The sequence below is a fragment of the Diadema antillarum genome, unplaced genomic scaffold (assembly GCF_040938485.1).
Source record: "Diadema antillarum isolate AM-2024a unplaced genomic scaffold, OU_Dant_1.0 scf00000120, whole genome shotgun sequence".
Lineage (NCBI taxonomy): Eukaryota > Metazoa > Echinodermata > Echinoidea > Diadematoida > Diadematidae > Diadema > Diadema antillarum.
The window spans coordinates 1,371,400-1,515,578 of NW_027271009.1; the positions used below are offsets into that span (position 1 = coordinate 1,371,400).

The following is a 144,179-nucleotide window of genomic DNA, read 5'->3' on the forward strand; positions in this document are numbered from 1 at the left end:
CTGAGTTGCACATGGTTTTTTGGAAGAGATGAGATGTGCAAAACTTTTGTTTTTTATTTTGATTTCAGCAAACTCTCCTCCTGTTCTATTTATCTGTTTTTTTTTCTTTATATGTTTTATTGATTTCAACTATTGGCATACAAACATATATCATTATAATCGTGCTCTATTTGGTTGACATGGTTGATTTCCTTTTATTTCTAGTCCTTTTTTCATACAAGAATATAGCACAAACTCAATTGAACAAAGTTATAAAGTAATGATAATTTGAAAAAAGGAAATACATTTATTACAATCAATAAGGACCTAAAGTAAAAGAAGTCTGCTTTTTCAAGTCGGTAGCCCGATAATATTTTATCACAGACTATCTGCATTAGATGTCCAGTACAGTATTTTCACGTGTTTGTGAAAATGTGAAATGATGAACATGGAGTCGATTTTCGCATCAATTGGCCTCGATTCTGAGTTTAAAAGCTGAAGCCATACTTCTGAAAGGCGGAAATTCGTTTTATTCGGTCGTCTGCACGGGGCAGATCGAACCAAGGAGATACGATATAGGCGAGTTTATAGTTCTCTTTGGCAGAACGATGGACGACGTCTACTGCTTACTTAGGGAAAGCTTTCGGGTTTATCCTTATAACCTCTGTGAAGGAAGCGTGCAATCCAATGAATGCAAGTGTAAACTAACCACTTCACCCTATAGCATAGGAAGCATTATCAACAAAAATATACAATATAAATACAGTGTATTCATTTTGCTCCCTCAATTAAACAGCGAACTAGAGTAAAAGTTCTCGCGGAATTAAAAAGCCCTGTGTATGGTCCTTGACGAGGGATGTCGAGATCGAGCTACGATCGGTGTAAAGGGTCGGTAAGGGGAACATCCCAGAAAGATGTAAGAGTGGATTTGACTTCTCCTGTCAGGATTCAATACAGCATCACTCAACAATCTCGCACAGTCAGCTGTGCCATGTCTGCCAGTGTTACACCAAAGTCGTATGGCGTATTAAAAACAGAACAAAATATGCTACGTCACGTGAGCAAAAGGAATCCATCACCGTGCATTTGCTGACTGAGCTGCGTCTGTACAGGGAGGTGATGGTACCTCCCTGGCGAGGGAGAGTGTTCTCGTTTCTGCAGTGCATCTATACCAGCAAATGGGGGCCTAACTTTTATCACTGCATTCATGCAGGTATAATAACTTTATCGAAAGTACGCTTCTACACGTATCTGTAGGGTCAGCATTTTTTTTTTCTTCGAAATAACGTAATTATCTCAAGATGGTACAGTGGTATGTTGTATCACACTAGTTACGTTGATAGTAAAATCTGCCGATTGTATAATATCTATAATCTCAACGCTTAAAGTTCATATATTGATATGTCCCTTTGCAATCCTGAAATTTGATTCCTTTTATAGGCTGGTATTTGTAGGGGTGGGTAATTCAGACTTTTCCTTATAGAAGATTAACAAAACTGGGAAAATCTTAATGATGGAGGGCGAATCAATGCTAGATTCCTAGTGAATCTTTTCGGACCCCGAAAAAATGTCAACTGTTATTATCGTTAGAAAAGGGGAGTGTGAATAATTCTCGAGTGACATGGGTTTAAGGCAAGATGTGACCAGCGAGAGATAGAGCGGTAAGGAACACGAATATTTATTTTTTGATTTACGGTCTATAACAGTGAACTGTAAAGACGTTATATGGATCGTTGTGCCGTGCTTGCGTTCCGGGTGACAAAAGGTGGTGTGATTTATAACATAATAAATAAAGACCAAACCTATATGTGGTTTAACAGAAACACGAACACACACAAACAAACACAACAACAAACCTAAGTTCAATTCACTTTGTCGCTTCCCGAAGGTTATATTGGGTAGTTTTCCTGTCTTTCACAAACCTATGCCCTCGCGTATAACTATAAACAATTTATCTCTTACATAATTAAATGCACGCAAAATGACAACGAGTGTGATAATAATTATGAACGTATAAAATATTGGGTATTGCGGGGGGGGGGGGGGGGGTGTCGGAGAGCCGTCGAATATTATAAAAAATACCCGAAAGATTAGACCGAATTATACATAATGATGTATCCGAGACACAATCATTCTGAAAATACATATATCTTGATCTTGCCATAAATGGTGGCCATCGATCACAGCAATAGTGAACCCCATTATTAGCTTATACTGCTCGACATAATCAAGAGGCGTAATGTCACAGGACAACAGACCTATCAATGAATCTCATTCCCATAAATATATACAGCAGTCCTATGTAATTTATAGCGTGCCTGCATTGTATACACATCTATATTCATTCAACAAGGGTTTATTTTTCATAGATTATTCTGGGTAGAGAAGTTCTTAAACAAACATGCAAACAAAAAAGCGATTTAAAAGAATACACGACCAGGAAGGCGAAAACAAAAATCCTTAAAGGAGAGAACGAGAATCCATAAACCCTGTTCAAAACGTTAATAAATGAGCAGATAGTGATATTTTGAGCTCTAAAACCATGCATGCAGGACGCTAACTTTCCCTTTTGTGGTTTGCTATATAGGATTAACTACAAAGATCAGTCAAAGTCAGGTGCATTTTTATTTTTTCTTTGTTACAATGAACCATTTTGAAAAGTGCGTTGAATAAGTTGCGATCGAATATACGTTTGTTTAATACACACTAAAAGGCATTGATTTATAAGTGATAATAATGTTTTCTTCACTTACGTTTTTATTTGATACAGTACTCAAGTATGATAACCTATCTAAAGATGCATCGCTGTTAAACACAATATCCATTCAGAGAAAAGACTTACCCGAACTGTAAGTGGTGTATATATCAACCAAAAGTATCACTGGAGGAAAGATCGGTGTGCGAAACAAAGAGGAATCCCTAGACCATAGGAGCTGTGACAAAGGTACGAACTGTTACCGACAATTATTATCGGTGAAAAGTTCACAACATGCACTGAAGTGGTCTTCAGCAGAGCACGAGCAGCGCCAAGAATTCCGCGATTCACAGAAGAGCAACTCTGTTGGGTGCGCGGCGTCAGGTGCAGCTCATGAATCTGTGACGCCAGCTTAGAATCACAATAAGAGGGTTAAGCCATGCAACATTCCCCTTGTCTGACTGAAATAAGAAGCCTGGATAGCCTTATTCAGTATAAGTATAAGATCCCACGATCAAGACTACACTGATTTGCCACAAGTAACGCCTTCTTATCCGATAGAGTGTGCGTCGACGAATGGACGCACTGTTCCGGGCCCTAACCTCATCGGAATCGGCCTGAGCGGAACTTGGTTCTGTTATCAAAGCCTTGCTGATACACCGTGCTGGATTGATGCTCTCCAACTGGTTCCTGAAGTAGTACGGAACTTGACTACTCTCTCTCTCTCTCCCTCTCCCTCTCCCTCTCTGTCTGACTGTCTGTCTATCTCTCTCACTCTCTATCTCTTTATCTCTATCTCTTTCTCTCCCTCAAATCTAAGGTAAAGTACAGGGTCAGGAAGAAATGTGACAGTGAAACCCGATTGTTGTAGGATAAAGGACCATTCAATTGCGGCGTGATATTGACATGCTTTCTGTTGTTAGCCGCACGTGAGACAGTACAATCCTCTATTGCTTTTTCCTCCAAATACAATGACTGGGTAGATAACCCTTTTGACTTTTTTGCCCATCTACATAACTAGAGAGCCTTAAGAAGCGTAAAATTTTAGTCTGCTTTCTGCGTTTTAGAAACAGACATTTCGCGCGCTACTTTTGACCATCCCTCCACCCTTAAGAGGGCGACTAGCACTCAAATTGTCCGGTTCACGACATCATACAAGTCACAGTACTTAAATGAACGATGAACGCCAATGTGACGGCCAAGACATTGCTGACTGTCCCTATCCCATCCACCTGCAATTACACGGTCAAGATTTTTCTCAGTCATCCAATGTCGGCCTCATCAAGGTCTTTGTCTTGTCATTTTCCTTACTACAGAATTTGCTAGAATTTGACCGCTATTTACATTCGTTAAAAAACAAAAAAAACTTTTCAAAAACAGAAATGTCAACCTCAACCAAAGTGAGTACTAGAAGGGCGCAGCTAGTAAGAAAAAGTTGTTCCTCACGTAGTAACCTTGTCAACACTGACTTTCAGCGAAGGTTCGCGCACCTTTCTTCTGCAAACACTGGAACTTCGCCACATCTGTACGAGTATTGTTCTTTTTCTGCTGTGTAGGACCATCAACCCATTTCCTGTCTCAAGGCGTGGAGCACAATGCGTTGTTCATTGTTCATGGTGCTTCCATAGACACTCCGGCTGGTGTTCGTTTGGCTGGCACATATAATAATCCAAATCTGAGATGTCACTTTCAGACACTTTTTTGTGTGTGTTTTTCCTTGATATTTATTGAATTCATTCAAATCGTTCATGAATCAATCCATTCTGGGTGAAACATGAACAAAAAATAGTACAAATGCAATTCAACACACAAACAAATCCATTTTTCAATTTATACTGCAAATACTCTTCAACATAAATAACTCGATTATGAATCAATTCCACTCACACACACACACAAACACACACACACACACACACACACACACACATACACACACACACACACACTACACAAAATAGAACCCGAAATCTCCATTCTTTATAGACCACCCATTAATTCTTCTGTAAAGATCTTGACGGATAGATGCAGTAAGCCTATATTAGCATCTGGTAAAGTTTTGAACAAGCACTTGAAGTAATTATGTTGATTTGGCATCTCATACATATCATACCATCGATTAAGAATAAGATTGAATTTAAGATCTCAACAAATCTTAAGGGTGCACAGGACCAATGGTGTCATGTATAAAGCACTGAAATCACGATTTTTACTAAGGACCCCAAAAGACCCAAACTTTGACGCGATAAACCGGTACTTTGGTCATGAAAAACTGTTTAAATGTTTATCTTCCAAACCCTATTTCGTTTCCCTATTACAACGATAAATTTTAAGTACCATCAACAACTACAGTGAAATACCCGTTTAATTGCTCTCTCTCTCTTTCTCTCTCTCTCTCTCTCTCTCATTACACACACACACACACACACACACACATATATATATATATATATATATATATATATATATATATGTGTGTGTGTGTGTGTGTGTGTGTGTGTGTGTGTGTGTGTGTGTAATTTTGTATGCTTGCTATATAAGAGTCCCGCTCGTTCGTACATGGGCTAATAAGGAACTGAAAGAAGAAAATATATATATACATATTTTACATACATTGAATGCAATATAAACACAATAAATTCAGAAAGAAATATACACATACTACTTACTGCATAATGTTGAAAATAGGAAAATATGCACTATGGAGGGTAAAACATAGGCCTAGCTTGCTTACACATTCACCTCAAAACCATATAATAAAGTAAGAAAATGTAATCATGTACTGGCAGAGAAAGCATAAAGTGACTAAAACACATCAAGAACTAAAACCCTATAAGCCCTTCACACTGAAATCATGTCTGTTATTTACTGAAAAATACAATATAGTTATCTTATTGTATGTTTTAGTACATGTATACATTGCTCAATACAATTGCTTATGTTTATCTATTTGTGTCATGTCATATTATCATTTTAGATACAGTAACTGCACTTTTCATTGGATGTTTTTGTGCTTTTGAAATTTGTATCCAATTTTATTTGATTGAATGCTGAAATAAATCAAACAAACAAACAACAACAAACATACAAACAATCAGGTAGGCTGCTATAACTATTTGCGTATCATATCACATGATGTTATATAACTGGGTAATTCCACGGTAACTGACATTACATGGCAGTAATTTCATGAAATTGTTTACGTTTTTGGAATAAAAATACCTGGGGTCTGTAATTAGCATAGATGAATGAATCCATGAGAGTGAAGAAGTAGATAGATGGAAGGCTTTTCTCTCAAACTGCGCTTTTTATCACGCAGCAAGTGAAAACGTGTCCGGTACCTGACATAACGGGAAAAAAAAGGAAAGGATTTATTAGGTTTTTAAGAGTCAAAATGAAATATCACATGTACCTGACCATTGAAGTTTATTTGTTTCGTTTAACAATTTACGTAAGATCTTAGAAACACTTGTGCAAAATAAGAAGCAATTTTAGTATTTCCTTTCAGAGCCTTGATAACTTTATAGTGGAGCGGCATAGCCGAACAATTGTGCATTTTGTGATAAAAGCACCAAATTTCGTACACAGGTTGACAATCATGTTCAGATTAAATTTAGATATTGGGCCATCGTAAATAGCGCCCTCAACGTCCATGGCAGCCATTTTTCAAAATGGCTGCCATAAATGCCATTTTTTCGCAAAATTTGCTAATTTTAGGCGAGAAAAGTCAATAAGATTTTGGTTACAAATGAGAAATTACATTCAAAATAAATCTAGATATCGGGCCACCGGAAATAGCGCCCTCAACGGCCATGGAAGCCATTTTTCAAAATGGCCGCCATAAATGCTATATTTTCGAAAAGATTTACTGAAATCAGAAGGGAAAGCCAACGAGATTTTGCAAACAGGTGGGAAATTATATTCAAAAGTAAACTTATTGGGCCATTGCAAATTGCCCCCTCAATGGCCATTCCAACCATTTTTCAAAATGGCCACCATGAATGTCTTTTTTTTTGTGTGTGTGTTGCAGACGTCAATCAAAATTTCCACAAAGGTGAAAAATTACATTCAAACTGTATTTGATAATACGCCATCCAAAAGTGCACCCTCAACAGCAATAGCAGCCAAGTTTCAAAACAGCTGCCATGGATGCCCCCTTTTTTTTTGCAAAAATTTGCTGATGTCAGACAGAAAAGTCAATAAGACTTTGCAAACAAGTTGAAAATTATGCTCAAAAATAGAATTAAGTATAAGGTCTTCTTAGAAGGCGCCCTCAAGGGACATGCTAACCGAAAGATGGAAAGATTTGCTAATTTCAGAGAGAAAATCAATGAAATTTGTACATATGTTAAAAATCATATTTAAAAGAAAATAATATATGAGGTCATTGCAAATGGCATCATCAACGACCATTTTCCAAATGGCCACTATAGATGCTATTTTTTTCTTGAAAATATGATAATGCCAGAGGAAAACAATACAATTTCTTGTGCAAATTGACAAAAGACATTCAAATAAATTTAAGTTTGAATTTGAATTTGAATTTGCAATGAAGATATTGAGCCACCATTTAAACATCGTCCCCAACGGCTATGGCAGCTCTTTGTCAAAATGGCTTCCACACACTCCCTTTTTTTATTTGCTTATTCTAGAAGGAGAAAGCAATAGAATACTGCTAAACAGCCATTAATCTGATGCAATCTGGTGTTCAAAGAAATTTAAATTTAAAAAATGATTTCATTGATGGGTTAATTCTAAATTCATGTTTTCAGTTTAGTTCTAATTACAGTATTTCGCTTGTGACGGCTAACAGTATGGATATCAAAGGTATATGTGTTTTTATGGAAGCACAGCAAGTAAATTAACGTTTTCGTAAAATGAAAGGCCATTTTTTCGTGTCTGTCTTAAGAATATTTAGGAAGTTACATTTTAGAATAGATACACGTCATATAGTCCCATATATTCAATGATATGGTGTTACTGTCAAGTTAATACATTGCGCCATTATCCCTGGATATTCATATTACTCTTTTTCGGAAATTTTTCGTGTTTGCCACCTAAAATATGCATTCATTATTGGTGAGATATAATCGCTAAGCATTTTCCTTGTTTATTTTAGTTGTTCCTTAAATGATTTCTTTAACACCATATTTCAGATTACATAATGTTTCTGTGAGTATTCTACTGTCTTCTCCTGATGAAGTTATGCAAATTTTCAAGACAAAAAAAGAAGAGTGTATTGTAACCATTTTGACAAATAGCTGAAATAGCCATTGAGAACACAGCTAATGATGGCTCAATGTCTAAACTTCTTTGTATGTAATGGTCAACTTGCGCAAAAAATGTTTATTGTCTTCTTCCGGCATTAGGACATCGTCATAAAAGAAAAATGGCTGCAATTACCGTTATTACCCAATTGCCGAACATCTGAATATATTTTGAATTCTATTTCCTACTTGTTTGTAAAATCTTGTTGATTTTCCCTTCTAAAATGTTATTTTTTTGTAAAAAATTGCATTTATGGCGACCATTTTGCAAAAAAAAATGGCTGCCATGACCGTTAGGGGGCGCAATTTGCGATATTCCAATATCTAAATTTATTTTAAATGTTATATCCCACTCGTTTGCAAAATCTTATTGGTTTTTCCCTTCTAAAATTTGTAAATTTTAACGAAAAATGGCATTTATGTCGGCCATTTTGAAAAAAATGGCTGCCATGACCGTTAGGGGGCGCAATTTGCGATGGTCCAATATCTAAATATATTTTAAATGTTATATCCCACTCGTTTGCCTAATCTTATTGGTTTTTCCCTTCTAAAATTTGTAAATTTTAACGAAAAATGGCATTTATGTCGGCCATTTTGAAAAAAAATGGTTGCCATGGCCGTTGAGGGCGCAATTTGCTATGGCCCAATATCTACATTTATTTTGAATGTTATTTCCCACTCGTTTGCAAAGTCTTATTGATTTTCCCTTCTGAAATTTGTAAATTTTTACGGGAAAATTGCATTTATGGCGACCATTGTGAAAAAAATGGCTGCTATGGCCGTTGAGGGCGCTATTTACGATGGCCCAATATCTGATTTATTTTGAATGTTATTTCCCACTCGTTTGCAAAATCTTACTGATTTTCCCTTCTGAAATTTTTGATTTTTTGGGAAAAATGGCATTCATGGTGGCCATTTTGAAAAATGGCTGCCATGGCCGTTGAGGGCGCAATTTGCGGTGGCCCAATATCTAAATTTATTTTGAATGTTATTTCCTACTCGTTTGCAAAATCTTAGTGATTTTCCCTTCTGAAATTTGTAAATTTTTACGAAAAATGGCATTTATGGCGGCCATTTTGAAAAATGGCTGCCATGGCCGCTGAGGGCGCTATTTACGATGGCCCAATATCTGAATTTATTTCAAATGTCATTGTCAACAAGTGTGCGAAATTTGGTGCTTTTATCATAAAATGCACAATTCCTCTAATTTTTCAAGCTATGCCGCTCCACTATTACTGAAGACGTGACGGTAACCAATGTTGCGTTAACCCCTAACTGACGTAGTACGCGTACGCTTACGCACAGGATTTACACATGGTATTGCAAAATCATGACTGAGAATAGGTTTGTAATATTTTATAATTCTGACTTCGCAGAATGATTAGTATGATATTGAATTATGTCTTGTTTCATCAATTACAGATACACAACTGAAATAAAACATGAGTCCACTTTCTTTTTATTCTATGAAAACTTGATAGTAAACATATCAATAACTGACTATACGTAACTGACGCTGCACAGTATTTTATACTTTTGCCATGGAGTTTATAGAATTTGCTTTACCGCTTATTAAACTGCTGCAGTATATCATGCACTGACAGCTACACAAGACATCATTGCTTCGATTGATACATCTATCTTTACTATGCAACGTGTGTGTGTGTGTGTGGGGGGGGGGGGGGTTCTTGGGGCAATGATTCCCCCCCCCCCCATTGGACAGAATATGATAGAATAAGAGGATGTTTCTGTTCGTGTTAATGGGTTAAGAGATTAATGACATGACTACACGGAAATTTTATTAATGTAATTATGTTGGTTTTTTATTTTTGTTACATTTTTCTGCTTCTATTACAAGTTAAAACAAAATACATTGTACAGATGACATCGTAAATAATTGAATACAACACATTTGAATCACAAAGGAACATAACAAAAGTTCAATCTCATGTGATATACTACAGCATAAAACATTAATTTATGGTAGTATAAATCACACAAAGGCAATGTAGGCCTACATGTCATGTTTTATTAAAGGGGTGGTATAGTGTTGGTTGAGGTGAGGATTAAAAAGGCAATGTAGGCCTATATGTTATGTTTTATTAAAGGGGTGGTATAGTGTTGGTTGAGGTGAGGATTCAGCCTTTAATTTTTTCGCAAGATAATTAGAAACCACTTGATGATGTGCAGTGGCGAGTCCAGGAATTCCGTAAGGGGGTGGGGCGCAAAAACAAAAAAAAAACAAAACAAAACAAAAAAACAAACAAACAAACAAAAAACATGTCTGGTGCCACTTCCGGGTTTGATCAGCTGACAAGCAAAATAGACAAAAAAAAAAAAGATGCTTCAGCGCAATTTTCTGTTGCAAAAATTAAAGGGGGCGCAGGTGCTCCCCTTTAATTTTTTTAAAATTCTTCCTGATGCGCCCCCACCCCCATCCGATACTGAAATGTTAAAGGTACTATTTGTTATTGGGAGCAGTAATTCGAAAAATGTCCAAGTTATCATATTTGATGCATAATGTGTAGGTCAGTTGCGTAAAAAAACGTCCTAACATATAAAAATTTGGCAAGGAAGCCTAAAATATAGGGATGATTATATCACTATTTTTCTCGATAAACCATAATTGTAGACGGTTTAGTCTACTACTTTATTACATAACTATAATTTACATTTATTGTACTGATTAAAATGTTAAACGATGGTTGTTTCTATCCATAACTCATATTTTATAACTATTTTTAAGCACTAAAGCTGGGTTTTTGTGTTATCTGCAAATGGTAAATAATGTCTTTGAAGAGCGCATGCGATTCTAAGGAGAATTCAAAGTTCATAATGATGAAAATCGGTTTTGAAATGTCTGAGATATCCAAAAAACAAAGTAAAACAACAATCCTAATAAAAGTTGGGTCCGCAACCTTTCACTAGAATTGATTTGTTGGGGATATCTCAGCCATTTCAAGACCAATTTTCATCAAATAAACTTTGAATTCCTCTTAGAATTTCGATATTATTCTATGCTTGTTCATATTATATAAGAGGATTCTTGTTATTAAAAAAAAAATCATCATCAAAAACGTTGGAAACCTATAGCCTCATCTCAATCAAAGCTGTACCATTCCTTATAGGCATCATTATAATCATGTATAACTTTGTTTTTGTTTGAAACATGCAGAAATAAAACAATAAGCGAAACTATAAGGCAACGACATCATCGCTTCAATCGAATTCTTATACAACTTGTACGTGATTATGACCAAGATCTCAATTTCATGAAATTAATGAAGCTTAAAAAGATTAATGTATCATAATTTTTCATATTTCAATGGAGCTTCCACCGTTCTGCGAGGTCAGTTTTGTTTTAATCATTAGAGAGAACTTAAACTCGGAGCGGAATTTCATCCTAGCACGCAATATGCTAATAATCGTATAATAATCACCATCTCAAGGCGATGTTTCTGTGGCAATGGGCGGGGCTTATAAAAACAATGTGATTTTTTTTTTAAACTTCAGCTATTTTATTCTGGGGGGGGGGGGGTGCTCGAGACGATGACTTCCGTTAAGTTATAATGGTTGTTGCCATTATTCTATGATACCAATACACTGAACTTACAATATTTGGTTTTGGGTGCCTGGAAACCACAACAGTTAGGCCTACTACTGGCATGTGCAATTTGGGGATTTGAAACAGCACGTTCTGAACTACTGTGTGTTATACTGTACGTCGAGACCTAATTCGAGCTGGGATTAAGGAGGGAGGTGGGTACACCTCCGTGGACTAAGTATTTCTTGTTGTCATAAATCCACAGGTGTTGCCCGTCATGACGACCAAATAATTATATAGCGCATCGATTTTGGAATGACGGTGCAAAGTGATAATGACGTCGTCGGGTCCCAGGAGGGTCAGTGCACTTTTTTTATTTATTTGCTTTTTTGTTTTTTTGGTAAGGTCGTTCCCATCCACATTGTTTAAAGTAACTGAACTATCAGAGTTAAATCTTACCAATTCGATTGGATAGCCTGGGAGACCTAAATGATTCGATCTGCAGGTGTCTGAACATTAGATGGTTCCGAGAACACCGGAAAGGGAGATTTGGGGGGGGGGGGGGGGGGAGGGGCAGCGTATCGCTGTGTCTTTGTACGAATTCAAAAGATGGCAGTAAATAGAAAAGCAACACAATAAGTAAAACTACAGTAATTAGAGTCTACGACGTTTTCATCAGTGTTAAGTGAGATATTGAACAGAAATTTGATGTGTCAAACGTCGGTCGACCACAAACCATTCTGTCTTGGAAAACTCCAATTGAAATAAAAAAAAAAGATAAATGCTTTTCATGATCGCAAAAATATTTCATGTTATATCATAGCTGAAGGAGCACTAGCTGTTAAAGAGAAAACGAAATAGTCAGCGCATTTTTGAATTGCCAGAATAAAGTCGATCAGGCAGTGTTCTTATGGTGGTCAAAAAACAGTTAATACATTCGACCGGATTAAATAACAGCAAGAGAAGCAATATCTATGTAGCATAACGTGTACTGCGTATACACACGACCACGTATAGAGACGTTTTTCATTCTTCTCACTCCATGCTTGCAGTATACTATACACGCCGCGCACAATCCCTATTTATTTTGTTTGTTTTGATTATTTTACTATCTGTTTGTGTCTGTTAACATGCATGATCACAACATTTAATTCAGGATTGCAATACCCTAGTGATGGCTGAGAAGGGATATGAAATGAGCACCAATCATTTGATAATAACAGGCAAAAAGTACATATCACACCGATATTAGACCTATCGATTGTAGGCTTGGGACCACTTCACCTAACTTTCGTCGAGTCAATCAAGCGAGTTCAATTTGTATATCCTGGCCCGCACACAGTAGTTATACTGGTTCGAACTGGTTTGCTGTCTGGGATCTTGCTCGGCCAAGATTGAACGCACTTTCCAATAACAAACCTTGTTTGACAGTGACTGGAAATGATTGTTTTGCTAAAAGTCGTCACATCCAATGATATTGAAATTCTGTGCGGAACATGCACGGTTGGCCTTTTAAACACAATTGGGATCGATCTTACTTACATTCATTTCTGACATTTCATACGGCGTCAGACCTTCAGTAGCGGAAACAAAACTATATTTTCACACGTTAAAATTACCGCATCTTCACATTTTGTTGGTATTGAAATCTTTACACAGTAGCAGTGAGTCAATTTTCTTTGCTTTTAAATGACAATTTGTGGCGACTCAGCGATATTATATACACGTAATCTACCATCATTTCAATGTTATCCGTCACGCACGTTATTGATATCATTAGTTAAAGATTGTATGTTATATTATTTTTTACAACTTTGACACCAGTTTACATACAGGTATGACTGTAGAAGTCGTAGTTGTTGAATTGTAATAGCTTTTGAAATAATTGCGAAAATATTGTATAGTGTTTTGTAAAAATTTGTTCAATGATGGTTAATGAAATAATTTATTTCCTACAATAAAAAAGAAACAACAAAACAAAATCTGCTACAGATTGAATTAGGTCCAGTGATATTTGAATTTGTGCCTTCCTCGAGCATTTCTTTTCTTCTGAATCTCGATGCGCAAGCCATCATGCAGTAGTATAATCCATGCAGCAAGTCAGTCAAGGTTGGTTGTAGCTTAGGACTACCTAATCAGAAAATAATGTTAAAAAAAGACAACAAAACAAATCAAAGAAACAAACAAACATAAAAACACGATAGTTTATCGATAGCAGAACTACATCGATACGAAGTTCTTCTTTCTACGTATGTTTACAGTCGAAAGCTCCAAAGCAAAAGCCTGAAATCAGAAGACAGGATTGCAGAAAGACAGACACAAAGTGACTGGCGCCATCTTGTGGTGTTGACGAGCAGCACTACTGCGCCCGATTGGTAGTCGGGTCATTGAACCAGTACTAGTATGACATTTGGGCCATCTAATCATGCAGGCTACCAAGCCTAATCGGAATGATTGCGCCATTATATGTATCATAAACTCATAAGAGTGATAAGACAAAGTTGCACACCTAAATGCTTTGCGCTTCACAATTTTCCTCGCGATAATCTCCCTTCCTACAAATTCCTTTTCACCCCTTGATGAATGTTACACTCTAGTCTCAAAAGGATTATATGTAGGCCCTATGCAATGAGAAAGTATGCTGACATGTGTTGATTCAAGATACCATCAACATCACTAATGCGGTTAGATAAAATAATAGCTATACGTGCCATATATCTTATTATTTTCTGTTACTTTTCTTCAAATTACGTCCGCGACTTTTTAAACCAATAGGTCTATCCCGTCAGTGACATGTGTCAGTCATTGCTAAAAATATGATAAACAAACAACATTGGAAAGCAGTAACTTGCACCTTCCCTACCTTGCATGTTTCCATGCTACTACTGATTATTATGATCAACAAAAGATATTACAGGGAAACATCCAAGTTATATTCAGTCTACGGTCTAGGGGAAGGCGCATTCCAGTGTCTTTTGTTAATCGCATGCTTTTTAGTGATTGACAGATGATCTTGACAGAATTTTTGGTTCGGAAGGATTTTGCTTGCGTATCCAGATAATCTGAAGAAAGTCATGTATTGGGAAAAGTTATTACAAATTATAAGTCCCCAATCTAGATATAAATATTCTTTTGGCCACATAGATGGTGATCAGAGTATGATGAATCAATACAAGCTTAGTCGACATGCATTTCCATTGTATACTAGCTAGTCGAACCTTTGAGAGTGCATGATGTCCGGTTTTTGTATGCACTGTAGTCGGAAGAGGACGTCTACAAGTGCGGTGAAACAATACCAAGAGGAAACACCTCAACAAAGGGAACAACTTAAAGGAAACAAACATTGTCATGCAAAGACAATTAGAATGTCCTTTGTACTTAGAATTGCCAATCTCTTTTTTCCTTTTCAACTATGGACTTTTGAGTCATTGCTTTCAAATATGTACGTTCCAGGACATAAACCGGGTTTTTATCATGTTGGAGCATATTGGGAAAAACATGCCAAAATTTTAGGGCTGTATGGATACTTATAATAATTCATGATAACAACCGTCATGTCCATGGCATATACCCTGCACGACGCTGTGTATACAAGTACTCACACTTCGTCTTGTAATTAATTAATGTTACGTAGGTGTCTAAACACATGGAATAGATATCTAATACTAAATCTAACCCATATACTGTACTACCATAGTACTGCCATACTGCTGCTGCTACTACTATGATGAAGACTAGACCACTTTTGCTACCACCAATACTGCATCGATGTCGACTAAACTCATACAGCTACATGTACTATTCCACTGTTAATAAGAGGAACTTATTCATAGCCACTATATGTCTTACATTATTTTGGATAAAAAGTTTATATCATCTGTAGTGATCGGTTGAAAGAGCTTCATGCGATTATAATTATGTATATTCGACTATTGCAGAATGTTAGCATGTTTGACATTCCATACCATTTGTGGAAATATAGGCCTATATGTCACAAAGCAATTGCAACATCACATGCAGCGCTCTGCTCCCTACAGCCACTGTAGGATCCCTCCACAACATTGCATCCAGTAATACATGACTTCTCGCTTCACTGTTCCCTTCTTTTGTTCAAGTCTTTGATCCAATATAGACCGTTTCAATTTCGATGGCCTATTCACCTACCGCCGCTGGCGGCGCTATAACAGCCGCCATAACTGGGGGCCAACGGGGGCTTCCAGCGACCTAGCTACCCAGCGAGTTGCACTTGCAGCTAGCAGCCTAGCATACCCATCGCGCATAGTTAGCCGGGCGCGGCCGCATGCACCGCCGGCGGCCGCTGCATCGGGGACAGCCGCGCTAAAATTGTGATTGTTTACTCACTGTGGAAAAAGTCATTCAGCGTCATTTATTGCCTTTCTTTTGGACAAATTGAGTAATTCAAACATATCGATCTAGAATGAAAGCTTCAAAGGAGGTCCAGAAAAAAAAAAACAAACATACATGTATTGTGCAGTTGTTGGGTGCACAAATAAAGCCGGAAAGGGAAGCTGCACGTCAGTGTGTGAAATTCAGACACTACTGACGCATGATGAATATATACACTTAAGTGAAATAAAGCGGAATAAAAAATGCACAGATTTTCGGAACAAACTTTGGCCTATCCCTACTAGAATCTCTATTTAAATAGGCTATCACTGCATACTCGTAAAATAAAGTTGTTCATTTTAGAAGACAAGTTCTGGGGCCCGTTGCATAAAACTTACCATTGAATTTCAATGGTAACTACCGTCAAAATTAGGCGTCACAGCCAATCAGCATCAAGGATTATAAAATTTACCGCTAATTTGAAGACTTACCACTAGATAGGAGCGGTAAGTCCAGGGGTAAGGGTTTTATGCAACAGGGCACAGATCAAAGATTTTGAGAATGCACTAATTTTTTTTTTTTTTTTTTTTTTTTTTAATGCTTGGTGCAATACTTACCAAACACTTCCTGGCTATACTAGTTTCTATTATGACAAACATTTTAAAGCCTACACTACAGCTAAATGAATGTTTCAAATTGTGTAAAAAATATTCTTATAATTTTTTTACTTCCTTCACTAAGCGTTCAGCGTCAAATTGACCATATTCAATTCTGGCCTGGAACTCTGAATTTGAATTAATGAAGAGATACATATAAATATTAATCTGCCATGAATGGTGGCAAACATCCGTTCCTTATCATAATTCATATCAAGAAAGTTTGATTTGAAAATTACTTTTGCATAAATTGTAGATTATAATTTTAGGCGTTAGCGCGATGTTAAAAAGTAATGATTAGACCTTAAACAGAAGAAGTTTTGGTTGTTGGCATCAGGCGAAGTAAATTAATTTCTTTAGTTTATACGGCTTAGAAACGCCTAGATTTGCCTTCAGTTTGGTTTAAAGTTAGTTAGACTTGCCGGAAGCTAGTGACAACCGAAAATAATATAGGATGTATCTAGGAATGTAGGATTCTAGAAGTCAATAAGTCTAGACGGATTAGATCTAGTCTGGACTGTTGCCTAGAATTCTAGACAAGATCTAAAAAACGTTAGACAGACTCTACCCCTCTGGTCCGAGAAAAGGCAAACCTTAAAACTAGTTAACGATAGCGCCATATCTAGCTCAAGATTCTGATCCATTATTTGTATAATATCAGTTAACCTCTCAACAGTCTAAATCAGGCTTACTATCTAGACGTCTACCTGCGCCTTGCCAGTTCTCCAAAGGCCCTTAATGCTCTTATAATCCTCTCTGTACACGCGAGTACCCAAGTCATCGCAAGGGAAATGGAGTCTACAAACACTCACGGATCGAGCCGATATTTACCTTGAAATTCAAGTTTTGGCTACATCCATATATGACATCTACCCATTCGTTCATAGTCGGTATAGGTTGTTTAATTCTATATTTAAAATATAGACTCTAGTTGTCTCAAAGCCAGATGCGTCGATCGCTACCAGCGCCAGAGATAGCTAGCTGGCCGGCTGGCGCCGGGTGGTAAAAGCACTGGCTGCCGTTGGCACCCTTGCCAAGCACGCACGGCGCTTGCCGACCCGGCCTGGTTGGCCCCCAGTTATGGCGTCGCCTTAAGAGGGCGCACTTCCATGAACAGTCACTTGAATCGGTCTATACAAAACAAACATACTCTGCTAATTTCGAGTCGAGTTTGTTGTTGAAACTATGGGCATTGTTACCTCTTAATAGTACTACATGTATTCACTTAAAGGCTGGCTGCACCCCTTTAATACACAGTATTATTTGGGTGTCATGTCTGCCTACAGTTATAACCAGAAACTCTCAAGGCAAATTATCGTTAGTCTACAATTGATACCGCCTCTTCTACAATGTCTACTTCCACTACAACCATATACAACACCACCACCACCACCAACAAAAACAATAACTACTACTACTTCTACTACTATTACTACTACTACTACTACTACTACTACTACTACTACTACTACTACTACTACTACATTGCATACTACAACTATACTACTGCTATCACTACTTATACAACTTCCATCTTAAATCAGATAAGACGAGATATAGGACTACTACAATACCCATTTTTGGAACAAATCATAAGTTTTAATGGAATATAGACACATCTAATATACATTTTACTGAGACAAAGCCACAGGTCATAGAGGAACTGTGTAAAAACAAACACAAAAACAAAGGAGTAAAGAAATAGCAGCACAACAGACGAGTACAAATTGAAATATTTCACAATATTTATCACAACTTCTCATATATAGCAGTCATACATTTTGGCTATTCTCGCTTTCCAGCAAGAGTAATGGCAGATATACCCATTACGTATTCCAATGGTTTGACCTTCAGTCTTTTTTGATTCACTGTTAAGATATAACACACTATAAATGCATAATGGCTAGTAAGATTCCCCTGCCATATTGCCATATTCTCCCAACAGGTTTACAGTATATCAGCCTTCTTGACAATGTGTGAGTCCACAGGTTCACATGATTGGTAACTTTCTTCAAATAATCACTGTATCTTATGTACACAAATTCAAATAACAAGACTGTGTACTTTGAGCTATTTATGAAATATGGGGAAAAATTGCTGAAATGATATAATTTTTACTTGGCCAAAAAAAGAATCATCGTGCAGTAATGTCGGTATATTCCAAGTCTAAGTGCATGCATTGAGTCATTTTCAAGGTATGGAGAAAATACATGTAGTGTGATTCAAGCATTAGGTGGTGTAATTTTAGCATCTTAACCTGGCCTTTGACTCCAAAGACCAAAGACTTTCCAAGAAAATAATTGCCAGATAATAATGTTCTAAGTTTCATCTAAATATACCTTTGCCATTTCCAAGATGGGGAGAAAAACATGAAGTTTTAGTATCTTCATTTGAACTTCGACCTTTGACCCCATAGCCTAAACCTTTTCTCAGTCTGGCAAAACATGTATAGACCTGCAGGTCCCTACGTTCATGAAATGGAGAAACATACACAGAGATAAAAGATGGAAACACACATACAGGGTAATGTACAGGTACATAGATAGATAGATAGATAAATAGATAGATAGATAGATAGATAGATAGATAGATAGATAGATTGATAGATAGATAGACAGATGGACAGACAGCAACAGATAAATAGATGGATAGATAGATAGATAGATAGATAGATAGATAGATAGATAGATAGAATATAGACAGATAGATAGATGGGATAGATAGGTAGATATATTGATTGATTGATAGATAGACATATGGACAGACAGCAACAGATAGATAGATAGATAGAGAGATGGACAGACAGATAGATTGATAGATAGATAGATAAAATAGATAGATAAACAGGTAAGGCACATCTGGAATAGGAAACATAAAATACCTTTAGTCTCAAGGAGACAAATGCATAGTAGTGACAAGTTTAGAAAAGTATGTCAAACTATGAAATTAACCAACAAATGACAAGTTTGAATGCAAACACCAACAACAACAAAATATAAACACAATTTTCAACATTTGTAAAGTAAGGTCATCATCAGATAGAGAAAAATTTAATCTTTTCAATTACACACATACCATTTGCATAACAAGAAACATTTTTCAAAAGATACTATTAACATTATCTCATACACTTGACTTATTTTCATTGCCTTTCTTTTTTTCAGCAGCTTTAGTCTCAAATATCTCAAGTTGATAAACAATGGATAAATCGTTATTTTCGAAGACAATTCCGGTTGCACAAGCCAAAAACTTCTCAACCACTGTGATAAAATACTACAGACGTCACAAACATGCTATGTATTGGTCCCTGTATGTCGTGAGTGGCTTTCAAAAAAACAAACCAACCAACACACAAAAACACACAAGAAAAACCGAACTATATGTTTTCCCACCAGTAGAGGAGATCATTGTCTGCACTTCTCACAAAACCATCGCTCCATTGTCTAGTCGAGGTCTCAAGCCCTAATGCCCAATTCCCATGTACATGCATTTTACTGTTTTCATTCAACTTATACTCGCTCATCCGTTATTCTTCAGACCTGCAAGGGCAGTATAAAACGTTAGGTATATCAAGGGGGGGGGGGGGGGGGGGGGTGGGTATTGTGCATACTCCATGATAAACCACTCATAGACCTGTGCTATCTAAATATGACCCCATTTGTCTGTTGCACAATCTCTCAACTTTTAGCGTCCTCTTCCAACCACCGAGTTCTGATTATATCAGCAGGTGGGTAAGATTTGCATGTGCCTCTGTCCTTGCTTTCCGCATCATTAAAATGTGATAATACCTCAAATTCAGCATTTCCAGTCATGTGATAAACTCCCTTCAATTAAAGAAAGGATTAGGATTGTCCTTATAAAAATATAGCACCTGATTAAAAATGTGCACCATTCAGAGTTTTCTCCCTCCTGTTTACACCAAAAAATCGCCATGAAAAACTTCAAGAATGAAAAAAAAAAATAGAAAAAGTAGACCACTAATGCCTCTCCATCCCTCTATACCTCTGTTGAAATGATTTGCAAACATACTGCTCTGAGTCAAATTTGCATTATTAGTACAAAGCTGGATTTATACCCTAGCAGTCATGTGGAAACAAAAAACAAAAACAAAAACAACCAACAGACAAACATTCCGAAAGAAACATTCAAAAATCTTTTTTTTTTTCCACAGCTGCCACCAGATACTACTTTAGATTTTACTACAAGACTGACAAACTACTCAAATAAATTCATATAAATGCTATCAACAACCATTTATAACGGGTAGTCCTTTTATCAAATGTGAAGGAATGTGTGGACCTGGTAAAATCTTCATCTCTTATGTCAATGACTTTAATTTGCCAGGACAAGCAGTTATTTTTATTCACTAGAATCTGAAACTTTCTGAAATGTTGCATAAACCAAATTATGTCAAAGTTATGAAATTTTCTGCAAGAATAAATCTTGCACAAACATCAAATACCTCGTTGCAGTAGCATTGAAAATGGGAACAGAGGACAGTACATTCACACAAACAAAAAAAATTAAAAAGGAACTTCCATTCACTTTATCCAATAAGAATATCTTTGAATTTCTAACAAAGCAAATCACAATACAATGTACATGTACTTCTAAATGCTTAAACACATTTCTCATCTATGGTACCTTAGAATCATATTACCACGACAAGCTACGTTTCTGAAAAAGAAAAGAAAAGAAAAGAAAAGGATACTGAGTAGAAGTGTTCAGAGTAGCACACCATACTGATCACTTCTAGTAACTATTGCATTGTCTATTGACGTGACACTTAAGATTTAGAATGTTAACACTTGAATGCACATACAATCAATGTCACTTTGAGATGAATGAGTTGCACAAGTGGAAGTAACATGATGTGCAGGTCATATACACACATGCATACATACACACACAGGCACACACACACACACACACACACACACACACACACACACACACACAGGCACACACACACACATGCACAGGCACAAACACACACATGCACAGGCACACACACACACACACAGGCACACATAAATACACATGTGTGCTCACACACTTTCACTACCACAAACACACAATTTCATGAGATACAAAGGTGACATTAGGTTCAGCTTAGCCCGACAATTGGTGTCAATTATTCTTTGTTAATACAAGGTCTTGCCATGTTAATTCCTGTTTCATGTTTTAGATATGCAAGGTGCTTCCTCCCACAGAATCCCATTTCACAGGTGGAAAGAGGAGGGGGGGGGGGTGGGGTGGTGGCAGTGCACAGGCAAACTAAACACCACACATCCCACCCATTGTATTCCCTAAAACAACACCACCAAACACTCCCATGGTAGTTCGGAAAGGAACAGAATGTACGGGCGGTACCGTTAAGTTCAGCCAGTTGCCAATATAAACATTTTTAAAGCACAGTTGGCCCATGGTTACATACACAAATCCTATGTTTGTGTAGAACTACGGGTCACATGGCTAGCCAGAGTTTGCCAGCCGGCGGACTGTCAGGATCCTGCTATCGTGCGGAGGTCACGCGAGGTCACTCTTTCGACGCAAGCGCCGGCGAATGAATTGCCGTGCCTGGGTGACTGCCAGCCAATCAGCTCCTTTCCCTATCCCAGACGTCCACTCATAATGTCTCTGTGACCAACACACCATGCTTCTCTATATTTTCATGATGTAGGTCCCACCTACTTCAAGCACGTGACAATGCATTCAATAGATTTAATGACAAGCAGCTGAACAGCAAGGAGAGAGTGTTTGAGATAGGATTGGGGTTTGTTTCTTGGTGAAAGGGCTTAAAGGAAGAAAAGAAACTAACAGAAGGTTGTATCAATCATGATTTTCATCACGGGAAAGGAGGGATGTACCATTGATTTCCGGTTGCATATTATATTCTCGTTTTTCCCACTAAAATATTTTTCCTTTTGGCGAGTGGGATGACCTTCCAATTTTGCAGATGCTAGAAAGGAAAGAAGTCTTGCAATTTTTAAGATAATCATATCTGATGCCTTTTTCAACTGAAAACCCTCTGCCATCATGCTGTCCTGATAAAGGAAGTTGTGGGTGCAAAAGCTGAACCAACTGTGATATTAGGTGCTTGGGCTCAATATGAAAATTTGACTTTAATAGAAGAATTTGAATTTGATATCAAAGCTAGCTCTTGACTAGATTTTGAAGTTTTTGTGAAGCACGTTAATACATAATAGTGTTCTAAATTGACCTAGTGTGGTCAATTCTGTAAGGATTACCTGTTTTTTTTTTGTACACAAACAGTTCACTGTTCATACCTATTGTCTGGCATGCTTGAACTCTTAACAGCTGACTGTCTTTGGTTTCTTTGTTTGTTTGTTTTTTCAAATCTTTTTCAAATGTTTGTCTGGTAGTCACATTTATCACTGCAGACATTACTTTGGAAACAAAATGAGAAATATTACATATCACTGAATAGCACATAGGAGTGAAAACTTATAAATACCGCAATCAGAAATTCAGTGCTCAGCAACTTCTAACACATCTACATGGCAACAAGACAAAAATAAAACCAGCAACACACTGCATGACATTACAAGTATGTGAATTCTCATACTGGAGTGATCAAGAGATGTGGAACTGACAATGCTTAGACTTAACAACGGCAACTCAACTGTTTATATGCATTGCATGGTGAGTATCTCCCTTATTCTTGGGCAGTTATAGTGCTGATTCATTACAACATTACATCAAGACAAATTTTGCATAGGATTACATACATGTGCAGCAGTGGGTCTGAAAAATACTAACAAAGCTCACGTGAGGTGAGAGACACCATATAGGGCAGTGACAAGCGAAATCCATCCTTTTTTTGGCGACAACACAAATTTCCTCCAGTGCAGTTCCAATGACTGCTTCTTATGCATACACACGCTTAGCAGCAACAAGAGTGTTAAACAGTACACAGCGTAACCCTTTGACTGTGACCTGTGGCAGTGTCCCATACAGTCGGTATATGGCACATCGGATTCATGCATCCAAAGGGTTATAATTGCCCTCTCTTCAAGTCTCCTCCTTTACATTGGCCAATTGATGTGCCTCTATTACACAAAGCCCTCTTTTGAGAGAATTCCACGCACCGAAGCCTGGCTGCCAGTACCAAACCAGAAGATGCAGCTGCTGGAGGCACTCCAGAATCTTATTTGAAAGTTAGACATCTTCATAGATTCATCCAACATGGAGCCACACCCAAGTACAGAGGGAAAGAGCGCCCTCTAACTGTTGAGGAGCCTCCAACTTGTTTCAGTGTGCTCTCGGCAGGTGCATGTGGCTCCCACACATATAATTGCACGCAGTTCCCAAGTCCAGCTCTACATCTCAAAGAGTCCGGTTCAGTACAAATGCCACAGGCGCTCACTGAGGCAGAGCAGATGGAAAACAATCGGAGACGGAAGAGCTATGCTCCTCCGATGCCCCAAAGCGTCACGCCTTCTCCGGCAGCCCCTTTCTGGACGTGCTCGCGACTTCGCCCGGGCTGGCGGGCAGCTTAAACGTCTGGCTCTGTATCTTTTCGTTGATTTCCGCCAGGACCACTGCGTAGATGAAGGCCTTGTCTGTGGGGATGTTGGCGTACATGTCAATCTCCTTGTCTTTCTCCTTCTGTTCTGTAAATCCAAACATCCAATATCGCTGAGAATGAGTGCTTGACTTAAAATTCAGGAAATGTCAGAACAATGCATACTCAAATATCAAACATACTTGTGAGTGAAGAAGCATTTCTAAGACAGGGCAATTTGAGTTTGCCTTTCCCCTTTTGTTTCTTGCTTTCGCTGTTTTCCATTATTGGTGAAAACGAAGCAAAGCTGATTGAAAACTGCTGGCAATGCCAAACTTGCTGACACATCCAAAGACAAATATTTAAAACAACACTTCAATGCTGTTACCAGAATGTATTCCAAACAGCACTCATCTTGAATGCACCTACAAATACTAATTCTACGATTTCCAAAAATTGCATTTCGCTTTTGGGGCAATAAAACCTTGTATCTCAAAAATGTTACATTTTCAGGGCCCCGTTGCTAGAAACTTTGCATTTAAACGCAAGTTGAGTTTCTAGCAACGGGGCCCAGGAGAGCAAAAAACAAACAAAACAAAAACAAAACAAAGCATGGCAGTCAAAGCACTACAACAAATGGGATAGCCTTTCTTTTAACATGCCGTGGTGGCTTCATTTCTGGGGTATGACAGCTAGGATTTCGACAGGACTTCACTCAACTGATCATCTGACAATTAATCCCTCCAAAAAGTGATTTTCAAGAAAATTGACATACAAGAATTTGCTGCCCCAGCGATGATTTGCCTATTGATTGAAATTGTCAGTAAGAATATGCATCGATAATACATGTTTATCTCAGGGACTTATTGTACGAATCCCCAAACTGTCAGTAATTATAATATGCATCAATAATACATGTTTGCTCAGAACTTATTGCACGAATACCAAATCACAGCAAGTTGCACAAATGCCTTGCCAATTTGAATGAATGTGCAAAAATTGCAGAACATCAAGCATGATTCCATTCCATGTTCAACTTGGCTTCAATAAACAGAGTACCAGTAATATCCGACACGTAGGCATGACATACAGTGAAATGTGATGTAAAGTTTCATATGCTTCCATGAACCACTGATATACTAAAGCCATTATCATATATGCAAATCAGATAGGGTAATGAGATGATCTGAATGCATTTGCATACATCATCACAAGTGAGGAATATCACAAACTGTATTTATAAGTAATTTGTCAAAGTCTTGAACGCCCACCTTGCCCTAAGGGGAAAAGTAGCACAAACCTGAATCAATTGACACATGGTAAAACAACAACAACAACAACAAAGTATGATTTTTTAGACAGAGTAAGATAAGTTTGTGATGTCATGGCCTTGTACCTCTCAAATTGGCCTGAAAATAAGACATGTATACCATGAAAAATGATTTTGGGGTGAAATAATTTTGCACTCTTCCCATCCCTACACCATCCCCCCTCCCCCCCCCCCCCCCCCCCCCCCCGGAAAAAAAAGAAGAGAAAAATACAGATTTTTCATCATAAAGTCATCGATACTTTAGAATACTTGAATGTAGAGGATACAATTTCTTGTCTTTATCAAGTCATTAGAAGATCAAATGAAGATTTGTTTGAAAAACAATGGGAAACTTGTAAGGAAGTGACATAATCACCTCAACATTTTTACATTATGTGTCAGTGATGGAGATTGCTATGTGGTAATGAAAACTTGCGAAATGTTAATTCTATACCATTCTTACTTTATGGCAAAATATAGTGAATATTTCAATGTTTGTGTAAGTTTTCTGCACTTGTTCACAGAGTGAAGTTTCTTTTTTAAAAAGCTGAAAAACAAAAGATAACAGGGTACAGTTTGAAGGTATGCCTACTGCTCTTTCACTGTTCCATAATAGTACAAAACCAATGGACATAAAATAGAAGAATACAGAATACAGACGGCTGACATACCAGCACTCGTACCATCTTTATTTTTATTCTGTGAGCCCTTCGGTCGACCCCTCTTCACTTTCTTCTTCTTTGACTTGTCATCACCTTTGTCCCCTGACTTGGAGGTGGATATCTGCAGAAACAAACCAAAGAAAACAGAAGACAGATTCATTAGAACACCAATAACATTATAGAGCCATAATACATGAGACATACATGCCTCAAGGAAGAAAAAATGTTGCTTAACCTTTTCACCTCTGTGACTTGCAAAATTGATCATGACAGCATAAATGGACAAAACATGCACACACAGAAAAGACGTACATATTCTTGACTTGGAACTCAACTGTAGAATCATGATGGGTGATTATGTCAAGATATCAATCATTTTAACCATCTCCGGTCGAAAGATAATCATATAAAATGTGGCTGACTTTGATGAAAAGTGAATGGAAATAGATCCCATTGATTTCTTCTGGATGCAGATTGACTTTCTGACTTTACAAGATACCGGTAGAAGCCCAATGTCTCTTAAAATCTTTCTATTGTATCAAAACACTAATGCAAGCACTAAATCAGATTATTTACCCCCAAAAAATTAAAAATAAGTGAAGTCAAAACACTTATTTGCACTATGCATGCACCACGACTGTTGATAGAATTAATCATTTCTTGTGTAATTTTGAATCCTAATACATGAAAGATGAAAGAGAGTGCAAGTTATCCTTGTTAGGAAAGTTGCTTAAATACACTAATAATGCTTTTAATTTGCATATGAATTTGCATAAAACGATTTGCTAGACTGGCATTTAAACACTTTTACACACATACACATATTCAATGTTGTTATATAACATTATCATTGAATGCACTTGAAAATTCTCGGATACTAGAACTGTCACTAACCTAGAGCAAAATCATATAACTTATAACATAACATCCTGTCGATCTACTACTGAAAATGGCAAGAGAAGCTGTGACAAGGTGGCACTAGTCATGTATGAAAGCTGAGGTCATGCTCACTGTTCATCCATCCCTATCATACAATAAGCTGCTATGGTTTGTTACACACCTACAATCTCACTAGACGGATGGATGCCAACCAACAACCAGGGAGGTGAGACAAAAAGGAGTGGGCACTCTGCCCTGAGGGTTTTCCCTATCACTCAACACAGGATTACAAGGGATCAGTGCCCCAACGAACAAGTAAACGACCTCTTACGTAACGAGGTCAGTCTGATCGTTATCACTGCTGTTCGATGTTCGATCCTCGGGGCCGCGGTGATTTGGCCCTCTATCGTTAGGAGTATGGACAGGCCAGTTGACTTGTGTGTGTTCACAAGGACGTGTATGAGGGTTTTAGGGTGCGTTCGAGCGCTCTCCTAAAGTGAACTGTACCGTACCGTACCGCGCTACAGGAGCGTTCGAACGCTCCTAAAGTGTACCGTACCGTACTGTACCGAGCCAAAAGTGGATCACTTCCCGATGTGCTCCAAAAGCGTACCAAAGCGTACCAAAAGTTCGTTGTAAACCATGCGCGTATCATGCGCATACGTCACAATGCAAAAACATCATTCTCTTTGTTCGGGACAGTTGTAAGTAGGTCAAGCGCAAGGTGAATGACCTTCTTGCTACAAACAAGCGTGAACTTTTCTAAAAATAACTCGAGAGGTACGCTTTCTCAACAGAGCATTCGAACGCTCCCAAACTGGCACAGTACGGTACGCTTTAGTTCAGTTCGCTTTGGTTCGCTTTGGAGCGCTCGAACGCACCCTTACATTCTTTATGCAGGCTCACACGGCATATACTCTTGGGACCTGCTAGTCTAAGAATTCAGCTCTCGATAGATACAAAAATTTTGAAAATCGGCCAAGAAGAACTTGAGTTTTGACAATGTAACTGTTTAACAATAGCCATTGTTTTGTTCTTGTCTTAATCAAATTACGACGCAATGTCAAGTGTAAATCCTGACTAGTGCTGACGAAATTCACCTGTAGATCAGCAGATGTTAGGGTTTTTCTTTAGTCTGATGTATCACTTCATTGTTCGCTCTTGTTGGTTCTCTTGTCATATTTTTGGGGAAACTTGCGTACATCCGCCAAGACATGTTTTTTCTGGTCCCACTAACATATTTTTGTGAGCAATTTTAGTTCTCCAGGGGATGAAAACACTATTTGAATGTTTTTTGTTGTATGCTGGGGATATATTGAGGCAGGAGGGCTCGAATCTACAACAGAGTGGTCATGATGGAGACTACTATAGGACCTAATCTTCGTGAAATAACTTGCCTCCTTGCCTGGTGTATGGTGAAAACATGTGAGAGTTCAGTGAGAGCTGAACTATCTCTCATGTCCTGTATCAAATGCCTGATCTGTGATAAGATATTCACCATGGCACTTTTTTGTCTGTCTCTCTGTTTTTGTTTTATTCTTATTTGAAAGCTGAATGGGTATTGTTATGATGGTTGTTGCTGTTTTGGTTGGTATTTTCTGTGCCAGCTTGGTATTAAAATTATTATTATCATCAGACATTATTAGGGCATGTGTTCCACTACTCAGCTGTTCATGTTTCCTTCATATTCTTACAATCAGTATATTATTATTGGTGCTGCTAATCATTATTATTAAATGTTTTTAAGTCTGTGTTAATTTGTTTCCATTTCATGTAAAAGTTACTTTTATTTCACCATAATAGCATGCAAAGTACATTTGTTCCCAAGAAATCTTATGGTACATGGACATGTAAATGCACATAAATCATAATACCTTGAATACTAGCTGCAAAATTCAAAATAAGACCATGCAACCAGTTCACTGCACATCACAATGCAACAGTGTTGTTTGCAGGCACAGCAATGGGTAATGCACCAGTAATGCACCAGTATACACCACCCACCAGTACCACGTGGAGTAATCCAGGTTCTGGCCAGGGAGGGGTGAGACCCACCAGCCTGTTGACAAGGATTGCGCATGTGCACTGTGCGGCCAAGCGGCAGTAATCTAGTTAGTGGAGTGGTCTCTTGGGGAGTGCGGCTCCGAGGATGGTTCAAAAGACACTAATCCAGTGCCCACTCCTTTTCCTCTCACCTCCCTGCAACAACCAACCAAGCTAGCGATAAGTGTGTAGCAATTTAAGTTGACTGGCTTTCCGTAACCTTTGCTCAAATAGCTTGGAAAACCGTGGTTAAAAAAATAATAATGATTCTCTACTGGAGCAGTGTCTTTCACACCATATCATTCCTTGTGGTTGCTGGGCAATGACACAGAAAGAGGTATCCCATGTCATGGCTGTACAGCATAACACTTTATAACTACAACTTATTGCATTTACTTATTCATTCAGCTTTATCAAAAAAAAAAAAAAAAAATGTTCACATCCAAGATGAAACAAGGCAAGTGCCATAATGTGTCTCGCCCATTTGCGTCCAAGAAATTGTACGCAAATGGGATATAACAGATGAAACTAGAAATGTCGCTATGGCGACTGATGCCTCCGCCATAATGCATGATTCTCCCAATAGGTGTATAGTACAATGTCTTCACAATGTGTGACTGACAGTTTCACATAACTGGCAAAATATTGAAATGACAGGTTTGTCAGAAATATCTTGAATGTTCACTTTCCTTGAACTGGGTTTGCTATAATTGTCTAAGACTGCAGGTAAACATATTTGGGGAATTGAGGATTTTTACTTGACTTGTGACGGACCCTTTTTTAAGTTTATGCATTGAGTAATTTCCCAGGTATGAAAAATGTGTAATTACAGTACAAAATAGAATTTTTTTTTTTTTATTTAACGGATTAAGATTCTTTTTAAATCCTATATGTGCTGCAAAAGACATTGCATTCATGGGTGCCTCTTACGTGCTGAATGCAAATGACTCTTGCTAGACCCTAATTTTAATCCTACCATGTTGTTAGGTTGCCTTTCCTAGTGCCGTTCTGTAGGGAGTAACAATTCTAGTGTTGAGGCTTTTCCTCGGTTCACTGATACTCCTGATACTAGGCACCGTGTTTCTTATTTATCACTTGTGTATGACCAGGAAATCTGTATTTGTACGTCCTACTAGGGCTGTTGGACTTCAGCCACTATCTTCGAAACGTACTAGCCCAGAATTCTTCTGTCAGGTCATATTCACGGGTTATACTCACTTTCAGGATCAGAAGTTGTAGAACAAGGTGCAGGGACTTCACTCAGCTCAGGATCAGCAGTTCTTGTAACGTTGTAACAACTCAGGATCAAATGATTTTGTGTCACGATCTTCCCACATTTATATTGTCTGGAAGAATCCTAGACACATTTCCAACTTCCAATCATACATCTTCCCGGTAAAATGAACCAATCATCATGAAGAGGCATTGCTATCACTTGCATTTGTCTCTTAATATGCAAAATAGGATTCACTACTCCTCAGAAATTTTAACTGCTCAGTGAGCCAGCCAATCACAGCTTTCCTCCAATCATACATCTTCCCGGTAAAATAGACCAATCAACATGAAGAAGCATTGCTATCACTTGCATTGGACCCTATTGTATGCAAAGTAGAATTCAATGTTCCCCAGAATTTCACCATGACCAGCGAGCCAGCCAATCACACATCTTCCCGGTTAAATAGACCAATAAACACAAAGAAGCATTGCTATCACTTGCATTGGTCTATTTTACCGGGAAGATGTATGATTGGATGAAAGCTGTGATTGGCTGGCTCACTGAACATGGTGAAATTCTGGGGAACATTGAATCCTACTATGCATACAATAGAGTCAAATGCAAGTGATAGCAATGCTTCTTCATGTTGATTGGTCTATTTTACCGGGAAGATGTATGATTGGATGAAAGCTGTGAGTGGCTGGCTCACTGAACATGATAAAATTCTGGGGAGCAGTGAATCCTATTTTGCATGAAATAAAGAGACAAATTACAAGTGATAGCAATGCTGCCCTATTTTGGCAAAAGGAAGCAAGTGACATCGAGTACAAATGCTACATGTACAAATGAAGAAAATATGTTTTTGGGTAGGCCCTTCAGCATGCAAATTTGTGATGAGAAATAATGTTGATATTCATGCAAGTCATATAGTGATGCATTTATGACAGTTCAAAGAATTTGATATTCCCATAGAATCTCATTATTATGTAACTTGCTTCCTTTTGCCAAAGTATTTCAGATTTTTAGCAAACATGACAAATCTGGCAAAAGGAAGCAAGTGACAATCATATCATGAGAATGATACTTGCTTCCTTTTGCCAAAGTGTTGTAGATTTGTAGCAAACATAAAATATTGGCAATAGGAAGCAAGTGACAACCATATCATAATGATGTCACTTGCTTCCTTTTGTCGAAGTATTTCAGATTGTGTGCAAATATAAATGATTTGGCAAAAGGAAGCAAATCACAATCGTATCATGAGTTTGTAACTTGCTTCCTTTTGCCAAAGTATTTCAGATTTTTAGCAAACATGGCAAATCTGGCAAAAGGAAGCAAGTGACAATCATATCATGAGAATGTTACTTGCTTCTTTTTGCCAAAGTATTGTAGATTTGTAGCAAACATAAGAAGATTGGCAAAGGAAGCAAGTGACAATCATAGCAGAAGGATGTTACTTGCTCCCTTTTGCAAAAGTATTTTAGATTGTGTGTAAATATAAATGATTTGGCAAAGAGAGGCAAGCAACAATCATGTCATGAGGTTGTTACTTGCTTCCTTTTACAAATTCTTTTCATGCAATTATCTGCACTTGCTTCCTTTTGCAACCCAAATATCTTTATAACTTTTGGATTTTTCAGATCTAGAACATGCCTTGAATATGCAAAATCAATAAAAAAAGTTAATATTCATAGAAAATGTCACTTGCTGCCTTTTGCCAAATTAGGGCATAATGCTTCCTCATGTTGATTGGTCTGTTTTACCGGGAAGATGCATGATTGGAGGCAATCTGTGAATGGCTGGCTCACTGAACATGGTGAAATTCTGGGGAACATTGAATCCTACTATGCATACAATAGAGTCAAATGCAAGTGATAGCAATGCTTCTTTATGATGATTGGTCTATTTTACCGGGAAGATGTATGATTGGAGGAAAGCTGTGATTGGCTGGCTCACTGAACATGGTGAAATTCTGAGGAGCACTGAATCCTATTTTGCATAAAGTAAAGAGACGAGAGGAAGTGAAATCAATGCTTCTTCATGTTGATTGGTCTATTTTACCGGGAAGATGTATGATTGGAGGAAAGCTGTGATTGGCTGGCTCACTGAACATGGTGAAATTCTGGGGAGCAGTGAATCCTATTTTGCATAAAGTAAAGAGACAAAAGGGAGTGATATCAATGCTTCTTTGTGTTGATTGGTGTATTTTACCGGGAAGATGTTTGATTGGAAATTGGAAATGTGTCTCGGATTCTTCCAGACAATATAAATATGGGAAGTTCATGATACAAAGTTAATTGATCCTGAGCTGTTACCAGTTGTTGCATCATTTCAAGAACTGCTGATCCTGAGCTGAGTGAAGTCCCTGCACCTTGTCCTACAACTTCTGATCCTGAAAGTGAGTATAACCCGTGAATATGACCTGACAGAAGAATTCTGGGCTAGTACGTTTCGAAGATCGTGGCTGAAGTCCAACAGCCCTAGTAGGACGTACGAATACAGATTTCCTGGTCATACACAAGTGATAAATAAGAAACACGGTGCCTAGTATCAGGAGTATCAGTGAACCGAGGAAAAGCCTCAACACTAGAATTGTTACTCCCTACAGAACGGCACTAGGAAAGGCAACCTAACAACATGGTAGGATTAAACTTAGGGTCTAGCAAGAGTCATTTGCATTTAGCACGTAAGAGGCACCCATGAATGCAATGTCTTTTGCAGCACATATAGGATTTAAAGAGAATCTTAATCCATTAAATGAAAAAAAAAAATATATATATATATCTACATCTACAAGAACTGGTATCAGGTTTCATGTAGACTATGAGTTAGGACAAAAAAAAAAAATATATATATATATATCTACATCTACAAGAACTGGTATCAGGTTTCATGTAGACTATGAGTTAGGACAAAGAAAACTCGTGAAAATAATGAGAATTTTCTCCAATTTTCTCAATTTCTTCTAAATTACCTCAATATAAATGGCCATGTATACTTCACAAAATGAAAATGATTGATGTCTTATTTAATGTTCTACCTATACAACTGGTTCCAGGGCTCAGAAACGCTATGCCAATTTGGTTATGACTTCCAAACAAATGAATCAAGCCTGGTAATAGAAATTTTGTCAAAAAAACAAAAAACAAACACTGAGTATAGGACAATAACAAATTATTATTTCCTATTTGTATAATTATTCTTTGATACAAAGGTCACAATGGCAGAGGAGATCCTGTCTTCAACATTATGCCTAACTGGCCTGGTACAAAGGATGAAGACAAGGAAAATTCAGTTGGGAGCAGGGATGCAGCAAATGCAGCAGATCATAGACTCAGTTGATAAGGCAGTGAACACTATAAAACAAGACATGAAAGACATGCGACAGAAGAACAGTACCCTCGCCAAGGCTAACTGGAATTTGAAAAAAGAGAATGAGACTCTGAGGGAAGAGATTGAAGAACTTAGAAGGAAGCTGAGTGACGCTGAAGGAGAACTCCAAAGTTCACAGTTGAGCCTGTCTGCACTTTTTCCAGAGACTGACTCTGAAGACGAAGGTGCTACCCAGCAAAGTGTGCCTTCATCAGGACAGCAAGATAGCCCTGTGTGAAACATGTCTCTTAGATTTCACTTGCTTGTTTAATAAGAGAATGCTTAATGATATGACAAATATGGAAATGATGATGAAGGAAATGTCAATGTAAATAGTAAAACTTTTTTCATTGATGTACAGTTGAAATTTACATATTATGGATTACCATGTTTGGCTTTAAATTGTCACTTTGTGGACAAGACATGTGGAGTTGTGTAATGTTGTAAAAATAGATAATAATGAAGCAAAGATGTGACAAAATGCAAGAAAACATTGCATATTGTGACTGAAGAAGCATCTTTCATATATTGAAGGTAATTTGTTCTGACACATGTGATTTCTACAGACTTATTGATATTATATACTACAATGTAAATGGGGTTTGGCAAAATATATCTGTGTATAAATAGCAAGGTTGTGACAAAATGCAAGAAAACATTGCATATTGTGACTGAAGAAGCATCTTTCATAAATTGAAGGTAATTTGTTCTGACACATGTGATTTCAACAAACTTATTGATATTATAATTATAGTAAATGGGGTTTGGCAAAATATTACTGTATATGCAAGTACACAGGTGGAATAGAATGGTCTATGTAAAGCCTGGAAGGGTTAGTCACTGCCTCACTGGCCTGGTACAAAGGATGAAGACAAGGAAAATTCAGTTGGGAGCAGGGATGCAGCAAATGCAGCAGATCATAGAGTAGACTGATAAGGCAGTGAACACTATAAAACAAGGTATGATAGACATGCTACAGAAGAATGGTACCTTTGCTAAGGCTAAGTGGAATTTGAAAAAATGAAAATGAAACTTTGAGGGAAGAAATCAAAAGAACTGAAAAAGAAATTTAAGTAATGTTGAAGGAGAGTTCCAAAGTTCACAGAGCCTGTCTGCACAATTTCCAGAGACTGACTCTGAAGACGAAGATGCTACCCAGCAAAGTGTGCCTTCATCAGGACAGCAAGATAGCCCTGTGTGAAACATGTCTCTTAAATTTCACTTGCTTGTTAAAAGAATGCTTAATAATATGACAAATATGGAAATGATGATGAAGAAGGAAATGTCAATGTAAATAGTAAAACTTTTTCATCTATGGATTACCATGTTTGGCTTTGAATTGTCAGCTTGTGGACAAGACATTGTGGAGTTGTGTAATGTTGTAAAATAGATAATAATAAAGCAAAGAGTATAAATGTATGCAGGTGGAATGGAATGGTCTATGTAAAGCCTGGAAGGGTTAGTCACTGCCTCACTGGCCTGGTACAAAGGATGAAGACAAGGAAAATTCAGTTGGGAGCAGGGATGCAGCAAATGCAGCAGATCATAGACTCAGTTGATAAGGCAGTGAACACTATGAAACAAGGTATGATAGACATGCGACAGAAGAATGGTACCTTTGCTAAGGCTAACTGGAATTTGGAAAATAAGAATGAGACTTTGAGGAAATAGATCCGATAACTAAAAAAGAAACTTAATTAATGTTGAAGGAGAACTCCAAAGTTCACAGTTGAGCCTGTCTGCACTATTTCCAGAGACTGACTCTGAAGACGAAGATGCTACCCAGCAAAGTGTGCCTTCATCAGGACAGCAAGATAGCCCTGTGTGAAACATGTCTCTTAAATTTCACTTGCTTGTTAAGAGAATGCTTGATAATTTGACAAATATGGAAATGATGATGAAGAAGGAAATGTCAATGTAAATAGTAAAAATATTTTCATTGATGTACAGTTGAAATTTACATATTATGGATTACCATGTTTGGCTTTAAATTGTCACTTTGTGGACAAGACATGTGGAGTTGTGTAATGTTGTAAGAACGAAATAAGCTTGGAAGAGCTACTGGTATATCAATAATAAGCAAATGCTTGCTCAATGTGTTTCCAACAACCTACGTGTTCACACTGTCAGTAGTTAGCATCACTAGCAAATCCTGAAACATTATCGATATGAAACTTCTAGATCTGCCAAGAGAATAGCACCTATACATCAAGAACTCTATAGGTGTAGCACCAGTCACAGTAGAGTGTATGCAAACAGAAATACACATCTTTCTCAAGAAGATATGATACCTTTGAAATTGACCAAAAAAAAGCATTTTTGGAATATTAACATTGTGAAGCATCAAAAGGTTCTACAAAGAAACTATGCAATGAGTATATGCCAAAGAAAACATGTATAATGTACAATGTAGTATGTATGTACAATCTGTGATGAATGGGTGATATCTTAACCATAATTGCAAGAATTACTGTAACAAGTACTAGTTCAGTCCTCTATAATTGATGATTTATCCAGACTGGAATTTAAAGCATCATAGAATCTACTCTGTATTTTGTATTTTCTCATGGAGGTATATCATGGAAAAAGACAAGCACAGGTTTTAGAGAATAGAGGCACTATAACAATAGAATATGTTTGAAAAATATCTGTCTTATCTCAAATTAGTGAAATGTGCAAGTGTCATAGACAAGAAGTTGCTTGTAACAACAATTCACCTTATAAATGTATGTACATGTATGTATGTAAACAAATGTAAAACATGGTATGAATAAACCAACCAAAAAAAAAAAAAAAAAAAAACCCCAAACAAATGGCACCAATTCAAACTTAGTGCATTGTAAATGTTCTATGTTGTCTTTTAACCCGTTGAGGACGAGTCCCGAGTATACTCGGGCAAGTGTCTATGGGAAATGCATGTTGGAGCAAAATGAAACCATCCTCAACGGGTTAATATCTTCCTACCAATACAAGGAACAATAATGAATGAAGATTACGAGACTGACAATGTAGATCATTAATCAATGTGCCAGGTTTGAATGATGATCCATGTCCCCGTCGTGGTGCCTGTAACATATTGCTCTCAGATCAAATTGAAGATATTCGCCACCTTATAGGAATCCCAAATCAAGCGGAATATCTGAAAAATTTGCATGTTGTAATGCACATTATTATGATAAGTGCAACTTGCACGTGCAACTTGCACCAGAGATAGCACTTAATAACAATTTCTAATTACAACGGTTGCGTATTTACTTGAGAGCAATATGGCCAACGGATCATTTTTATGGCCTATGATCATGAACCCATCATATTATACATGTACCACATGTTGCAATATAATAAATATAGTTTAATACAAATATACTAATGATGTTTATATTGTATAAAGCACATTCGATCAGTCCATATGGGTTCAGGTAGGTCTAATATGTCATTAACAACATGAAGTAATGTACAATTCTCTTTATTTCTTCTTCATCCAATAGGATGCATTTTGGAAACTGGAATGATGCTACATGCTGAAGGACAGTACTCAGTTCCATGTGAATGCTTCAAATCTGGTAAAAAGAAGTGAAAATAAAGTCATGTATTGCCTGCAACAGCTTAATTATTAAGTAATAATTATCTATAACTAATTTCAAATTTACAATATCTTAACTGCCCTGAATATAAAGCTCCATGTGTAATGACAGTTGCTAAACTGATTAGAAATTTGCTTTATTGTGTATATTACCTGGATAAACCACAAGATTTTAAGCAAAGCTGGAAATAATGACATTATATTAGTTTATCTATTATTCTCAACAGAATGAAATTCACACAAAGATGAGAGCTTGAGAGCATGCCACAAGGATAACAGATTTCATCATGAAAGCGAAAAAGAAGAGCATTACCACGAGGTCTCATCACATGAAGACATACATGCAAAGAATCCGGACTGCCTCTCAACAGACAGTAATATGTGGGGACTACCATCAGGGACATGCACGCTTTGGACTAGCTGCAGGCAAACAATGTACCTGCAATGTTCTGCAATTCCTCGTGAAGGCTGAACAAGAGAGGGTAGTAGACTGGAAAACCACAGATGTCAATAGCATCTTAGACAAGGGAGCTGAAGTATACAACAGGCTCCAACATTGCAGCAGCACTACGCAAACTTACTTCATGATTGATGATTTACCAGAGTTTCTTGAAACAGATGGACAGACAAGCAAACTTACTCGCTTGAATCCTTATGCTGGAACTTTGAACACCAGAGAGACAAACACTAATGCAGGACGATACTCTCTGAGAGATGCCCTTCGTCAATCATCTGTGCTTCAGCCCTCAATGTTCATAACATTTGGCACAGGAACACCTAGTTACACCATTGGACTCTTTTATTGTGACAACAAATATTATCTGTTTGACAGTCACTCAAGGAACAGCAAAGGACTTTGTACACCAGAGGGTACTGCGGTACTACTAATACTCAATGGCCTGCAAGCAGTAGAGCGACACATACAAGAACTTGGGCGTTCACTTGGCATGTCAGATGCAATCTTTGAAGTGGTTCCTGCTTCCATACTGACTGTTGGAGCAAGCAATACAAATGATGCATCAAAGGAGGCAAGTCAAGCTCTTTATCGCTACTTCCAAGACCAGGCTCTGAAGCAGAGGAGAAGAAGGGAAAGATCTGACAAAACTAAGCAGACTGACAGGGAACTCTGTAGCAGCCCATTAATCAGAGGAAGAAAGATTGGAAGGAAACTTGGAAACAAAGTAGAAAAGGACAAAGTTCGGAAGAGGGTTTTGCGAGACACAATGACTGACAGTGAGAGAGAAGCAGCAACAAAAAGAGACAGAAAAAGAAAACAGCTCACTCGCAGCAAGATGACCCCCACTGAAAAAAGGAAAGTTGACGAGAGGGAGAGACAGCGGATAAGAAATATTCGCAGTAAAATGTCTACAACTGAAAGAGAAGATGCAGTCACAAAAGACAAACTGAGGAAGAAACGGTCTAGGAACAAGATGACCATCGCTGAAAAAAAGCAAGTCGCCGAGAAGGAGAGACAGCGGATAAGAAATACTCGCAGTAAAATGTCTACAACTGAAAGAGAAGATGCAGTCACAAAAGACAAACTGAGGAAGAAACGGTCTAGGAACAAGATGACCATCGCTGAAAAAAAGCAAGTCGACGAAAAGGAGAGACAGCGGATAAGAAATACTCGTAGTAAAATGTCAGCAACTGAGAAAGAAAAGCTTGGTGAGATAGAGAAACAGCGGATAAGAAATACTCGCAGTAAAATGTCTACAGCTAAAAGAGAAGATGCAGTCACAAAAGACAAACTGAGGAAGAAACGGTCTAGGAACAAGATGACCATCGCTGAAAAAAAGCAAGTCGACGAAAAGGAGAGACAGCGGATAAGAAATACTCGTAGTAAAATGTCAGCAACTGAGAAAGAAAAGCTTGGTGAGATAGAGAAACAGCGGATAAGAAATACTCGCAGTAAAATGTCTACAGCTAAAAGAGAAGATGCAGTCACAAAAGACAAACTGAGGAAGAAACGGTCTAGGAACAAGATGACCATCGCTGAAAAAAAGCAAGTCGACGAAAAGGAGAGACAGCGGATAAGAAATACTCGTAGTAAAATGTCAGCAACTGAGAAAGAAAAGCTTGGTGAGATAGAGAAACAGTGGATAAGAAATACTCGCAGTAAAATGTCTACAGCTAAAAGAGAAGATGCAGTCACAAAAGACAAACTGAGGAAGAAACGGTCTAGGAACAAGATGACCATCGCTGAAAAAAAGCAAGTCGACGAAAAGGAGAGACAGCGGATAAGAAATACTCGTAGTAAAATGTCAGCAACTGAGAAAGAAAAGCTTGGTGAGATAGAGAAACAGCGGATAAGAAATACTCGCAGTAAAATGTCTACAGCTAAAAGAGAAGATGCAGTCACAAAAGACAAACTGAGGAAGAAACTCTCTCGAAACAAAATGACCAGCAGTGAAAAGGCAAGAATTTCAGAGCATGACAGGTTACGGAAAACTGTCAAAAGGTCTGGAAAACACTTGGCAAATGAGAAACATAGGGATCAAATTCGAAAGAGAAACAAGCGTCATCCGACCAGCACAGAAAAGGCCATAGCATCATTTCATGCCCACAGTTGTGAAGCACCTATTTATACCTGCACATGTTGCCACAGACAGATGTATAAACAATCTGTATTTCGATTCAAGTTCAGTTCATATACTGCAAGCCATTCCTTTCTTGGACAATGCACAAGCAAGCTAACATCTGTAGGAGGCATAGAATGGGTATGCAACACATGTAACAATTACTTGAGAAAGAAACAGATGCCTCCACAATGTGTTTTCAACAAGCTACGTGTTGATGCTGTGCCAGCAGAGTTAGCATCACTGACAAATCTGGAAGCACGCTTACTGGCAAAGCGCTACCCATTTATGAAACTTCTAGCATTGCCAAGAGGAAAGCAGCCCGGCATCAAAGGTGGTGTAGTCAATGTGCCAGTCACTGTGGAAAGTGTCTGCAGCAGTCTCCCAAGAACACTTTCCCAAGCAGGTATTATCCCTCTGAAACTCAAAAGAAAAATGACATACAAAAACTATGTGTCATATCAAAACATCCGCCCTAACATTGTGAAAGATGCCCTGTCACATCTCCAATCAACAAACAAATTCTACAAACAGATGACACAGAATGATGCTTGGGAAAAACAGAGCAGAGATGAAGATCCTGAAGTGTGGCAACAGCTGGCATCTAGGGAGAAATCAGACGATGAGAATGATGCTACTCACACTATCTCTGGTTCAAACAGTGAGACCAACATCTCTGATACTGCCACTTCGATACAGAAGCAATCAACAAGTGAGAAAGAAACCTTTGGTACGAATGAAGGTTCTCAAAATGATGACATAGAGTCTGATGAAGAGGATCCTACATCACTACTGCGTGGTGTCAGATATGATACATGTGTGCAGCCATCGGATCCAGCCCTGGCATCTGAGAGTATATATAGCATAGCTCCTGGTGAAGGCCGAAGACCCATAGCTATCATGATGGAGGATCACTGTGAGGAGCAAGCTTTTCCACAGTTGTTTCCTAAAGGAGAGTTTGGGTTCAGAGTAGAAAGGACTGTCAAACTTTCTCCACGAAAATACTTTAATGTCCGGCTTCTCAACAAAGATCCAAGATTTGCCCAAAATGTGGAGTATCTCTTTTTTGCACAATATGTAACTGAGTACAAGCAAGTAATGGACAATATTTCCATTGCACTTCGCAAAGTGAGACTACAAAATGGTGGGGAGCAGCTAACTGCTGGTATGTTGAAAGATCCAGATAAGATCAAGAGCATAATCATGATGGACAAAGCATACAACATACTGCAGACAGTTCGTGGATCCCCTCCTTATTGGCAAACTGTGATGTACAAAGTTCTGGCTGCCGTCAAACAGTTTGGTTTGTTCATGTGGTTCCTGACTTTATCTGCAGCTGACTTGCGCTGGCTCGACACAATGCAGGCAATATCCAGGCAACAAGGTCACATGCTCACAGAAAAAGAAATTGACAGAATGACTTGGGAAGACAAATGCAAGCTGCTTGCATCAAATCCTGTCACCGCAGCACGTCACTTTGACCACAGGTTACAGTGTTTGTTCCGAGACATCATCCTCAGTGATGTGAACCCCCTGGGCAAAGTAGAACACTACATGTATCGCATTGAATTTCAACAGCGAGGGTCTCCACATGCACACTGTGTTCTCTGGGTTGATGGAGCTCCTACACATGATGACGGCGAGGATAAATTACAAGCATTCATTGACAAATATGTAACATGTGCCCTACCATCACCCGAAGAGGACAAGAAGCTTCACAGTCTAGTGTCAGATCTGCAGAGACACACACACTCTGCTTCATGTCGTAAGAGTGGAAAGCAGTGTCGCTTCAATTACCCACGGCCGCTTGCTCCTGTTACAGTCATAGCTAATGTGCCTGAATGTGATGATGCAGAACTAAAGAAGGGAATTGTTCACTCATCTACGATGATAATGGAAAGAGTGAAAGATGTACTTGAGAAAGAAACACAGATTACCAGTTTGACAGAGGTACTACAAGAAGCTGAAGTATCAGAAGATTCTTATGTAGATGCACTACGGGTTAATGCAAATGGCAAATCTGTTGTTTACCAGCGTGATGTTGCAGAAATTAACATCAATACGTACAATCCTACCATCCTGAAAGCATGGCAAGCCAATATGGATGTGCAGTTTGTCTGTAACCCATATGCATGCATCCACTACATTGTATCGTACGTCACAAAGGAAGAGAGAGAGATGGGCCTGGCATTACGAGAGGTGGGAAAAAACATGAGAGACAAGGACATCAAAACACAAATGAAACAAGTGGCATCATGCTTCCTAAATGCCAGGGAGGTAAGCGCACAGGAAGCTGTCTACCGGGTGTTAGGCTTACCCCTCCATCGAACCAACTTCCAGACTGTCTTTGTCTCAACTGACCTGCCAGAGAAGAGGGTAGTGTTCCTAAAGCCAAGAGACGTCCTTGCAAGTTTGAATCCTGACAGTGAGGATATCTGTGCTCAAAGCCTCTCTGACAAGTATTCATACAGACCACATGACATGGAAGATATGACACTAGCTGAATTTGCTAAGTGGTATGTATCAGCAAAGCCCAGCAAGGAGGAAGAAGCAGACCTTCAGCCAGACATTCTGCAGCAAACCGAAGCTGGGAAGCAGGTCAAATTGCTGAACGATAGAGGCTATATGAGAAAGAGAACAAAGCCTTGTGTGGTGAGATATCACAAATTTAATGAGGCACAAGATGAGGAGAGATATGCACACCACATGCTAATGCTGTACCATCCCTGGAGAAAGGAACAAACAGATCTGACGAATGGGTACCAAACATATGCTGACTACTACAGAACAATCTCACAACAAATAGATGAGACAAAGGCAAGGCTAGAAGCCTTTACAGCAGTAATAGATGAGGCCATTGAGCAGCACGAAGAGCATGGTCCTCCAGTTCACTCCTGGGATGCCATAGATACAGAGGGTCAGCACCAGGATGCCGAGGCAGAAAGAGAGGGAACCATTCCTCATCCAGACTATGCAGTGATTGACCCTGGCCCAGAACATTCAATGGCTGGCAATGACACTGAGGTTATGAGAAATACAAGCACACCAATGCATCTTGCAGTAGCTCACAGGCCAGGATATACACCAGAAGACAAGTATGTGCAGAATGTGAGGTCACTTAACTTTGAACAACGGAGAGTATACGACCACACTCTCAACTGGTGCCAGCAGACAGTAAAGAGTAAGAAGGCAGGTTGCAGACCAGATCCTATGCACATTTTTGTCACAGGAGGCGCTGGAACAGGGAAGTCACATTTGATATCGGCAATATATCAAATGGCACTGAGAACACTTCAAACAGAAGGGAGTAATCCTGAAGCAAGGAAAGTCCTGCTGACTGCCCCTACTGGAACGGCAACCTTTAACATCAATGCTACTACTCTACACTCAACCTTCTTACTGCCATTGGGACAATCAAATTCTTACAAGAAACTAAGCGATGAAAAACGGAACACACTACGTGCACATCTCCACGAGTTGGAGATATTGATCATAGATGAAGTGTCAATGGTAGGGTCTCAGATGATGATGACAGTGGATCAACGCCTCCGTGAGATCAAAGGCATAGATGAACCCTTTGGCAGAACAAGTGTCTTGGCTTTTGGAGACTTCTACCAACTGGCGACTGTTTGTCAAAGATTTGTGTTTGAAGAATCTGTTGACATCTTTACACGCTTAGCAGGCTCCCTGTGGGAAGATCACTTCCTCATTGCAGAGTTAACTGAGATCATGCGACAAAAAGATGACAAGCTCTTTGCCCAACTCCTGAACCGAGTACGGGAAGGCCTGCATACCAAAGATGATGTCCTGACCTTGATGGAACGTACAGTCGCCCCAAATGCAGATGGCTATCCCACCAATGCTCTTCATGTCTATGCAACAAATAGTCGAGTGGATGAATACAACAAGAGTAAATTGGCAGACCTTCCAGCACCCACCAGACTGCTAAAGGCTGTAGACAAAAAGCCAAATGTTCTGAGAGACTATGCAGTTAAGGATGACCCAAGGTTTACTGGTGGACTGCCAGGAGAGCTACAACTTGCAGTTGGAGCAAGAGTGATGCTAACAAGGAACTTGGATGTGCAGGATGGTTTGGTGAATGGAGCTCTTGGAACGGTAGTGGGATTTTGTGGAGACACAGCCAGCCAACAATCAAAGGCAGTGATGGTTGACTTTGATAATGAAAATGTTGGTAGCAAGTCCCGACAATCCACATCAGAGTACAACACCTATCCAACAGCTGTGGCAATAACACCAATAGATACTAAATTCACAGTTTCTGGAAAGAAGGCAGGCCTAGAGATAACAAGGCGACAATTTCCTCTCAGACTCTGCTGGGCTACCACCATTCACAAAGTCCAGGGATTAACTGTCAAAGAAATAGTAGTTTCCTTGCAAGGAAGGTTTGCTGATGGTCAGTGCTATGTAGCTTTCAGCAGAGTACCCTCAATTACTAGCCTGTTTCTGAGAGACTTCAATGAAAGCAAGATAAAATCCAGCACATCTGTAAAGCTGGAAATTGAGCAAATGAGGACAGACAGGCTTCTGCTGACACATCACACCGCAGTACAGATGGCTCTCAATGCTGATCCCAAACCACTCCTGCTTGCTGTGCAGAATGTGAGATCTCTTCATGCCCACCACACCGATGTCGCTCATCAGCCATTAATCAATGACTGTATGGTAGTATGCCTCACTGAAACATGGTTATCATGCGAGAACTCAGCTGTGCTGAATGCTCTTCCACACCACAAACTTCTTCATAAGGGCAGACACAGAGGACCTAGCTCAAGAGGGTCAAGATATACCCATGGAGGAGTGTGCACCTATGTCAGTTCTTCTGTGAAATATAAGGAACATGTGCTGCCAATAGATAACACCACTGTTGACCTGCAGTGCATTGAAATCCAGCCACCAGCTCACTGCAACTTCCATGTTGTAACTATCTACAGACCACCAAAATCTGATGTGAAAAAATTTGAACAGACCTTCAGCTCACTGCTACGAGCACTCTGTGATTCCAAACAACCATCAATCATAGTGGGAGACTTCAATAAGGATCTTCTCACAACTACCCACTCACCAGTAGTCCAGCAGCAACTTGAATCATGTGGCTTCAGGCAATATGTGAAGCATTCAACCCATGTGACTGGCTCTCTATTGGATCACGTCTATGCCAACACAGATGTGACTGTCTGGCAGAGTGGGACTTACTACAGTGACCATGACATCCTCTTTGTGGCCATCAACCTCATCTAAAAGAAAAGTAAGTGTCTACATAGTGGTATTATTTAGCATAAAAGTATCACTACTTTAACAGCAAACCATGTATCCCATTAAAAAGTACTGCATATATGTGTACATGGAATAGGTTAACAATTTGCGATAATCTCTCAATTCCATAGGAGTGAAGTATACATGGCCATACTCTAGACTCTATGAAACCTTTTCTTTTCACAATATTTTGACAGATACATTTCAGGATTTCTTCATGATCTCTAACCTCAAGCCATTTCACCCTCCCACTAAATTTGGTAAAATCTGCTTTGTCCAATCTTAAATTCAGGAATAGACTTTGAAGTAATTCCACCCAATACCTACAGTTTTGTCCCATTTGCTTTAATTGTCTAAGAGTGCAGGTACATGTATTTGGGGAATTAAGGATTTTTACTTGGCTTCTCACCGACCCTTTTAAGTTTATGCATAATTGAGTTAATTTTCAAGGTATGAAAAAATAGTGTAATTACAGTATTTTTTTTGGCACTTAAACCTGGCCTTTGACCCTTTACCTTTGACCTTTGACCGGAAATTTCCACTAGCATCTCCATTAGGTAATACATGTATGAAGTTTTAAAAATAATAATGCGAGCATAGCATATACTAGTATATGAGGGAAATAGTACAATCTGAGGAGATGACCTTGACCTTTGACCCCCCTGACTTTCGACCCATGACCCCTACATTCCCTAGATAATCCCTACCAGTCAGTATATGCGTATGTACCAGCTAGTTCCATGAAGATACATTGAACCATTTGCGAGAAAAGTGAAATTGTAACATTTTCACCTAACCTTTGACCTTTTGACCTTTGACCTTGTGACATGAAACTCTCTCTGGAGAATCTTTATGCAGTAGTACATGTTTACACTAAGTTTCAAAAAAATACCTTTGGGCATTGCATGGATATGGGGGAAATAGCAACATTTTTAGCATTTGACCTTGACATTTTGACCTTTGACCTTTTGCCAATGTCACATAAATCTACTCATCTAGTTGCCCCATCATACATCATCCTTGGACCAAGTTTGGTGAAAGCTGCTTTATCCAGTTTTGAATTATCATGTAAACAGATAAATTTTAGGATTTGACCTTGACCTTTGACCTTTGACCTCTGTCCGATTGCACTAAAAAACTAATCAAGCAATTGTCCCATCATGCATCATTCTCGGACAAAGTTTGGTGAAATTTGCTCGATCCAGTCTTGAGTTATCGCGTAAACAGATACAATTTAATGATTTGACCTTGACCTTTGACCTTTGACCTTTGGCCGATTTCACCCAAAATCTAATCAAGTAATTGCCCCATCATACTTTATACTTGGACCAAGTTTGGTAAAATTCCAGCCACTACTACTCAAGTTATCGTGTAAACGAATGCGGACGGACGTACGGACGTACGGACGTACGTACGGACGGACGGACAACCCGAAAACATAATGCCTCCGGCACCACTTCGTGGCGGAGGCATAAAAAGAGATATAACAGGTAAAAAGAGATATAAAAGGGTAAAAATTGATGGCAAAAAAGAAACGTGTCATACAGACTTAACATTGGGCCCTTAAAGTTTGTTGACCCCTGCCTGTGACCTTTGACCTTGTGGTGACCATCCACTCACCAAGGGACATCTACCATCCAAGTTTGGTCACAAACGGACCTATGGATCAAAAGTTATGACCCATAATAGAAACGCGCCATAAAAACTTAACATTGGGCTCTAAAAGTTTGTTGACCCATGCTTGTGACCACTGACCTTGTAGTGATCATCCACTCCCCAAGGGACATCTACCATCCAAGTTTAGTCACAAACGGACCTATGGATCAAAAGTTGTGACCTATAATAGAAACGCGCCATAAAAACTTAACATTGGGCTCTAAAAGTTTGTTGACTACTGCCTGTGAGCTTTGACCTTGAGGTGACCTTCATTTATGGTAAAATGTGAAACTTTGTATGGCCCCTCTTCCCTTGAAGTTTGATTGCAATTGAAACCCAGAGTAAAGAGTTATTGAAGTTTTTGTAGTGTTACGGACAGACGACCGATGGACGGACGGACGACAGACGACGGACGGACGGACGACGGACGGACGGACGACGGACAGACGGATGACGGACGGACGACGGATGGACGGACGACGGACGGACGGACGATGGACGATGGATGGACAGACGCCGCAGGCAATCCCTTAGTCCCCCCTCACCTCCGGTGGGCTTGACAAAAACTCACTCATGTTACCACACACAAACACTCACAAATTGTTTAGAAGGCAACCTTTTGTCTCTAAAAAGGCATCGTTTCAACAAAATTACACTGTACTGATTTATGGCAAACATAAAACACATAAAGAAAATGGTGTGCAAAGGTTTTGATATATAGTCCATGCAAGTCAATTTTATCTGTATCCACACTGGAGCCTTAAGATACAAACCCGCCGTAAATGGTTCTCAAACTCGCTGGCACTGTAGTAGTCTGGTCTCTCTCTTCTGACACGCTCCGTTCGACGTCTCTTCACGCCTGTGCCATCCTCATCTGGCGAGAATAAGCATAATATAGTATCCGAGATGAGTAAAATAACTTCCAAATACATCATGCCATTTGATATTAAATTATGAAAGCGAGAAAAAAAAAGAGGACTCTTTGAATGTGTCAAATTATGTGATTTGTGGACTTATGATGAGGTGTTGACTAATGTACGTGCATGTATGAAGTTTACTATTTTTCACAAATCGGGTCTTGTTAAAGACAAGCTTGAGAGTAGTGGATTTGCAATCACGAATTATGTACTATGTTAAAGCATTTTCATGGCTCCAAGAGGTCTGGGGGAATTTGCCTAAATGCAGTGGGCAGTATAGACTATGCAACTTATATTTGGCATACTGCAGGCACACTGCCCCACATTCAATCATGAAAGAAAGCAATTTATTGCAGGATTTTTGTTCTTTTTTTTTCTCATTGTTTTCAAAAGAGATATTCTGTTTGCAAAAAAAGAGACCATAAAATTTGTAGTGCTCTGTAAATTGTTGCCTGAAATATCTGGTGAGCAACTTCAGACACTGTGATCTTCAGTCTCTACTACACTTTCCTTAATTCTGTGTAGATTTTGTACAGGAAATCTCAAGAGTCACAGTGAAGACACCATGTAGGTCACACAATAGGATCGGTCACTCTACGATCTTCTTCTCATGAGGCAGACAGGATTTATTGACATAAAATTAATCCATGCATGACCAAAAGATCTCTGCAAAAGAATTTAAAAGAAGGGCAGGAACCATCATTATCACAGAAAAGAACAAGAGGCCTGGTGGCATGGGGATCACATGACAGGATAAGGGTTTCACCTCAAGGGGCACAATAAGCAAAATTTAATGTACCAGTGTAAACTTTCCAGAACAGATGTGCTTTAGTCAGGGATATCCAATATTCACATGCTCACAGACTAAGGCTACAACAACAGCCTGTGTAGTTGATAGCAGCAGTTCTCACTCCTGTGAGCTACCATGAGATGTGTCACGTCATACACTGAAATTACAAATGTATCGGGTCAGTGTTGGATTAATATGAGAAGAAACACAGTGTGGGAATAGTATCTTTAAAGGGACTGTGCAGTACTGGTTGAGGTGGGGATTCATGTTTTGAACATTCCTAAGTGAGATAATGAGAAACCTCTTATGAAATATGAAAGAACATGTAATTTCAAGAAGGATTCAACATTTATTTGATGAAAATTGGTTTTCAAATGGCTGAGACATCAAAAAAAGTGATAATAATAAAAGGCGACAGGCCACGCCTTTTATTAGGATCTCTTTGTTTCAACTTGTTTTTGGATATCTCGGTCATTTTAAAACCCATTTTCATCAAATAAACTTCTGATACCCATTAGAATTGCATGCTCTTTGACATCTCATAGAGTAGTTTCTGAATATCTCGTAAAACGTTAAAGCTAAATCCTCACCTTGACCAGAACTGTACACACCCTTTAATGTATAGGTAATCAGTATCACAGGATTTGCAAATTAACACTTGAGATGAACTCATCTAGAAAAGAAGATTCATATAATCCAGGTTATACAAAAAAGTAATTCATCTTATTCTGAGAGACCATGTAATGAAGCTCCTACCAATATGCATTTTAGAAATCCAGTCCACACTTTTGTATCCCATAGTGTGGATGAAATGAAAAATAAGCTCAATCATAAACATGAGTCAACTGCTGCTTCACAAGACAACAAAGTTTCAATTTTGAAACCAATGAAAAGTGACAAAACTGCTCCTGTTGAGTAAACTGTAATTGATACAAGTTTTTGTTTGCTGAGCAAGCAAAACAGGAAGTATCAGATGAAGCATATAATGCTTTTCGTGGTTTCTGTTTTGAAGTCATACCATGATATCTTTACTTTCAGATTGGCTCTAGTGGTCATCAATGTCACATATCAGTTTTGGTCAATAGATCTTGCATTCATCACAACTATGCCGGGTATGGTTACACTTTTCACACAGTGAGATATGATTTTTTAATAGATTTTTTTTTTTCTTTTTTGTTTTATTGTGCATTCATTTTGATTTGCTTGTTTGTTTTGTTTTGCTTGTTTGTTCTGTTTTGCTTTGGCCACAGCTGTTCTACATAGCTGTTTTACATTAACTCTGCGGTGAATAAGCTAAAATAGCTCCAAGGGAAAATTATTTCTATTGATTGTAATATGATTTGCCTTTGGCTTATAAGGAGAAATTTGATTCTATTGATTAGCTCAATGAATCATGTTTGCAAATCAGAAATACACTGTGGTAGCAAAGCACTGATATGATATTTCATAAAGGCATCATGGCTTCACAAAATTTTCCTTTATGATATTATGGCCTGGTCACACAGCCCAAAAGTTGCATAACCGCATGAATCACGCACAAAATTTGAGCCTTCCGCGATACCTGCATGATTTGCGCATTTCATCAGTTTGTCTGACATGGAACCTTCATAGTTGTCCGTCGATGTTCGCCAGATTGGCACTTTACGCGATTCCAGGTTTTGAGCAGCTCAAAACTCGGCTTCGTGTAAGAGTTTACACAGTATTGCGCTGTTTTACATAATTTTTGCGTAGTTTGCTTAGTTCTTACACGGAAAATGCACAAAATATGCATGGAATACCAGTGATCTTTCATGAAAATGCAGAGCTGCCAACACTGGAAACTAGTTGAGAGTGAGACTCCCATAGGCCGATGCTATAATTTAGTCTGAGTCAAAATGAGTGAGATCAATAGAAATGCATGCAAATGAAATAAAGTTTTAGAGTGAGAAAGGACCAAAATACGTGAGTCTCACGCTCAATGCGTGAGAGTTGGCAGCCCTGAAAATGTTGCCGCTATCGCGTTCATCATCGACTTCCCACTGACGATTTAATAGCAGACATATGATTATGATGCATGTTTTGCACTTGTAACACTACGTATCACTGAAAATCACTAAAAAGCGAATCATGTGCGATTCATACGCAGTTCATATGCGCAGATTATGCATGGTGTTCCATGGACCTTTCGTGGCGCACAACAACGTATTCACCCTGTTTAGGGCCTTTGAGTGCCAATGCGCTGAAAGTGCGTGGTTTGTTAGTGATCCGATTTCTGTGTGATCTTTTCATTGTTCTTGTGCAATTCTTCTCTGATTTTCATTGCATAAATCAGCAAAAACTCGGTCAAATTCTCAACGGACGAGCACGCATAACCAAATTTCGTGTGTGATTCATGCGTTTACGTGACTTTTGGGTTGTGTGACCGAGTCTTCAGGATATGACATGAGGTGAAAATGATCTTAATAAAAAAAATGTGCATCACAGAGTCATTTGAAAAACCAGAAAAGCACTTCCACCCCAACTGACATGATGAAAATTGTCCAATTTTCCAAAATAGATACCTTTTGTTTACGTCATCAGCTTCCAGCTGCGCGGCACCTCGCTCTAGCAGAGAATGCGCTTTAGAGCGTGTATGCAAACCTCGAATACGCGCTGCTTTAACTCCCTGGTTCATTGACCCTATCCGCAAAAAGAAAAGATATCTTTCAAAAATCCACAGAAATTCCCAGATCACTGCCAAAATTCAATCATTGGTTCCTTGAGTTATTGTCCACCTTTTCTGCAACTTCATCCAAATTTCTAAACAACTTTTTGGGTTATTGTGCACACAGACAGACAGACAGACAAACAAACAAACAAACACTTATGGGCAATTCCACGGTATATAGGACACAGATGCTGAAAATTCAAAATGATATTTGTTTCAAACACCATACATTTTCAGACAATACTTGAGTTGAAGTTTTAAGAATCATTATGTTTTTCAATAAAAGCGGCCATTTTGATTTTCAAAATGGCTGCCAAAATATGCCTATAACTCAGTGGTAAGAAACAGTGTATTGTCACATCACTTACTCTCTGTATATCCACTTTACTAGTACTCTAAACAACAATCTTTTATATACGATGTATGCAGTTACCAGACCAGTCTTTTACCACAAGATAGAAAAAAAAAAGCTGGTTGCTTTAAAGAATTTGATAAAAACTTTTAATTAGTTTGACAATGATGGATGTAACATCAGTTACCAAAAACAAGGAATTTTAAACTTTATTCATCAAAGAAAGTGAGCTGTATGATGTAACTTGGGATTTCTAATGTATGCCCATATGCCTTCCTTTCAATACCACAAATAAGGATACTTGGCATACTGGAGAATCAAAATGAACGCTTCATGTGTAACGTCAGTTACCGAAACGTCATATACCAGTATGTAACGTCAGTTACCATGACAGTAATTATAACTGAGGAAAATTTTTTAACTTTAGGCCATTTCAATATATCTGGGAAGTCAAAGGTTATCAACAAAGAGCAGCAATCCCTTTGATAGGGAATGATGTTATCACCATGGTATGTCTACGGATACATTTTTTTTTTCATTTTATTTATTTATTTTTTTATTTATTCATTATTTATTTATTATAATTATTTTTTTTTGGCTCAAGCTTTTGATTTTCGGTTCAGCACAAGTTTAAGGCTAATGTAAATCATCTGGAAGTTCAGGTTTACCACATGCAATATATGCACTCAAATTAGTATACAGTACATTCACAGTCCTAAGGGATGATAAAGCTACCAAAGTTTGTAGGCCTAATCAATGATGTCGTTGCATGGTAACCACCTTTTTCTATTAAAAAGCTTGTGTACAGCTGTACCAACAGTTTTATAATCTTTACTAATGATTGCTTTTGCTAGCATTTTTCGTTTTTTTCTGGAAGCTTAGTGAAGTTTCTACCTCAAGGCAAATGCACAAACAGATATATTTCTTCACTTGCACTTAAATGTGTGGCTTAGTTAATATGGCACATCTTGTATTATGGTACATAAGGCATGTACTGTCATTACTGTTTGAAACTTAACACTGATGTTGCTCAACGTTTAACACTGATGTTGCCCAAAGTGAGAGGTGATTTTAGGGTTTAAAAAAATGTTCATATTTGTTGATTACTTTATTTCATACATGCAGGGACATTTTGTAATACATGATGATTATAAACAGGAAGATTCGTTTAAATTGATCTTAGAATTCTTTCGTTGCAAAGTCCTATTTCTTGGTATCTGGGATGTATTTGCAAGCCTTGATATACTAATGAAAAGGAAAAGAAAAACAATTATATTACTTCAAGCAAGGAATAAACCAATAATGCCCTTTTGACCAAAAAAGTATAATGTTTCTTCTTCACAGAAAATATATTAAAAGTGTAACACTATTCATTTATTGGATCAATTGATGGTGGAGATAATTTGTTTTTATTTGTGGCCCTAACAATGCCTTGAAGGAGAAGGAGTAAAATAAAGAAAAGAAGAAGAAATATATCACAGTAGATTTCATACATATTTATGCATATTTATGAGTTGATATTTATATGTGTTTTTTCCCCATGACCTGAAAGATATTTTTTTTTCACACACAAAAATATCTGTGTTTTGTGTAGTACTGCAGGGCATTATGGGTGGGGCACTGTAGATAGAAACTTTCCTGTTCATTCAACAACAACAAAAACAACCCTTAGTTATGTCAATATTTGTACTTGAAATTGCTGAATCTAAATGGCTCTGTGTCATCATAACTGTTGAATAAGCATTCAATCTTAAGACAAATGTCAAGAAATATCCTCTGGTGCATTTACATTATTTTTGCTCAACTGTGCTATGGCATGGGGGGGGGGGGAGCTTGCCCCCGAAGGGCCCCATCCCATTTGTGTCTTTAGATTTTGTTTTAATTTGTTGCTTAGTAAATGCCTGGGATTGTTACTGGTATACTGCAGCAGTATAATAACCTGTTAAAGAAATTAGTTCTCTGTAATCCCCATAGCAAAAGTATGTGTAACGTCAGTTACGTAAAGTCAGTTACTGACATGTTTACCTTTAAGTTTTCATAGAACACAAAGAAAATGGACTAATGTTTAATTTCATTTGGATATTTGTAATTGATGAACCAAGGTATGATTCCATATCAAGCAAATCATTCTGAAAGGTCAGAATTATAAAATATCACAAAACTATTCCCAATCATGATTTTGCATGTGTAAACCCTATGGCAAATGTAAGCGTAACATCAGTTACCGTCATGCCTTCACTGAAATTGGCATGGTGCTAAAAGGAAATATCTAAAGTGCACACTATTTTGCACACTTGTTCCTAAGAACCTAGATATATTGCCATATTAAACACATAAAGGTTAGAAGTCAGGGACACGAGATATTTCCATTTAAATCTACACCATAATTTCCCATGTCCTTTTTCCGTAACGTCAGTTACCGACACGTTTTCACTTGCTATGTGATGAGAAATGCAGTTTGAGAGAAAAACTTTCCAACTCATTCATCACTGCTAATTACAAGCCCCAGGTGCTTTCATTCACAAAACTACAACGTAAACAATTTCATGAAAATCCTTCTGCGTAACGTCAGTTACCGTGGAATTGCCCTTATGAAGACATACTGGTAACCTCCTTCCTTGGCGAATGTTGGAAAATCTCTATTAGATTAGACCTTTGGACTCTGCATTTGAAATGTAGTTTGGAAGTCTTTATATTTTTATCTTCACATAAAACGAAATGCTAGATGCTGATAAGAAGAGAAACCTAGTTAAACAAGGAACAATTCACATACCAACAAATTTCTCATTTACAATCTAAGTACTGTAAAAGTGGATATTTTCATGTGAGTTATTTTTCACACTCAGCTCCGTAAGATGAATTTCGCATTAATTACTGGGACATATGGCATGCAGAAATATTTGCATGCTTTTATTCTCACACTAGCTTCTGGTTGCTCGAATTGCTCACAAATTTCTACACAGCAAAAAATTTCCACTTTTACAGTACTTACCTTTTTTTGTTCAAAAACTGATTTGAATAAGCATAGCAAAATGAATATATGTACTGGTATAACAAAAATAATGTGACTGTCATTAAATTGAATGCAGTGATAAAGTGCATTACAATCATCATAATACACACACTCCAGCATTATCATCTGAATGAATGACCCCAACCAACATTCACAAATTAGGATATTGTACCATAGATTGGTATACTTTATCTACTAGGTTGAAACCAATTTTGACAAAGAATGTTCGTTTAATCTCTTACAATTCTTTTGTTCTACCACCTATCAATTATTGTAATATCGTATGAGGCAACTGTGATAAATCCAAAATTGATTTGTTATTTCATTTGCAGAAAAAAGCCATCCGAATTTGTACACATTCACCTTATTTAGCCCATACTGATCCTCTATTTAAACGACTGAAAATATTAAAACTAAATGATTTTCATATTTATCAATCTGCCATTTTTATGTTCAAATACATCAACAATTTACAACCATTCTTCCATGATACTTTCATCTCAAATAGCAAAGTACACTCCGATCCTACTCGTCATTGCAATGACATTCATCTAAATATCCCGAAGCTACATGTCGCTAATGGGTCATTCCATGGGGTTGGGTCTTCTCTAGATTTTCATGTTGTGTAGGGAATAAAAGTCATATTCTGAAAAATTTATCAAATAATTGTCCGTGGTTTGCAGTTATTCTTGGAGAGAAATGTGTGAAGAATTATTTGATGAAAAAAAACCAAGCCTGTGTACAAATGTATTTTGTCTATGACTATTTCACTAATGATGTCCCATGGTTTTTTGTAGTTTATGTTGTGACATAAATATATGCCATTTTCATGGCAATGTAAAACAGGAATATACAACCTTTCAGCATTATGCCTATCATAATTAAGAGAGGCAAGGTGACTTCTACAAAGCCTATAAGGCACATAAACATTTGTAACAAAATAAGAACACAAGAGCATCTTCAAGCAACCTCATAACTATGTTACAAACGATGTCCATGGCAATTTTTGTTGTAACATAGGTATAGCATGGTTTTACATACACTTCCAATCATAATATGATTAGAAACTTTATTTCTATAATGAGATTTATATTTCAGGAGTATTCTTATCCAAAAATTAGCATAAAAATCCTCCAAATAAACGAGAAAATACGGAACATATCACTGTACTTCAGTGCGATGTCCGGCCTCTTCGTGTAACGTAGGTAAGGAAAGACGCGTCTCGCGATAACAAGAAGAGCTACTAACTTCAGCAATCGTATTCATGTCACTGGCAGTCCTTCCCCAATGGCAGAAAAACTACTCACAGCCAATATACACCTACCTGGACAGCGCAAGATCTGTTTTTCTGCCGTTGTCCATGTAACGTAGGTACAGGAGTTTTAATGTTTCTGATGTCAATTGGTAAGCTTTTGCGCTATTTTACGAAAATAATAACATTTGTCATATTCTGTAACTCTATTAGAGGAAAAAAAAACGACATCTAAACCTCTGAACTGGCCAAAAATACTGTGGACGATGATACTGTAGTCCCACATACTGAGATATTTGTTACAGGTTCATGTTCATAATTTTGATTGCCAAATTTTCCATCCATGCCGGTCTCTGCAAAAGGAGCATATATTCCTCTCTTAGAAAACCATACAAAAGTATATCAGTGTATCTTCACTGCAATATAAAATTGTTTTACCTCCCGATTATCGTGAATTTTTGGACCCTTTTGTCATTAGGTATCTACCAAGGTAGACGTGCTAGAGTTAGTATTAGTCACATACTAGTTGGAAAACGTAGATGTCCAGACTGCATCTGAACTAGAGAAATAGAGTTTGCCTTATTTTGCTGGTGATATTGAGGGAACTAGGAGCTGTGAAATTCTTTCTCTTTAACAGATTTACTTTGAAAATGTCAATGTTTTCCATCCAAGATTTCACTGACCTGTTAGATGCTCTGATGAAGTTGTTAACATTTCACAAGGATTCACCATTTCCATTCCATGTTCACCCATGTGTGAAGTCTCAAAGCTAAAATGCCAGTGTCCTATTCAGTTTGGGTGGGTAGTGGGTAGGAAAGGCTTCAATAAAATTATGAACCCCAATCAAAATTGGACTATTATTGCTCTACACTATCATTCAAAAAGAGGGCGACAATTTCGATGGGGGATGAATATAAAATAGAGCCTAGTATTATTTTGGGAGTCTATTGAAAGGCCCATAACCGTAACCGTAACCCTGACCCTAGCCCTAACCTTAGCTAGGACACTGGGGGCAGCGACCTGCCCTTCCTGCAGTGTAGCTTGCATCTGAAAACAAGTTTTTAGCATAGAGTATGAAAATGATATTTTCCTATGTTTTACATGCTATATTATTATTATTAATATTTACATCATTTTAAGCATAACCCATTTTTTTTTTCAATTTTGGTGGGAGGTACACATGGAACTCTAGCTAATGGGTATGCCAAGAGGTAGAAATGTAAGCAAAATTGTTAAAATTATTTAATTCCATTCATAAACGCACAGATACATCAACAGGAATATATAGTCAACCCCGACAAAAATTTTCTTTTATTTTTTTTATAATATTTCTCTTTACACCTTTTGTTCAGTTTGTTGATGAATCTGCCATGGCTCCTCCTCTACCACCGCTACGTGTTAAACTACATGAAAGAGTGAAAAGGACACATCCACAGCACTCCACAAACGGAGAGGAAGCCGACAAAGCAACACCCAAGAAGAGCGAATGTAACAAACTAGACAAGAAGAAAACTGCACAGAGGGAAAATGGACAGAAGAAAAACAAAAATCGAGGGCTAAATGGACATTGGATAAAAGAGCAGAAATTAATTTCAAACAAAGAACATGGAGAAGACAAGAAGACTCGTCTGATTTCTCTTTATTAGTTTTCTTAGTTAGTTGACAACTAGTTGATGATGTTGTTAGTGTATATTAGGTCAAATTGTGTAAAGCTTCACTTTCTTCTTCTCCTTCTGATTACGTCTGCCTTCTTTCATATCAGAGTTACAAAGAATTGAAGTCTGTGTAACATAGGTATTGTTCCACAGGTGTGCAGTAGATATAATTCCAAAGAACTGTTACAATAGTGTTATTTGTGGGAACATACATAAAGTCTATATGTGTAGGTTTTAACATCTCACACCACAATAAAGGAAATCAGTTGATATGTCGTAGTGTACCTATGTTACAAAGACATACTGTCCGTGTAACATAGGTAGTACACCGTGGGCGAGGTTGTCTGAAAACCCCTGATTATAACAATAAAATCATGTTTTCACTTGAATACCCATACAAATCACTTGCTTCAATTGTGGTGCTTTTAAGAATACTGTCATTGTGTCACTCTTGATGAAAAAGTTAAACCTTTGATTGAAATTGTTAATGGTTTGTAGAAAAAAACATGTTAATAAAAGTGGCTTGCAGTTGACATCAGAACATACAATCTTACTAATAATGATCTCATGCGCCTGTTAAATAACATGTTGATGTGCTATGGACGAAAAAAACGTGGATGTGTTCATTGTTATCATTTCAGAACACAAAATGATGAAGGATGTCAACAAATGAAGTCCATGTAACATAGGTATTTTGCCATACCTGTTAACCCATGCTGACTGAAAGTGTGCGAAGTAATAAACAGATTTCTAGTGGAATATGTTGTAGAATGGGAGTAACAAATCAGGGGGAAAAAGGAAATTTCAATTAACCCAACTTGAATTTTCAACTTGTATGTCACAATTTCAGTCCCAACCCCATGGAATTACCCTAATAGATCTATCCGACACCACGGACCGGATATATGGAATTCTCTTCCCGAACAAATTAAAGCATGCACATCACTTTTTTCTTTTAAAGTAAACATGAAAAAGTACATTATATCAAGTTATGGGAATTAGCTGATATCTGACCTTTGTAACAAAAAACTATAAATAGATTATTTTTTAATGTTTTGATACCCCCCCCCCCCCCCAAGTCTCCTTACATCAAACTATTACATAATATTTAAGTTTTCCCTTCTAAATAAGGCACCTAGTATTGCGCGCCTGCTGGGCTCTTCCACTTGCACCAGCACTCACCTCACTCACCTCATTCTCTGTATGTAGTGTCTACACAATTTTCGTTTAACATTTGTAATGTGATGCCAGAATCTTACTGGGTTTTTTTCTTGCTTTTTCTTTTCTTTTCGATAAGTATACAAGATGTATGTTTTGCCCATTTTCTTCTTTTTTTTTTCCTTCTCTTTCAAGGCTGTCGTATCTTCAAGCTACATGTATATATGCTTATTTGACGACAGTCTTCAGCATTTACACTCCCAATATATGTACCATAATTCAGTCTGATCATTTGATTCACTTTATCTCGAGTGGTTCCCAATTGACGTGTTATCTTATTCTTTTCTTTAATCTACTTGTATATACAAAGTATCTCACTTTACATTCAAATGTACACACTGTATTTTCTATTATCTTGTAAACAAAAAATGACTGTATTTCATTTGTAATATATATTCAATAAAGAAAATTCCTAATAAATCCATTTGAATTTGAATTTGAATTTGAATATCAAGGAATGACTACCTCCATCTGCTGTTGACTGGATCAATCGTTTGCTGAAGAATGAGTGGCCACACCTGCACAATTTGCAGGCCACCGGCACCTGAGGAAAGACAGAAATCATATTGATTGAATTTATTGTGGTCCTTGAGCAGATTTATAGCAATACTCTGAAAAACTAAAAAAATACATTGAAGCAGGATGATGACATAGAGGCTCAAATATGTCAGAAATATAGTAGTTAATGTAATTTCATTACACCTTCTGTGTAAAATGTATGCATGCTTTCTTGCTTCTTTGAGCCGCCACACATATGCATTCCTAAGGTGAAGCTCTGCCGGTCACCATCCTTGTGTATTATGATTTGCTATCAATCTTAAAAACATTCTTATTCCTCATCCCAAACACTATAAAGTCTGAAACTCTGTACCAAGTACTAGGTGTTTCAAAAAACTTTTCACACTTTTGATGCTTAATAGCTCGAAAACCATATCAAATAAAACTGTCATTGATATGAGTAATAGCTGAATAGTGTACAATTTAGTTGGAGGTGATTTGAATATGAAAACCTATCAGTTTTATGAAATCCATGCTTAATTTCAAAGTTAGGTTCCAGATTTTGGTCAAATTTGAACCCTCTGTACAAAACCTGAACTTTACACAGGAACTAATGATGTGTATGTGAGTGTGTACTTACAATGACCCTGAACAATGGACCTGGATACCATCTGTTCACAGCTCTGCTCCAAGGCACATGAACGCTTTATTAATAATTCGTGATTGATTGCCCTGGGCACTGCTAGTCTGAATTCCTAGCAAAGGGTGAAATGGATGCACATCAAAAAAGTAAGCACATGTTTTCATGTGCTTGCATACACCACATTTCAGAATGAATAAAGACTAGCTGTGATAGTGAAATTCCTCACAAATAAATAATGGAGAATTTAGAGTTAGAGGCAACCATTGTCTGGGTGTTAACTACACATTCCCATACACATCAATTGACTTCTGTGCAAAGTTTAAGTTTTATACAGAGGGTTGAAAATAGAGCAAAATCTGAAACGTAACTGAAAAATTAATGCTTAATATATAATGAAACTGAGTTATGCTGTCATTTTAAAATTGCCTCCAACAAAAATGTACACTATTCAGCTATTGCTCATATCAATGTCAGTGTTATCTGCTAAATAGTTTGTGAACTATTTAGGATCAAAAGTGGGAAAAGTTTTTTGTAACACCTAGTACAAGCAATGTATAGTTGTTTAGATGTAAAAGTCTGAAAATCCTCTGGAGCTCTCTTTTAAGTATGTTACTACTACCTTGTATGCAAGTACCAGGTAGGTCCTATGCTGAAACACCCACAGATGTTTCTTTCAGTAGTCTGAGTGTATGAGGCAGATCTATACAAACATAAGTACAGTGTGTGATTTGTGATGAGGATGAATATTGCACACAAATATTAGTGCACTCACAAACTTAACACTGAAAAAAAAAACACAGAGATCCATGACATTGACTAATGTAATTCTACGGTAAACACTGAGGTCAAAGTTTGGTCCTTATTAGACATGGCATTTACTTCCTGTGTTTTGCAAGTCTTTGAAAAAACTGCATACAAGATCAAAGGTTGTTGCAGTAGGAAATTGATATTACTGCCTCCCCCTTCCTTATGTAGGATATTGCAATATGTTGTTTACATGATATCAGGACAATTACCCCCAACTGAATACTGGTTAGTGATAGGGTTAGGGTAAAGATTAGGTTTAGGTTTAGGTTTAGAGTTTGGGTTTGGGCTGGGATCGGGTTCAGATTTAGGACTAGAGTTATGATCAGGGGAAGGGTCTGGGTAATTGTTCAGGGGGTAATCATCCTAGAACATGTTGATTAATTGTAAACATGGATATTTTTGTGCGAGTAATTTTTCGCGCTTAGCCAGGTAAGATGAGTTTCACATGTTTTTAATTCTGTGGAATCAAGACATGAACTACTTGAACATACAGCAAGCAGAAATATTTTCATACACGAGGTTTCTCATCATCTCATCAAAAAATTTTAGAAACCTGAAATTAGGTCTCAACCAAAACCATATTCTCCCTTTAAACTGACACATACACTATCGTATAAGCTGTTATTTTCCCATACAGATATTTTCGCGAGATGTTGATTTCGTGAATTGACACCAATGCTATCTTGCATGTATTGTTACTCTAGTGTATGGCGACATTTTCGCGTGTTGTTAAATTCGCGATCCAGCTGTGATTCACGAAATTCACGAAAATTAAACCCTCGCGAAAATAACCACTTATACAGTATCTTTTTTTTCCATGACTCCACAAATAGTCAGTGAAAGGCAGAACAAGACAGAATTCTACTGAGTTACTGTAGACTATAACACAGTTGAATTCAAGCCTTTTCTCTTCATGTTTTTACATCGACATATTTATATCATACCATTTGGTTCTTGAAATCAGAGTTTTGGTCAATGATATAAAGTATAACTGGTACACACTGTATCAAGTGACACTTGTTAATTTAGTAGAAGTACACATTATCAGTGTTTCAGGGTGTTTGATTTACACTAGACATTGTATTTTGTTTTGTCTACAGCATACGGTATAACCCAGTGATGTGAAGAAGCAAATTTGAGCAAACAAACACAAGTGTAGGCCTCCAGTCAACCTTGCCTAAGTTGAATCTATTTGGGCTAATGAAAAAGCTTCAACTTAGAGAAATTTATACTCATGAGGGATTAAAATCGATAGAATATAAAGAGAACTTTAAAAGACCTTCGACTAGTTAGATGATTACACATGTATTCGACTTACGCGAAGCCGACTTCAGCAAGGCTGACTGTACATGTAACAAACTGTGTCAAGACTCCTGAGGTGAAATAAATTACAAACTTACAGTAGATAATGAATACTCAAGATCTTTGATCAGTACAGAATGCTGAATTCGCCTTTTCTTCACGCATCCATACTATTTGAGCCATTTTCTGGGCATGATCAAGAAATTTTAAGCCTTTTATTTCCCCCCTGACAAATTTTGATAAACTAATGAAATATTAGTTACCGCAACTTTTTAAATTCTATCATATTTTTTTTTCTCTGTTAAAGGGCTGGAAGTGGAAGAGTGAGCTGGAGTTTACCAACTGGACCAACATTGCAACAGACACACTAAATTTCTGCCTCAATATGCATGTAGTCCAGTGAAACTGTCTAATTCTGAACTCTACTTTGTAATTGTATTCATCACTCATGACCTTCAGGCTACATCACAGGGATCAGCAAATGCACAATGTGAGCGATTTGATAAATGACACTACCATGCACTACCACCACGGTGGTTATGTTGTTATCGCGAAATATTCTGTTTTCTCGCAACTTTTTCCATACGTTGTTTACATTTACATGGCTTGACACAAATTAAATCTTAAGTATATTGGCCCATTACACCCTGGCATTCGACTAAGTGATACTGTTGAAATGGAAATAGACAGGTTGATACACTGCCGGGGCACCCTAATACATTATGTGAGGTCTTTGACTATGGTTGATAAGCCGCGAGCCAAACATTGAGATGTAAATAGACTAGTTCAACTTGTCCAGCAGTTACAAGGACATGACTAGCCATCTCTCTAAATTCTATTGAATCTTAGTCTTGTCTCGTCTAGTACTAGATATCTAGTACTACTAGTAGTGTATTGAAAGTAGTGACTATAAAAATGAGAATGTCCAATTTAGAGACGAGACTCCTAAGTAGACTAAGAATTTAGACACAATGACAGGCTTCATTTGGTAAACAAACAAATGCCAATGAAGGAAGCAAGCCATAATGGCAAGAGGAAGTGAGAGAATTGCTGTTTGGTATTGTTTGTGGCAAATTCTCCTTTTTATTAATATTAACAACACATTCATCGCTCGCTCCTGTCAGTGACACCTCTTTCTTTCTTTCTTCTTTCATCTCCTCCGTCAGCCGTAGGCGGAGCGCCCTGTATGCATATCATATATTCATGCCAACAACACACGCGCGTAGCTCAGGATCCGATCAGACAAGACTTTGCAGATATGAATTGAAAGAGAGAGAGGGGGGGGGGGGGGAGGAAAAAACCTACAAGAAAACGAATATATGGGACTATTCTCTTCATTATTTCCTAGTAGGTTTCGATGAAGGACCAATCGCAGTAAATACGAGCGCAAACACAGACACCTTTCAAACAAAAAACACTGTTCGTCTTACCTGGTTCTCACAATTCGGACACTGCTTCACAACCATCTTTTTGATATTCTTGATTCTCGTTACTTTGCCCATTTTCAAAACAAAAGTCTGGAGCGAACAAAACAAAAGACACGTAAGAAGAGTGTGGGAATGTACAAAATACGCGTGAATAAATTTACATACACCAAACGTATTAGGTCATGAATATGCATATTTGTCATACTGATAATGAATATTCATATCGTGATATCGTTTTCATGTCCTATATTGGATTCAGTAGCCTAGTGACCCAGTTTGAGTTGAAACAGTGATGGATAGTCTACTATAGTAATTTTAACTTTTATTTTTTTACGGACCTAAAAAAAGAAGAAAAGGACTAAACCTAACGATAACGTAATGGCATTGTTGCTATTCACCCTATATCGCGATTTTTCTTCTTCTCCTCCTCGATCCTTCCCCTTCTTCATCTCCTCTGCCTTTATTGGGCATGATCCCAACATATACTGATATCATCATGATCAGAATCTATTATCATTGCTATCACTTATTAGTGTTATCATCAGGTATAGTTGTAGTTGGAATCCAAGTCTTCCCTGTCATCATTGCTCTTACGATTATATCATAATTGTTAAAAATTCGTAAAGCTTATTTGGAAAGTTTCAGTTTTAGTTTCAGTTCAGTTTGATTTTATTACCATGTTATTGTTAACAGAAATACATACAAATACACAATATAAATGACAAAATCGTGGACTTCTAATCTAATATGGACATACGGGTACACAAAGGAAATGACATCCCTATAATACGTGGTGACCAAAATCACAATATATATCTTAAGGTATACAAGTTGCGGAGACCGTCATCAATAAACAATGTGCTTGACAGAGATGACGGTCTCAGATAGCATGATACCAGTACATAAGAAAGATTGAAATTCTGATTGGAACTGAAGGAGGACCAAAAAAAAAAAAAAAAAAATGTCACTTCAGCCTGTAATTTCTTATGTACAGTGGCCGGATGGAATACAAAGGACGAAACTAAATACGAAGGACAGAGAAGGGGATGCCTGAAGTAGAGAGAAGGGAGAAAAGAGATTAGTGTTTGAAGGATTGGAACTCAGATCTTCTAATCATATTGAAGAAAAAATGATTACCCATAAGCAATTTCATATATTGAGCATTCGAGCTTAAATAGTGAAATGAGCAACAACAGTGAAGATATAACTGAAATGTATACAATAGAAGTTAACAAGTGGGATTATTACCACTGATTCCTCGAAAAACATTTTTTTTTTAAAGATGATTTAAAACTGCGAAGAGAAACGCTGTGTCTTAGATCCTCAGACATTGAGTTTCAAACACCAGGTCCATAATGTTTTATGGATTTTCGGCTATAATATAAGTTTGGGATTTAATCAGCTGCATAACGGGTAGGATATTAGTGAATGCTGCATGGAGTTTGAGATAAATATATATCTTTAAACATTGCACTAAGGTTTGGAATTTTAGTGCGTCCGGGCCACGGGGTCAAAGCGAATGTCGAGTCCTGCCTGTAATAGCATGTAAAGTCAGAAAATGATGGGATCTTTTGGTTTCATATATGTTTTCTTTAAAATCGAACTGCATTCAAAGGTGAGGTGATGATAATTATATAGGCACTGATAAGTCTTCCTTTAATCTAAGATTTTGTAATGAATTCAAAACAATATAAAAACTGTACAGATATTCTTATTTGTGTTGTTATTATTGTAACGGTAATGATGGAACGGATAAGTATCATAGTTAATATAAATTAATGACAAAAACAGGATTCATATTGATACGCACCGACATTCGCTTTGACCCCGTGGCCCGGACAACCAAGTGCAAAATCACAGTGTGAGAGATTATTATACGATGACTATCACCTCACCTTATTCTATATACTTCTATGGCTACTTATTGTAAGTGGTAGGTGAAAATAATTAATATGCAGAATTTTGATATTCCATAATATTCTTATCTTAACGGTCCTTTATATGATCAACTGAATTTACTCTGTTCATCTGCATGAATTGTATCTACTTTGCAAGATGTAATAGGCCTTAAACTTTACATGTAGTTGCTGGACTTGACCCTCGTCTCATTCAGCACTTTCCACCTCCCAGGTTTCGGTGTTGTTCGGTGCGTATCAATCTTAATGAAACAAAACAATTACAACGCGACCAATTTAATTAGGCCTAAAAAATTATCAACAAAACACCTCTCCGACCTTGTTTTGCTTATTACTTGTTTGTTGGTTTGTTTGTATGCTTTTATAACTTTTCTTTTTTTTCCAAGATTGAAGAGCCTGTTGTAAGCTAAAAGCTTCCCTCTGTGTGTGTGTGTATGTGTATGTGTATGTGTGTGTGTGTGTGTGTGTGTGTGTGTGTGTGTGTGTGTGTGTGTGTTTTCCCCCAAAAGGTCGTACATACATCATGCACATAAATGCAACAATTAGCGTTACAAAGTTATTAGGTTATTAACGTTAAATGGTGCATGTGTGTCTCTTGCAGGTAACAGTCATGGGAATTGAAAAAAAAATCATGCAATCTCATCACATTTATGCCAATAGGTGCATAATTATAGTCTTTAAGATACGAGACTCTTCCATATAACTATGATTCTTCGATGCTGCACATGCAGTCACTGACTGTTATTAGCTATAGCACATAAACAAAAATCCTATACAGTTTACAAAAAAAAAAAATAATGGTGTGACACAAGTGGCCTTCATATATAGCAGGACATATTAAACAGGAAATCATACCCCAAATCAAATAAACTCTATACAAAAAGAAAGAGGGAAAAATCCCTACAGAAGGTTAAAAAATGAATAAAATCGGATAAGGGAATATCCAGTGACATTTTGAAATTTCACATTTCTTCGGAAAACGTTTCGTGATCAGTCCTTATGAATATTCAAAAGAGTGATTTAATGATGTCATGCCCTCATAAGTTTTTATATGAATATGTTATGATAAACTGAAATTCGGGAAAATTGTTACTTTTAGGTTTTACAGGTAAAAACATATTCCCACACCAAAATGTAATTATCAGAGTTAACATATGTCCTTTTTTATTTTGAGGCAAGCTTTATATTTGTACAACTGAAATATGGGATTTTCTTCATTCATGTTTATGAAATAAATAAGATGTTGCGAGAGCATCCAGACGTCACCAACTTTTGTATGATTTGAATATTAATAACGACTTGTCAAGAAGTGTTTTCCAAGAAAAAAAAATCGAAATGTCATAACTAGTATTTCTTAGCCGATTTTGATCATTTTTGCACTGATCTGCACTGGATTTTTTCCTCTTTCTAATGAAATTGATAAAATTTTTTGAGTGGATTTCTTAAAAGGATGGTACAGTAGGGTTATTGGTTGAGGCAGGGAGGTGTGAGAGAGACAGCCTTTAACTTTTTTCAAGAAGTTTAGAAACCACTTTATGTAATGTTAAAGAGCATACAATTCTAAAAGGAATTCAGAGTTCATTTGATGAAAATCGGTTTTATATGGCTAAGTAGTATCCAAAAACGAAGTAAAACAAAGCGATCCTAATAAAAAAAAAGGTGGTTTCCACCACCTTTTATTAGGATTGCTTTGCTTTTGATGTCTGAGTCATTTTAAAACCAATTTTCAAACGCTGAATTCCTCTAGAATTAGCTCTCTCATGTCATAAGATGTTTCTCATTATATAAAAAAAAAGAATCATCATCATAAAATAAAAAAGATCGTTCAAAACCTGTAGCAGTGTCTCAACCGAGCTCTGTATACCATACCTTTAAAGAGTCTGATCAAAAACGTGAGTTGCACTCAATTCACAGCTTTATATCGGGGGGCATCATATTGCTCGTTTATCAAATAACTGGGATGCCAGTAATTTTGTTAGTGTGTTCACCAGTCATTTTTTTTTTTTCGTTTACAGGACTGATGGCGCTACCTGTTAATAATAATAATAATAATAATAATAATAATAATAATAATAATAATAATAATAATAATAATAATAATAATAATAATGATAATAATAATAACAATAATAATAATAAAATGATGTTTACTGGTGCTTTTCTCAATCTGTCAACCTCTGTCATGATAGGCATTCCTAAATTGACCGCTTTTTGTCGACACTTGGGGATTAAGGGGTGTGAACAGTTCTGGTCGCGAGGTGATGATTTAGCTTTTAACGGTTTGCGAGATATTCAAAAAACACGCTTTGAAATGTCAGAGAGCATGCAATTCTAAGGGGTATCAAAGTTTATTTGATGAAAATCGGTTTTGAAATGGCCGAGTTTATATCCAATAACAAGGTGAAGCAAAGAGATCCTTATAAAAGGCGTGGCATGTCGCCTTTTATTATTATCACTACAACTGTATTTGGATGGGGTATCTCAGCCATTTGAAAACCAATTCTCACCAAATCCTTTTTAAAATTACTTGCTCTTTCATATTTTACAAAAGGTTTCTCATTATCTCACTTAGGAATGTTAAAAACATGAACTCCCACCTCAACCAGTACTGTACGTACAGTCCCTATTAATACACAATCATCAAAGCCGTAAACTTGATCCTCGCAGGGAGGTGATCAATGCACTCATCTTCCGAGCATGAGCACGGGTTCGTTCTGCAACCAATCGAAACAGGTGCACTTTCATACAGTTCACTGCTCCCGCGTCATTGCGCACCTGCACAGCTAGGCACCGAGCCGAGCCGAGCCCGGCGGACACCGGGCTGGTACATGGTGCTTGCGCCTACTCTTTAGACCACAGTAGCTACATGCAGTACCGTAGCTAGCTTGCTTGTGACCCTCTGTTCACATCTCATAATAGCTCTGATTCTTTGCTCAGTTCGGCTGTTGGTTTGATATGGAGGCCAGTGCAGACGATACGTTTCTGTATTTTGGATTTGGAAGCAACCTTTTGCGCGAGAGGATTCAGCTGAAAAATCCCACAGCGGTTTTCGTTGATGTTGCGTGTTTGACGGTAAGGAAACCGATCGACCCCCATATATATGTATGCATCCTGCGCCTGCATGACACCCCACTACCTAGTACCTTTTTCCAGGTGACCGGGGTGGCAGGCTTGGGTCTCGAGACCACCAGTCCAGCCAAGCTGGGCTGTACGTGTTCGTGTGTGTGGTGTGTGGTGACAATGTGATACTTAGTAGCTGCTAGCTGCCACCTGGTACATAACACGCTTTGACAGATTCTTCTGGCAATGAATGGCCGATGCCAATGCCAATGCCAATGCCATGGGGTTGGGTTATTTTGTTTGGTTATGATGTCGTGGAAGGGTTTAATTAATCCCCAGGGCCAAATATAATTAAGAAAGTCAATCACAGAAGGAAATATGATCTAAAGCAGGACTAAGCAGACAGTAAGAGAGCTCCAGAGGCAGAGTATTAAAAGACAAGTTCACCTTCATCTACATAACTTAGGATTGAGAGAATGTAGCAATATCAGTAAAACACATCATTGAAAGTTTGAGGAAAATCGGACAATCTGTTCAAAAGTTATGAATTTTTGAAGTTTTTGTGCAGTAACCGCTGGATGAGAAGACTATTGCAGTGTGTGAATAACTTAGATGTCACATGCGTACAACAATATAAGGAACATATAAAGAGAGTTTCACAAAATTTCATCTTTTGAAAAAAGTACACATTCCCCCGACTCGTTACCGACAAATGTTATGGGTAATATTATTCCCCCTGCCTTTAGAAAGAGGCAAGTCAAGTGCTCTTTTATTATGCGAAAAAAGTGAAAATATGTTGAATTTTCTTAACATTTTCCTTATACTGTTGTATGCATTATGACTCACAAGCTGTAGTAGTCTCCTCATCCAGCGGTTCCAACACAAAAATTTAAAAAATTCATAACTTTTGCATCGATTGTCCAATTTTCCTCAAACTTTCACTGATGTGTTCTACTAATATTGTTGCATTCTTTCAATTCTTACGTTTATGAAGGTGAACTTGTCCTTTAAAGCTAGCTCCCGTTTTCTAGTCTAAAGTTCCATGCATCACTCATACTAAAATATAATGACTCATGAGTGATATGGAAAGACTAAAAAAAGTGTGCTTCAGGGGCGGATCCAGGAATTCTGTAAAAGGGGGGGGGGGGGGGGTGACTAATATTTCTGGTGCCACTTCCGGGTTTCATTGCAGTTTTTTTCTTTTTATTTTCTTTGTTTTTAACGAAAATTAAAGGGGGGCGTGCGCCGGTTGCGCCCCCCCCCCCCCCCCCCCCCCCCCCCCCCCCCCCCCCCCCCCCCCGGATCCGCCACTGTGCTTAGATGATGTTTCCTTCTGTACCAGTCTCATTTTTCACTACAAATTTCCTATAATAGATAGGGACCTATGTGGCCCCAACTGGTCACTGCACTGCAATGGGGTCGCCCACAATGCCACAAATCTTATATGTAGGCCTCATGTTGACAATTTGATTTAAAATTTAACTTAAATCTCACACTGTAGGTCAGCAACTGAGAGGCAGTGTCATTGAAGCTGGGTTTTTCTCCCTGATTTTATCTGTATTTGTGCAGAATAGTGACCTCAATTTTAAGGTTTTGATATTGCCAAGCAAGTGCTTCATAGCATAGTTTGAGAAGGTGAAGAAGAGAAGAGAAAGAAATTATTTTGCAAACTTTCTGAAGTACCTGGCATCTGTATTTCCTGATGCAGTGGTATGGCTACTCTCCTAACAAAAGTGTGGCTAATGTTATCAGGGAAAAGAACAAAATGTATGATGTATGTGGATTTCATCTGACCAAGAAAGTGGCTTATGGGTTCTCAGTTCTATCTTGAAATAGTCTTTTGCACAGATAAAAGGGGATGGTTACCTATAAGCGAAATTCTTCCGAGAGATTACAATCAAGACTGAAGGAGTATCCTTCAGTCTGTCAGGTACCAGAAGATACAAAAAGATAAGAAGCCATGCCATCAGATACCGTTGTATTAAAATGCTATCTTTGTACATGCAATGTTCTCATGCAAGTATTTGCATTCTCTTCTCTCTCGTCATTGTTTTTTTTTTCTCTCCCCCCCCCCCCCCCCTTATGAAGAACTACAAGCTTTGCTTTAGTGGGACCATCGGCAGCAGATGGCACGGAGGTGCAGCTAGTATCATGGAGAGTGAGGGGGATACCGTGTGGGGCGTTGTGTGGCGCTTGAAGCAGTCCGACCTGCCTAGTCTTGACGAGTGAGAACAGATGCCTTTTCTGACACTATTAAACACAGGAGATCAGATTGGGGCTGAATTTTTAACAGTTTTCATTAATTGCCATATTTTGCTTTGTTAAGCACCCTACCACAATGTTAGGGATCTAGGGCCTAGTTGCATAAAAGTTAATGTGGAACATACATGTAAGTCAGAAAATCAAACGTAAGTTTCTGAATACTTGATTGATGTCAATTGACTGATACTTGAAATATGTTTGATTATCTGACTTGATTGCATCCTTTAATGCAACAGATCAACTTGAAATCATAGTAGGCCTATGCCACATAATGTACCTGTTCAGTTTTATTTGATATTTTCAGAATCTCCCTTGTATTGTTATCAAATTTACAGGCTCTGGGCCAAATGCATAAAACAAGCAATTGCTTGTAAGCAATTGCTTCAAGCAAAAGCACAAGCTCGTCTAGCAGAAGATCTAGCTCAAGCAATTGCTTAAATCCATATGCATAAACTTTTGCTTGTGCTTATACTATTGCTTGACCCGCACAAGCAATTGCTTGCGTTTTCAACAAAAGGGTCGTCACGCCTGTGCGAACACAAGAACAAAGGAGTGTGGCAGCATGTATTTGAAAGGGCATGTGTGTGCAGAAACATTTCCTGACATAGCAGAAGAGCTATGAAATGACACTCATAAATGCACACACGGAAGCACACACACAAGTATACACACACGTCTTACTGGCTGATTCCCATCACTGCTTACAGCAGCCCGGATCTTCCAGATCGCACGTGGAGTGGGTCTCTTTGCTCTCCACCGAAGTCAGACATCCAACCTTTTTTTCATCACATTTTACGTGCTAACCACTAAAAATTCCCGATGTTGAAATGAAAAAGTTTTTTACTCTACTTATGAGTAATTTCTTGTAGATTTATACCACTCCTTCACAAGTGTGGTTTTTTTTTTTCATGAATATGAAAATGATACTTAAAAGGGAACGTCCCAGCTAAGCAAAAGCTCAAGCTCATTTTATAGAGCTTGGAAAATCGTAAGCAATTGCTAGCAAGAACTAGCAAAAGGTATGTTTTATGCATACGTTTTTAAGCAAATGCCTGGTCTCTAAGCAATTGCTTGCGGACAGCAAGCAACTGCTTGTACTTGCCAGCGAAAGCTTCTGCTCGCAAGCAATTGCTCGTTTTTATGCATACGGATTCGAGTAAAAGGCTAGCACAAGCAATTGCTAGCGTTTATGCATTTGGCCCAATTCCTTTGTCACATACATGTATTTCAATTTGCATAGGAGTGATAGCTGCAAGACGTAGTCTCAAAATTTCTATTTTCATTAGGAAGTTAGAATATTACTGTAAGCAAACACAGCACATCATAATTCTAAGTTGATGATAACTTTTAAGAGCAACTTAAATTCTTTGTGACCCACCCCCCCCCCCCCCCCGATGGATAGTAATGGGGATAGAGTTCTTTGTTTCAGTTAGCCACAACATGGAAAAAAAAAATTGTTAGAGCGTAGACTTCTGCATTCCGTAAGTGAAAGTGGAAATTTTTGTGGTGTTGAAATTTTGGGGCATTTCATGCAACCAGAAACTAACACAAAAGTAAAAATCACACAAATGTTTTTGCTTGCCATATGTTCCAGTAGTTGGTATTCTTGATTCCCCAGAATTGAAAACACGTGAAACTCTTCTTACGTGTACGTGGCTCAGCGCGAAAAATTAGTCGTGCAAAAATATCCACTTTTGTAGATGAAATTATGAATCCACTGTCTTTCATTCAGTTACAACCTTGTACAGTCCATGTGCAGTTTTATCAGAAATTGTCTAAACACAGTGCCTATATATATGGTGAGGTGTATAATTCACAGAGGTGGAATATGATATGAATTGATGAGCGAAACCTATTAAAAACACAACCAAATCTGAAAGCATAAACTTGATGTTTACGTATTAATTTCACCTTCAAATTGAATTTGACACATTAATCTGAGCACTTTCAAATAGAAGATTTAAAATGCAAGTTCATGGCATGAATACATTCAACTCACACTTTATGCTTTCTTTGGTCATTATGAAATTAAGGATTGCTGTCAAAATAATTAATCCCTATAGCAATAACAGGAACACTTTTTTCTTGTCTTTTGTACTTTTTTGCTTCCAGATACATTTATGAATTCATAGTTATGGTTAAAAGAATTCAGAATGAATATTTCTGTATGATTTTGAAATTGAATATTGCAGACATTCACAGCTTGATTAAAACTTCTGCAAACATTTCACTTGCACAAAACACTTCACATCTTTGCATAAAATGGAGTCAATTATTTGAAAGTCTAAGATAAGGTTCTAAGCAAGAAAATTGTCCACAGATTAACCTTTTTGTACATTATTCAATTAACTGTTGCAATGCATAACTGTGAAATTCAAGCATTAAACTCTATTTATCCCTAATTGCTGATATCAGTGGTGGCTGGTTTTGTGTGTAATGGACAAATTTTACTGTTCAAAGGCAAATATTACTTTTCTTTAATTCCACTGATTCTCATGCTCTTTTTGTGTACCTATTGTGAGGTCTTTTTGTACTGCTTGAAAACAGTTCCTGTGAAAAATGTTGAAGGTTATAATGCCAGAAATAAAAATGTCAAAAGCCTAATTGTCAGGAGTGATAATGTCGTAAATTATAACTGTGATAAGTATTTGTAAATAAGTAATTCATAAGTTTGTTCATTTTTTGAGTGGTTCACAACATACAAGCTTGCTTTTTAGTGGACCTCTCAGTTCTTTCTTTTTCCTCAATTGAAGCATAACTTTGTACTTTTTTGCCAGTATGCATTCTTTTGTTTATTTGTATCATTTATCTTTTACAAAGTCGAATGTTTATGTTTATGATGTAATTCCAAATATATTATGCGTTATGTTTTGTTGAAAAAAGAAGAATGAAAAATAAATGAATTGAATTGAATTGAATTGAATTGTCAACTTCAAAAGGTCAAAATGAATATGCCAGTGATGGAATTGTTGAATAATGCCCCAAGTTATAGAAAACAAAGAATATCGGTCTAAATATTGCATTCAAATGTCTCTATCAATGTACAAATATTCAGTTATAATATTTTCATTTTTGCTGTTGTTATGATTAACAGTGACATACAACTGTGCCAATAATGCTGCACTGCATGAATGATTATACTCTGCACTGCAAGCTCATGCGAAATTGATTGCTTTACTGAATCTTTTTCTCTGCTCATTTCCAGGCAGGAGGGGAGAGGCGAGGTGTACGATAGACTCCAGGTCACTGTACAGTCACAAGAGGGAGTGAAGTACACCTGTTTGACCTACCAAATGATTCATTACGTCGAAGAGAAGCCATCACCCCAGTACCTCTTGGTAATACGGAAAGGGGCGGAGCAAAACAAGCTGCCTGAGGATTACCGCAAGCGACTAGATTCCATTCCAGATAACGGCTACGATGGGGATGTGGAGATCCTGCGTGCCCTTGATATATGAGAAATTTTCATGCCATGTCAACTTATCAAACTTCAGGGGATGCTTAGATGAGGTAAATGGGATCTATCCACTGGTAGCAGCTGTAAATGAACTCTTCAGCTCTGGGTAACTGTGTAAAAAATGGAAAAGTTGTGACAATGCAGCCCGGATCAAGGTTCTTTTCATTTGGGACTTAAATACAGTTTGTATTGTGATATGTGTGCCAGCAGATATGTGTTTAGGGTAGAAATTGGTTGTTGAACTTTTGTCTTTTCATCTGCAACAGTTTTCTGGGATATGGTGCTTATCAGTTCTCAAAACATACCATTCTTATCTAGTTACTATCAAATAATCAGTGATGGCTACCACTACCAGTCTATAGCAGTCACCAGCTTCTACATACAACCACTAAAACTTCCTCTATGGGGATGTATGACAGACCCTTGTGGCCTCCTGTCATACAGGTGGCATGTAGCATCTTATAATTGATTGATCCAAATCAGTGTTGAACAGTTAGTTCTTCATTATGACATTGGTGTTCTGATTTGGAGTTACTGAACAAATGTAGAGTGAGAAGACGTAATTGATGTCCTCAAGAAAGTATTGATGGTAAGGGCATCATATCTTCAGTAGTTCTCATGTCCACAAAGACGTAGTTCTATGATTAACACAGTGCTGTATGTAGAATGAGAATATTAACAGGCCAATATGAGGTCTTCACTTATACTTTCATTTTCTGGAACCTTTTCTCAAGTTAGCATTACTTCAGTTACTGTTGATAACCTCAAGCTCTGTCAACCAAGAAGTGAAATGGAAAAGATGGGGAAAGACACAGCCCATCCCTCGTGATGGTCAACCAGGAGTTTGCATTTGTACACACTGCCCTTGCTGTTACCCTGTTGTTAATACCCACAAAGTATCACTGTGGAACAAGGACAACTCGTACAGACATGTGATTTGGTGCTGTTTGGGCTCTTGTCCTCGATGTGTCTTGTGACTTGAAATGTGTCTTAATCCCATATTAGGGAATGAAAATCATGAATGTTATTATAGATTTGATGCAATAGAAGAGGGTGAGAAATTTGTTGATAGTGAATGGGTATGTCATTAGCTTGGAGACCAGGTGACAACCTAGTGGTGACTCAGTTTCCTTGGAGTTAAGGGAGAAGCAAACATGTTCAATTTTTTCGGAAACATTTTCCAGTCTTAAACTGGTCTTTGGAGACGTCTCCGCAATGTTTCCTTAGTTGCGGGCAAGTCGCAGGGACTAAGTTTATTGGCGACGTGTCCAAGACATCTCCACGACCCTACGGAGAGCCATGGCGACCTGCCAGTGATGATGTGGAGACATTATGGAGATGTCTCAGAGAAGTCCCCAAAGTTCCCGCAACTTCTGGGTGAATAAGTTGTCGCCTTATGTAGACGTCTCGGACATGGCCTCAGAGTCGCCTTCTTGCTGAGAGCACAAGCTATATTTTGGTCTTTCGAGTCTGGCAGGTGCGGCAACATCTCCCCCGTGGAGATCCTAGGACCTTGACAAGGAAACAGGGTTTCATGATAATTGCAACATGGCACACATTGTATTTAGTTTGAAAGATTTCCATCATGGTATTTCACTACCCTTCACGCTTGGACAATTTTCCACGTCTGTACCGTCCATATACAGTACTGGTTTGTCAAAGCCTTCCTGAAATGTCAGGGGTACCAATGCTGCACAAAAAGTACTGAATATGGCATAATACCATCCATTATAATTGAATGATAGAGTGTCTAATTAGCAATGAATGAACTTAGAATTCATTTGAGTGTAGACTGTGAAAATCTGTCATCTCAACAGCATGTCATCACTGCTTTTGTTTTCTTGACTAATATTGAATTATTATGTACTCTTCTCTCCTATGGGTCATATGTTTTACAAAAGTCATACAGATCTTTCAAAATGTAATTGTCATAGGTTTGGAGTCATCACAAGTTTTTGAGACATATAATTTCTGTGTTTTGGCTTGTTTAGATTAATGTTTCATTTGCCAGATAGTACTGCTTATGGGGCAGGTGATTGATATGTTACATATTACAGTATTGTACTGCATTAGTTTTCTAGAGAGGTATAGAATGGGGAAGAAATGGGAACATTTTTAAAGTACCTCAGTTCTTTATTGGGCAATAGGGGTGGGCATGCAATGAAAGGCTGCCCACACTTACAGGGCACTCGTTGATAAATTGAACCCCATGAAGAAACTTTAAGCTTGTCAGAAAAAAATGTGTTGCGTACATGTGTGTTATTGAAGGGAACACATACACTAATATTAAGTAGGGTGTGGCTTGAGAAATGGCGATTGATATAGTGGTCATTGCCAATGATTAACATAAATTTGTTGCCCAAAACTGCCTAGGTTTCAGTGTCAGTAAAGTTATTGTTTTTGGTATGAAGGCCATGGTTAGTCTTGCTTATAAGTGAAAAGCTTTGAAGAGACTTTGGAGACTCAAATGAATTCATATAGATACAGCTGTATGTTAGAAGTTGTATGTAAACATATAGATTTTTTTCCAAATCATCAAAGTTCAGACAAATTAAAAGAGATAGGAAAGAAAGGCAGAAAAGTATGTAGTGGATAACATGTGAAAGTCTTCTGAACGATTACAATGTATTGATGTTTGGCCAGTGTAGATTTACCTTTGGTTTGCCTTTGATTTGTTCATTTCTTTATCAGACAGAATATGTTGTACCTTCTCAGATATCGTATAAAATGATATTTCTCTTTGCATCATAATGAAATACACGGTAGGAGCAGAAATTTTGCAATGCTTGTCCATATTATTGTTGTTTTTCCAAATGTTGTACCGGTACCTGATGATTTTTGCCGAGTCCAGTACTTAAAGGCTGTAGTGTATTACTTCGTATGTTGCAAATTGTGATATGATACTATGTTGCTGTATATACATGTAGTGGGATGAGTGTACTCCTGGGCTCTACTGGGTTGCAGTGATTTAAACTTGTAGGAAATTCTATAAGATCTCATGTAAAGATGAATTCATATTTACGTAAGCCTACTGTCATTTTTGCATATGCCAGTACTTCATACATATTGTTGGTTTCACCTGCTTTCAGAATGCAAAAATTTCTCGTTTATTTGTTTAATTTATACATTTCTAATCGTAAGTAGAGTTATGAACTGTTCAGACCCTGAAATTACTCTTATTGTCAGTTGAGAATTGCAAACATTCCAGTCAGCCAGTTTATTGCGAATCCAGCGGCCTGTCAATCAAACAAGCAGCTCCAGGTAAACATGAATGCAAGATTGCATTTGGCGCATGAACACTCCATTAATACATTGTATGTCTGCTGTGAAGAGTACACTGTTGGTAGACGTGAATGGAGGTCAAGGTAAGCTCCGCCTCCTTCATGTGTATTGCAAGGTTTTGACAATATCCAGGAAAAGAAGTAAGGTGCAACACGTGTATCATCTAAATAACGCCCCTCTTGAATCTGTTGAATCCGTGAAGTACTTGGGTGTAACCATCACTTCTGATTTGAAGTGGACCCAACACATCAATAATACTGTCAATAAAGCCAATAACGTGCTTGCATTTCTAAAACGCAATCTTCGCATAAAATCTGATGTTAAAACCACAGCTTACAAAACGTTGGTTCGACCAATTGTTGAGTATGCTTCCACAGTTTGGGACCCATCTACTAAGAACCTAATCCACCAAGTGGAAATGGTCCAGAGAATAGCTGCGCGATTCACTTTAAATCGCTACCATAACACCTCGAGTGTCACCAAAATGCTACAAGAACTTGATTGGACCACTCTGGAACAGCGCAGAGAAAATGACAGGCTAATTATGATGTACAAAATACACAATAATCTTACTCCTCTTTCAGCACAGGATTATATTATCAAACAGGCTACTCAGTTAACGAGAGCCTCGCAACCACACTCCTATCAGGTACCATATTCGAGAACTGAATCGCATCGCCATTCGTTCTTCCCAAGAACTGTAAGGAACTGGAATTCCCTGTCGTCAGACATTGTTTCAGTGCCATCTGTGGAATCATTTCGAAACCGTCTAACGGTTGATCACAGTGGCTAGTTGTTTTCGTCAAATTTTCTATGTGCTTGTAAATATCTGTAAATAAATTGTATTATAATGTAAATAGCACCAGTCTGCAAGAATCTTCAGTCTATTGAAGGAGGCAGACTTAATCAGAAGAAGAAGAAGAAGAAGAAGATCGAATCCTTAAAAGCTTTATGATATGCTACTTCCAAAGGTGAGCAAAACCTGACAGAGAAATGCTCTTGACTACATTTGGCCAAATATGATTCAAGTTTGCTTTCAGACGTACAAATATGAATGTGAATAAATGGCTCAATAAGCCATTTCGTGCACATTTCAGAAGTCACAGTGAGTTGGTTAGACACTTTGCTTATTTTTCAAAGTGATGTAATGCATAAGCTTGCCTAATGTAACAATTACACAATAGAATTCATGTTGAAACTAAAAATGAACTTGTGTAGACTGGGTGACCCGGAAGACTCCTGGGGGAAGCATCCATTTCACTACTTTGTATTGCATACATTAATATTCTTTTTTAATTATTCTTCTTTCCAAGAAGTAGGCTTTAATAAACATTTTGTTGCTGTCAGGTGGATGTGCTAGCAAGCAGTATTTATCTTCATGAACAATGATTACATCAGAAATGCTTATCTCAGCGAATTCAAAGACCAATGTCTCTGTGAAAGGGCTTTTGGACACGATATTTTTACAGTCGCTCAGGTGCTGACCTGTTTAGGTGTACCTTGGGTTTATCTAAAAAGCTGTATTTTAGCCTCAAAGGCCGTAATGTGAACATGTATTTGTGTTGTTAGTCCTTTCTATTGTGGAACAATAATGTTCCTTATATGATGATAAGTCACAAGACTGAAATATAAACATGTATAATTGCTACTGATGGCTTGCTAAAGTGCACTTGGGGCATATGGTTTGCAGATGAATCACAGAATATTTCGTGAATTGATTCATTTTGACTGCATTCAGTTAGTGATGCTCGTAATATCAATTTACGGGATGGTGAGGGATAGATAATGGGAGATATGGTGAATCATATGATCATCACCCTGTAAAAGTAGGGCTTACTGATGTCATACATTTCAGCATATAAATTTTCAAATGATTTTATTTTGTCAAAGGAATGATACATCTGCACTGCAGATTTATTGTGTATTTATCATAGCATTTAGAGATGTAGAGTGATCACAAAATAGTTTTCATGAAAAACTCTTTGTACGTAATATACAATGTAGTATGAACAGTAGGCTCTACATTTCTTTAAAACATAGTATTTAGAAAAAAAAAAAAACTTAGTTACCATAGATTGTTTAAAATTGTGCGTTGTGTATTATAAGCCCAGATTATTGGAATAGTACACTGCATTGCTACTATGAGAACACAAATTCTATCCTGTCTTGCTGCAGAAATTAGTGGCAGTCTGTTTTTGATTGTTTGTTTTTTATAAGCATTCATGGCTGCCACCGGTACTCTCCTGTTGGCATGTCCTTACAAAACAAGGTAACAAAACTGAGTTTTTGTCAGCTCAGACATGGCACATCCAAAATTGTTCAGAAACAAGAAAGTACATATATGAAACAAAATTTGATATACTGTGTGTTCATGTTGAATTTTGCAGAGTAAAGAGTAACTACAAATACAGGAATGGTAGTGAATTTGCTCATTGTACACAGAAAAAAAAGTCACCATCGTTGTTTGATGTTTTTCTTTCTGATTTATTTTCTGTGTTATTTCTGGGTTCATGATACTGAAGTACATATATGTATGTATTGTTAATGCTCTGTTTCCTGTGCATTACAGGAGACTTATTGCAGAGAGATTTTAATGGGGTACTGGTAGTTTGGAATCTGAAATAGCAAAAGATATATATGTTATGATTATAATTATGTAGTTATATGTGTGTGATCTCGGGGTATACCAAGAATGAATAAAAAAGTATATATTGACATATAAGTAGTGTGCACTGTGTTTCTAGTGTTTCTTTCTTATAGCAAAAATTATGATACTTTGTATTTTGTGTGGGATGAAGATGTTTAAAGAATGTATGGATGCATAAAGTGTTTATGCATTCATATCCCTTCAGATTATTAAAGAGAGACTGTGTGTTGGAGTGAAAGGAGAGAGAGGGAGGGGGGAAGGGAGAGAGATGGAAAGAGATCAAAAATTACTGAGTTTGTGTATAAAAATGAGCAATGTTAAAGATGCTTCAACCTAAGAGAATTTGGAAATGTGATCAATGGGCCAATGCCCATATGGTAAATGTACATTGAGTTAATTGTCGATCACACTTGCATGTGGACTGTGGAGATTGACTGCTGAGTTTCTCCCAGAAGGTGTTGATGAGAGTCACGGAAGCTTAAATTGCATTTCATTTGAGTGAGTTTGTGGTGGGTGATAAAAACCAAATAACTATAATGCAATTGAAGAGTTTGTTTGCAAAAACCGATAAGTCCTTTCTGAAGATTTTGAAGTACGATCTCTGTTATAAAGTACAAAATAATATCTTTTAAATGATGTGTATTGGTCACTACATTATAAAGGTACATTTTTGAAGTTATGGTCAAAAGAAGCAAAAATTTTCTTATCATTCTCTTTACTTTTCTTGACTTTCAATCGCAAATATCTCCATTTGGCAAATATGGACTTATCGGTTTTTGCGAACAAACTCTTCAATTCAATCAAAATATGGTATAGTATATTATAAAATAGTGTACCAGATGTGTACTTTCCGCTGGTTCACGTTTGTGTAAGAATTAACAAGCAGATGTATACCTCACATACAGAAAACAAATAATTGCCATCTAAATATGCAGTCATACAGAAGAGAATGTAAACAGCATTGCTAGATTTTCATTGCAACTGATTGACAAATTGCCCTACATCGACGTAAATAAGCACTGAATTGATCAGTGTTTTTTTAGTAGTAGCCATGATAAAAAATCATGGGCGTACCGTCGGTGATCAGGAGGTCGTAGGTTCGAATCCTGCTCGAGTATGTACGCCCATGATTTTTTATCATGGCTACTACTAAAAAAAAAAAAAACACTGATCAATTCAGTGCTTATTTACATCGATGTAGGGCAATTTGTCAATCAGTTGCAATGAAAACATCTCGACGGAAGAAATTCATGAATTTGAATTGCTAGGTTTATATACTCTTCTTGAAAGCATCTTGAGATACACTACAGGCATGCAGGCTTTACAAGTCATGATCCAATGCGATGGAAAACTTGTATCTAATTCATAAAATACAAACCAATAATGTGGGCTCAAGTTTTAAAGGGATGGTACAGTGTTGGTGTTGATGAGAATTGGGCTCTTAACTTTTCGTGAGATACCAAGAAAACACTTATAGATTAGAACAGATCATACCATTTTAAGAGGAATTCAAAGTTTATTTAATGAAAATCGTGTTTGGTACGACTGAAACATCCAAAAACAAAGTGAAACAAAGCAATCGTAATAAAGTGTGGGTCCCACACTTTATTAGAATTGCTCTGTTTTGGATATCTCAGCCATTTCAAAACCAATTTTCGTCAAATAAATAAGAGGTTTCTCATCATCTCACTAAAAAAAAAAAAAAAAAAAATGTTGGAAACCTGAAATCAGGTCTCAACCAGAACTATACCAGGGGCGGATCCAGGAATTTCGTAAAGAGGGGGCGCTTTTACAAAATTAAAGGGGGGGCGCACGCACCCCTCCCCCCATTTTTTTCTTTTTATTTCTTTTGTTTCAACAAAAAATAAAGGGGGGGGGGGGCGTGCGCCGGTTGCGGTCCTCCCTGGATCCGCCCCTGTATACGATCCCTTTAAGTGAGTACGCACACCCATAAAGAGTGACTGAAACTTAGAAAAATAAATGGAATTAATTTTGAACTGTAGGACTCTGTCAAGTCATCAGCAAGATTCAGTTTGAAATGCTTGATGAAAATGTGAGATGGAAACTTCAGTGTGTGCCTTTGTGATATAGCCCGGGAGTGCAAACACAGAAATGCAAAGTAGGTACCCGCTGGCAAAGCAACAGGATAGAATGTACAAGTGCATGAATTCATAATGCAAAATTTATAGTAAGAAAGAATATTATGCAATCTAGATAAATCTAGATGAAGGGAGAAATGAAAGAACAAAGAAAGTAGACCTACAGGATTGAAAGAGAAGACAAAGGAAACTGAGTCAACTTAATGAATTTAAAAAAAAAACATTCACATATAATTTAATTTTATGTAACAATAATTCATCCCAGTTATACGTTTGTTTTTTTTACTTTAGATAAACTGAATTGAATTGAATTGAATTGAATTGAATTGAATTGAATTGTTATATTGGATGGCATCAGTCTACTTTGTAGTGATAGGCCTACATCCCAAAACTACTAAGTATACACTTCTTGCTCTCTGGAAAAGCCGTTTTACATTACCGTATGTTCCATCCCTTGATATTTATCCACGCTATAAAGTATAACTAAAAACAAAAGCAAATCAAATATAAGTCCATTCTTGGACGACAGATGTCTCAGTCTGATGGGCACACAACTGATCCAGTTATTGGGGGGGGGGGGGGGGGGGGGAGAGAGACTTTTGTACGCTTTAGATTTTTGTGTTAACGGCCACCATACTATCGCATTGTGCATGTGATACCAATGCATGCTGCGATCAATGCACTGATGATCGGCACTGATCGATATGGATGTACGGCTAAAGATCTGATCAGAGAGACCAGACCGGTGAACCATCTTCCCAGCGGTTTAGTAGCAGCACAGGATGTCGCAAACCGATGAGAGTGACTACAGTAGCAGTGAAGAGGATGAAGATTATGTACCATCAGGTAAATCAGTGTACATCTTGGTTTCTATGCATATTGAAACGTTCTGACAGTACCATGTCCATGGTGTATGAGTACGACTACACTTTCGTGTATTTTGCGTCACCACACATATACAGCCCTGCATGCCTTGCCCTGCGCCTCCCGCACCACTGGCTGGCACTTCACTGTCTGGTGTCGCCGGTGGTGCATGCGTTGACGATACAGCAACTAGACTGCAGGAGCATATCCATGGCGTTAGATCTGTGTCTAATTCCGAAAAAAAAAAAAAAAAAAAATTCTCGCAAGGTAAATGGCATTTGCTGGGTCAACTGACCCAGCAAATGTCATTATAAATTAAATGAGAAGTTTTTCGCGGAATTAGACATTTAACATGTTATAGGGTTCTACTTGTTGAATGTTGGTCAAAGTCTAGCGAGTATTAAAGATAGGGCCTAATCCAGCATTCCATGATTAAATTTAATTCAAAATTACCTTGTCCTTGATCTCTTTGCAAGGGAAAGAAGTGTGAAATCAAAACTGATTAAAAATTTAATTTAAATTTGTCAGTATGTCTTCACTTAGACAGTAGAGTTCTAGGCTAGGCCAACTAGATTCTATTTTTATTTGAAACTGGTAGAATCTAACTATTTTCTATGTTTAATCTTCAGTGAGAAACTGATAGACCCAAAATTGTGATACTCATAAAATTAATTGATTTCAAGGTCGGTGCAAGTGCTAGTGTAGTGCTAGTGGCACTATCTCAGCACTAGCACTGGCGATATTAAAAACCGAACCTGAAATCAATCAGTCGGTGTTGGGAAGTTGACCTCAAAATTGTGATGTATTTCCAGTTGCTGGTGCTGGGCTTGGTGTTGCATTTCGTCTGCTGAACCGAGCTCGGCCGTTTGTGTTAGCATTCTTTTCTTTTTATTAAAAATAAAGGATCTGTATAGATGCTGTGCTGGTTTGATTGTCACTCAAAGCAACAGTCACTCTCATTTGATGATATCGAGTAAATTCTATTGTAATTTCCACTTTTTTCCTCTCAGGGGATGATGAAAGTTGTGATGAATTGGAGGATACAGTGGTAGAGGAGGGGACAGCAAATTCACCTGGCCAGAAGAAAAAGACAAAAACAAAAAAAGAGATCTCATCCAGTGACACAGGTGTACGAAGGTAAGGCGAATGAGGAAACCAGTCTCCTGGCTAAACGGACTTTGCAATTTGATGTGGAGTTTTTGCTTTGAATTGACGTACAATACTTGCCAAACAGAGAACAAACATAACAGACAGATGACCAATCATTTCTAATAGCACAAAAAAATGTAAATGTACAAGCACCTTACAATGCAGAAAAAGCATCTGTGCTAAGATATTATATGGAAATGTAGTAATACGTCTTTTCTTTCTCCCCCTCCCCCCCCCCCCCCCACCCCCTTGCCTACTCATGGTAGACGTTTTTGGAAAAGAAATGAAGTCAATGTGGTCAAATATTATATACTGAGTAGTTGTTTATCTATTGTCATAGATCACGACTGAGTTTTGTTTGCTCCATATGTGCGTAGAATGTTGACAATCCTGGTAGTTTCTTAGTTTTTGCCATAGCATCTCAGCTTTCTTGTAATGTTTTAAAGTGAGATATGCATATTTATCATGAACTGGAAAAAATATTTTTCTGATTTTTGATAACTCTTTTGAAGTTGTACTTGAAGAGGAGACAGGGTGACAGTGGTATTTGAAGAAAAAAAAATGCCAGCTTCACAAAACATGTTGTTAGACATACATTGTAAAGAAACAAACAAAGAACAAATGTTTCACAGATGTATTTTGTCCAGTCGGGCTTTATAGATGCTCATGCTTGAAGTGTAATCTCAAACTTTTGAACAAAGCAAAATCACTCTCCTCCTCCGGTTCTTGTAGTTGACGACCATGTGATCAGGAACCCAGCTGATATTGCAAATGGGTATCTTGCCACTTTTCAAAGATACTTTACTGGAGGCCAAGAGGTACCCGCTGAACCTCCAAAGTGCCAGTTTCCCATGAGTTCCATGGAATCACTTGACATATCTGTAGCGGATGTCTACCGGAAACTGCTCACCCTCAAAGCCAAAAAAGTTCCAGGGCCTGATAGGCTCTCGCCAGTCCTACTCAAGGAAACAGCTCCAGTATCAGCTCATATTTTGCAGTGGATTTTCTCCATTTCTCTTTCGACTGGTTCTGTTCCAACATCCTGGAAGCGATCAAATATCATACCAGTGTTTAAGACAGGCAACAAATCTGACCCGTCCAACTATCGACCGGTTGCTCTTACCTCAATAGCTAGTAAGATCATGGAGTCCTTGGTGGCCAGAGCTATAGAGGACCATCTCGCTTTAAGCTGTCCGATTACAACTGTCCAACACGGATTCAGGAGGGGGAAATCGTGTGTTACCCAATTACTGCACTTGACGAACGACTGGCTTCACTCTTTGGAGGGCCCACATGCCTCACCTGTAGATGTTCTGTTCCTCGATTTTTCCCGTGCTTTTGACAAAATGCCTCACGATATTCTCTTACATAAGCTCTCCACTCAGTACAATATCACCGGAAAGCTCTGGCACTGGGCAAAAGATTTCCTCTGCGGACGTGAGCTGCGAGTTTTGTATAGAGGTGTCCACTCTGACTGGTCTCCTGTACCGTCCGGGATCCCCCAAGGAAGTGTTATTGGGCCCCTGTTTTTCAACATGTTCATTAATGATCTTCCTGTCATTGCTTCATCAAAAGTTGCCCTCTTCGCCGATGATACGGTGTTATATCGACCAATTCAATCTGCCAGGGATGTCGAGGATCTGCAACTTGACCTGAATGACGTGTCATGCTGGTGTACCCGCAACCGTATGGAAATCAATGTCAAGAAAACAAAAGTCATGCGAATCGCTGGAGCAAGGAAAATGAATGTTGCCTTACCTTCGTATTTCATACAGGGAGTTCCAATCGATGTTGCTTCTGAAGTTAAATATCTTGGTGTGGTGATCAATCATAGGTTGTCGTGGGAAAGCCATGTTAATTACATAATTTCTCGCGCCAATAGATTGTTGGGCCTGATTAATTCCATGTCTTCCGGCCTTACATCATCAGCCAGTTTTACCCTGTACAAATCGCTCGTTCTGCCAATCTTGGAGTATGGCTTACCTGCATGGATGCCCTACAATCGGAACTTGTGTGACCGACTTGAGGGCGTCCAGCGCCGTGCAACCCGAATGATTCTGAAGCAGCGTAGACAACAAATGCCTTACCCTGAGCGTCTACGTACCTTGAACTGGTCCACATTGGAGTCCCGCCGCACATACCTCCTACTGAGCTTCATCGCCAAAGCATTGCATCGTCTCATATTGTGTGACGACATCGTGTCTACTATTAAAGTTGTTACTCGACGCCCATATGATGTACGTTTCCAGCATCTGAAAGCTCGCACACAAAGACTTTCAAAGACAGCCATGCACCTTTTTCCCATTTTATGGGATCAGCTGCCCACGGACTTGCGCACAGATTTTGTGCTTGTGAACTTTCCAAACTGGCAACAAAGACTGAAATCACATGTCTCTTCCTTTGATTAGACTATAATATTTGTATATCTAAAGTATGTATTTTTTGTTTGTTTGTAAGGTATCAAATATGGCCCATGTTACCACATCGTGACTATATACTATTTGCCTGTACAAAATTGATCTTTCGTCATTGTTACAAAATGTGTAGCCATGTTAACAGCATATTTTGAATGAAAATCATAATGTTATTGTGAATTTATTTAACTCCCTCAGCATTTGAGCAATTTCATTTAAATTTTGGCACATGTGACAGCTATGAAATATATTGTGTAGTTGTGCAAATTTCATTTTTCCCCATATTTTTTATCTTCATGTCAAACATTGTGTTGCCATGGTAACAACATTCCGTGGTCGATGGATCTGACTTTCTTTGCTAAAAACCGAGTATTTCTCCTTTATGTGTGGTCAATGACTGATAGATATATGGTTCCTGTACAAAATTGATCTTTCGTCATTGTTACAAAATGTGTAGCCATGTTAACAGCATATTTTGAATGAAAATCATAATGTTATTGTGAATTTATTTAACTCCCTCAGCATTTGAGCAATTTCATTTAAATTTTGGCACATGTGACAGCTATGAAATATATTGTGTAGCAGGGTTCTCGCCAGCGTATATCACCCTTGTCGGCCCCGACAAGCGTGAGCTTTGAAGAAGCAATTGCCGACAAGGGTAAATTTTGCCGACAAGGGTGACACCACGCGTGAATTTCGCCGACAAGGGTGACACCACGCGTGAAAAACGCCTGTGTAATAGGCTAGCAGTGCGCTGCCCGTTCGTTTCCTTGCTCTGCACACACGCACTCAATCGGCGCTGCAGTTTACACGCGTCCGATGTCTGCCCACTACTGCCACAGAACAGCTCTACAGTGTATGTAGAGTTCTGTGCCTACTGCATGCACAAACCGGCCGGGGTACTGAGCGAGGAATCGAAGGGGGGACCCGTTCCCATTCACATTACAACACACACACACACACACACACACACACACATGTGGTCGGTACTTGCGGTGGTTCGGTCGGGGAATTCAAGGGAAACGGCGCCGCCCAGCTTGATCGAACCATGGAGCTAGTAGCTCCATGATCGAACTGTGAGCTCGCCGAGCTAGCTACTCGTACAAGTGTAGTGCAGATGAGAACCAGGGAGAGGTGGAAAGAGATCATGCGCGCTTGCTTGTTGCTGCTGCGTGTGCTTTGCTCGGGGGTTTACCTCTCTAAAGTGCCTTTTATGTTTGTGCGCTCTTCCAACTCACAATTTCGCATTCCAATTCCGTTCATGAACTTGAAAAATTACAAAATTAATTTAATAGTCTTGTTTTTATTTCGGAAAATATGAAAGCTGGGAGAAAGTCCCAGTAACAACTTGTTTGCTGCTTTTTGATTAAGGAAGAAGATATAAAATTGCAAAGGGGAGTACGTAGTCAATGATGAGACGAGTCAGTTATTTTACTAAGAACTTATTGCTGCTTCTTGAGCGCGAGCCCGCCCTCGTTGTGTAAATGCGGAAGAAAATCACCATTTTTTTTTTGTTTAGAAAAAGTATTTATTTGATATTGTTACTTTTTGATTTCGAGCGTCCCTAACGGAGACTGTACATTGAGCTTCGTAGTCAACGGCCCGCAATATATTTTGTAGTGATTTATTCAATCCTATGATTTTCCACTTTTTGGCACTGCTATACATTGATGGTTTATGTGGACACTGAACATGCTATTAAAAAAAAAACAACAACTCATCGCACCTTGTTTTCTCATAAAGGCCACTGCAAATCGAACATGGACAAAATCATATCGTCGTGGTTGCTGTCATGAAAAACCGAGGCATGACTATAGCCTAATCACAGGAATACGGATTAAAGAGAGAGAGAGAGAGAGAGAGAGAGAGAGAAAAGAAATGTTTCAAGCCCTGAAAACTCAGAAGGACTTGTTTCTCGTGGACTATTAGAATGCAAGGTCGTAGAGCGACGGCAGTGTGACACATCGACGCACATTAATCAACTCTTTGGTTCAGTTTTCCATGAAAATATACGCCGCGTGTCGTGACCCATTATGTAACCTTCGCGCCATCGCATCACCCATGGATCACCGTCAGAAATTACTTTCGAAACAATCGTCAGCTTATTAAAGTGCTGCCCAAATTTCTAATTTGTTTGCCTTTTACGGCACGGAGTTTGTTTGCCTTTTACGGCACGGAGTTTGTTTCACGTATTTGAATATTTTAGTCTGCGAAAGTGTGTGATCTGTAGATCATTAATACAAAAAGTACTGAGAGTAATTCAGGTACAATCCGCATCATTAAAAAAACAAATGACTGATGAATTTATGTTGGCAACTGCTCATGGCTGGGTATGATTATTGGTTGGTCCTATAATGAGCATTAATATTTGTATTGTTTGATGCTCAAAACCAAAATCAGATCAGATCTCGGTGGCTCACCCAAGTGCAAATAAAAAAGCAGCATTGCATTTCATTTAAGTAAAATCTTCGCGATGTACTATTTCACTAATCTTGTAATTTGACTTTAATCTCGATAATATTTTTGGGGAAAAAAGACTGAGGCCCTTCAATGCGTTTGCCTAGAAAAAAAATGGGAATTTCTAGAATTCCACCAACTGCTATGGGGTGGTCTGACGGAAAGAGTAGAGCGTGGTCAGCGAAGATCAAAGCTTGGTCAGAAGTCGACAAGTTCGAAAGTCAGCGAGCACGATGTCGAAATTCATGGACAAATGGCTAGTTCGGAAGCGTCGAAATGTGGACAATGATCGTGACGACGAAGCGTCGGATGACGTTCCTCCTCCCCCTCTTCCGTCATCTGCTTCTCCTCCTCTTCCTCTTCCGTCATCTCCTTCTCCTCCTCCTCCTCCTCCCCCTCCTCCTGTTCTTAGCCTCCCTGCGCAAGACGTCACGGGTGCAGGATGTTCGCATACCCCACCAAAAAAATGGAAGCAAGCGACAAGTCGCAAATTGGACGAGAGGTGGAAGAAAGATCGCCCGTGGTTGCAGGCGTTCGACGAGGGAGACGGTAAGTTATCACCAAATTATTATTTTTTTTTTAGTCTACATGCGTGCTTAGAACAGTCCGGATACACATCGAGAAGGTGTAGAAAAGTAAAAAAACAACAACAAACAAACACACAAAACAAAACAAAACCAACAATAACAATAACAAAAAAAATGTACTGAAGGAATCAAAATACATCTGCAGTTTATGTAGAAATTTAGAATAAAACTCATGTAATCCTCGACTTATAGCTCTTAACAAGCAAGTATACCTGTAACACGGCGCACTGCAGTCAGTAAAATCAAGGAAACAGCGTCTTATTTCAAGAAGATTAACCTATTTTGGAGTGCGATCAATGATGCATGCGTGGTGCTATAATACAGTTTTGACTTCAAATACCAACATGATGAACAAACGCATATGAGTGTAGTCACTTTCTATGAATTAGACCTATGGCTTTCTCAGATGTGTTTGAAGGTATAGTTCAGAGTGTTGCCATAGCATTTGAATGACGTCGGAACAACGTTAAAATGTAGGCCTATAAGTATAATCAAATAACGATCAACTGAAAATTTTCTGTTACTAACGTCATTTTTTAGATTCACGAAGTTATTGACTTCTTGGTATAGGGTAGTTATTCGTGATTGACTTGTTGAAGCATTTTAAGGAGTCAAATGGTTCTGGTGCTGTTTCCACGTGGAAGTGAGAGTCTAAAATATATAGCTTGGCCTTAATCAACGTATCCCTATTACACATAAGCTCCGTAATGATCCACCATATAGACCTACATTTCCCGCATGATTATCTGCTTGCATAATATTTGCTTTATAACATTTATAATATTCTTAGCAGGGAATGGAAAATTTAACATTTCGGTTGAAATGAAAGTTTGGTCAGAGAAAAATAAAAGCTTTTCAAAAAGACTTGAAACATTGACATTGAAAAAAGTGCAATAATCAAACGGAATTTACGTATGAAGCTGACTGGTGTGCAGTAATTCTAAGTGCAGCTCCAGGTATGACTCTGTCTTCAGTCGAAGTTTGTACATGTAGATATTTTACTGCAATTTTATATTGACTATATGCTAACAGACTGATCAGTAATGTGTTAGCATTCCTCGTAAAATTGATCAATGTGTTAGCATTCTTTGTAAATCATCATCTTAACTTTTTTTTTCAATTTATTTATCTATTTTTTTTTTTTTTTTGCAGGCATGGTTTGTAGCTGGTGTCAGCTGCATTCGTCCAGCGATACAAAAGCGAAAAATCCCGTATGGACGCAGTTGCCGTGCACCACATTTCGGCAGGAAGCCGTGAAACGACACGAACAGACGGCACAGCATAAATCGGCAGCAAAGGCCCAACTGGAAGTGGCGAACATCGTCAGGAGTGGTGGGATAAAAGGAGCACTGAGAGAAGCAGTCACGCTCAACAAGATGGCTCTAGTTGGAGCCCTGCGGGCAATGTATTTCGTGTGCAAAAACGAAATTGCCTATTCCACCAAGTTTGCGCCGCTCCTCGTGTTTGCACAGTCCATGGGATGTCAGTACCTCCGTCACCTTCATATGGTTAGTAATTTGTTTTTATCTAAAGTCGAATATACTCATGATTGATACTAAATTGTAAATGTATCAAGAATGTTGAATTAAATCTTAGATAACCCAATGCATCAATTTCTGTCATTCATTCAAGTGACTCTTCAGTCGTTAACTGTCAGAACGATATTGTAACTATAGTTATTGTCGAACAAAAGATTCTCCATGTTATGTTTCCTATAATCATTTCTGGATGACCCCATTATTATCATTTTTATTTATTTATTTTTTTTTTGTAACACTGCCTAAAGATTATTTTCGTACATTTTTGGGTAGTTAGCCATTCCCTTAGAAATGATTATGATTTACACCTGCATTCTCTCTTCCGCTTATACTGTATTCTTATAGGCCCGAAATGCTTCGTACACATCGGAGCAAGCGAAGCAGGAATTCGTTGAGGAGCTGGCCTCCGCCATTCGATGTGACCGCCTGGAGGACATCTACAAGAGTCCGGCGTACGGCATCCTGGTTGATGAATCCACGGACGTCAGCAACCTGAAGCAGCTGATGTGCTATATTCGTTACCTAGATTGCGAGGGTCAGGTATGTTACTGAACCCAAGCAGTCCTCAATAATATAGAAAGTTCAATATGTAATCATCTCCTTTTGTATAGTATGACGGATTGCGTAATTTCGTTAGAGTGTTTATGTATTAAAAGTAAAACTGTTAGTCTTCCATGATGACAGCCCTTAACGACCAGTCAAGATGGCGTGATTGAGAATTGGGATTTTCAAAAGAAGACAGCTCATCTCCACGTGTACCGCATGGGCTTCATGACGGGGGAGGGAGGATAGAGACAAGAGGTAAAACCAGTTTGCACTGGAGGGAGGAGAATCATCGGAAATGTGACTTGACATAAATGAATTAGTACTCTGCGGTGTACAACAAGTTACATACTATACGAATTGATAAATGCCAGAATTCTGAGAAAGTTTTCTCTCGTGAGTTGAACGAGTTGGTACCGGCAGTGAGCACAGCCAAAAACCGCATAAACGTAACACCGCGTGTGCTATGAGGATGTTGGCGGAGAGAAGTATGGTGGTCACTCTGAAGAGAGATGATAAAGACCTTATTCACCAGAGAACTATCAAACTACAATTCAGTTTGAATGTACGTTGTATTTCACAGTATAATACTGTAGCATCAGGCGTGAAATATACCAATTGCTGAGAGTGAATCATCAACTTTTTTTCTGTGAGTCTGTGAGAAAATTATTATATTCTGGTAAATTTGCAAACCCATGCGTACGGATAATCTACATGTTGGGTGGTTTCAGTTTACTATGTATAGAGCAAACATTATTATCTGAGATGTGTCTTGCCAGAAATTCATGAACTGTGCAATCAAACTGGTATACTTTCATTATAATCTTTCGTACAGGCTAGAACATCCTTCTTGGATATGGTTGACCTCGCCGATGGTCGGGCTGAAACCATCGAAGCTTCGCTGCTGAAGATCCTTGAAACCCAGGGCATCGACCTGGACAAGGTAGCTGGCTCTGGAAGTGATGGAGCAAGCGTGATGGTTGGAAGAGAAAGGGGGGTAAGCGGTTATCGCATCACATTGTTTTGTTACATTCTTTCACGCACCAGTTCAATGTAATTTAATGTTATTTTGATCGTACTTAAGTGGCATGAAACGCAGGAATAATTCATGTTGATAAACTTGTTGCTATACTTTGTCAGGAGGTTGGAGCCATTTCACAAACGATGATTACATTTTTTTTTTTTTTTTTTTGCTTGACAATACAGCATTTTGTATTTATTAACAGACAGTCACTCACGAAACTGGATTTATGACATTACCGTAACACTTTACCTCTTAGCAAGAGTTCCAGCCACAGCAATGATTTGTATTTATAAAATGGAATTCTGAAATGTTACCATCTGTTTAAATCATCGAAAGTTCGGTACTGGACGCGTTCACGTTTACAGCGCTTGGAGAATATTTGCACTTTTTTACATCTAATATCTTATAATATTAATTATTCTTAATATTTCAATTAAATGTCTTGCTTCTTATTCGATTTTCTCTAGGTATCTGCAAGGCTCAAACGGAGGAATCCTTCAATGATATCGGTTCACTGTGCGGCTCATCGCCTGGCCCTTGGCGTAGCACAGGCTGCTGGGGCAGTTCCATACATAGTCAAATTTAAAAGGCTTTTGCAGCAACTCTTTCTCTTCTACAACGCCAGCCCCGTACGAGCGGCAGGACTAAGAGAAATCCAGGTAAAATATCAGCCACGTATGTCAAGTATTATGAATTTATACCTTGTGTCTGATCAATTTCATTGTAACGTCGGATTGATACACATACATGTATTTCGGGAAAATATATTATAACTGTTATACTCTCCGTCTTTCTTTAAACAGCGCGTCTTGAATGAGCCCGCTGTGAAACTTAAAGAGGCGAAAGACGTGCGGTGGCTCAGCCATCATGGAGCCATTCTGGCAGTGAAGAGATGTCTTCCCAGCATCATCGCCAGCCTGGAGCACGAAGCACTGGATCGCGGAGACGCTCAGGCCAAAGGCCTAGCGATCTTCACGAAGACATTCCACTTCGCAGCAACGGTCGCTATGATGGCTGACATAATTGCCAGAAATGTCACTGTTGTCAAAGTTCTTTCAGGTTAGGCTTTATGTCTCATTTGTTCATAAATTATTTCCCTTATTTCCCTCAGCAATAGCAGGGTATACACTTGCGTAACAGCTCCAGTGTTCTATTTTGTGAAGCATTAAGACCAAGTAAATATAAAGTTCGGCCAGAAGTTAGTAAATAACCTGGAGGGCTTTACAACATTGTTGAGCCGCATCTACACTCAGAAACTGGAAGTGACTCTTATCCGTTGTCCCCTTTTTCTATTTACTCTGTTTCACCCGAAGTATACCGTAATCCATATACAACTATATCTGCAATATAATGGTGCAAACAATTGCTACTCTGATATGAGAATTTGTTAAATAGTAACTTTCATGTCCGTTTTTGTTTAACAACAGAAACAGGATATTGATTTCACATCAATATCTCCTCATGTGACGGCCACCATCTCAAATCTTGAAGGGAGATGTAGGGGTGGCCGTGGTCCCAACATGTCCGACCTTCATGCGTGGATGGCGACATTGCCGATGGCAGGGACGTTTACTGATGACGGCTTCGACACCTTCGTCAGAACGGTACTTTTTTTTTAATTGTGAATTTCTACTTTCATAAGGACAAACAATTTAAATCTACTGGCAACACAAATAATGACATATTGTTTCTCATGCAAAGTGCACTACACACTCATAGAGTTCTGTCCCCATCACATCGACACGAGAAATTCATATTGGCAGGTAGTTTCTTGTCGATCATTTTGTGGATACAAAAGCAACAACAACGATTAAGTAAATTTCCCTAACGGAATAACCTAGTGGAGCGAATTGCATTCTGCACTGCGTCACATTCCATAACTATGGCTTCTTTCAGTAGCAGGAACTGTTATGACAAAGTTACATTTTATTTAAATTAGCTAGTACCACCTTCATAATGGTAAAGTTAGAAAAGATATCTGGAATAAGAAAATTTAAATTTCGGTTGTTCGGTTTTGCAGATCCATGACAAGTACTTGGATGCCCTCATCGAAAACTTGAACCGCCGATTCGAGGGTTCTTCCGTCCTCCTGTCGTATCGCGCTTTCGAGCCTGCGGGAGATGTCGACGAACCGATCATGACGGACGATATCGAGGTAAGATAAAATCTGGCGTCATCAATTAGCTGACTCTGATCAAGCTATGAACTTCATAAAATGACTTGTCAAACGGCATCTTTTTAATTTAAAGAGATATTAGAGAACAAAAGCGTTCAAGACCCGTTCTGGTGACTAGAAACTCTATGGGAAATATTATTCACGCAATATGCTTTAAACTTAAAATAAAACGATGATTAATTTGATGCTTTTCGTTATTAATCTGGTGCAACACAGCGGGATATGTCATGAATGTTTCGCTTCTCATTTCTTATTTTGTTATTGTACGTCATGTACGTGCACTGCAGATCCTCTGCAACCACTTCAATCTAGACAGGGAACCGGTGGAGGCAGAGTGGCGCCATTTGCGACAGTTGGCTGCCACAAACCATCAAAACCTCTCTCTTCGGGACTTTCTGCAGATAGTTTCTTCGAAGTACGCAGATGTCGTCCCACTCATGGCAAAGATGGCTGCAGCAGCCCTGGTCGTGCCAGTATCAACTGCTGGTAAAAACAAACATACAAACAAACATGGTCAAATACACAGCAAAATAAAGCTTTAAAGAAGGTTGTTTAATAATATACGTTATCAGTATAGGCCTAACACATTTACTGTGCTATTACTGCAGTTTTGTATGACAAAGTGTATATAATTTCGAATGTTTTCCGTAAGGAAATGATAATAAAATTACAGTACGGTACACGATACTCGAATGTGCGCCATCAAACACTGACAAATGGAAACACAACGGTGTTGTATTTTGTAACATGAAATTCAGGCATCTCTGAGATGCCTGAATTTGCAGAGTTTATTTGGTTGTTTCTCATCTATTCTTGTCTTTCAGACTGTGAACGCGGTTTTTCCGCCATGAAAAGAGTCAAGATCACAGCAAGAAATCGACTAAGCAAGATGCTCGTTCCCTTGCTGTGGATAGTACTCGAAGGCCCTGCCTACGATGAGCAGCCCGTCAGTTTCTTCGAGAAAGTGGCAAGCAACTGGGCGGAGTGGTCCAATCGTCGCCTGATAACCACTTGATCTTTCCGACGGGTTCCCCATTCTTGTTTTCGTTCTCTATGATCTGTGCCCCCATTACGTCCGTTTTTGGATTTTATTGCCGTTTCATGTAGTTTTGGCTTGTGATATTTTTTCTCTTCGCCAATGCAGTCAAGACCATTTCAATTTCGATGCGACGTTATTATGCTTCCTATTCATTCGCGTCTGATCGTGTACCGTAAAGCTTCAATAAGGCCTATTTCAAATACATGAGGGAGTCATGTGATATTGTCACTAATCAAGAAAGCTTCACATGAACATTTACTCGTTCCTGTTTCACACTAACGGTATATTAGGCTCAGTCAGAGATGTATAATTGGCGGCTGTAAGTGAGTAGGTCTACTGGTTTTGCAATACAAAAATGACAAACAAATGTCACTTGTATAGCATGGTACTTATCTTCATCACAAGTTGCTTAGTCCAATAGTTGAGGGCTGTCTTGAAAACAGAAGACGCAGGCCAATAGCGAAGTTTGCTTCATTTCTACACAAAGTCGGTGGACATACTCTTCATTCCTTTTATGAATAGACGAAAGCTATATTCATGAGAGACTGTAGCTGGTCACACGTACTTACATTTTTCTTTTTCGGAAAATTGATCAGCGATTGCTTCTTGCAATTATGTGTTGCATAGTTGTTACATGGCGTCTTTATGAATATTGGCAGAAATGTTTTCGAGCGTATAGACCACTTTGCACAGTCCTACATTGGATCGCGAAGTCACTGTAGATACGACTGAAACATTCCGGAATCATTGTACATTATTTTGTTTCGTATTTTCCATGCATAACATTGAGTCGCATTAACGATTTCATGTGTGAATATAATTCAAACATGTATGACATGTTGGTGTTTATTACAAGTTAAAAATGTGCCCGTAAAGTATAAGATACAAATGGTACGTGGTATGCGTGGTACACGTGATGTTAGATATCAAGTCTTATACTAATATAAGGCCAAGTAAAAAAAGAAACCAGTTTCTCGTCCTCGCGCGCATCGATTTTGGCCGCCGCATCGATTTTTTTACTATTTACTATTTTCAAAATGGCGCTGAAAATACCAAGAAATTTATAATTCTCGTCCCAGCCCGCTCCCCGCCCGCATCGATTTTCAGTTGCCGCATCGACTTTTTTGATATTTACTATTTTTTCGGCCGCCGAAAAAAAAAAAAAACAGATCGACAATTCACCTACAAATCGTGACGTCTCATTTCTATTTTTTACGCCTTGCGTCCTCTACTTAGCTGTAGACTGTAGTACAGCTGTAGCTTCTGTGTGTAGTGCGTATGTAATAACGCATGCATTTCACACTGCGAGCTCGGCCGATCGGCAAGAAGGAATGACCCACAAAGCAGTCGAACTACACTGTAGTTGGATGGGCGGCGCGGCGGGCCGGCCTACTGGGCTGTGATGTACAGCGCACTCGGTACGTCGTGAACGCGATAGCGGCAACATTTTTGCGAACAATCGCTGATATTCCACGCATATTTCGCGCGTTGTTCGTATTTTTCCCCGTTTCTGATAATTTAAGCGGATGAATTGTACTGTACAAATGCTTGTGAGGATTGTACGGTATCGAGTTTGCATGTAGCATTTTCATGTCATTGTGACTATGTGCATGTGTGTGCAGTGTCGGAAGGTACGGTGCCAGCAGGGAGGTCCACACCTCCCTGGTGCCAGTGCAGTGGCCGTGCCGCACCGTATATCGGCAAAGTGTGCGTGTTTTGTAGCTGTCCAGGGTCCCCATCCCCTGGTCTGTCACGGCGATACATTCTATTTTGAAGAGAAAATGAAAGAGCTTTTCCAGCAAATGTAGAATTATTAAATGGGTGTATCTACAAAATAAATAACTTTTCCACGGATTCTGGTTTGTCTCGTATTTCAGCGGGATACTTTTCTTCACGATGTAAATTCACGGACACAGCCGTGAGTGGTATCATCTGTAGTGTGTACTGTTATACAATCATTCATCATCCAAATAATGAGTGATTATCAAATGTCTTTTTAGAACATGAAGAAACATCTTTAAACGTTTAATGCTAGAATGCCATATCAGTATCATTTTGACATCCATCTGCAATTGTACAAGCCAGTTTCCAGTTGAATGTGCTACAATTGTACTGTGAAGAACTGCAAATATACATACCACTATACCAGCTGTGTGGACACAAAAAGTCACAAACGCCAATAAATAAAGCAGTGTTTTGAATATCATGGAATTTATTTCAGTCGTACATTTGTTGAAAGACATGTTTTATACCTGTTTCAATTAATAGCACAATACATCAGAATTGCAAGTACACTGGTATCAGAAAAGCCATTACAACACTAAATACCAGTATTAAGATTGTCATTTTCCCTTGACATCTGTAGTGGAAAGAAAAAGCAAATGTATTTTTGCATGCATGAAGTTTCATTTCAAGTATGGCACATATATCTATTTGTTTGAAAATGCACAGAGTGCAGGCAAGACGTACACTTGGGACCTGGTCTCATAACACAGCTACCAGAGTGATATTTCATTTCATAAATTGAATATAGAAAATTGTAAAGCCCCCTCTCGTTACCTTTCTCAGAATTACCGGACGAGAAACACATATTACTTTCATTTTGACGATCCTTGAAAAAATAGTAAGATATCAAATAGTAAGGACCTCCCTCATCGCCTTGCTCAAAAAACCCGGACGAGAAACTACTTTCTTTTTTTACTTGGCCTAATAGGCCTATAGAAACTTTAATTTCTAACTTTCATTGATGATATTTGAGGATAACATCACAAGGATTACTGATGGCAACAAATTTTAAGATATCATATCTTTGCTCTTGAACATATATTGAATTTTGTCGATCTCTACTTTAATACGAGTACGGGCTGACTTCATGATAAAAATGTACCCTATACTCTAATTTGGGTGGCATTCCCCTCCTTCCTTACGGTGTTACTATAATGTTATGTTTGCATTCCGATGAGTACCCACTCGAGTTTACATGAAGAACATGCACGAGATGTCACAGCAGAATAATGTTGTTGTTTTACGTATTGTTTTTATTGCCTATAAAATGAGCACTCGTATTCCCGATGCGAGAAATAGAAATTCCGCAGGTTTATCGTCTTCCCATGTTCAATTGATCAAACGCGTATATTGTTGAATGAGAATGAGAATGAGAGAGCTGTGAGACGGAACAGAAGGACGAGGTCATTACATTGTTTTGTGTTTGTGAGGTTGTAATAAGTAGCTATACATACAAATTGAATTGGTATCTCAAGTCAAACATCCAGTAGATTGATATATTGATTAAGTTCTAACTGTTAATGTGACATAGGCCCTATTATTTTTCCAGATCCTGTAGAAAAACACCACTACTGGTTGTATTTTTCTACAGGGTCTAGCTAGGCCGTGTGTCATATAACTGACGCAATCATATAGGCCTAACAGCCAGAGGCAGAGCATGGAGCATGGGCAGAGCCACTTTGCTTCTGTTTACAACCACAAAAGTTCACAACCAAAAACATGTTAATCAGTTGGGCCTAAAATAAACGAAGAAGCCGTGATAAGAAAGTTACAGTATGAGTAATGACTGAGTAAGGATGGTATCATGACAGTCCGGCAGTTTGTTTTCTAGTTTTCTAGAACGATGATATTAATGAACTAACCTGTGAGTGTTATACATGTAGTAAGCAGCACCCATGTATATTTGGGTCACGTCTTTGAGTAAACAATTTTCCAAGCCTGCCATGCCGCACCATACTTGTATAGTAGTCATGTACTTACCAGGCGGAAAGAAGCGTACTAAAAATTGTACTTTACTTCTAACGTAAGTCTTACGCTACGCACGAAAGGTACTTTTGCCCACACACTACACCAAACGAGATACGTTGTACTAGACATACTAGAGCACGCGGCGAGCTGAGTGCGCTTCCCCCAATGTGTTGACAGCATGCAGAGCACTGAAAGACATGTGCACAATCATGTTCAATTGTGCACAGCGAGCGCACTGGCACTTATACGGTACGTACCCGTTGTACACATGCATGCCACGTTGTATACACATAATGCATTCTCGAGAGAGATCAGTGTGGCATCCATGTGGCACGCGACTAGTTAGGGTGGGTGGCCATTCATGGCCACTAGGGACAGATCTATTGGTCATGAGGTCACTCTTTCCAAGTGACCAACCCTGTAATGTGATTTATTACCCCCATGAGTGTCCATCCACTCTGTAAGTCTGTCAATATGTTGTGACTCGGTGATTGCAGTAATCGGGTGGGAGAAGATTTACGATTTACGAGCTAAAACTAGTTGTTAGAAAACTGTTAGACCTAGCAAGGCATCAATTGCGAATCGTCGGTACATGTACGATTTCTCGGCAGCCGAGTACGGCTACGGGGCCGGGGTATAGGCAAGGAAGGAACTACCGTACCGAAGTACCTGAGTGAGGTCAGTGAAGATAGATTTTCGATTTCCGTAGCTTCTTTCTTTCTTTGTTTTTTGCGGTGCAATCTTAGGTTGAACATCACATCAAAATGTATCATTTTAGGCTGGTCATGTTGTGTTGAAAATCTCAAGGTCGCCCGCGCTTCGCGCGGGAGGGGGGAACCCCCCCTCCCGCACCCACCCCCCAGGCTGTTCACGCAATCCTCAACGCCGACAAGCGTGAAGAAAATCCTGGCGAGAACCCTGTGTAGTTGTGCAAATTTCATTTTTCCCCATATTTTTTATCTTCATGTCAAACATTGTGTTGCCATGGTAACAACATTCCTTAATTGAAATCATTGTTTATTCCAATACCTTACTCGGGTTATGAGCACTTGAATTGAGACAATACATGGCACACGTGACTACATGCTGTATTAGTGAGCAGAGTGTACATTTTGTTCAATGTTGAGCGGTACATTCCCGTGGTATTCTTTTTTTTCTCTCCAATAGAAAACATGCAGATGATCATTACTGGTTGAGCTGTCTCCATGGGTGTTGGGTAGGGGTGTTACTCACGTTGAGAGATAGTTTTAGTTATCTATGAATTTATTATTTTTCTCTCTATCTTTCGCTCTTTCTCTCTCTCTCTCTCTCTCTCTCTCTCGCATTTCTGTTTTGTTATCTGTCCAAATATAATGAAGTTAAAATGAAATGTTGTAAGGGAATATAGTTTACATGGAAATTTCAAATTCATACATTGTTCATTAACTGTATGCATTTTTACACGCAGTATAGGTTTTGATGTCGGTAGTCATTTAAGAGCTGACATATTATATGCAATGTATTATCTTTTTCTTAGTTTTTTATTTAGAAAATAACCTCTGATATCTGAATGGAATAAGAAAGATTGGTAGGTTCACATATCTCAAATTGACACTTGCAAAGAAACAGTTGTTTTGTTTTTGTTTTTTTATGTATGCCTGTTAATGAAATGTGTATTTTTTATATTGTAAACTGACTGTTTTGAGTGCACCAGGTGGGTTGGGGAGGATGGCCTGAGGGCCTAAGTCATTTAGTTGGCTCTTTCCAGACCCGGGCTACCTAACCTGGTGCCCCCTTACCACTCCAATGTACAATTTTCTGATTTCGAAAAATGTATTTGTGATTGAAAGCCGAATAAATAATAATAATAATAATAATTGTTTCTGTCAATCACTATCTGTTCAGGAGGAAAGGTTGGAATGCCCTGGCAGATGTCGCTGCTGAAGAGCAAAAACAGGGAGGTGGAACAGGTTTGTTTCTCACTTTATTTGTATGCGAGTTGTTCTTGCATCCCTTCAATAACTTTTCTGTGACTGAAAGACTGATAAACTCTTTCTTATCACGTGGTGCTCTTTGACAGTGGTCATTCAAATATTTAGCATTTTGTAAAAAGCTTTTTAGGGTTCTTTGTGTTTCATATTTTACATTTACTGTAGTACTGCATTGTCATGCTCTGGAGAATGATAGAATTAAAAGCACATGAATAAAGGTGTGGATTTTTTAATGCTTCCTCCTGAAAGGTAACAGAGGCATTTTTCTCATTTTCTTCTTTTTATTGACCATCTATCTGATCACTTGTCCAACCATTCCGCTCTCATACACCTAGAATCTCATTATCTGCAGGTTAACAAAAAAAAGTGTTTCGGAATTTCATGGTACCCAGCCCAGGTATACTACTTGAGGTGTAGCTGTGCTGACTAGATTTTGGGCTAAATCCCTCATGTTCCAAGGTGCAAGGTCACTGATATTGGGTTGATTTGCTATCATTTCAATCATTTCACTATTTGTCCAAATAATGCATATTCTCATTTGCTCTTATCAGATCATGAGTGACACTTCCGACATGATGAACTAGAGAGGGGCCGTCAAAGGCGGCAGACCCACGCCTATAAGTACAAAGTCGGGGTAAACATAATGTGCATTCGGTCATGTACCAGAATTCGGCCACTTAATTGCCAGTGTGCTTTATCACCAGCCAGTGAGTTCTACCAAAGATCGTACACTGAAGTGTACGATCTTTGGTTCTACAGTCACATCACACGCAAATCACATCATTACACATACGGTATTAACACTCATTCACGTACAGGAAAGTCCTTAAGTCTCCTCCAAAAATCCATCGAAAATCCCAAATTCCACCGTCAAAAGTGCAGAATCGGAACTTTTCCAAGCGCGCGCGAATTAAGTCCAGTTTTAAGAGTATTGTCTACGCGACGGGTCGCCGAAAAAGCGCTGAAAATCGAGAAATACGCCGTTTTCTTGCGGGATATTTTGATTATAGCAAGCCGAGAGTGTGATGATATCAAAGGTCGTATGAGTGTACGATCTTTGATGGTATCCACAAAAACGCAAAAGAAAAACAAAATTTACGTACACCAGTACCCCCTAGGCAATTACCCCTATGATTAGTGTCTACGGGAATTATTCAATGCAAGGGTTGAATGCAAATGTCTACTGCACCAGTATTCGGCCACCAACGAGCGCCGCAACGTCCCCGATGCAATTTTGCACCACGATGCAATTTTGCACCAACAGTGTAGAGCGTGATGCATTTTCAGCGGCCTTGCACACGCATTGACATTGAGCGCGCATATCGTGCAGTGTGACTGCGACCGAGCAAATGCTCCTCCAACGAAAAAAACAATCAATGTTAATTTGAAAAATCATCATAATACGGGCCAGTTTGTGATGACGGAGAACGAACTTTCATAAATCTAAAAGGACATAGTCCCTCAAATAGGCCTAAACGTAAATTTCGGAATTCTTACGAACATTTGAGCAGCGAAGTCGGATCGTTTGGGAGTTTATGTTTTCGTATGGTAGCGGAAAATCGCAAAGTGAGAAACGGGAAATTTTGAGTGGTCACTATATGGGGTCAAAACTTCAAGGTCACACAGAATTTGCAAGGGTCAACCGATTATCACCAAAATCTAATCGATTCTTTCCTGCCATTATCCAAACATCCCCACAACATTTCGTGCAAATCCGTTTACCCGTTCTCTTGTTATCTTGTACACAAACAAACAAACAAACATACGGAACCCTTCACATAACCCCCTGCCGATTTTCATCGGCGTGGGTAAAAATGCATTAAACCAGCATATTGATTTCTCCAACAGGTGATGGTGAGGAACGACTGGCAGAGGCAAGAGAAGAGGAGGCCAAAAAGAAGGAGGAAGTGTTGAAGAAGAAGCGAGCAGATGATCTTTGGAGCAGCTTCTTGAGTGATGTTGGGCAGAGACCCAAGCCCAAGCCCACGCCATCTCAGCAGCAGCCGAATGGACAATCAATAGGAAAGGTACAATGTGGTGAAACTCAGGCTACTTCCCATCAAGGAAAGCCAAATCAGGGAACAAAGATTATAGCTTGCTTACATAATATTCCATGCTTTCCATGGTGGATCATAATGGAAGCCTATGTTACCTGAAAATGTTTTTCTATGAAAGGAAAAGTGGCATATGTCCATGAGGCTGCGTTCACATAGAAGTATTCGGTATTCGGTATTCGTATTCGGTATTCGGGCACCGAATACACCATCACCAGCACCGTCAACTCACCATCCCATGCAGTGAGGATTTCTTCCTCCTACATCCCAGCAAATCTTATTAACAATTTCTAAACTGCATCAGAATGTCAGTCTACATGCTTATTTTTGCTAAAGGGCAAATCCAGACCAAAAGTGTCATTATTTCATAAACGAGAGACGGTATACGCTGCAAGAAAATCGAACAAGCTCGATTCCCACTTTGCTATACTTTTCGAAGCTATTCGTACTTTCGAATAGTGCCCTCCTATGTGAACCGGTGTGAGGAAATCCTATCGTTCGATTCAAGCTATTCGCGTGCCCTCGAAAAACGAGCCCGAATACCCGAAAAGTATACTTCTATGTGAACTCGGCCTGAGAGGTGCAAAATATTTAAGGGAGTTGGGGTATTTTTTAGGTATGCTTGTCAGGAGACCTGTGTTTATGGAATGCGTGACTTGCAGACACATCTTCTTTGAATGAGGCCTATGTCAGGTGGGAAAACTTACGAAAATCTTGTTGTAAAACTTTGTTTCTGTGTTGAAATCACAGGAAAGAGGGGATAAGTTTAGTTTACCAAAGTTTAGACAAGAAATAAAGAATGCAAAACTTTCCACTTTTAAAGCATGTGAATTTGTGAATTGCCATCATATTACGTCTTTGGTTTTTATGGACTGAAGTGACAGTGACTCTCAGATATTGCCAATCTCTGTATCTTCTGGTTCTCATTGTAATAAGCCAGATCGTAGTTTCATGAGCAGAAAAAGGTTGTATGTGATAACAAGCATGTTAGTTTTTAAGTTCACTGAGATAAGCATAATATTATATGATGTGAAGATTGTTATTGCAATCCTTTTAAATTGGTGCTTGCCAGCATATCCACCTGACAGCAACAGAGTTTAGGTAGTGTTTTTCAAAGCAAAGTATTTGGCAATGGTAATTGAAAAAGTTTGTTAATGCATTTCATGCTAAACAATATAATGGATGCTTCCCAAGGTGTTTATTGAGAGATCATTCTGGTTGCCTGTTCCATAAAAGTTCATTTTTTTGCTTGATCTTAAATTCCATAGATTATTATGTTATGTTGTCTTGATAACAAATGCAGCACCTAACAGTGAGAAAACAGACAGGTCATGCAGAAATTTTCTTGTGCACTAATTACAAACTGGTTTATCTCCCTGTATGATTTCACATGACTCTCTCTCTGTTGAATCATCAGCCAAAAGCATCGGCACAGTCAACAAGCAGTGCAGCATCGAATGATAATGATCTGAATGGGAGTAAGCCCAGTGAGACGGTGAAGATCACCAAAGTGTATGACTTTGCTGGGGAGGAAGTGAGGTGAGTGAATTGCTGCAGGGATGTTTACTTTTTACCCCTCACTAGCGCAATAATCATACAGTATCGTGCATATCAGGTGGATCACTCCACATTGGTTGGCAGAGAACAAATCATGAGAAAAAGGAGGGGGGCAACATGCTTGCTCAAAAGGCCATATGGTACCATTTACTGTTTTTCAACATTTGCTCTGCTCCAGAAAGTTACTGTTCCAGATCAATGCATTTCTGAAACTGTTAAATGTGTGGTATCATGCTTTTTTTAGTTTAACATCCTGCTTTCACGATTAACAGCATTAGAGGGTGCACAGCCACCACATTCTGAGGACGGTCTACAGCAACACATGTGTCACAAGAATTGCAGCTCACAAACACCTGAAACACGTCTTTAGTTCTTGACAACTTCCAGTTCTCAGAACTCGTTATCAGTATGTGTTGGGTGAATGCTTAATATTTTCCATGTAGTTAGTGGACAAAAAGACGGCCAAACAATTTGAAATGAAAAAGAACTAGTTTTTTGTATCTCAGTAAGTGAAAGCAGAGTGAAAACAATGGAACCATTCCCAGCACTCGCTGTGATTTTCAGACCTTTTGTTACAAGACTAGATTGATTGCAGTTGTAATGGTCATGTCATGTTTACATGTTGAACTACTGGCTTTGGAAGGATCCAATATTTGAAGACTTGAGACACCTCACACACTCGCAAATCATTTAAGGGAAATTAGGTTCCTGTATTTTACATCTTGACAAGTGCAATGTGTTTCATGTTTGCGTGCAATTCTGTATACCTGGGGTGCTATTCTCCAATTTGAAATCTATAAACAGAGTGACCAAGGAAGTGGATGCAGCCTCCAAGGAAGCCAAGAGCTTCTTGAAGAAGCAGGAAGAGGAAGAGGAGGGAGTACCACCAGCATCATCAGGTGCAAGTACCTCTGCATCCTCAAAGCCTGCTACTCCTTCAGGGTGAGTATCTGAAACAAGAATAAAGGGAGGATTTTTATTGATGTACGTAAAGTTTGATCCACATCAGATCGGTGCACACACTCGCACAAACTTGCAAGGAGGCCAGCCTCTTTTCTATGTGATTGCATTCTATTCATAAGCTCACAAAACAACTGCTCTTTACTGGCAAAAAGAAAGAAAGAAAGAAAGAAAGAAAGAAAGAAAGAAACCTTGGTAAGTTATGTATCAATTTAGAGAGGAGAAAATTGTCCTTGTTTACATGTAGAAATCACTGGCACTCAATTCATTCAGCAAATGAAGCATTCAACAAAGTTTTTTTTCTTTTTTTCTTTTTCTACCATGGGATATCCCATATGTGGTTATTGTGGGGGTTTGTGTCTACTATGGGATATCCCATATCTCGCCTAATATGAGTTCAATGTGGGTTTTCTTACAAAAGTCATCCATTATTATGCTATGGTTGAATGACATTGCCTTTGGCATGTCAGAACTAGCTCCAAGTGATGCTGCAAAGTATCCTACTTAGGAAGATATTGGCTTAGAAGTATTGTAATTGTATGTTTGGAATCATTGAGTGTTATGTGATGTAGGTTAGAAGGTCATGTGAAAGTATGTTACATATTTTGCCTAAGAAATAGATTCACTATCAAAGTGGAGATAATTTCAAACCCATTCATGTATTCCATGGGCAGAGGTAAGGCATTTTGTAAGTGACAACTTTGTTTTGTTCACTGCTGATACAATCAACTTCCGATTTAGACCAGTATCAGTCCACCTTCAAGCAGAATCATTATCTTCTTGTTTTTTCTCATATATCAACTGCATTAAAGGGAAGTAATAAACTAAAAAACGAAAGGAATGTGAGATGCACCAATGCATTAAAAAAAAAGTGCTTTGCCATATTTGCAGACAAACAACAACAACAGCAACACACCTATACTTGTCTTATCAGTTAAGGCAGCTGTAATTAGTTTTGTGTTTAATACTTTAACAGGAATAATTTCAGTTATAATTGAGATGAATGTGTTATTTTCTCAACTCTCAGTATTTGTGATTACAAATTGAATAGAAAAAAAATGCATATTTGAACAAAGTGAAATGTTCAAGAATGTCACTGTCACTAAAGCACATTAATGGAAGAAAAATATGCCTTTAGTAGTTAAACTCTGCAGTCATCCTCAGTTTCACGATGAACAATCAACACTAGCTTGAAAGGGTCATGAAGAGGTCAACAACACCACTCTCCTTTTTACCCTGCAGGTTGAAAAGGGCTGGAGGAGGACTCGGAAGCGTTCTGGGTCAGATTGGCAAGAAGCAGAAGATCAGTACACTTGTAAGTATGATAATAGTGGTGTCTGTGAATAGCCCACTGACTGGCATGACATTTTATGTTTCCTGGGTTCCCATCTGCTCCCCACTTCTGTAAATGGTAGTAATCCATTCTTATACTGAGTATCCTATTCTGTATCCATTCTTATATCCTATTCTGTAGTCTCCTGGTATGAATGTTATTGCTCCCAGTAGATCTATGACATCATTATTATGGGAAGTTATTATGGTAATAATGATAATAATAATAATGATAATAAGTCTTGTACAGCACATGATATTGGTCATCTGTATGTGCACTACATACTGGGTACACAAGATACTTGATATACGTAATAAGTCACTACTCCAAACCCCGTGGGTGGTTTGGTTTAACTTGATGTATCACATTTGTTTGCGTGTCATGAAGTCTTATTTTAGTACTATGTTTGATTTGAAACCATTACAGGAAATCATTATAGTTCAAAGTTGTTTGTGTGTGCACTTTTCTTTTTAATATCAAATGACTAACCTCATTGATTTGTTCAGATTGTATGTTTTCCAAGTCTCAGTAGTGCGTCAAGAGTGCTAATTCTGCAATTAAAATATCAATCTCCATATCAAATGCTGAATGTGTGAATGGCATTACATCGTGTGGAGTTGGCACTTGATTTATAGCAGTTTGCTTCAAGACGTAAAAAGATTTATACTTCCTTGTACAAGCTAGTAATATGCACAAAGTGAATGGAATTTCAGTACTGATTAAGCTTTATGAAAGAATTGTCTCAGTATTAGAAGAAAATGTTTACTCCTTCTGACTGCTTGAGAGAAGTGTCTGAACCTGTTTTTTATGACTTGGGCAGGAAAAATCACGCCTAGACTGGATGAACTTTAAGAAGGCAGAGGGCATTGAAGAGGACTTGAAAATACACAACAAAGGCAAAGATGGGTAAGGATGAAGATTTTGGTTTTTATGCCTCCGCCACGAAGTGGTGCTGGAGGCATTATGTTTTCGGGTTGTCCGTCCGTCCGTCCGTCCGTCCGTCCGTCCGTCCGTCTGTCTTTCCGTCCGTCCGTCCTTCCGTCCGTAATAAATTTTGTGGACAGCGTAACTAAAAAACCTTTTGAGGTATCCTAATGAAACTTGGCATGTATATGTATTAGGGGGTGAAGTTGTGCCTATCAACTTTTGGGTGCACATGCTCAAGGTCAAAGGTCAAAAGGTCAAGGTTAAATATGTAAAATTTCACTATTTCCACCATAACTATGCAATGCTTGAAGATATTTTCTTGAAACTCAGTGTATACATGTATTACCCAATTAAGATTCTATGGTGAAAGTTTGGGGTCATGAGGTCATAGGTCAAAGGTCAAAAGGTCAAGCTAAAATATTAAAAGTTCACTTTTTTCTCTGTATCTTGGAAATTGTTCAAGGTATCTTCATGGAACAAAGTGTATATACATGTACTGACTGGCAGTGATTATCTGGAGAATTTAGGGTTCATGGGTCAAAGGTCTAGGGTCAAATGTCAACAGCAACACTTCGCAATTTTACTATTTCCCTCATATTTATGCAATGCCAGCAGGATTATTATTATTTTTTTATATACACTTAGTGTATGCATGTATAACCTAATAGAGATTCTCTGGAAACTTTCTTTTTTCTTCTTTTTTTTTTTTGTTTGCCTCAAAGGTAAAAAGGTCAAAGATCAAGGGAAAGTGCTGAACTAACTTTTTCCTCCGTATCTCAGAAGTGGCTCAAGTTCTCTTGAAACTTGCTACATATTTATGCATGTTGTGCCTGACAGTGATTATCCTACCGTATGAATTTTAGGGTCAAAGGCCAGATGAAAATGGTAACAATGATCTTTTCAATACAGAAATTGCACTTTTTCTCCATACCTTGAAAATTACTCGATGCATTATAAACTTATGAATGGGTCAAAGTCAAGTTAAGATCCTTAAATCCCTTAATACATGCTCTCCTATTCATCCAATTAAACCTACAAATGTAGGTCAAGGAAGGTGAACATTCAACATATTTGTGACAAACTTGTCACTTTGATATTTTGCCAATTTTGTGAAAATGTAATCACACGTTGTCTACATGTACTATAGACCTATTAGGAGAATCATGCATTATGGCGGAGGCATACCAGTCGCCTTAGCGACATTTCTAGTTAACTGTTAGGATTGTGGTTATTGACTCAGTTGAAATATGGCAGGACACCTCTGATTGTATTTCAGAAGTGTAGAACATTGGAATCAATTTATTGGTTTTCATCGTTTTCACACAAGTGCAAGAAACCTTAGATTTAATTTTGTCTGATTCTGTGTGACTAAGGAACAACACAACAACAACAATGACAACAAAATTGAACAGATATCATTTTGACTTTTAATAGGGAAAGTCAGGGATTGGCAGTTTAATGATCGAATATTCAAAATTTTTTTTTTTTTCTGGATGGCTTGAGAAATATGAGATGTTATTTCATCAAATATGGTATGTGAATATAGTATCACATGACAATTTATGTGTAATATGGGAGGCAAAGTCTGATAATAGTCAACCTTCTGAGGTTACATTTCTATTCTCATTCTACTGCAATTTTTGTTTTCCAAAAAGTTTAGGAAATATATGAGACTTCTCCATTTGTGCAACAACACTTGATATACGGAAGAATTTCATGAATTTGAATAATAAAGCAGTACCCGCTGCATGCTATAAGGATTAGAACCAACACTTGCTGTCGAGCGAAAGCTCGGTGATCTAGTGGAGATGACGCCTGTCCGGTGATCAGGAGGTCGAAGGTTCGAATCCTGCTCGAGTATGTACGCCCATGATTTTTTATCATGGCTACTACTAAAACACTGATCAATTCAGTGCGTATTTACGTCGATGTGGGACAATTTGTCAATCAGTTGCAATGAAAACATCTCGACGGAAGAATTTCATGAATTTGAATAATAAAGCAGTACCCGCTGCGTGCTATAAGGATTAGAACCAACACTTGCTGTCGGGCGAAAGCTCGGTGGTCTAGTGGAGATGACGCCTGTTCGGTGATCTGGAGGTCTTAGGTTCGAATCCTGCTCGAATATGTACGCCCATGATTTTTATGCCTCCGCCAACGAAGTGGCCGGAGGCATTATGTTTTCGGGTCGTCCGTCCGTCCGTCGGTACGTCTGTACGTCCGTCCCGTTTTGTTTTTGTCGATATCTCAAGAACCGTGAGGTGGTTTTGCATCAAACTTGGTCTGAGGGTATATCCTGGGGGATGATAGTTTGTTTGGATTTTAGGGTCACGGGGTCAAAGGTCAAAGGTCACAGGTTATTTTGTGAAAAAAAGGTTGAAATTTCATGTTTTTCTCCATATCTCGCTAATGGTTCAAGGTATCTTCATGGAACTTAGTATATATGCAAGTACCGATGGGTAGTGATTATCTAGGGAAGTTGGGGGTCATGGGTCAAAGGTCAGGGGGTCAAAGGTCAAGGTCAACTCCTCAAAATATCACTACTTTCCTTCATATTTATGCAATGCCTGAATGATTTTTTTAACTTGATGTATGCATGTGTAACCCAATATATATTCTGTGGGAAGTTTCTTGCCAAAAGGTCAAAGGTCAATTGAAAGTGCTAAATTGCACTTCTTCCTCCATATCTCAAAAGTAACTCAAGGTATTATCATGAAACTTACATATTTAGGCATGTTCTACCTAACAGTGATTCTCTTTGGAACTGTGAGGTCAAAGGTCAAAGGCCAGGTTTAGATAATACTATTTTACCATTTCATACTGAAATTGTACTTTTTCTCAATACCTTGAAAATTACTCAATGCATAAACTTATAAAAGGGTCAAAAGTCAAGTAAAAATCATCAGTTCCCCCAAATACCTGCACTCTGACGTTTTAATCATTCATCCAGTTGAACCTAGTTCTAGGAAAGTGAACATTCAGCACATTTGTGGCAAACCTGTCATTTTAATATTTTGCCAATTGTGTGAAACTGTCATCACACATTGTCAAGACATTGTACTATAGACCTATTAGGAGAACCATGCATTATGGCGGAGGCATACACCAGTCGCCGTAGCGACATTTCTAGTTTATCATGGCTACTACTGAAACACTGATCAATTCAGTGCTTCTTTACGTTGATGTGGGACAATTTTTCAATCAGTTGCAACACATGATATACTTGAAAATATTTTCTACGACTTTGTACATCAAAAAAAGTATTGTTGGGGGATTTCTTGAGTGCTCTAGACTGAAGGTGATGAAAGTCAGTTTCAAATATTGGGTTCAACTTTAACAATTTCATTGCTGATTTGGATACTTCATGGAAATTACATCATTATTGATGAAGCATGATAGCATTATGACATCAACTGAAAAAATGTAAATTGAGCCAAATCTGGTGACTGAATGTCACAGGGGCAAATCAGGGTTATATTGTTTAGAAAATTTAAAGAGAATTTCACAAAATTCAATTCTGTATGAAAAGTACACATTCCCTCAACTTGTTACTGACACATTTTAGGGATAATATTATTCTCCCTGCTTTCTGAAAGAGGTAAAGTCAAGTGCTCTTTCATTTTGCTGGAAGTGTGCTTATATCTAATTTTGAATTCTATTCATGTTTCCTTTGTATCGTTTTCCTGCATTGACATCACAAACTGTTGTAGTCTTCTCATCCAGTGATGGTGGCACTGAAACTTGAGAAAGTCATTACTTTTGAACAGATTGTCCAGCTTTCCTCAAACTTTCACTGATATGTTCTACTAATATAACTGCATTCATTCAAGCCACAAATATATTTGGGTGAACTTGTCCTCTTGATAAGTCCTAGGTTTTGTTCCATTTCTCTTGCAGGTATGTCGAGAGGCAAAAATTTCTCCAGAGGGCCGACGTACGGCAGTACGAGATTGAGAGAGATATTCGACTGTCGCAGACCAAAATTCTCAGGTGATGGCTGCAGCTGGAATGCTTGCCAGAACCACCGTCTGCAGGGATCCCGAATATCTCCGTACTCTGAACTCACCCCGAGCGGCATTTCATGGCCAGAGTGACCCCTTGTTGAGACTCTTGACCACAGTAAGGCATGACCGACGCATCACCTCTTCATGTACAGCGCTGTGGACTCGATGCCGTTAACCAACCTCTCAGGAGCACCATCATTTCTCTTCATCTGGATCGAGCGATGATTTATGTGAAGGCTGTCTGATCCAGTACAAGAAAAAACAGAAGAACGGACCGTCAGATGAGTGGCCCAGTCACTTATGAACTCAGCTTGTGTTGGAACACGCTTTATTGTATATCAGGACAAGCCATACGATCTCAATCCACTGCAGTGTGGTCTTATATTTTGCTCAGAGCATCCTTCCATAAATCCAATGCTAAAACTGACATTGTATGTTGTAGCTTGTTTGTTTGTTTTCTGTCAGAGTAATGTTGTTGCATTTAATATCACTGGCCATGATTGCTCAATTTTATTTATTGTGCCAAGAAAATATTGCTTGTTAGATGTCCTTGTCTCCATAGTTTTATTGATAATTTGCTATGCGAATATCCCTTCAAGAAAATTGTTGATTTTTTAATCAGGCAAATTCCACAAGAACTCCAAAATCCCTATGCAGTCTGACCTCTGTTATCTGTCCATGTCGGGACCAATGCTCATTTAGATAAGCAATTTGGATGGATATCGGAAAAGCAATGTACATGTTAGTGCCACATGTAGCTGCCAACTCAGCGGTAGCAAAGTAGTTTGTGTACACAACAACAGTGGTATACTTCATAAAAGCTAGCCTGCTTAAAATCATACTCCTTGTTTACAGAAATTTAAACATTTCAATGTAAAGTTCTTGACATATTTCTGATATAAATAGTAGATCAGGTTTTGTAGGAGTTTGAATTGAGTTTAAAGTCCCCTGTGTGTTTGTCTTAACTGAGTGAACTCATCCAGTTAAAGGCATCATTTTAATACCATTTGCAAATGAAACAAAAACCCAGCTTTAGTGCTTCAAAATAGTTCTAAAATGTGAGGTAGGGATATAAACTAACAATGTAAAATTTTCATTCATTATAATCAATGATGAGTATTGTGAAATATACAAAATATGAACAGTAGTTTTAATAAAATTGTTTCTAGACTAAACCATCTACAGTGATGATTTTATTTAGTGAGAAAAATAGTGACATCTCCTCATATTTTAGGCCAATTGACCTACACATATGCATCAAATGTGATATCTCAATCTTTTTTAAACTCACTGCTCCCAATGGTGAACAGGACCTTTAATAGAGAAATATTGATAAGAGAGGGTGAGATAATTGAGGTCGGACTGTACAGGTATTACAAAATTTTTGTGAGGTGCTGAATTGTAGGTTTGCCAGCACAGTGTGTAAAGACTATTTATAGACAATCTGAATACAAGTAGATGTGTTGTTGTGTATACAATCTATTATGTCACATACATGTAGAGTACTCTAAATACCATTCGATGATATGACAAAGATGATCAACTGGTAATTGAAACCATCTGTAATATCCTTTCATGAGACAAATATTTTTTAGGATATGCTGCCACGGAATAAGAGTGACGTCTGGCCATTTGTGATGCTTCCCCACAGACAGAACATTCTTGGGGCTGTTCTCCCGATCCCATAGGAGATTGCTTTCATGCTCCAGGTAGAGACATTAAATCCCACTGGCTAATTTCATTACTAGAACATGTAAATAGGGCTAAGATCTATGGTTAGAGGGACATGTGTCTTGCCCATGGTCCCAGGACAGGTAGAGAAAAAAAAGAAGTATTGAGCCATTTATGAAATCGTAGTCTACTTGCAAATGTACAGTCCTTTCAACGAAAAATATCCGCACCAGTAATAGGCAAAGATGCGTGCAGTAGAGTAAATAAATGCTGGCAGCAGATTTTATGTGACAACCTGTGGATAAGGTGTTTAATTTGCTTCCCCTACAAGATTATGAAATTTCCGTAGACTTGATAGCGAGAGGCAGTGGGATATGTATGATAACAAACTTTTTATGCGAAAATAGGTATGCCCAATGTGATACAATTTGATTTCAATTGATGTGGTTTTCCTGTGATACTCACTATCATATTGTGTATTTCTATGTGTGTGTGTGTCTCGTGTAAAAGACTGTATGAAGCATATTCAGAGGCAGATGCTATGGAAAAAAAATCAGCCAAGATTGAGCAGATAATCTGTGAAGGCAGAGTTGCTTACGCTTACCTACGTTGAAAAAAAAAAACAAAACAAAAACATAAACATAAACAAAACCCACCCAGGCATTGATATCTATGTAGAGGGTAATGGAAAAACCAGACACATATGTGCCATGAAGTTCATACTTTAGTCTGATCTTCAGAAGGTAAGCCTCGTGTTCGGGTTTTCTGCTTACTTGGTAATTTTAACAGCATATTTATACAATTAGTATGCATATATGCACAGTCCTTGATGTACATGCAATGCAAGAATCACATGTATTGTTATGCTCTATTTCGTTGTGTTTATAAAGTTGAGCCAGGAGTGGACGAGCGTGAGATGATAATGAAGTAGAACCATGTTTATGCTTTGATCTAGTGTTTGTTTTCAACCATTAGATTTAGTGATACTTGTATTGTGGGAAATTGACACTTGTGTTCTATATATGACTGTTTCAGCTTTGACGCCTGACTGGTCTGGAAATAATGCAGAAATAAACTCAGTGGAACTGATTCTTTCCTGTATCATGTAGTTTTCTCATCTGAAATTATTATGACACAGTTTGATCCAGCCATGCACTTGGTATGTCTGTATAATTACATGTATAACCTTATGTCACTTTTACTATCTATCTGTCCATCTATCTGTCCATCTATCTATCTATCTATCTATCTATCTATCTATCTATCTATCCATCCATCTATCCATCTATCTATCTTTATATCTATTTATCCATCTATCTATCTGTCTGTCTATCTATCTATCTATCTATCTATCTATCTATCTATTTATCTATCCATAGACTATCTATCTATCAAACTAGCTTGCTAACTATCTATTTCTGTCTTTGAATGTACCTATATATCCATATTTCTGCAATCAAGCCAGCCACAAACCTAATTTATCTATCCACCTTTCTACCTGTCTATATATCCACTCTCCTCCTATCTGTCCATCTATCCATCTTTCAAGCTATCCATGTATGTCAGTCTTTCCTTGTCTATCTGATTGTCCTTTCAGGCTCTCTATGTCTGCCTGTCTGTTGGTATGTTCACATCTATGTAGCATGTGCTCCAAAGTGAGCTAGCTGTAAACAAAGTAAATATCACAGGAAAATTCATGTGGCACAGACACATTACAAAAGCATCAGATTGCTGAAGATTTGATTCATAGGCATACTGGGTGATTTATGATCATAAAAAAAAAAAGTGACATGTGTTAGGTAGAATGATAACTTAAAAAAAAAAATATATATATATATATATATATATATATATACTATATATATATATATATACACATATATATTGTAATGCCAATACACCTGTAGACATTTTAGACATTACAGAGTATAGTTTGTTATGTTATGAACAGTAAGCCCACTTCCCTTTCTTATTTCTCAAAGGACTTGCTTTCTCAGTACGGTAACTTTTTTTTTCAATTCTTCAAACACCAAATGTCCCTTTTTGCAAGTAAAAACAAAATAATCTCATTTGATTGAAACTATATAATGGCCATTATTTCTGGAATACATTCCAGTGAAAAACAACATGATCTCAAGAAGAGGACTAAACAATGTAATACTTGAAATCATAAGTTTCCACAACCTTTACATCTCTTATTAGTCATAGCTGTACAAAATTGAATGATGAAGTATTATATATTTTTTGCTTGTTGTCAGCCATCGCCCCTCCCCCTTTTATTTCATTTTATTATTCATTTATCTATTTTTTTTTTTTGGGGGGGGGGGTGGATGGCTTGAAGTCACTGAACTTTCAAATTCTCATCTTTGGATGCATACTCTATGGAGATAGTTAGAAAGCTATGCAGCTGACTGTAGACCCTACACGAAAGAAACACCAAAGAGGACATTCCATTTTGCAGTTCTGTAGCCTTTGACCTTGACTCCCAGACCACAACCAAATAAAAAACTAGGCAAGAGACGTTCCATTATAATATTTGTTGTTATCACTTTATTAGTCATTTTCCCCTTTTGTTACTTTCGTTTTTGTGTCGATACAAACGCCTTTTTACTATTTTGATTTTCTTCTGGTAGTACATGCATGTTCGTAGGTCTTACCCCCTTTAGTTACTCAGTACTTTTTATAGTACACAGGATGTGCAAGTGTCGACTTCACGGAGCAGCTCCCCCTATTGATAAATCACAGGCAAGGTTTCACCTGTACCTAGCTCTCTTTTGCATGTGGGTCGAGCGATCAAGTCGTAGTGTAGCTAGCGGCCGTGTACAGCATCGTAATGTAAGTGCACAGCTGATGGTGTTTGTCACACACATTCACTTTCTCACAGAAGTCATAGTACATGTACGTACGGTCTTTGCATGCACACAGTCGAGCGAGTCGAGTCGTCGAGTCGTCGGATCGTCAGTGTGCTGGCGGAGATGGATGTCTGTATTTCGTGACTGCGGTCTGGTAAGTCTATGTCAATATTTACCTAAACCCTTCTAAATCACATCCTAAAGTCTTTACGCGACTCATTATGTCTCTAGTTGAAGTATTGATGATACGATATATATCGTTTTACTGGTTAGTAAATGTACGTTCTGTCCAAACAACACGGCATAATTTTACTCCAGAGATGCATTGAGTTAAATAACGTTGATGATGGTGACCCCACGTATAGACATTTCTGTTGGGATGAAATACAAGCAGCTAAAATAATTCGTAATTTACATAAATTCATCCTTCCATATCAATTATCATCGCGGTATCTATCAGCAGACGCCAAGTGTCAATAGATTTATTGTTTGGTATTGTCAACATTCTTTTGGGGGGTCTGCTTTTTGTTGATAAAAATAAAAATAGTAATAAAGTAAAGATAGGTCATTAGGTCACTAACTACGAGTCACGACCAGGGCCGCAGGGGGGTGTTTCATATAAAGCTGCTTGTAAAGTTACGAACGACTTACGAGTGACTGGTGATCAGTTCTTGTGCTGAATAATGGAAATTCTGATAAGTATAGCACATCAGAACTGGTCAAAAATTGAAAAATTTCTTCAATTTAAAGACTTACCAGTAAATTTGAAGTATTGACAACAGAGTTCGTGCAACGTTTAGTTCTGCCAATAGTCCCTTTCTGTTCAAATTGATGACTTAATGTGACACTATCCAGAGGAACCTGGGAGAACTACACTGAATTGATGGCCAGCGCATGCACACACAGACATCTCATCCAGTCAATGGATTTGGGTTTGTGCGCATGTGATGTGTGCGCATGCACTGGCAGTCAATTCAGTGTAGCTCTCTCAGGTTCCTCTGGACCGAGTCATATTAAGTCATCAATTCGAACAGAAAGGGATTATTGGCCAAACTAAATGTTGCACGAACCTTTAAAGGGACTGCACAGTTCTGGTTGAGGTGAGGATTTAGCTTTTAACATTTTGCGAGATATTCAGAAGCCACTCTATGAGATGTCAAAGAGCATGCAATTCTAAGGGGAATAAAAAGTTTATCTGATGAAAATCGGTTTTGAAATGGCTGAAATATCCAAAAACAAGGTGAAACAAAGAGATCCTAATAAAAGGTGTGGCCTGTCGCCTTTTATTATTATCACGTTTTTGGATACCTCAGCCATTTGAAAACCAATTTTCATCAAATAAATGTTGAATCTTTCTTAAAATTACATGCTCTTTCATATTTCATATGACTCATTCTCATTATCCCACTTAGAAATGTTATAAACCTGAATCCTCACCTCAACCAGTACTGCACAGTCCCTTTAACATTTATCTGCAAAGATAATCATAATTTGACTATTCAGACTCACCTGGATGTGTTTTCCCTTATTTTGTTTTGTTTTTGTTTTGTTGCATTTTTTTTCCTTCTTGATACGTTGTGTGTCTGTATGGGTATTGGTAAAGCATTGTGGGATCAAAGTTTGTATAGTATTATAGGCAGTGAGTATAGTGACTATGCCTGTTGAAATATTCTAGACCTGTTTTTGTTTCAGTTCAGAATGATTACAGAAGATACAGTAGAGCATAGGTACACTTCAAGATTTACATTTTGAACAGCCATTATACTGTCTACTTGAGTTTGCCCAAGTGGAGTCCATCTGCATTATATAGCAGAAAAAGAAATACTGCATATTCCATTGTACTCTTGCTTTAGTGTCTATTTTTCCTCCATCCTATTTCTGTAATCTTCAACAGCCATTCATTTTTTTTTCTCTTTGTATGTTACTTCAAAGAACTATTTCTGTCTTGTTTTTTTAAGTGCAGGATTGAATAAGCCTAGCTATGTCTTCACATTTTCTTTCTATTTAGAATCCATACAGGTCACAAGCACTGACCAGTTTCCATACAATGACACACAATACACACTTTATATAGTTGATGGCTGGAGGACGTCAGTTCAGCATTTGTGCCATCAGTAGCCAATCATGGGTATGGTCACTAGCTGCTGTGGGCGGCGTCCCAAGAAATCCCGCCTCCACAGCGAGCACGATCTCATGTCACCGATGCACAAGCGACATCGGCGGGACATCAGCGCTACCTACAGTGCCAATGACTTCGTCATGACGCTGGACCAGCTCAACATCAACCAGGCCACGGAGGAGGAGCTCATGACCCTCCCAAACATCAACCGTAACATTGCCAGAAACATTCTGCAGTACCGCAACCACATCGGGGGCTTTCGTAAAGCAGAGGATCTCGCCCTCGTGTCGGGTGTTGGTGCCAATAAGCTGGGCCTGATACGCATGGAGATTTACTGTGGGAAGTATGACCCCGGCTGCCAGGCCACGCCCTCTTCCAGCCGCAAGAGTGGCCATCGTCCAGGTTCAGCTCCTGTGGTGAAACATAGCCCAGAGACCCGAGTAGATGTGAATAAAGCCACTCCAGCAGAATTGAGCAAGGTGTCGGGCATCGGGTCAGAACTTGCCCAGCGAATCGTGGACTTTAGAAATGAATATGGCCACTTTAAGTTCCTCACGGATGTCAGCAAGGTTCCCGACATTGGCACCTACTATTTTGAAAAGATCAGAAACTATCTGACCATTGACGACAATGAGAGCATGTGTAGCACATCGACATCGGTGTCTGTCATTGAGGATTTCTCCTCAGATTCTCTTCCACTCTTGCGGGATCGGCCGAACGGATCCCTGCCTTCTGGAGTGGGTTGTAAGAAAACTCAAGTCACTGCTGCCACACAGACAGACTGCCCTGCTATGCCTACCCCATTTGCCACTATGCCAAGGAGAAAGAGCCGAACATTATTGCGCCGGTCGTCATCGCACAGAATTGGCAGGGTGCGTTTGGCCAGTTGGAACCTCCAGCAGTTAACCCTGGAAAAAGTGAGGAATCCAGGTGTCAGAGAAGTGATCTGCATGACAATATTAGAAAATGGGTAAGCAAACTGAGGTCTTTTCATGTGATTACCGGTATCTTTATGTTTGGCCATGTCTAGAGATTGATTTTTTAGATATTCTTGCAAAGTTGTTTTCCCCCAGCTCATGTGAACACCTACAATATATAATATCAATGTGTGTGAAGGTATCATCACTATAAAGTGATGTTCATGACATCTGAAAAAAAAAATGGCTCATCACAGCCTGAACTGATTTCTAATGCTGGAAAAATAGTTTTAGATTAACTGACTCTAATGTCTGACACAGTGTGGAATGTCATTATTTCATGACAGTTGAATAGTACCTCTTGTAATACCAAAAGGATAGTAGAGGGGATTAAGGGGATAATTGTTTTTTCTGTATGCCCATCCAAGAAGCAACATGATCCTTTGCTTTCTTCTCAAGCTAACTGCCATTTAGCCAAGGAATTTGAGGAAAGTTATGGGTAGTTTCAATGAAAGTCCACCTTCATTATGCAAAAAGTGGCTGTTATGATTTCAGTAAAGGAAGATATATGACATTACCTTAGGTTCTGACTACTTTCCAAAGTTCAACAGAATGCAAGTTCAAAAAGTTGTGTACATATTCCACAGATTCTGCAGATTTAGAATAATTTTTTACTACTTTTCAATACCATAACTTCAAGACATTCTTCATCATTTGTTCCTTAAACATCTGTTTTTCAGATTTTAACACAGGCTGTTGTGCATTTAAAGTCATCGTAATCCAAGTATTTGTAGGTTATAAAGTACAGGCAATTAGATTATGTGTCAGCTAGAAGTGTAGATTTTGTTTATTTTTGGTTTATCATTAACATTTTTTTTTTCATAAATTGCGTAACATTGTATCCAGTGGAAGCATCTTTTATTATAAAGGCACTTAAATTATTTTCTTGAAAAGCAATCTTACCAGCCTATTGATGGTGAAAACTTGCTTTTGTGCAACAGGAATAAAAATAACACCTTGCCACAATTTTCTTGGTGGTCTCTCCAGAAGACTGCTTGAGCTTGAGACCAAGAGAGAAGTAAATTAATATTCAGAATTCAATATTTTAAAATCCTACCATTGTTTGATTTGACATTGATCAAGAAGAGAAGGTTAGAAGCCGTCATTGCACAGTGTTCAATGCAGTATAGCCAGAGTTTGTGTTGAAAAACAAAATGCTGTTATTTGCTGTCTATTATTCCCCACAGACTCGGCCTACTAGCTTGCCAAGATATCGTAGACAGTACTGCACTAGACGAGGTAAGAAGTTATGCGATAGTTTGATATAAACTCTCTTGATTTGTCTGCATGCACATGAGTGTCTTCCAAGTTCTTGCCAAGTCATATCACTGTAGTTGGTCTCAACAGACTCTCATGCACTCTTTGATCTCTTCAGATGCACATTTTATGATGTTGTGATCTTGAAAATCAGTATTAGGATAGGATGCAGTGTGGTGTACGTATTAGGTCGTGATGTCAAATGAGTGTGTTTGTGTGTTGTCTGTCAGGATGTTGCAAGAGGATACAGAGCACGCAAATGCAGTCTTTACTTTAACTTTGGTTGGCTGTTAAACTTGGCAGAATTGCTGCTTGTTTGGTGATCTAAAAAGGCTTGATGTGATAATTCAGGGGTATCTTGTACATACAATAGATCTCTTTAATCACTATACACAGCTACGGTCAGTTGGCTATTACAAGTAAGTATGTCTTATTCTTTGCTGGCACTTTGCTACCAGTAAGTTCATGTTGATTAGAGAAGAGGTCATACAAGTGTATGTCTGTTTAGAACACATGACTGCAAAACTCATTGAAAGCATATCTGCTTTGAGATTATCCTTCTCTGAGGGCGTTGTTGTCTGCAGATGCATAGTACAATGGATACCAGCAGTTTTATGCACTAACTGCACTTGTACAATGTACCATTGTACATGTGTTCTTGTTGTCAATCGTGTTATAAGTTCATTCTATGTGTAGGGGCATTTTGCAATATATCCATGGGTATTTACTATGGTTCGATGTGTTGTGTGCATTTTGAAACTCTGCAGGAATAATAATTTCTCTTTACTATTTTTATACCCCTGCATACACGAAGTATATTTCTAAGGGGATATTATAGGAATTAGCATGTGATCGCATGGGTGGTCTGTTGCAAATATTGTGTTGCCAACTCCTACAGTTTTGACGCAATTTAGATGAAACTTAGGGTGCATGATGACATTGCGCTGTAGATGTGCCAAGACATGTTTTTTGTGTTTGTTGGAGAAAGCGCTGCCATGTTAACCGCAATTTCCAAAAACCTTGTGGAGGGAACTACTTCCACAGTATTTAAGCAATTTATTTCAAATTTAGTATACTATGTATGATTAATGATCTATAGGTGTAGTTATCCAAGACACTCTTCGTGTTTGAGCCCGACAAGGCGTTGCCATAGTAACTGCATATTTTCTTGAAAATCTTGTGGAGTGAACTACTTCCACAATTGTAAAGCAATTGAAATCAAATTTGGTGTACATTATGGCATTGAGGTATAGGTCATGTGGAGACCTGATTTTTGTGTTTGCCAGACAAAGTGTGCCATGGTAACCACAGTTTTACCAAAACCTTGTGAATCGTAAATTCCACAGCATTCAAGCAATTACAGTCAAATTTAGTATTCATTTCGATCTATAGGTGTAGATATGCAAGACACATAATAATAGTAATATTATCTAGTTTTTATATAGTGCATTTCATACTTATTAAGTATCTCACTGCGCTTTACAGACTATTATTAACCCGGTCACAAGATATAATTATGTGTTATGTTTTGGTATCAGGGGGGAAAAAAATCGTTGGAGCGGGGGTATTAATCACCTTCAGTGATAGTTCTATTTTTTTAAAATCAATGTATGGAATCTAACTGGTTTAAAGGTCAAATAATGGCATAATATTTCTTTTTATTGTGATGATTAATGGAAAGGAATACTTCAAGAAAAGAAGATGATTTCTCACTTCTGAATAAGGATTTGCTGTCTATGTTCAGTGTTTTTACATTAATCAAAGCTTCCAACAAGGAGGAGCAAGAAATGTTGAATTTGAGAAAGTAACATCCCATGATTTCCATTACCTCTTGATATTTTCTTTTGATTAGCGATGCTTGAATAATTCATTAAAGTAAACATTAATTTTAACCCAGCATCAAACACTTTTAACGGGACGGTATAATTACGGGTGATGTGGAAAATGCAGATTTGAATTTTTTTTTTGTGAGATAACTAGAAACTGCTAAATATGAAATATTAAAGAGCATACAATTCTCAGAGGAAAATCTGTTTTTAAATGGCCAAGGTATCCAAAATCAAAGTAAAAACAAAGTGGTTGTAATAAAAGATGGGCCCCAACTTTTATCAGGACCCCTTTGTTTTTGGATATCTCAGCCATTCCAAAACCAGTTTTCATTATTGAAATAAACTTAAAATTCCTCTTCGGATGGAATTGTCTGTTCTTTCATATTTCATTAAAGGCTTCGTATTATTTCACACAAAAAAAGTTTGATACCTTAAACCCCATCTCAACCAAAACTACATGTTTGTTACATCACGTACAAGTATGTATTGTACGGGTATTTGCATGTGTGTGGAGAATATGACACTTTCATGCATTCACAGTGACATTTTATTTTCTCATTTTGAAGCCCACACAGTGGTTAGCAACAACTGTACAGAAATGTACTTCTCTATGTAACTTTGAAAGGACACCCCACTTCATAATCATAATTACAGGCATGATTAGAAAGATAAAAGCCCAACATACAAGAACTGTACACAATAAGATACGAAACTGGGACAAGAAGAAAAGTGTGCAATTTTAAAGTTTCAAAAAAAAAGGTGTTTGTTTGTTTTTTGAAAGTGGAAGCAAAGGGCAACTGGAAATAGCCAGATATTTCCTAATAAATGAATGTGGCTCTAAAGTTTTTTTTGGATATCATGTTTTAGTTAGGGTATTCAGAATTATCGCAAATGCAAATACAGAGTAGAGCAGTTAATGTCCAACATGTCATTTAAACATGAGCTAGGATGTGGAAGTTAGCCTGTGAAGTGATTATATGCTGTTCAAATGCCCCCCCCCCCCCAAAAAAAAAAGACAATGGAAAAGCAAATGCCTTTATTTCTGTAAATCGTCTGACCTTTGTTTTTTTCCTCTTCAGTCTGAGGTGTGAGAAGGCAACCGGCAGTAGGACAGATAATGCAACTGATTACAGAATGTACGTGGGCAAGAATGTATAAATGCCTTTGCCGGCGGGCCTTATCTAGAGTGGAACTGTGTCAAACCTTGCCAAGAGATTCCAGTGCAGTGTGTTTTTCACAAATTTGCAGACCTGGATATGCAGGCTCTTTTCTTCACTCATTTTAAGTCTTAATGTGCCATGGTGGAAACCCCCTGTGTGCCACGTTATTCTGATACAGGAAGGTAGTCATGCTCTGAGAAAGAATTCTGTTTTTCCAATTTGTATAACTCCTACAAGACGGGCATACTAGTAGGCAAAGTTAAAGAGGAATGCCAAGCTTTGTTTCGATATAAATTGTATGATGAATCTATTTTCAATTTTTCTTTTTAATGACCAGTTGCTACATTACTGTAAAGGCATGACTTTTGCTCGTAAAACTTTGACAAAAACTTAGAATGTACAAGCAAATCTAGTTGGGAATGCTGCTTGATAGTCAATCACCACATAGAATGCAAGCCGTATATGAGAGGAACAAAAGCACGAGAGACGCTTTCATTGTGCCACGGGATTAGCGGTGATTAGTGATTTATCGATCGGTTTTGGTGGCTTTGTTTGTTGAGCAGAATATGCGAAGTTGGCACGCCGTCGACTGAGTCGGACGTGCGAATGTGGCACATAAAGAGTTAAAAACACTTTGGAGCTTACCTGGGCAACTTTCCTATGCTGATGTGTTTAATAGCCTATGACTGATGCAATGTATCCACCCCACCCTGAGATTGAACTTGTATCTCCTTCACTTGTCCTTCCTTATCCCCCTATCCCCCAACAAACAAACAAACAAACAAACAAACAAACAAACAAACAAACAAACAAAAACAAGCAAACAAACAAATATACAAGTGAAAAGAAATATGTGAGAAATCTATAAGTAAATAGAATGAAAGAGTGAGAGAGAAACCATAGTCTTTGAATCCACATTTTGTATGTTGCAAATCAATCAGTTTCTTGTAGTCGAATTGCAACCACGGGTTTGAAACTTAGCAAGAAATTAAGCACACATTTCAGGTCACCACAGGCCTCAATTATTGGGTGGAAAAAAGTAACGTGACAAGATGAAAAAAAAAAAGAAAAAAAGAATGAAGATAATGTGTAATGCAGGAAATACCAAATTTTGTTAGTTTGTAGGAAGTTTGGATATAGGGAAAGAGTATATTGGGTTCATTGGTGCCAAATTGCATTCTCTTAGTCTTAATACACGTGTGTAGATGTGTGACATGGCATTTATGACATTTTTCATATTTATATACATGTCACATAATTCTTCGTGTTAGTAATAATTGCTGGAATTTTTTTTTTTTTAAAGCTATTAAAGGGCTTTGCTTCTGTTTCGCCAGTCAAAATTCACAGTGACCTGTAGAATAAGGACGCAGTTCCAGTAATACAATGTAGTTGGATGCTCTGTACCAACAACATGCAGTCACTTCTAGGTAGAATTGGACAGGCTGTACTTCCATGCAAGTCCAAAGTCCTGCACAGCATGACAACCTGTACTGATAAAATGTTCATTGAACCACATTCAAGGTAAAGTCATAAATCTATTCTTGAGGAGTATTATGACAAGGATTACTGAGATTACTCCTCCTGCCTCCATAATCAAGGTAATGTCATGGGGGGGGGGGGGGGGGGGATAACACAGCAGTGTCGAAGAAAGCCTTAGCTTTTTATTGAAGCAGAGAGGGTAGCAAATCCAAATCATTGTAAAAAGTGACAAATGATGCAATCACATGTTGTACTTTTTGCCACTTCAAATAAGATTAGACTAACCTTCCCAGGAGCAGGGACTCTACGCATTTGGCAAAAAAAAAAAAAAAAAAAAAAAAAAAAGAGTTTACAGGTTTTTAGTTTGACTGATGTAGTGACCATTGAGGTCATTGGTTATCAGCACTTGTATATACACCAGTTCCACAAAAATCATAGGTGTAGCCCCAACAAAGCAGTTCTACATTAATAATCACTTAACATTGTATGTTGGCAGCTGAAGTCTTGTTATGCATCATTAATTCATACTCTGTAATATGTAAACATTCTTTTAGTCGAGAGTTGATATTTTGTTGCAAACAAATGTTTCAGGAAAGGGCAGAAGTTCACAGGATATCATGTTAACAGGTGAACACTGCTTTTAGACATCCTCCCTCTGACACCATATTTTATATCTTGTGGGTTTTCAGTGTCAGAATGGCATGCATTAAAGTTCAGCTATTAAAAGCCCTTGATAGGGAGGTGAGAAATGTAGAGTGATTTTTGTTATGCTCCCTTTTTTTTCTCTAAAGCTCAAGTCAAAATGATACTTCTTATCTGTATGAGAAGAATATAATCTAAGACTGGTACTTTATATTCACCATCTATTAACTGTGAGTGAAATGTTTAATTACCACACTGGTATTATTTTGTGTCAGTATCATACATTTGTAGTTTGTCTTCATTGTTTGATGACTGCTGAATCTGTACATGTGAATATAAATATACTACAAATCCTGTGACAAATACTACAATTATATTTCCTAAATATAGACAAATGTCAATAATTTGCTTTTAAATGTTTTTTTTGATCATCCTTTCAAAACTAAAGGAAGAAGAAATGTCTACTCTGAAATATAGATTAAGTACCAAACCTACACTGCAAGTTAGGGCTTTTAACAATCGAGTGTGATCCAGAACAATGTGCTGCACTGGAAGTGTGTCATGGATGCTCTGTCATGAAGTCTCTTTGCACTTGGGGGGGGGGGGGGGGGGAATCCTGTGAAATTTCTGTTGTCGGAAGGTAAAAACAGACCCAAACCAAAACCCCAAAACAACGACAGCATATTCTGGCTCTGACTGGTAAACATGTCTGACTCAAAATATTCAGCGGGTGACAGGTACACAAGTTTATTGTAAGACAGTGTAGGCCTACATGAAACATCAACATCACCCTTCTCAAGACATGGACAAGAGTGACATATCACCTTTGCTGGGAGAAAAATGAAAATGTTTACGTTGAGCTGCAGGTGGAAGTGTGTTACTCCTGGCAACCTGCCACCTTCACATTCCAGCGTGAAAAACTTTGGGATACAAGCAACCAGAGAAATTAGATTTAAACCCAAACTTTTCCTATACTCTCAATTGAAATGAGTTGTGTAAAGAGTGTATGTGTTTGTACTTTATGGATAGACTGAATAAAAGGAAAAGCAACAACAACAACAACAACAAAGTCACTCGTGGACAGCCTTATAGCTGATAGGGCCTATATATTTTTTGTCTCTCCCTCCCCCCCCCCCCAAAAAAAAGAAAAATGATTGATGTGGTCATGGCACTCCTGTCAGCTCTCTTTACAGTTCTTCATGATCAGCAGGGCTTTTAAACCAATTTTGACAGGAATTCTTGTGCAACTGATTCTTTTTTCTTCAGAATCCAAGTTTTTGATACCTTTTTTCATAGGAAGACAGAACTACATGATTTCTTTGCGAATAAAGACACAGTATTTTATGGATTTTATGGCAATTAGGCTTCTTTTTCAGATTAAATTGTGTACTGAAGTCTTTTAGAATAGACAAAAATGAGTTCCTTGTAAGCCTCTCTTTATCAACTTTTGAATCAATTGTGCTTCTGTTCGTAAAGAATGAACATTGCTTTTTTGTCAGCCCAGAGAATCAATTCATAACCCAGAGCAATTGGTTTAAGAGAACAAGTGCAGTACTAGAGCACAATCTACTTTTTGAACAATGCATACCCACAATGTAACAGGAAGTGCAGAGATTGCATTGTCTTCATAGGAGAATTTTTGGGAATTTGGAGACTTCATTGTACATGTACATCTATGCTGTATGCATTAAGGGATTTCTGACATCTTGAACAGAAAGCTGCAGGAATAGTGAAACACAGTAGTTTTAGAACATTTTGCAAGTAACAACAATTCCTTGTCCAATCACTATGAACCCCAGGGGACACACGGTGACCTTGTCATGAACTTGTTATGAACAGGTTCCTTCTCATGGTTGGAATTCAAATTGTAGTTGTGTTAAATCTCAGGTAGCTGCTAATAAAGCCTCAAGGAAAGCTGATTTGAGAATGTTAAAAGACTTTTCTTTGATTGTACAAGGTGTGTACAAGAACGTGAATATACTTTAAACCTAGAAATTTTCGCATGCATTTTGATTTTGTGAGCTCAGCCAAGATCGGTGAAATTAAACTCCACACGAAAGTTCTTGTCTACACTATATGCACTGAATGCCAGTGGCAATTTGTGAAAATTTTATGCTGTGAAAAAGACCACTGGCTGTAATTCACGAAAATTTCATGCTGTGCAGTATTTGAATACCAAAAACTTTCAGTAGCCACAGTCACACTGGCAGAACTTGTCAACTTTAAAGGCAGCCGATCGCCATCCCTAATGGTACGTAAACTCCGAACGACTGAAGTTTGTGCATGCAATTGCGCAATGCTGTCACTGAGACAAGTGTGTGTGTGTGTGCGTGTGTGTGTACGCATCATACACAAACATTGTCACCGCGAGCTGCGGTTATTGGAGGAGAGAGGCCAGAAGACGCTGCGGCGTGTGTGTGTGTGTGTGTGTGTGTGCGTGTGTGTGTACGCATCAATCACAAATATTGTCACCGCGAGCTGCGGTGATTGGAGGAGAGAGGCCAGAAGACGCGTGGCTCTTTCGGCCTCTCTTCATGTGCATGCGCACTGAGAGTGTGCGTCCATTCGGAAGCTCTCGTGGCTCGCTGGGACAGCCATTTTGGGTTAGGAAATAAGCACAGGGAGCTCTCTTGTAGCCTACCGTATTTTCGCTGACCCATTGAGCCAGCGCTATTCTCATTCGGGGGTCACTACATTTGATACAGAATGGAGGAGGCAGCGTGTTGCGTTCGTCTCCGTGCCGCACAAACCACTCGCCACGACTGAGTGTCTTTAAATTCTCAAAGGTTTTGCCAGCGTGACTACAAATTTCCTGAAAACTTCTTGTGAAACTTTCCCCAAACCCCTGCAAATCTTCTAGAATTTTCTGCAATCTGAATGCATGCAGCTGAAACTTTGTGAAGTTTGTCAAGTGACTACCCTGTGGTATTCCACCTCCTTTTTTGTAGTGCCTCTGAAGCTGTCAGACAGCATTTGCTTTCTTCTTTGTTACGTATGCGCACCAGTAGTGATCCAAGCTTTAAAAACTTGTTGAGTCCTGAAACTTCAAGAAATTTGGCTGCCAGTGTGAACAGACATACAATGTACTTCCAAAATGTTCTCAAAGTTTAACTTCGAGAAGTTTTGTCAGTATGAGAGTGGCTAATATTCTACAGAACCGTAGTTGTGGAGTATCTGTCAGTTTTGATAAATGGACGTGACAATCCATTCTTTAAAAGTAGATGTAAATATATGAACCTGTACATTGTGCTTTTTTATGAGCATGGAGTAATTTTCAAAGACATTGACTGGACTTTGTTTTGTCGAAGGCCTGCTTTTATGACTCAATGAATAACAAGTCCAGGCAATGTACAGTGCTCTACATGTCCAAGGTTCAGAATTTTGTCTTTGTCTACAGTATCTCTCTTTGTTGTGAAGTAAGAGATATAGTGATTATTGTCAAATATGCTGGGCATTTAATAATCATACAGGGCTCCTACAGCTGTATAAAAGCAGAATTAGTTGGATACACACACTATGGCTGTGTCTATCTAAGACCCCGTTTACAGTGCGAGGCTCGGCCGCGGCTGAGCCGCGGTCGAGCCCGCCTTCATTTCAGTGTAAACGTGCAAATGGCCAAATGCGGGGCCAAAATTGGCCGCGTATTTGGCCACGCTCTGGAGGTGGTCTCGGCTGCGGCCGAGCCGTGGCCGAGCCTGGCCTTTTCTCGGTGTAAACGCAAACTGGACCAAATGCGCGGCCAATTTTAGTCTGGCTTCCAAACCCTCTGCCCATACTATTTCGCTATTCAGGATATCAACGTCGAAAACTAGTATAGTTTAAGGTGGTTTTGTCCTGCAAAGGATTTTTCCTTCGGCAAAGGCCTTTGCCCGAACGGCGACTTCGTCGCCACGGAATCCAGTCGGCAAAGGGTCTGAAAACCAGACTATACCAAATTGCATTTGTTTACAAGCAGAACGCCACTACAACAAAATATTGAAAGGTTTGAATTAAAAGCATGGCCGAGCCTGGCAGTGTAAACGGACAAAATTGCGGAGCTCGGCCCCGCAATTGAGGCTGGGCTGGGCCCAGCCCTGCACTGTAAACGGGGTCCATCCCAAAATATGAATAACGTAGAGCCATGTTCCTAAATACTTTTCAAAAGAGTACAATTGTAGGCCAATATATGAACACGGTTTTAAAGCATTTCTGCAGATGCAGCTTTCAGCTAAAAATCATAAATTATCGCAATACAGGAGATGTCACTGCTTTGCTCGTTTGACCCTGGAAGTAGAGGTCAACTGATCCATGAGGCACGCAGTGTAAACATGTATTATGTATCAAAATGGCTTAGCATTAAATACCTGGCAGAAAGGCATTTGTGGATCATACGTGTTTCAAATTGTCCTGTTTCAAATCAGCGGTTCTAGCCATAAATGAAACATGGTTGTGTTTATCCATCGTCAGGAAAATGCCCCAATACTTTTGGAATGGTTTCTAGAATGATTATTCCTCTAAAACATTTCAAGTACTGTAAAACGAGAAATGTTCGCGTGCATTTTAATTTCGCGAATTTCGCGAGCGCCAAGATTCGCGAAATTAAAATGCACACGAAATTTCTTATCTACACTATATGCATTGAACGCAAGAGGCAATTCGCGAAAATTTCTTGCCGCGAAAAAGCCCGTCGGCTCCAATTCGCGAAAATTTCGTGCCGCGAATATATCATGCTTTACAGTAAATGCACCCTTAATCAAATGTGCATACTAAGCACTTGGAGCCACTTTAGGCAGGTGATAACCAAACTCGTGATTTTACTGGCAGTAGCTTTCATTTGCATACTGTACAAGTTTTGTTTTGAATGTCCTCAAGTAGAAATATGATCATCAAAGCCTAAAGTGGCTGACATACGTAGCTTATACAAGATCCAATTAGGCCGCAATAGGGCCATGCTTATTAGCCTTGAAAACTTGCACACTAGTCAGGGTGAATGTTGCCTAGCAAGTTTTGATACCATATTCCAAAGAAAACTTTGCACAAAAACTTGTAACTCAGAGTCAGTGCATAGTTTCTATTCAAAAACTTTGCCCAAAACATCGCATGGTGTTGTGTAATGAGAACACACACAGCACAAAAATCACACATTACTAATGTGACTTCCGAATCCGCTCTCCCTGTCAAAACATAGTGCATGTGGAACGAGTATTAAAACTTAGCATGGGCAGAACGTTCTTCAAAAAACTTTGTGATTTTTTTTTATTTTATTTTTTGTCAGAGCTAAGTTTGTGTAAAAGTGTAATGATGTGAGTTCTCATGTCACTATTCTTTTACTATGGGAATGCCCCCATCATTTAAATAGCAAAGTTGACTAGGGAAACAGATAGATAATGGCTTGAACTTTTGAGAGATGAATTACCCCAAACAGGTTGCAACGAGGTTACTTGAACCCGTTGAGGACGAGTCCCGTGTATTCTCGGGCAGGTGTATACATGTATGGGAAATGCATGTTGTAGCAAAATCAGTCTGTCCTCAATGGGTTAATAGCTACTTGTCCTGAGCAACCAGACTTTCTGGCAAGAAAAAAGGAATGATTGTATAATGGAAGGACACATACATTGGCAGGCACTGCATGATATTTACCACATTGAATGGTAGCTGGTTAAATAGCAGTGATACTAAGTATAGAAACTATCCAGCTGGCACCTCACTCAAAGTGTTACTGAGGAGATCACCATTCTCAGTCTGGTAATAACATTACGTCATGTCATGTGCTGCCGCCAAGGCACCTTGTTGGTTTGCCAGGCAAGAAAAGTCGTTTATATCTATGACAAATGTAAATCCATTTAACACACCTGTTCCACTTCAATAGGCTTTTTAATTTAAACAGCACAGCGCTTGATAGCAATATACATGTTTCTACTTCCTGATTATCGGATTGTTGGCAATATGATAAACTTTTCAGCAAAGTTGAACAGAGCTACCATGAATTATTGTCTAATATAGCGGTGTCAATTGTCTTGTTTTTTTTTTTTTGTTTGTTTTTTTTTTTCAATACATTGGCACTGACGTATACTTGCACTCTTAGATGTAGATATCATCCACTTGTTTCATTTATTTGAAATGCCTTCCTGGATAAAATAGTATCACATGACTTTTTACAATATTCTGACACTAAACATAATGTTGATGATTCTTTTGAACTGTAGGACATAGCCCATTACATGTGTTGAGACAAAAACAACAAATTATAAAGAAAAAACATTTAGACTGTCCATCTCTAGTAATAACATGTCTTGGTTTATATTTTTTAAGACATAACAATTCTTTTGATCATAAGATATTAACAAATGTTTAATTCTGATTTTCCATTGTATCCATTACTGTCTTCTAATGATTAATTGAACTCTGACAAAACTGATGTTAAAGCTACACTATGTAATGCCAAAACTATAGGGCCAATGTTCTCTACAATAAATCAGTGAGCTTCTGTGAGCCATTGCGCTCATACAGGTGGGCAGTACTTTTTTGCAGTACAGCCCAGAGCGAGAGAGAGAGAGAGAGGGATAGAAAAAGAAAAGAAAAAGAAACAACAACAGCGAACATAACAACTTCGCAACATGGAATTTAGTGTGGTATGATTCCTGCCGGCTGCCGATACTTGAAAACGCATTGTCATAGTCTGGTACTGTATGATCTGTGCTAGGCTGCTATTCATTGTATCAAGATTCAGTGCATATGACAGAAGTACTTTGTAACCATTGTTAATGCCCATGTGTTCGTGATAAACTCCTTTTAATTGTTTGTCGAAGACTCACCTCAGTTGGCTCAGTTCTGCCTCTCAAGGGGTGGGTGAACTCTGTGCTGTCACTGAACTGCCTTGATTAGATAATGATTTAATTAAAAGAATATTAACTTTATCAATGTGCCATCACTTGGATGTTTTTGTTCAGCCTTTTCTTCTCATTGATTATGATTAATTGATATTGTCAGCATTTTGTGCACTGAGGACAGAGCACCTGTTGCATCTATGAAGAAATGCATTGTGACTCATTTTGAAATATAATGTATACAGTATGTCTCCGATCTAGTAGTAACCACAGATTTACCCACAAAGAAACATAGCTTTTCCACATACTTCATGGCTTTCTTTTGTATTGATATTGAGTAAAGTCATGGTGATGACAGCAAGGTTCTACATCAGCGCTTGCCCGATTGCCCGGGTTAAGTGGAAATTTAAGTTGGCAAGTGTTTTGGAACAATGAGAAAATATGCTTACCGAAATTGGACTAGCAAAAAGTTTTGAAGCCACCTAGACTATTCTTTCACTTTAACATTCCCCCTTACAAATCCACAGAGTCAACCATACAGAGGCCCAAAGATAATGAGTGTTTAGTGATGCAATGTACTTTAATTGCATTTCAGCAACTTTCCAACACTTACATGAATTTAAAAACCCCAGTATTCAATGTAAAGCCAACGCACGAATTACCCAGGTTTCTTACTCCAATGTGTATAAGCATGCGAATCAACATGTGCTGTTTATTAGAATAATTGAAAGTGCTTTATCAAGCCCTTGACTAACATGTGATTTTCTGTATCATTTTCTTATATTCTGGACTTTCTTTTGGGGCAAGTAAAATTCATGTTTGAGCAAATTTTCTGCAGCAATTCTAAAATTTGCTTGCCTGACCAGGCAAGTGGCTAAAAAGTTTTGTAGCACCCTGCTACAATCTATAATGAGAGTCACACTGTATGCACATGAACCATGCTGTTTTTGCAACTTTAAAAAAAGAATGATAAAGAGCATGTGATCCCTGTTGCCAGTAGATTGAAATCTACCAAAAGTGCAATCATTGTGATCTAAACTCTCTAAGGTATATCTGAAAGGACAAGTCTATCTTCATAGACATGTGGATTGAGTGGATGCAACAATATTTATGGTAGAACATGTCAGTAAGATTTTGAGGAAAATCGGACAATCCGTTCAAAAGTTATGAATTTTTGAAGTTTCTGCTCAGTCACTGCTGGATTAGAAGACTACTACAGCTTGTGATGTCACATGTGTAGAATGATATAAAGAAAATATAAAGAAAATTCAACATATTTTCACTTTTCTTGCATAATAGAGTAATGCTTGACTTGCCTCTTTCAGAAGGTGGAGGGGGGGGGGACTATATTACCCTTAATATACATTGTACGTCGGTGAAAAGTCAAGGAAATGTGCACTTTTTTCAAAAGATAACGTTTTGTGAGATTCTCTTTATAATTTCCTTCTATCGTTCTACACATGTGACATCATACACCGTAGTAGTCTTATCATCCAGCAGTGACTGTGCAGCGACTTTAAAAATTCCTAACTTTTGATCATATTGTCCCATTTCCCCCAACTTTCACTGGTGTGTTCTACTAAGATTGCTGCATTCACTCAATCCATATGTTTATGAAGGTGGACTTGTCCTTTAAAAGAAACCTGTACTGACATTTTCTACTTGTCTGATAATTCTAATCTACATTTTTTGATGCCTACAACTGGAAAGAGAGGACTCTAAAACCCAGGATAAGCCTGTAATGATTTTTTGAAAAAAATGGAAACGAGCAAGCCGAAGAACGATCCACACAATTTAGCATACGTCACAGGTGCCAACCTCCGACTTTAGCAAAACGAACTAGAAAGGTTCTACACATATCAATTTACTGATGAAATCTCACACGAAGTACTGCAAAAACTGTTATTTAGTAAAATTGCAATATGGAGCTGAAATAAACATGTTAAACAATATTCATTAATTTTTAAAAGGAATCTCTTCAAAAGCTTTTTATTTAGATCAAATTTGTGGGGAATATTTCAGATATGCAAAATGAAATTGGCATCATTGTCCGAACGTGCTGCCCACAGAAAACTGTGTGTAAGTAACGTTGCTATGCATTGATGATGAGCGATAATGGTTCGACATCACAGTTCAAACTATCTAACGAAGATGAGGACTGAGTGATTCTTAAAATCTAAATCCAAAAAATAGTCAACGGCAATCACGGTTTACGCCTAGTTAGAAGAAAATGGCACTCAGTACATATAGACTCTAGACTAGAACTAGGACTAGGACTAGTGAGCAGTTAAGGACCGAGAAGATTCTACTCGCCGCTCCGTCGACAGCTGTACGTGCACAGCGCTAATAATAGGCACAGCGTAAACGTTTAGTATGCAATACATACCCCTGCTGCCAGAACTTGAAGAAAGTCCAGACGAAAGTCCAGACTCCAAGGTCTAGCGTTGCCGCTAGAGGCCCTTGTGCTGCAGGCCCTGTTGTTTCTGTGCTGAATTTTGCAGGTAAGGTATCTGCTTTATGGATTTTCAATGTTTTGTGGTCGAGATAAATCTCATAGTGGTCGTATTAACACCAAGGACTAACTTAGATCTAGTTTTAGTAGGACCCATACCTCGGAAGAGTGGCCCGACCACGTAGATACAAACAGTGCCACCGCTTCGCGATCCAAGCGCTGGTGTGGGCATAGTGCTAGAGTTCTTCCGTATCCATGTAGATACCTCAAAATTCACCCAACCAAATTGCACCAAAATCACAAGAAGTATTTTATGACTCATGTCCACTTGCTCACGCTAATTGGAACCAAATCGCAAGTTGAGAAGCGTAAGTGAAGTTGTCGACTTTCCTGTCGTCGCTAAAAACAATCTGCTCTGTATGAACTAAACAAGAGTGACCGCGGCGTAGGGGTAGCCCTACTTGCCTGCGCAAGCACAGACTGAAGTTAGCCATCTAATATCATGAGACAAATCTTTCAAGTAATCGGGAGCAAAAAATCAATTTATAAATTATTTGAGCTAAGTTGAATGAAAAATAAAGTTCATAAATCACACAAATCGCTAAAATCATGACATTTTTATACCCCCGCCAAACGAAGTTTGAAGGGGGTATATAGGAATCAGCGGACGGTCGGGCGGTCGGTCGGGGGGTTGGTCGGGCGGTCGGGCGGTCGGTCGGGCGGTCGGGCGGTCGGTCCGTTGCAAATCTTGCGTCGCGAACTACTTCCTCAGTTTTCAACCGATTCCCATAAAACTTGGCACAGATGTGTGCCTTGGGTTGTAGATGTGCAAGACGTATTTTTTGACAGTACCCAAAAGTACGTTGCCATGGTAACGGTATATTATGGGCAAAAATGGGTACAAATCTTGCGTCGCGAACTCCTCCCACAGTTTTTGATCAATTTTTATGAAAGTAGGTACAGATGTTCATCTGAATATGTTAATGTGCAAGACACATATTTCCGCAGTGGCAAAAAGTGCGTTGCCATGGTAACGGCATGTTATTGGTAAAATATAGGGCAAAATGCTTCATGGCAAAACTGCTTCATCAGTGTGCTTCCAATTCTCATGGAATTCATATTGAATGTTTGTCTTAGGATATAGGTCAGCATGACACATTTCTTGACAGTGACAAAAAGTATGTTGCCATGGTAACAGCTCACATATTATGAGCCAAAATGATGGAAAATTTTTTGTTGCAAACTACTTCCTCAGTTTTTGCCCAATTTCCATGAAACTTGGTACAGATGTGTGCCTTTGGTTGTAGATGTGCAAGACACATTTTTTGACAGTACCCGAAAGTACGTTGCCATGGTAACGGCATATTAATGGCAGAAGATCAAGGAAAGATCTTGCGGATTTAACTACTTCCTCAGTTTTTTGACCAAAGCTTACGAAATGTGGCACACACCTTGATCTTGGTGGGAAGATGTGGAAGACATATTTTTCGGACGTGTCGGAAGCTGTGTTGCCATGGTAACGGCATATAAATGGCAGAAGATGAAGGAAAGATCTTGCGGATTGAACTACTTCCTCTGTATTCGACTGAAGCTCATGAAATGTGGCACACACATTGGTCTTGGTGGGAAGATGTGCAAGACATATTTTTTGGACATGTTGGAAGCTGCGTTGCCATGGTAACGGCATATTAATGGTGGAAGATCAAGGAAAGATCTTGTGGATTGAACTACTTCCTCAGTTTTTGACAAAAGCTTATGAAATGTGGCACACACAATAGTCTTGGTGGGAAGATGTGCAAGACATATTTTTCGGACGTGTCGGAAGCTGCGTTGCCATGGTAACGGCATTTAAATGGCAGAAGATCAAGGAAAGATCATTCCTTGGGTAAGACTGTCGTCACGGGGCGGGGGTATTAATCACCTTAAGTGATATTTCTAGTTAAATTTAGTTCCCGCGTAAATTCCCCGTTCGCACAGCACTAGTCGGCTAACTTCAGTTCTAGATTGTGCATATCGCGTTTACCAAGATCTCTCGCGAAGAGTGAGGTGTTTTTTAGTGACAACTTGAAATTCGGCGTCAATATTGATACTTCTCGATTACCGATTTCATTCAAATATGATACGGTATTTTGAAATATGCTTAGAAGTATATCCTGTAATTTTGGTGCGATTTGGTTCAGCGAAATTTGAGACAGCTGCTTGGATAGGACAGTACACAAGTGCCGCCTGCTAGCTAAATTGGGCCTAAGCGTCGTCTGCTACTCGGCACGATTTAACGCACGCGTATGCGAGGGCTTGTAATCAGTGAAACATTTGGCACCTGTGACATCACGACATCCGGGCTCGTCAGCTCATTAGCATAATTCTCGCCCAAAAATTTCCATTTTCACCATGAAATTACGGACTAAATCGTTATGAAATTTTGATTCTGTTTGCACCACTGGGTCTTTTAGAATTAAAAGAACAACATATAAAAAAATAAAAAACCGGTACAATGCCCTTTTAAGGATCATATGTGTCACATTCATATCAGTGCTAGAGAAATTGATACTATAAACAATGTATGGCACATCTTTCACCAGTGTAATATTTTAATATTTTGGACTTCAAGAGGTTATCACGAACCATAGTGACTAAACAAGAAACAAGTATCCCTTTTGAGTTAAAAATTCCAGTTTTTTTCCTACCAAGGTCATGAATATCAGTTGACTTGTGGATTTTGCAAAATTGAAAACACCATGAAAACATTGTATGTGTCATTTACTGGAAGGCGGTGTGATGGATGATCTATTTCCTTCTGCTTTGATGTCAAAGGTCATTGGTAGGTGAACCGTCAAAAATTTTTGAGGGTTTTGAAGGGCAAACTACTTCAGGTATCCACTCACTTATAAATGACACTGCAAGCACAGGGTTCATTTTCTTCTTTTTTTTCAGGAATTAAAGTACCGGTAGTCCACTGCCCTGATGTCTCCATACTGCACTGACACATATGAGAGAGTATAGCATTACATGGTAGCTATTGCAGTTGCTGATGGTGTAGCATGACGCTATCAAACACAGAAGACAGAAGGTTTTTTGGGGGGTGTGTGGGCTTATTTATGAAATCAGGATCAGAGGCGTACAGGCTGAAACAGATCTCACGCACATTGAAGGGGTTTAGTTGTGACCAGCAAAGACGTCCAGAATCTGGACTGGAGTTGAAGTAGGTCAGGTCTGAAATGAAACTTTTTTGGTGGGGGCTGATAAAAGTTGAACTAACAGATCTAAAGAGTACATGTAGGATGTCAGAAAGACACACAGTAAACATTGTGTACCCCATAGAGATCTGTATGTACACTACCGGTATATATTTTGCAAAATTCAAATTTTCATGAATTTCACAAGTTGCTATAATTTGCAGATTCCACAATGTGTTAAGAATATGATTGACTCTGATCCCAACAAGCATGTGATGTGCATGCATATATAGGCTTTCTCTGTTCATTAATATAGGCTTACCGGTACTCCATGATCACAAGTGTAATACATTACGTTTGCGAAATTGTGAGGAAGTCCCGATTAGCTAAAAAACAAAAACAAAAACAAACTAAAATATATGGCATACTAGTATATAGTTACAAATGTACAATGTACCTGGCCTAATGATTAGTGCGATTTCTTAGTGGGTACACTTATCACTTAATTTTTCTTTTTAATTTTTTTTTTTTTAAGTCATTCCATATCAGGTGATGACACTTAGATTCGGTCAGTGACTGCAAAGCTGTGCTTTTATCATTGAACTCTGTCATGTTTGATGTGTTAATCATACTCGGTCGAGTGGAGTTCAAGTAGCCGGTCTCGTTGCCATCTTTAATAGACTTTGAAACTGGGGCTGCGGCGTGTTTGATTGTGACGCCGTATCCGAGATTCAGGGCGGCAGCAATTTGGGTTCGGCAATGTTGCGTTATCAGGTGATGTCCTTGTTTGAAACTGGGACGATAAGCATGGGTAAGATTTGCCATCAGGTCTCCTTGTGGTATCACTCACGCACACACACACACCTTCATGCAAGAGTACAGTGTATTATCAGAGGCATCATTGCATGCTTGCATCATGAATTGGATATGAAGGGGAATGCATGTGATCAACAGGTTTGACTCTGGAAGGCGACACAACCTTATTTTGTGAAAGTGTTGATGAAAAAAGCAAAGCAACAGTGGGCTTTAGTTCCCAATACAGGCTTTTTTGTGTGCATTTTTCGTTGTATAAAAGTATCTACGTACAAGTACTAGGCAATAATCTACTTTTGAGAAAATGTTGCAAAGATGTCGATTAGTAAGGAAAGTTTGTGTCATGTTACATCATGCAGCAGAAAACGAGTTAAGCATCAAAGTACATTTATTGGTTATATAGCGATGATTGTGGAATAATGACAATGATGTTTCATGAAAATGATGGGTTGTCCATGGTGATTAATGATACAACTGTTTGTATTATAATGATATGAAAAAAGTCAATATTGTTTGCGACAATACAAAAATCATTTTCAACATATTACGTGTTGTACTTGTAGCAGCTAGGCAACTTGGCTTTCACAAAATTTTTGCATGCTAGCACATAGTGCAATTCCTTGGATCACCAAGAATGAAAATTACCTTTCAAGGAGCTGGTATTTTGTCTTATACCAGAAAAATGATATTGTACCCTTCCTTTTGCCCTCTGTAGACTGCAATCTTATGCTGAGGCAATAAATCTCAGCTTTTACACACTTTAATATTGCTATGAGAGTCCTGATTCAAGTTCATTGTATTATTATACTGGTACTCTTTGTCTGAAGGGTACATGGTACCTTTTCATCTGACAAGGCCTGTACAGTAGTTCTGTGCACTGTGTCAACTCTACTACACTGTATATCAGGAAATGATTGTAGTGACTCACATGATTTGTGTCTATCATTGTTTTGCTGCAACATAGGCCTGCTGTTTCAAGAGCTCAGTGCTTATAAACTACAATTGAACCAACAGGCTGTGTTTTACACTGCCCAGATGAATAAATGGAATGATTCAAATGTACTGGCATGCTAGCCATGTAGGGCCACACTGAAAATTAAACCAAACAGTGCGATCCAAGTCATGTTCCAAATCTTAGAGATCACATTTTTCTATCAGAATGTGTTGGTTTGGCAGTGTTAGTATGCACACTAGATAAATGTGATTTTTCATGCTGCATTTATGTGACTTGCTGCTGTATGTACGCAAATACATGGCAGCAACCACAACCCAGCAGCCATTCATGCACATTGTTGGTGCAAAATTACATTTACTTGGTAATGCAATCAGAACCGGCATAATCCACATAAACTTAGACTATTTTGGCAGTGTTACGCAATATCACATTATTGTATTGTTCTGGCATGATCCGTATCTTCTATCAAATTTTGTAGTATAACACTGCCTAACTGTGTAAATGTCCCTGTGGTTTGTGAACTTTACATTGTGATGGGCATGGTTGTGGAAGATTGATGTTTGAATCATTTAGTGGCCGTGACATTAACTCATCTTATCCTGAAAATCTTCCTGCAGTCTTAGCATATCACAAGTATAACTGAGACAAAGAGAGGTGTGCTTTTAAATACAAATTTGAACGAGTGTACTCTTTCGTGTAAAGTTGAATAACTCTTCTTTCTATGGTTCCTTGTCGAAACAGGTCTGTGCTGAATTGAACCACCCTAGACTAGGTCCTGTGAAAGCCTGGTCTGGCCCACGTGGGAATTGGACTAGCATCACAGCCGCTTCAGGAGATATCAAGAAACAGGTGAGGAATTCGTCAAATCAATTTCAATCATCATTTTATTTTATTTTTTTTTGTAGCATCTATAAGAAGAACATGGATGTGTTTTGGAGATAGATTGTACAAGATACAGCTGGGTCAATCCACATCAAATCATCAAATTTTCAGAAAAGTTGTCACCCGACCCCCTCCGATTTTCTTTAAAATCGCACCAAATGTTCCCCAAAGTGTCTGACGGAAAATCCCAAAATATTTTGCCCCAAGGTCAATTGGTTGCTAAGATACAGCCTCACATAGCAACTGGTGCGCATTCAGAAAAATCAGTTAAAAGAAAATTAGGCATTTTTGATTGATTGTGGTGGCATGGATCGATGGTCATTATCAGAACAAAGTAATTAATTGTAACATATCTTACAAGCATGTATAGATTAATTCCAGTATATACATTTACACCATAAAAAGCTTTTGTGTTTGTGAAAGAATCACAAGTATAGCATGCCATAATACACCTGTCACATGTGTAGATTTGTAGTTAACAAATTTACAGCTATTTTTAGAAGCACTTCAAGGTCAAGGGTATAACATTCATGATCAAATTGACACAAAATCTGAAAGAAGAGCACAAATACTTTAGAACCTTAATGTGGTAGGCTGTCAGCTTTCATAATTCTTGAAATATTGCTCTGTGAAAAATGTTACAAAACACGTATTACATAATATTGTATTCAGTGCAATGAGGAAAATGGAGCAATTTATTGTTTTTATCAAAATTTGGATTAAATTTCAAGGTCATTATTATGTAATAAAAGTGTTTTGTGGTATATATTACTAAAATATGTATAACAGACTATCCCTACTGCAAATACCACAGGGCTAGGCCTTTTCATCTTGAAAGTGTGGACATTTGAAATGTCCTCTAAACCCAATATGTGATATTACATGGGAATTTGGCCGTTTACGACCATTTTCGGTAGGGTAAATTTGCCATTGAACATTTTGGGAGCAAAATTTCTTTGGTAACCCAAGATAATATAGGTAAATGTCTATCAATACACAAAAATTGGTGCCATTCCTAGGTGGGACGAAGGGTGATCCGTGACCTTGAATTTGGCACATTTTTCATTTTTGTCAACTTTGAGGGCGCTCTCCGTGAAAACGATGGGCATGAATGCGCCGATTTTTTTCAAAATTACTGAACAAGTCAAAGCCTTCAACAGCATAATATTTTAGAACCTAAGGTGATGAAATGTGGAAGATATTAGCCTCTAAATTGGCATCAACATTTTGGAAATTAACATTTAACACCATTTTCGGTGACCTCGTGCACGTTAACGAAAAGTCAATTTTGCGTCACAGTCAGTTTTTCATGCAGAGACCATAAAGTTCTCTCAATTTCCAGAAAATGAACGCTTTTGCATAAATATCCATGCCACCACAATCAATCAAAAATGCCTAATTTCCTTTTAACTAATTTTTCTGAATGTGCACCGGTTGCTATGTGAGGCTGTATCTTAGCAACCAATCGACCTTGGGGCAAAATATTTTGGGATTTTCCGTCAGACACTTTGGGGAACATTTGGTGCGATTTTAAAGAAAATCGGAGGGGGTCGGGTGACAAGCACTGGATGATTTGACATGGATTGACCCAGCTGTGTGTATTTACCACTGTAAAAGCGGAAATTTTTGCATTGTGGAAATTTGCGCGCATTTTGCGCAACCAGAAACTAGTGCGAAAATAAAAGCATATGGATATTTTTGCATGTCATATATTCCACTGATTAAGGTCTTGATTCCATGGAATAAAACACGCAAAATTCATGTCATCCTGCCAAGTGTGAAAAATTAATTGCACGAAAAGTTTTTTTCCATTTCTCTTTGTATGATGCATGGAGCTTCTAGAAACCACAACAAGAAATATCACATTTGCAAAGCATTACTCTTAATATGTAAAAATGGTTGTTCTGTAAAGTTTGTTTGAGAACAAATGAAGACTGTACTCATGCCCAGCTCACTGTGAGCAAACTGTTTTACAAATCGTCTATGCAATACAGGAAAATGTTGACCAACTGAGTTTGAAGAAGTAAAGAGATAAGATGTTTGAATGCAGGCCTTCTGCCTCCCAGTTTCAATAATTGTGTCTGTGTTTTTGGGATCTTGGCAATGGCAGAAGTTTTTGAGTTTACAACGTCCTTGAAGTTTTCCTGTCGAGAGTCATATACCAGACCATGGACCATCTTGAGAAGCAATTGGCGTTCTAGAGATGGTGTGAAGTGAAAATTCTCTCCACAGTGAACTTTCAGATCATTTCCATTCAGAGTGAATATGATGTTTGAGTGCATCTACTTGCTCAGACAGAGCTCCACTGTCTACCGGCCCACACGAAAAGTTTTCTGACCCCTGATGTAAACAGGAGAAAATCTTTTAATGATGTGGTGTATGAAGCCTAGTTTTAGAATGACCAAATGTACAATATATGTACAATTGTGCAATGTTTACACAGTTATCAAAACTATTACCGGTGCTTGCTGCTCTGTACTTTGTACATTTTTAATACTAAATATTGTTGACTGTTAGTTTCTATAAAGTTTGCAATGTTGATAGTGATGATGTACTCGCATTTTGGTATACTTTGAAATAATGAATGGGAATCCACAGATTTGCTATTTTTGTCAAATTGTTGTTGCATCATTTTGGTAGGCATGTAGCATTGTGAATATTGCTAAGTTTCATGATAGATCAAAGGGATGACTCATTGAGAAAACTCTTTGCTTGAGAAGTGTAATGCCCTGCAACAACCCGACAACTTTAAGTAACGGTATGGTAGACATTCTAATTTGGCACCAGAAAGCAAATTATCCTGCTCTCCTGCTAGACAAGATCCTGTGATGATTTTAAATATGATCTGCTGCTCTTCTTCTGATGTGGCATACATGTATGACGACAGCCTGATT

At 38.3% G+C, this 144,179-nt stretch overlaps 4 protein-coding genes and 1 pseudogene across 4 annotated transcripts in view; 4 read left to right on the plus strand and 1 right to left on the minus strand.

Moving 5' to 3' along the window:
• Window positions 1-22,844: 22,844 nt before the first annotated feature.
• Window positions 22,845-63,218, minus strand: LOC139720047 (UPF0547 protein C16orf87 homolog). Its single transcript, XM_071631420.1, has 7 exons — window positions 63,147-63,218; window positions 58,932-59,010; window positions 47,357-47,457; window positions 26,009-26,108; window positions 25,613-25,617; window positions 23,997-24,117; window positions 22,845-22,867 (listed from the first exon to the last, which is right to left on the minus strand). Exons 1-7 carry the CDS (start codon window positions 63,216-63,218, stop codon window positions 22,845-22,847), a joined length of 501 nt encoding a protein of 166 aa, XP_071487521.1.
• A 7,052-nt stretch (window positions 63,219-70,270) lies between these two features.
• Window positions 70,271-73,839, plus strand: LOC139720081 (gamma-glutamylcyclotransferase-like). Its single transcript, XM_071631450.1, has 2 exons — window positions 70,271-70,344; window positions 73,587-73,839. Exons 1-2 carry the CDS (start codon window positions 70,271-70,273, stop codon window positions 73,837-73,839), a joined length of 327 nt encoding a protein of 108 aa, XP_071487551.1.
• An 8,740-nt stretch (window positions 73,840-82,579) lies between these two features.
• On the plus strand, window positions 82,580-107,359 carry LOC139720082 (craniofacial development protein 1-like). Its single transcript, XM_071631452.1, has 7 exons — window positions 82,580-82,712; window positions 83,741-83,867; window positions 101,295-101,359; window positions 103,229-103,407; window positions 104,852-104,973; window positions 105,796-105,933; window positions 107,194-107,359. Exons 1-7 carry the CDS (start codon window positions 82,649-82,651, stop codon window positions 107,357-107,359), a joined length of 861 nt encoding a protein of 286 aa, XP_071487553.1. The 5' UTR covers window positions 82,580-82,648.
• Window positions 90,492-95,633, plus strand: LOC139720058 (zinc finger protein 862-like; annotated as a pseudogene).
• Window positions 107,360-116,781: 9,422 nt separating the features above from the next.
• Window positions 116,782-144,179, plus strand: part of LOC139720048 (endonuclease/exonuclease/phosphatase family domain-containing protein 1-like) — a 38,145-nt gene continuing 10,747 nt past the window's right edge. The window contains exons 1-4 of the mRNA XM_071631421.1: window positions 116,782-116,892; window positions 118,758-119,827; window positions 121,022-121,073; window positions 141,145-141,252. Coding sequence (XP_071487522.1) covers window positions 118,863-119,827; window positions 121,022-121,073; window positions 141,145-141,252 — 1,125 coding nt within the window. The 5' untranslated portion in view covers window positions 116,782-116,892; window positions 118,758-118,862. The remainder of the gene's footprint in view (window positions 116,893-118,757; window positions 119,828-121,021; window positions 121,074-141,144; window positions 141,253-144,179) is intronic.

Excerpts from the sequence above, each read along its gene's own strand:
- LOC139720082 (XM_071631452.1), top strand. The coding sequence starts at position 82,649 with ATGTCGCAAACCGATGAGAGTGACTACAGTAGCAGTGAAGAGGATGAA. Across the intron at positions 83,868-101,294 it reads AGTGACACAGGTGTACGAAG|GAGGAAAGGTTGGAATGCCC; the intron begins GTAAGGCGAATG and ends CTATCTGTTCAG. Across the intron at positions 103,408-104,851 it reads ATGGACAATCAATAGGAAAG|CCAAAAGCATCGGCACAGTC; the intron begins GTACAATGTGGT and ends TTGAATCATCAG.
- LOC139720081 (XM_071631450.1), top strand. The coding sequence starts at position 70,271 with ATGGAGAGTGAGGGGGATACCGTGTGGGGCGTTGTGTGGCGCTTGAAG. Across the intron at positions 70,345-73,586 it reads GACCTGCCTAGTCTTGACGA|GCAGGAGGGGAGAGGCGAGG; the intron begins GTGAGAACAGAT and ends GCTCATTTCCAG.
- LOC139720047 (XM_071631420.1), bottom strand. The coding sequence starts at position 63,218 with ATGGGCAAAGTAACGAGAATCAAGAATATCAAAAAGATGGTTGTGAAG. Across the intron at positions 47,458-58,931 it reads CCAGTCAACAGCAGATGGAG|ATGAGGATGGCACAGGCGTG; the intron begins GTAGTCATTCCT and ends TATTCTCGCCAG. Across the intron at positions 26,109-47,356 it reads TTGAGAACCATTTACGGCGG|ATATCCACCTCCAAGTCAGG; the intron begins GTTTGTATCTTA and ends TTGTTTCTGCAG.